This window comes from Nyctereutes procyonoides, unplaced genomic scaffold (assembly GCF_905146905.1).
Source record: "Nyctereutes procyonoides isolate TBG_1078 unplaced genomic scaffold, NYPRO_anot_genome, whole genome shotgun sequence".
In the NCBI taxonomy this organism is placed as follows: Eukaryota; Metazoa; Chordata; class Mammalia; order Carnivora; family Canidae; genus Nyctereutes; species Nyctereutes procyonoides.
The window spans coordinates 21,927,371-22,049,266 of NW_026575034.1; the positions used below are offsets into that span (position 1 = coordinate 21,927,371).

Sequence of the window (121,896 nt, forward strand, 5' to 3'; positions counted from 1 at the left end):
AATGGCAGACATTCAAATGAAAGAGGATGAAAGGAGACTAATATAAGTTGAAATCATCTTTTTTTTCACCTGTCAATTATTGCTTCAATTTTCTCTCATCAAATTCTAGGCACGTGGCTCAGTAATCCAAAGTGGAACTTCCCTGAGGCCAGACCACCTCTGATATACCTCTGCTACATGTGGCTGCTATCAACGGCCCACAGTTCACAGCAGAATCTAGTGAAGTGTGACAGAGTTTCCTTCTGTTGCCGTCGGCAGGGTTTTACATGACTTGTTTGACTATACTTGTATTCTTTCATCAACCATTTGTTTGTTTATTTATTTATTTATTTATGATAGGCACACAGTGAGAGAGAGAGAGAGAGGCAGACACAGGCAGAGGGAGAAACAGGCTCCATGCACAGGGAGCCCGACGTAGGATTCGATCCCGAGTCTCCAGGATCGCGCCCTGGGCCAAAGGCAGGCGCCAAACCGCTGCGCCACCCAGGGATCACTTATCAACCATTTGAATTAATATTAAACTCATGTTCTACCCTCGCTCTTGCACACATGTGATAAGGTGTTAAATCTCCAACATCTTCCATTCAACTATAGTATAAAAATGATGAGAACTTCCTAATAATCCCCAATATGGAAACAGGAGTTTTTGTTTATGTGTTTGTTTGTTTCTTTTGCATTGGACTTCACACGTTTAAACAATTTAATAAAAACAGAAAGCAATGCCTGTCAAAAACTAAAGTAGTGTTCAGTGGAACAAGAGTCCCTCCGTTGGTGGTGCATATTCAAACTATCGATTTCTCATTATGGATACCTATATGGATATATACGTATATATGTGTGTGCACACATCTATGTAAATGTCTAAATATCGTTCTCTCTCTTCTCCATTTAGCTATACCGAGAGAAACATTATTGCCACAGAATCGAGTATTCACCTGTTTCATAGGTACTGGCATGTAAGACTCCAAGAACAAAGAACATGATATTTGAAAACAATCAGGCAAAAGTCTACAAGAGACACCTGGTAGATTAGTAGCTTTAGCTTGCTAATGGGAACTCAATACATCTAAGAAGTTGTAAAGATGTTAGCATCTTCTCGGGTGTATTGGTGTATTAAGAGAACCACAGGACAGAAATTTTAGGAACTGAACTTCAAAGCAGTGGTCCTTGAAGAGGAGGCCAAAACACTCACCTCAATATCCATTTTAAACTCATAGAGGGGAGGTTTGGAAAAAGTGTATTCAGCCTCTTAATGGGGAATCTAGTTTCACACCAGCAGGAATGAACTCTTTAGGGCAGCCCGGGTGGCTCAGCGGTTTAGCACCACCTTCAGCCTAGGGCGTGAACCTGGAGACCTGGGATCGAGTCCCACTACGGGCTCCATGCATGGAGCCAGCTTTTCCCTCTACCTATGTCTCTGCCTCTCTCTCTCTCTCTCTCTCTCTCTCTCTCTCTCATTCATAAATAAATAAAATCCTTTAAAAAATAAATAAATCTTTAAATGAAATGAATTCTTTAAAAATGCACACTTCACAAGCTCACAAAGCTACATTGGACTCTCAGATACAAATTAAGAATATACAAAGCTGTGGTCATCAAGACAGTATGGTACTGGCACAAAAACAGACACATAGACCAATGGAACAGAATAGAGAATCCAGAAATGGACCCTGAACTTTATGGTCAACTAATATTCGACAAAGGAGGAAAGACGATCCACTGGAAGAAAGACAGTCTCTTCAATAAATGGTGCTGGGAAAATTGGTCATCCACATGCAGAAGAATGAAACTAGACCACTCTCTTGCACCATACACAAAGATAAACTCAAAATGGATGAAAGATTTAAATGTGAGACAAGACTCCATCAAAATCCTAGAGGAGAACACAGGCAACACCCTTTTTGAACTTGGCCACAGTAACTTCTTGCAAGATACATCCACGAAAACAAAAGAAACAAAAGCAAAAATGAACTATTGGGACTCCATCAAGATAAGAAGCTTTTGCACAGCAAAGGATACAGTCAACAAAACTCAAAGACAACCTACAGAATGGGAGAAGATATTTGCAAATAACATATCAGATAAAGGGCTAGTTTCCAAAATCTATAAAGAACTTATTAAACTCAACACCAAAGAAACAAACAATCCAATCATGAAATGGGCAAAAGACATGAAGAGAAATCTCACAGAGGAAGACATAGACATGGCCAACATGCACATGAGAAAATGCTCTGCATCACTTGCCATCAGGGAAATACAAATCAAAACCACAATGAGATACCACCTCACACCAGTGAGAATGGGGAAAATTAACAAGGCAGGAAACAACAAATGTTGGAGAGGATGCGGAGAAAAGGGAACCCTCTTACACTGTTGGTGGGAATGTGAACTGGTGCAGCCACTCTGGAAAACTGTGTGGAGGTTCCTCAAAGAATTAAAAATAGACCTGCCCTATGACCCAGCAATTGCACTGTTAGGGATTTACCCCGAAGATTCAGATGCAATGAAACGCCGGGGCACCTGCACCCCGATGTTTCTAGCAGCCATGTCCACAATAGCCAAACTGTGGAAGGAGCCTCGGTGCCCATCGAAAGATGAATGGATAAAGAAGATGTGGTTTATGTATACAATGGAATATTACTCAGCCATTAGAAACAACAAATACCCACCATTTGCTTCAACGTGGATGGAACTGGAGGGTATTATGCTGAGTGAAGTAAGTCAATCGGAGAAGGACAAACAGTGTATGTTCTCACTCATTTGGGGAATATGAATAATAGTGAAGGGGAATATAAGGGAAGGGAGAAGAAATGTATGGGAGATATCAGAAAGGGACACAGAACATAAAGACTTCTAACTCTGGGAAATGAACTAGGGTGGTGGAAGGGGAGGAGGGCGGGGGGTGGGGGTGAATGGGTGACGGGCACGGAGGGGGACACTTGACGGGATGAGCACTGGGTGTTATTCTGTATGTTGGTAAATTGAACACCAATAAAAATTAATTTAAAAAAAAAAAAGAATATAACCACGATTCCCACAAGTGCCTATGCTCCCACAAATCCTTGGAAGACAGTCAGGAGAGGCTGGTAGTGGTGCTTTTACTTATGTCAAAATGGAGCATGAGCTCAGCATGGATTAAGTTCACAGCCAAAGGAAAATTCAGGAAGCACTTCAGGAAAAGGAGCCCTGCAGCAAGAGAGGAAACAGGCTTTCTCAGAATTATAGGACACTGGGATCAAAGGAGGGCCACTGCCAGCTCCATTTGCCTCTAGTCTCACTTCTCCTGGGTCTATTTGGCTACGTTTTTGTTGAATGCCATTTCACATGGATAGGAAAATATGATTTATCAAGAAATAAAAGAGAAACAACCAGGACCTAGTGAGTTAAGAAAAAATTAAAAGTATGTGCTCCCAGGGTCCATGCCAGGGACAGGAAAGCTCATTCCATTGACTACAAAACAGAGAGGAAAAAGTAAAACAAACAAACAAACAAAACAAAACAAAAAACCTGCAAGAAAAATATCAAAGCTGATATATGTCTGGGAATATAGACGGGAGAGTCATACCTGTGAAAATCAGAACAATATCCTCATTCTTATGTATATATTCATTACTATTTTAGAAATATAAGGCAATTATGAGTATATGTAACACATGACCAAAGGGATGATTCTGGAAGTGACATTACATGGAAGTGGAGACAATTTTACATCCTGTTGAGTAACCTAAGACATTCGATTCCCTTTCTGAGTGCATGCATTATTTTAACAGGAAGAACAGAATTTGGCACAGCAAACAGAAGCAACATTTTTATTTAGTTCTGTGTGATACGATTAATTCAGAAAAATATAACTTTTGGAGAACCATGTACATGTATAGAAACTCTTTCTGGAGCTTTTTAAAATATTTTTAAGGAATATTATTAGAGAATACCAGCTAAGTTTACCTCAGTTGATTATAACTGTCGAAATTGACTTAATCATAATAAAGATAGATAATTATGTGGTTACAGCTTTAAGTTAAAATAACAGTTCTGTTGGATGGGTTCAAGGAGGGAGCTCCTGTTAATCTCAAAGCAAGTTCACAGACCAGGTGAGGTCTCAGTCATGTGGACTGTTTCAGCAGGTAAACTCCATGGCACTGCCTAATGCCCTTGTTCACACATGCTATTCAGCCACCGGTGCTGGGACCACTTCCAGGCAGGTGTGATCAGATAGTAGACATCAGGTGACACCTAGTACCTGGAGCTCCTAGCCATGCGGCCTCCCTAACTCCATGCCATGGACACCAGCCCCCAGCTCTGCTGTCATGCATACAGCCTCAAATGACTAGGGTTGAGGACATGAGTACAGAGGAGCCATGGGTAAAATCCTCTCATCTCTTGAAGACAACAATTCTGAATGCATTTCCTAAAGCGCTTCAGCTGGACCTGGCAGCATTGGACACCAGTCTCCTCTAGTCCTGTACGACTCGATAAAAAAAAAAATCCCTGTAATTGGCTTTACTTTTTTCCAGCTTTCACTTGACCTGTTGTGCACACCCATCCTGTGCGATCGCTTGTCTCAAGAAACTGCCCATATGCAAGCTGTGTCTTAGGCCGTGCTTTCTGGGGCACCCAGCTTACACTCCCCAGTGGTGAAATTTCTAGTTCTTCTGTGCCAGGAACCCAGACTCCAGTGACAGATGTTGCCGCACTCAGATGTTATTATTTTAATAAAACATTATATATTCATTCATAGAAATATTTATAATTTTTTACTTGGTTGTTAAACACTTCAAGGCTCAAGTTCTCCAAATATAATGGAGAAAAGGAACATGAAATGAACTGGCCTTTGTTCAGATTAGAATACCTGACAGAAAGCAGAATGTGTTTTATATGTGTTTTGTATCAAATGTATGAATATCATTCTAGTTTTTCACCTTTTCTATAAAGGTGACAAAAACTAGTCAGTTCACATGTGTGTCCTCAGTAATTTTTCCAGCAAGGCCTCAGGAGAGAAATGAAGCCCACCCTACAGGAAGAACAATCAATCACAGATTAATAACACTTGTAAAAAAGGAGAAAAGCCCAGTGAGAAATGCATACAGAATTGGTCTCCCTTCCCTTGCAATGTCTGATTTTCTAGCTCCCCATAATTTTCCAGAATCAGCTGCTACTGCCAGCATTCCACATACATTCTTCCTAGTGTATTGTGTTCAGGTGCTAATAAAGTTTTAGTCCTTAATTTCAGTGAAACAAAAATGGCTTCTCATATTTATAGAGTAGCTCATGAAAAAATAAATGTAAAAATATTTACATTTAAATATTACAGCAGGTGGACTCTCTTCTGTACCTGAAAATCCCTCCAAACCAGATGAAAAGAAAGTCACTCTCAGTTCTGAGCAAAAACATCCTTCTGCTGCCACAGCACTTCAGATCAATGGGTGCCCCGGCGTGTTCACTCTCTGCTACTTATTTGACAATTAAATTATTAATCATAAAGCACTCTGCTCAGGGTTTTGTTTTGGTTTGAATGTTGTCTATATCGAAGGAGGATTCAATGTATGACCTGAGGACTCCTTGCTGACATGCAAAAACCTATTCCTCCCCCACACTGCTCCTGTTTCTTCCATCCATAGAAAAGGCACTGTCTAGTGAATCCTCATTGTTTCTCCTGAACATTATCCTCGTAGGTCAAGTTTTGAAATGTCCTACCTCTCTCCCTCCTTGGTATTCAACTGTTCAAGGTTTTGCAAACTTTTCTTGCTATTTCTTACAGCGGGCACAACACTCTGAAGAAATTTCATGTATTTCCTTCCAGTGGACGAACTGTAGGAGTCTCCTCTAAATGTGGCATTAAGGAGAGGCATCTTTTTCACTGAAGTCTGCCTCATATGTTAGTTCTACAACATGATAGAAACACTAGGATCTTTCTGCTTTCAAACATCATGCAACTTCTAATACTTGCCACAACATCCGCATCAATTCTCTAGAGCTGGAAACAAATGTCCTGTGAATGTAATGAATTCCAACATCTGGGCACAGGATCTGAGCTCCACAGCCGCCCTGAATACCTGTTCAGGACATCTTCGTGGGCACTCACAGAAATTGCTTTGCAGAGGTCTGTAATCCTAGAGTTCCAGGATAAAACCGACTTTTGGAACAAAAACCATTAACGGAACATTCTCAGAAATTCTCTTTGTTAAGAGAATCTTACCAAACAGTGAATCAATTGAGAGAAGCAAGAGAGAGGACTCTGGGAGGTTTTACCAGGACAAAATTAGGTCAAATACCTAGAAACTTTTAAGCTCAGGAACTTTTCCTTTTCCCTTTCCTCTGAAATGTCTCTGAGTGTTACAGATTATGTCACCTGTGCATATTCCTTGGTTCTTCATGGACACAACAAAGTTTTCTAAGTAAACATCGGCTAGCAAAGGAAATAATGGAGTAACTATAAATAACATCTTGTACTTTCCTTGACCCTTCCTACTGTCCCCAAACTATACCTCTTACTTCCCCTTACACACCCCAATAGAAATGCACACTCGCTCCCATCACACCTTGCCTTTGCATGGCAAGTTGGCAGACAAGCCATTGTTTGTTATATGTTACCTGCAAGGGGAAACATTCCATCTAATTTCACATGTGTTCAGCAAGTTTTGTATTCAAGTCCTTCTACACACAGGATCACATGTAATTTGCCCAACCACCATGCCAGCAATGCAGAGACTATATCATCACTTTCATTTCACAAGGGATGACAGCCTTCTTTTGGAGTTACTGACAGCAAAGTGGTCTTCTGTGATTCAGCTTCCGGTCTGAGGATTCCAGTACTCATTCTGAATGTACGCCACTTTTCTGCCATGAGCCAATTCTCCTGGAAACTGCCTCCAGATAACATTTTTATCTCTTTCCCACCAGTGCTAGATGATCAGACAGGCTTTGGACCATGGGTAATGGTTTTGAGCTCCTTCTTCCAGTACCCATATTTGATCAGTTTTTCCCGAAACTCCTTGGTTTTCACTGCATAAATAATAGGATTGAGCATTGGAGGTACAAGGAAGTAGAGGTTTCCAAGAATGGTGTGCACATGCAGTGGAATTCCCCTGCCAAAGCGGTGAGTGAGGAAAGAGAACAATGAGGGCGTGTAAGAGATAAGCATGACACAGATATGAGTGGTGCAAGTGTTGACTGCTTTGTGGTGGGCTTCCTTAGAAGACAGCCGCAGGACAGCCTTGATGATAAGCACATAAGAGGAGGCGATAGCTGAGATGTCTAGCCCGGCAACCAACAAGGCCACCACCAGGCCATATATCCGGTTGACTGTGGTGTCCACACACACCATCTTCACCACAGCCATGTGTTCACAGTAGGTGGCGGGGATGACATGATTTGCATGAAAAGGCATCTTCTGGAGGAGGACAGGCATGGGCAGAATGAAAAGGATGGCTCTTACTAAACTCACTAAGCCAATGAGCCCAATGCGACTATTAGAAAGGATGGTGGCATAGCGCAGGGGCTCACAAATGGCTACATAGCGGTCAAAGGCCATGGTCATCAGAATGGCAGACTGCATGGCCGATATGGAGTGAATGAAGAACATTTGGACCAGACAGCCCACATAGCTGATCTCACTGTGTCTAAACCAGAAGATGCATAGCACTTTGGGAATGGTGGTAGTGGACATGCCCAGGTCTGTGAGGGCCAACATGCAGAGGAGCAGGAACATGGGCTTGTGCAGGGAGCGCTCCGTGCAGATGATGAAGATGATGGTGCTGTTCCCAAGGATGGTGATGAAGTACATGGAACAGAAGGGGATAGAGATCCATCTGTGTTTGTCCTCCATCCCGGGAATGCCTTGGAGAATGAAGAAAGGAGGATGCCCCAGGGAGACATTGCACACAGTCATGGTGACACCCAGGTGTAGCAGCCTAGAAGAATCATAAAACACTTCATGAGCCTCAAACTTGAAAGAATTCAGGGTTAGAAAGTTAAACAAAAAAGTAGAATGATAAGGTATACAAATATATTCTGATATCAATGTAATATATGTTATATAATATGGTTCAGTGTTATATGCCTTATTATATAACATGCTCTAATATTACAGTAACAATAATATGGTCTTACCACATTAAATCTCCCGGTGTATTTTCATTTTGAATATTTTTATTAATGATGTATTTAAAAATTTTCACATATGAAGCATGTCATTAAGCATATGGAATTATGGTATATGTATTTTTGTATGTGTATCCCCTTTAAGAATGGAACTTCATGGATGTGAGACAAAAATGGGTAGAAATACCAAAACCATGACAGATTATTCAGTACCACTCTGAGTGAACAGAGGATGAAAATAGGTCAACAAAAGACCTTCTCAGAAACAAGACTGCTTAAATGCTTACAACAGTATTGCTCACCAAAATTGAAGCATACACATTTATAGCCCATTAGGGACTTGAAGGGAACTGTGATGACAAATATTCAATGAGGACCCAGAGGCAGCAGGTGGAAAGCTTCTGGGCACCTTTGACTGGGTTGACAGAATGGGATGATGAAGCCCACCTCACCCAGAAACACTCACTTGACTGTGAAGCAGTCACAGTGTGGGAAGCTGGACTCCGACCCTTTCCTCAAACATGTATGTGTGAGTATATACAGCTGTCTGTGGCTCTATCTACAACTATATGTCTCCTGGATAACACACTCAGTGCCCTGCATGTCCCCACTGCTTACTCTCAGACACACAAGAAGTCCTGGTATGGCCCCTTATGTCATCTAAGGAAAGGCCCCCTGGGTACCCAGAATTAGCTCTTTGGCATTTCCTTTTTCCCCAAACACACACACCAATCACCGCTGCTATTATGTGTAAACTTGACCCTGGTGGTTTCCCTGAGTTGCCAGGAAATGAAGATGGTTGACCCTAGGGGTTTGGGGCATATGCTAGTCTTTGCTAGTCTGGTAGGAGACTAGGGGGGAAGGTGAGCTTAAAACTGAATCTGAAACTAGGTTAGAACCTGGGAGCTTGTATCCCCAAGGACCTGTTTTCCATGTTTGTGTAGATGTAGAGGCCCAGCAGGGCCTTACTCCTTGACTTGGGTCATCACATCTTGAAGGCCTCAGTGGTATAGCTCCTGTTGTTGGACACACTGATAAAAGGCTTTAGTAGCTCTGTTTCCATCTATCCTTAGCATCACCCAGGGTTTTTATTCTAACTTGTTTTCCAGGCCAATGGCTTAACCCTAGACATTCCCTGGCCCAGAATCTTTCCTGTAATATCACCTCTCATGTCCCAACATGCCATCGACTTCTGGGTCCAGATGTAGCCTTATTTCTTTCTTATTATGTCAGATAACAAAATTTTTCAAAAATTCCGATGTGCATTGCAGAATGCACAACATTGTCAAAATCCAACATTATCAAAATCATGCAAAGATACCTCAAGAGTTGGACGCAGAGGGCCACCTTCTAAATCATGATGTAATGCAAGTCTGCCTAACAGCAGACCCTATAGGGAGACTTTTCTCTGAGTCAGGTGTCAGCAGGAGGGAGGCAGTGGTAAGGGAAGGAGTAGCAGAATAAAGTGTGTAGCACAATCAATATATCAACAGAAGGAATCACCAGCAAAAATAGACCACCATCAAGGCACCTGCTTATAGACACATCTGCACAGCTTCCCCTGCAGAAAGCTGTCCTATAGTAACATGCCAAAATCCTGGGCTCAATCATTCTTTCCTCGTTGCTGCAGGGACATCCTGAAGGACAATGATGACAGGGAGTAATCAGCAAGACTTCTTTTTTCTGGGTCCTACTGCCTCAGTTTTATATCCAGGATTCTGTGAACTCCCTGTATACAACTTCCAATGCATCTTTTCTCATAGGATATCCTCAAAGTCTATCAAGTGTGGTGGCATTGCCCGGAATCTGTGACCTCTGAATCCCAAGTTTTAAGTTTGCTCTTTGGATAATCACACTACTCAGGGAGAATAGCCCTGGTCTGCTTTCTCCCCAAGTACTCTATCCTAATCACCAGCATCATGTTTGTCACCTAGCGGGCAGATAACAAAGTCAAATAAATGAATAAGGGAATGGCTAAACCAATAAGTAAGTTCTTTACATATGAACTTATTATGTATCCTAGTTTTTCTTGCATGGTTTTGTTTTCTTTTGTTAATGAAAATCAAAACACAACCATTTTGAAGGCTATGCCTTCTTCTTCAATATATTCCTAAATCAGACAAATCGAACAAATTCCAATGATTCATTTTTCTTAGAATCTTGACAAAATGATTCAGAAATTCAACCAGAGAACAAATATCTGAAAATAATATCACAGAGGGTTCTAGAAATGAAAATGTATTATAAAACATTACAAACAATGAGGCTATGATGCAGAGATAGCTTATTGGAGCAGAGCAGACTAGCATCAATAAAATACCCAAGTATCTATGCAGACAATATCTGAAGACAGTGGAGAAAAAGATAAATAAGAAATAATACAATTATATACAAATGAGCCATAGTATGTCACATCACCCAAGATGTTTTCCTGTCTACTAATATGAAATCCAGGTTTCTTTATTTTAATGTATTTTGGATATACAAAGATTATAAAGAATAATCTAGCATATATTCATATATTCACAATGTAGATTAAGAAGGAAATGTCACAAATATTTAAAGATCTGCCTGTGTAGCTTATTCTTCTGGCATTTGTTTCTCTCTCCCTTCAGTGATGAATTGTATCATCACAAAACAGGCTGGTAGAAAATCCCCATCAAAACCAGCTAGATCCAGCATTTCCCTATAAATGTCCCCTAGCCCCTTCTTCCAGGTGTGCTTGCTGTTTCTTGAAGGCCATAGTCAGCTGCCGCCACCTTTGTCAGGCAAAGCAATGAAACTATTACTGCTCTTTATCCCAGACTCTGTCTTTGAGTTATATTTTGGCTCTGAAGCATGGAAGTCAATTTTCAACAACAATATCACATTTAATTCACAGATTTATTTGAATGAAGAAAATCTATTTCATTCATTATTCTTTGATTAACATTTAGGTGGTTTACAATGATTATAATTATAGTGTTAATATTCTTATATAAGTCGACCTTATTCACTTGTGTTTTGTGCTTCTCAGGCTTATATTTAGAGGTGAAATTTCTGGGTTATAGGATATGCATATCTCTAACTTTGCTAACTATTTATACATTGATCTTGGAAGTGGTTGATTCAGTTAGTATCCCACTAGGAATTAATAAATGCTTCTATTTCTCTATATCGTCAGTAATTGTTAGCATTATTTGATTTTTGTTTTAATTTTGCCAATCTGATGGGTGTTTTTTTAAATGGTTTTTATTTCATTTTCCTTATTAATTAGATGGTTGAGATTGTTTCATAAATTTATTGGCTCCCTCTGTTTATCTGCTAAGTGTATGTCTTTATTTTTCATTATTTCTAGCTTTTTTCTGTTTATTTTTATTTTTATTTTTTTAAACCTTTTTTTAAATTTTTATTTAGTTATGATAGTCACAGAGAGAGAGAGAGAGAGAGAGAGAGAGGCAGAGACACAGGCAGAGGGAGAAGCAGGCTCCATGCACCGGGAGCCCGATGTGGGATTCGATCCCGGGTCTCCAGGATCGCGCCCCGGGCCAAAGGCAGGCGCCAAACCGCTGCGCCACCCAGGGATCCCCTTCTGTTTATTTTTATATCAATTTTGTAACACATTTCTTTTTAAGATTTATTTATTTATTTGAAAGAGAGAGAAAGAATGCGTGCACATCCGTGAGCAGGGGGAAGGGCAGAGGGGACGGGAAAGAGCATCTCCAGCAGACTTCCTGCTGAATGGTGAGCCCGAGGTGAGGCTCTGTCTTACTACCTGAGATCATGACCTGAACCCCAAATCAATCTTTACATATTTATTTTATTTTTATAAATAAATAAATGTGTGTGTGTGTGTGTGTGTGTATAGTCTTTATCCATTCATCTAGGAATGGATGCTTGGGTTGCTTCCATATCTTGGTTAATGATGTAATGAACATTTTCAAATTAGTGTTTTTATTTTGGGGGGAGGTAAATATCCAGTAGCAGATTTATCTTTCTTTTTGAATTAATTTTTTTGGGGGGTAACTATCCAGTAGTGGAATTACTGGATTGTATGGTACTTCTGTATTTAATTTTTTGAGGAATGATCATGTTTTCTACAGTGCTGCCACCAATTTGTACTCCTACCAGTAGGGCAAGAGGTTTCCTTTTTATCTACATTCTGGCCAGCACTTGATATTTCTTGTGTTTTTAGTTTTAGCCATTCTGACAGGTGTAAGGTAATATCTCATTGTAGATTTGATTTGTATTTCTCTGATGAAGACTGATGGTGAGCATCTCTCATGTATCTGGTGGCCAAGTGTATATCTTCTTTAGTAAAATGTCTATTCAGGTCCTCTGCTCATTTTAATTGAATCATTTGGGATTTTCTGGTGTTGAGATGTATAAGTTCTTTACATAACCAAGGAGATAAAAGATCTACATTCTGAAAACTATGAAAAATTAAGGAAAGAAATTGAAGATGACACAAACAAATGGAAAAATCTTTCATGCTCATGGATTAGAAGAATTACTATTGTTAAAATGTCCATAGTACCCAAAGGATCCTTCAGATTTAATGCAATGCCCATCAAAATATCAATACAATTTTTCACAGAACTAGAATAAATAATCCTAAAATTTGTATGGAAACACAAAGACCTTGAAAGCAATCTTGAAAAAGAACAAAGCTGGTTGTATCACAATCCCAGATTTCAAGATGTAATACAAAGCTATAGTAATCAAAACACTATGGTACTAGCAAAAAAAATAGATGCATAGATCAAAAGAACATAATAGAGGGTATAGAAATAAACCTTTACTTATATGGTCAATTAATCTATAACAATGGAGGCAAGAATATACAATGGCCATTAGAAATGACAAATACCCACCATTTGCTTCAATGTGGATGGAACTGGAGGGTATTATGCTGAGTGAAATAAGTCAATCAGAGAAGGGCAAACATTATATGGTCTCATTCATTTGGGGAATATGAAAAATAGTGAAAAGGAATAAAGGGGAAAGCAGAGAAAATCCATGGGAAATATCAGAGAGGGTGACAGAACATGAGAGACTCCTAACTCTGGGAAAAGAACAAGGGGTGGTGGAAAGGGAGGTGGGCGGGGGATGGGGGTGACTGGGTGATGGGCACTGAGGGGGCACTTGATGGGATGAGCACTGGGTGTTATGCTATATGTTGGCAAATTGGACTCCAATAAGAAAAAATAATATACAATGGGATAAAGACAGTCTTTTCTATTATATATAAATAATAGTGAAAGGGAATAGAAGGGAAGGGAGAAGAAATGGGTAGGAAATATCAGAAAGGGAGGCAGAACATGAAGACTCCTAACTCTGGGAAACGAACTAGGGGTGGTGGAAGGGGAGGTGGGCGGGGGGTGGGGGTGAATGGGTGATGGGCACTGAGGGGGGCACTTGACGGGATGAGCACTGGGTGTTATTCTGTATGTTGGCAAATTGAACACCAATAAAAAATAAATTTATTATTTTCAACAAATTGTGCTGCATGCATAAGAATGAAACTGGACCATCTTCTTGCACTATCCACAAAATAAACTCAAGATGAATTAAAAACCTAAATGTGAGACCTGAAACTATAAAACCCCTAGAAGAAAGCATAGGCAGTAATTTCTCTGACATCAGCAGTAGAAACATTTTTCTAGATATACTTCCTCATGCAAGGGAAACAAATGCAAAAATAAACAAGTAGGACTTTATCAATCCAAAATATATTGCACGGCAAAGGAAGCCATCAACATAACAAAAAGGCAGCCTACTGAATAGAAGATATTGGCAAATGGTATATCCAATAAGGGGTTCATATCCCTGATTCTTTTTATTTTTCATTTATTATTTATTTATTTATTTATTTATTTATTTATTTATTTATTTATTTTTATTCTTTTTTAAATAAATTTATTTTCTTATTGGTGTTCAATTTGCCAACATATAGCATAACACCCAGTGCTCATCCCATCAAGTGCCCCCTCAGTGCCCATCACCCAGTCACCCCCATCCCCCGCCCACCTCCCTTTCCACCACCCCTTGTTCGTTTCCCAGAGTTAGGAGTATTTCATGTTCTGTCTCCCTTTCTGATATTTCCCACTCATTTTTTCTCCTTTCCCCTTTATTCCCTTTCACTATTTTTTATATTCCCCAAATGAATTAGACCATATAATGTTTGTCCTTCTCTGATTGACTTATTTCACTCAGCATAATACCCTCTAGTTCCGTCCACATCGAAGCAAATGGTGGGTGTTTGCCGTTTCTAATGACTGAGTAATATTCCATTGTATACATAAACCACATCTTCTTTATCCATTCATCTGCTGCTATGAACATCGGGGTGCAGGTGTCCCGGCGTTTCACTGCATCTGTATCTTTGGGGTAAATCCCCAGCAGTGCAATTGCTGGGTCGTAGGGCAGGTCTATTTTGAACTCTTTGAGGAACCTCCACACAGTTTTCCAGAGTGGCTGCACCAGTTCACATTCCCACCAACAGTGCAGGAGGGTTCCCTTTCTCCGCATCCTCTCCAACATTTGTGGTTTCCTGCTTTGTTAATTTTCCCCATTCTCACTGGTGTGCGGTGGTATCTCATTGTGGTTTTGATTTGTATTTCCCTAATGGCAAGTGATGCAGAGCATTTCCTCATGTGCTTGTTGGTCATGTCTATGTCTTCCTCTGTGAGATTTCTGTTCATGTCTTTTGCCCATTTCATGATTGGATTGTTTGTCTCTTTGCTCTTGAGTTTAATAAGTTCTTTATAGATCTTATTTGCAAATATCTTCTCCCATTCTGTAGGTTGTCTTTGAGTTTTGTTGACTGTATCCTTTGCTGTGCAAAAGCTTCTTATCTTGATGAAGTCCCAATAGTTCAATTTTGGTTTTGTTTCTCTTGCCTTCATGGATGAATCTTGCAAGAAGTTACTGTGGCCGAGTTCAAAAAGGGTGTTGCCTGTGTTCTCCTCTGGGATTTTGATGGAATCTTGTCTCACATTAAGATCTCTCATCCATTTTGAGTTTATCTATGTGTATGGTGCAAGAGAGTGGTCCAGTTTCATTCTTCTGCATGTGGATGTCCAATTTTCCCAGCACCATTTATTGAAGAGACTCTTTTTTTCCAGTGGATAGTCTTTCCTCCTTTGTCGAATATTAGTTGACCATAAAGTTGAGGGTCCACTTCTGGATTCTCTATTCTGTTCCTTTGATCTATGTGTCTGTTTTTGTGCCAGTACCACACTGTGTGGAATCAGAAAAGACCCCGAATAGCCAGGGAGATTTTAAAAGAGAAAACCATAGCTGGGGGCATCACAATGCCGGATTTCAGGTTGTACTACAAAGCTGTGGTCATCCCTCATTCTTTTTAAAAATAATGTAGTGCAAGCACAATTACAAACCCAATAGGAATTTGTGATGGTTAATTTTATGTACTAACTTGACTGGACTAAGGGATGTCTAAAGAGCGAGTAGAACATTATTTGTGGGTGTGTCTGTGAGAGTATTTCAGAGGTGGGAGTGAAATTAGCATTTGAACCGGTGGACAAAGTAACGATAGTAGTCATTAATGTGGGTAGGCATCATTCTATCCACTGAGGGCCCGAATAGAACTAAAAGGCAGAGAAAAGGTGAATTTGCTCTCTTTGCTTGAGCTGGGACATCCATCTTTTTCCCTTGAACGTCAGCATTCCTGGTTCTCAGACCTCAGGTCTCATACTGAGCCTCACACCGTTGGCTCCTTGGTTTTTAAGCCTTCAGTCTCAGACTGTTACAACCACTGGCTTTCTCAGGTCTCCACGTTACAGACAGTAGACTATGGGACTTCACAGCCTCTAAAACTGTATGAACCAAACTATTTTTATGATTTCGTCTATTTATTTGAGAGAGAGCATGAGTGGGGAGAGAGAGAGGCAGACTTCCCACCCAGCAGGGAGACCAACATGGAGCTTGATCTCAGAACCCCAGGATCATGACCTGACCTGAAGGCAGATGCTTAACTTAATGAGCCACCCAGGCACCTCAAGCCAACTTTTTTTAAACTTACTTTCTTTTTTCCCTACAAGTTTACTGAAGTCATATACTGTGCCTTATTCACCTGTGTAATTCAATGCCCATTATACCTAGTACATAAATGATCTCACAATAAATCTCTTTTATCTATTATCTATTATCTATCATCTATCTATCTATCTATCATCTATCTATCTATCTATCTATCTATCTATCTATCTTCTATCTATCATGTTCCCATCAATCTACTTATTTATCTATGTATCTCTCTAATCATCTATCATCTATCTTCCTCCTGTTGGTCCTGTTTCCCTGGAAAACCTGACTAATACAAAATTCTATGCTCTAATATAAGCTGCCCAAAGATTAGTTTTTGGAGGACATTTTGATGTGCACAAAATTTTTCATTTGTGAGGTACCTAAAACAAAAAGCAAATAATGTAGCCAATGATCTGCTTTTCTTAAATGACATGAGTATAGTTACAAACATGTAACAGACTCAAAAGTCTCCTCCCTATTATCTTCCTGAATCATGCCAGGAAGTTAGATGTGTTAAGCTCCTGCACTCTGTCTGGGTATAGCCAGAAGATGCAAAATTGTGACTGGAAAAGACTTACTGACATGGTCCTGAAAATTATTTAAAGTGGTAGGATTTCTAATATAACTCTTACTCTCCCTTTGCTCCAACATGTAATATCTCCCATATTAAATCTGCTGCTGATTCTTTCTCCTTCCTTCCTTCTCCCTTTCTCTTTCTCCCCTCTCTCTTTCTTTCTCTCTCTCTCTTTGTCTTTTTCCCTTTTTATTCCTTCTGTTTTTTCCTCTTTTTTAAAAAAGTTTTGGGATAAATTGACCCCCCATTTTTTTTGGTTTGGGCCCACTCTAAAATAGTCTATTCAGACAAATCTCATATATAATAATTACATAATCTATTTTTTCTATTAAGAAAGTGACTACAATTTTTTAAGATTGCAAATTCAGTATAATATGCACACTTTTATTTTTCTTGAAATAATTGGTGTTTAAAACTATGTTTTAAAACTTGATAGCTCTAAATTTATTCATTCATGAGACAGAGAGAGAGAGAGAGAGAGAGAGAGAGAGAGAGAGGCACAGACACAGGCAGAGGAAGAAGCAGGCTCCATGCAGGGAGCCTGATGTGGAACTCAATCCTGGAACTCCAGGATCATGCCCTAGGCCAAAGGCAGGTGCTAAACCGCTGAGCCACCCAGGGATTCCCTGTAGTAGAAATTTTAATTAAAAAGTTGCTTATAGCTTTGTGTTCTCAGTATATTACCTTTTTTTATTATGTCATGTTATTTATGTCTTATATTCTTATCTTGTCTTCTCTAATCACTTTCCTTGACTTTATATTTCCAAAGTAAGGTCCTGATTTCAAAATAATAAAAATGATAAGAAGTCTTGATACTTAAACTATCTTTGAGTTTTTTAAATGACCATTACTTATCATAAAGATTTGCTTACATTCTTTTTTAAAAAGCATAATAGAAATAATTAGGTTTGTTTTGCATTCTCTTTTTTCATTTAAATTTAATTTAGTTCACATATAGTACATTATTAGTTTCAGGGGTAGAATTTAGTGATTCATTAGGTACATATAACACACAGTACTCATCATATCAAGTGCCTTCCTTAATACCCATCATCAGTTACCCCATCCCCCCACCCACTTCCCCTCCAGCAACCCTCAGTTTGTTTCCTACAATTAAAAGTCTCTTATGGTTTTGCATTCTCCAAATTTTAATAATTCTATAGTGATAGGTCTCTCATTATCCATATTAAGATAGATATTTTGATGATTGTACACCTTTTAGATTAGATAAAACATATTCATTTTTATGTTTAAAGACACAAAAAATGTGTTAGAAACATACATCATGGAACAAGCACAAGAACCTTGAAGATTTGTTAATATCTTTACTGTCCATAATTCATTCTTTTTTTTTACCCTTTGTTCCTTTAAGATGACAAATTTCTTTTTAAAGGTTAATTTGGTTGTTTTAAAAAATTAATTAGTTTATAGAAGTGCTGGCTTCATAATTCATTCTTACTAATAGGATACTTATATGATACTAATCGGGTAATCCCATATTAAAAATATTTAAAAGTTAATTGTGTGTTAACACATTATCAGTTGGGAATTCCATTCTCTTCTATTTTGATAATGCTAGTTAAGATGATAAACTGACTGCAGCTATTTAGGATTATCATCAACAGATAAGGATCAGCTTCCCTCAGCAGCCACCTATTTACCATCTACTATATGATCTTAAAAAAGGAGATAAGATATTTTAGCAACATCAAAAAAAGATTACCCTGATCCTCACTGGAGACTTCTCAGGTACTTGTTAATAACCAGCACAGCAGTGAAGCCCCAAGGAACTGATCCTTGAATACATGTTTCCAGCTAACAATGTCCCTTTTTTAATGAAAATTATTAAGGAATCCACACATTAGAACCTTAAGAAGCAGACAATTCTTGGAGGGCAACAGCTCACTCAAAATTTTCTGATTTTCAGGTGATGACACAAAGTGTCCAGTGTCTAGCCAAGAAAACAAACCGAGGTTAATTTGAGATCTCTTCTCTTTTATTAATTTGCTTTATTACTAATCTTCTATATTATCATAGTTTGTTGTATTTTACCAGCCTTAAATTGGTGAGTTTTAATAATTTTTTTTAATTTATTTATTTATTTATTTATTTTTATTTATTTATTTATTTATTTATTTATGATAGTCACAGAGAGAGAGAGAGAGAGAGAGAGAGTGAGGCAGAGACACAGGCAGAGGGAGAAGCAGGCTCCATGCACCGGGAGCCCGACGTGGGATTCGATCCCGGGTCTCCAGGATCGCGCCCTGGGCCAAAGGCAGGCGCCAAACCGCTGCGCCACCCAGGGATCCCAGTTTTAATAATTTTTAACAGTGGAAATAGTTATCACAGTTACTTAATTGTCTTTTCCTATGATTACTTTTTGATCGAATTTTTTATAGAGATGGTTTAGTTATTTGACATGTGTATCATGAGAATATTAAAACCAAGATACAGACATGTTGTACCTTTTTGCCTTAGCCCAGTGGAAAGAAGGCGTAGTATTAGGATGGATCATAAATTAATGATTATTTCATTGTTAGAAAAACATAGAATTATCTTAATATGTACTTATTTTCCTCTTTTCTTTAGTAGTATCTCTTTTTTTAAAGATCTTATTTATTTATTCATGAGAGACACAGAGAGAGAGAGGCAGAGACACAGGCAAGAGGAAGAAGCAGGCTCCATACATAGAGCCTGATGGGGGACTCAATCCAGGGACTCCAGGATCACTCCCTGGCTGAAGGCAGGCACTAAACTGCTAAGCCACTCAGGGATCCCCCCCTAATAGTATCTTTTACATCTTGTCACTGCAAATTCCATATTCTGTTGTATTGCTTTATTTCTTTTCTCCCTAGAGCATGAATTTCCTGAAATCACACACTGTCTTATTAACCTGAAAAATACAATACCTGTTGTACCTAGTACATGGTTGATATTCAATATATACTTTTGAACGAATGTTCAACTACAAGGGTAAATAAATGAACACTCTCCAACGTTCTTGGAAAAGGCCTGTTTTTTGTGTTTTAGGAGATTAGAGATAGAGGTAGGCGTGGGGAGTTATTGCTTAATAGTTATGGAGTTTCTATTTGTGGTGATGAAATGTTTGGAAATATATAGTGCTGATGATTGTACAATGTAAGTACTTCAAAGGCACAATAAAAGAGCACAATAAAAATTTCTTATCACTGCTTATATGACTGTTATGCTTCAAACATCATATTACCAACTAAATAGAGTCTGTGTAAGTTGAATCTCAGACTTTAGAAAAAGATAGATATGGATACTAAAGTTGAAAAGTGGCACAAATGCCTTAGATGATGGAGAGTTTCTTATCAAAGACAATATACAATGAAAAAGTGGCTCAGGAGAAGATTGATGTGTTGTGTATGAGGGTAGACTGATAGCTTTCATTCCTTTTAAAGTATCTAAAAACAAACACCTCAGATTCTATGGAAGGTAAGCCTGTGCCAAAGCATGAAGGCCAGCTGTTTGGTGAAAGATACTTTTCAACTCTGACTAACCTGAGTTTCCCTGGCTAGCATTAGCAGGAAACTCTGTGTCTGGGGAATTTGTATACGCACAAAGCATTGTTGGCTAAGTGAGGCAAACTAAAGGTCAGACTACCTCCATAGTAGCCCACCAAATCATTTACAGGTGAAGTTCATCGCTCAGAGAGTATCAGGGGGAAAATGCAAAGATCATCAGACATGAAGTGAATATATTACCTACAAAGGGTCATTTTTTGAAGCTACTCTTTGAGAAACCCTTGTTACAGCTTTCCCATTGATACATCTCCTTTTAGACTTCTTAGAAAGAGTTACTTAGCAGTCCTCTCCATCTGTTTACATCTCATGCCAGATCCAGAATATCATGGGCTGCCTCAGCCCATCTCTGGTCTAGGGTTGATACTCTTACTGCAAACACTCTTGGTCTAAGAAAGTGCTAGCAATCAATCGATCAATATGTGTGTGTGTGTTATTCTCAATATCTTGAAGCTATAAGCAAGTACATATTTTTGGGTCACTTTTCCTCTTTCCAGTGCTGGATGTTCTGTACATAGAGTAACTTACTGGCTCTTACTGTCAAAAGTACTACTATAATGCCTCCTGACACTTTCCACAATGATTCAAAACCTACAGACCCATTAACAAGCCACATAATAGCCTTCCAGGAAGATAGTATTCTGTAGATTTAACAGGTATAAATGTGTTGTTCTAAATACTTCAAAAACTTTTAGATAATACACGATACCTCTAGTCCAAGGATAAGATGTACTAGAGAAGGTGACAGATTAATTTTAACTTTTACCATTGATCCTTGGGGTACATAGAGAGTCCAGCTACCTCCTTCCTATAAAAAAGCCAAATATTCTCAGGCGGATCTGTTTGGTATTAATGCCATAGACCAGGGGGTTGAGAACAGGGGGCACAAGGAGGTAGAGATTTGCAAGTACAATGTGGACATGGGGAGGTACTTGGTGGCCAAAGCGGTGGGTGAAAAAGGAAAAAAAGGCAGGTACATAGAAAACAAGAATCACACAAATGTGAGCTCCACAAGTGCTAAATGCTCGGAATTGGGCATCCTTGGAGGGTAGGCGCAGCACTGCCCGAAGGATCAGGCCGTAGGAGGTGGCAATGAGGACCACATCCATGCCAGTGACTGAAAGTGCCACAGTGAGACCATAAATGGTGTTGGGCTTGATGCTGGCACAAGCCAGCTTGGCAATGCCCATGTGCTCACAGTAGGTGTGGGGGATGATGTGATGTCCACAGAAGGGTAAACGTTCGATGAGGATAACAAAGGGGAAGACAAAGAGAAGACCACGGACCACACATGCCAGACCAATCTTCCCAATCACTGTGGCATTGAGGATGGATGTATAATGAAGCGGACGGCAGATAGCCACATAGCGGTCAAAAGCCATGGCCAGTAGAACTGCTGACTCTGTGGCAAAGATAGTGTGAACAAAAAACATCTGTGTGAGACAGCCATGGTAGGAAATTATGTGGGACCTGAGCCAGAAGATTGTTAGCATTTTGGGCAGTGTGGTAGAACAGAGAATCAGGTCGGTGATAGAAAGTAGGCACAGGAAGAGGTACATTGGCTCATGCAGAGTTCTATCTGTCATGATGATGTAGAGGATGGTGCCATTGCCAACCAGAGCAAGGATATACATGGAGCAGAAGGGTATGGCAGCCCACACGTGCTGGTCTTGCATCCCAGGGATTCCAAGTAGAATAAATGTGGAGGGATGGAAGGCAGTGTCATTGGTGACCGATGCAGAAAGCATAATGATGAAGAGAACACAAGGCCTTATCTTCCTAAAAGTGGTTTAAAAAATGAAATGAATCATCCTTGATGTCATTTATTCCTCCCACATATCCATTCAATTTCTTGCCTCTCTTTCATTCCCACCAATTCTACTCCAATTCATGCCTTCCTCATTTCTTGCGTAGGGGTATTAAAACAGCTTTCTAAGTAATATGCCTACTTTTAGGACTTCCATCTTCCAGTGAGGCCTCTACATTGCTGTGGAGCATGTGAAAATCATCAATAATAATACAAAGACAACCTTCCTTAGTGTGTTTTCAGAATCCCTTGTATTAACCTCCTCTGGTCTACCCTTCTTCACTTCCCATCATGTTGTAGGTCCTGAAATACTGGACCATATCCAGAGACTCCCTCGCTCTCTCACTTCTGATTGGATTTGACGGTGGTGAACACCGAGAGAGGATTAAAGGCAGGTCAGGGATTTGTTCTTTTTGGCTCTCTCTCGACAAGGTTGCTGCCAGCTGGTTTTATCTCTGTAAATATCCTTCTCTGGCTTTGGTAACCATGTCCTCTTGTCCCTTTAGTCCAAGGGACTATAAAAGTGCCTGCTGTCACTAATGCAGGAAGTTCACAAGCACTTGTGACTTCTCTATGCTTAATCACATCTTTGAAAACAGTTTCTGTATTACACTGTCCTGAATTTTCCTAATGTAGATGTGAGTTCCATTTCCTGTTAGGATCTTGCTATGGCAAGCAAAGCTCTCCTGGATTTTACTCTTGCCCACCTATCTCATATTGTTTACCATCCTACTCCACCACATACTTCATGCTCCAGCCATATGTGTTTTGAAATGTCGAACATCATGCGTATCTGCATGCTTTTTCATGTATTGCTTTTGGGGGCACAGAATAGCTATTCCCATTGTTCACCTGATGAGCTGCTACTTAATATTATTCAAAACCCACATGAATATTTTCCTTTCTGTGAAGCTCGTCTATGATCTCTGCTGCTGTGGAGAGACAGTCATACATCTTCAGCATACCGTCCTTAGGAAATATAAACTATTTTATGATTATGCATATGTCTTTTGCCCCATTACAGTATGAAATTTGAGTCTCATTTTTTTCTACAACTGGCATTAATGCCTTATATACATAAGACCAATAAATAACATTTAACAGGTAAATGGATAAAAGATTGAACACAGCAAATGAATTTTTTAACAGACTTTTGTAAGTGACCAGAGTTGAAAAATGGTTTTTCTTTGGGTCAGACAAGGTCTTCTTTTGTCATATCTATGATGCCCATCATGTTGTTTTCACTCAATATACTCCAGGAGGTGCTCCTATTTAGCTCTTCAATAATTTGTAGTCTAATCTAATCTACCTATGTAATAAAATTCTATCATTTTCTTGACTGGCTTTATAATTTAGTTGGATTATAAAACATACCTGCGTGAGTCTATTTTGTTTGCCTTAAAGTATGAGCCCTGATATGACCAATCAGGCCAGAAACCACAGAGGCTTGTGCTCCCCGAAGTCTCCAAGTGAAGCATGCCATGGGAAGGGAAGTAGAAAGTCAGAAACCAGGGCTCACAGGTAGGTTAAAATCAGGGAAGGTTTCTAGGAGTGACTAAGCCATAGATTGAGATTATGCCAACAGCCAAGAAGAAAAGAGTGAGAGAGGCATCTTTTCCTGGAGCCATCTTGCCTTGAGAGATCTTTGTAGGTGAAGTCAAAGTCATCATTTTTATCTTATTGAAGTCCAGTCTTTGGGACTCAAAGACCTTCTGTTTTAGAAGGGACATTAACATTAAGTTGATCCAATTGTCCTCTCCTCAAAAGAATTTTAGAATGTGGAAATACCTAAGACAAGATAAAATATTCTATAATAATTAAAAATAATATCCTTTATTCAATCCCCTATTCATACCCAACTGTATTATTAAAGACCAACTAATTTCGTTTGTTTTATTAATTGCAATATGCATTTCTCAGGTGCTACTGCAAGTTTATTCATGCTAACAATTATTATAGCTACAAATCACATAGATTATAATGTCATTACAAGTTTTAATTACTAGTACAATTATTATTTTGCTTAACTTTTTAAGCCATAAAATACAATTTATTACAATTCTATTGTAATTTTTTATATTCTCAAAAATTCAATAATCAAGTTATAACAAGTGACTATAAACATTTCAATGTTCATCTTGGAAAGTATAAATATTTTTTTATTTCTATCCAGGAAATACCTGTGGTTTTAAACAATAGATAAATAAATGGAATATAATCTTGTCATCTATTTGGGAAATAAATTACAAAGCATGGACAGTTCAATAATTTTATGATGCTTGGCTCCCAAATGTGTTATCTTGAAAAGTGATCATGGGGAAGTTGCCTGTACAACTCTAATTGCAGAAAATCTATGCTTTATTGAGACAGTCATTTTCAATTTCAGACCCTCTGAGTCTGAGAATTTCTCCTTTCCTTAAGTCAATATTTGTGAACAATCCACATCAGAGAAGTATTATTCTTCTTCAGTGTCCTAAGTTTTCAATTTTATGAAATTAATATAATTTCTAAAGTTGCTCCTTCATTTTACTACTTTGTCAAAAAACACATTATTGATAGTCTAATAAATACCAGATACTCTTCTAGATGTTTTATAATATTAAGTAGTAAGAATACAGATGTTCCATGATACTTTAAGTTTGCTAATGAGAAGACATAATTAATCAAATAATATCCAATATATGTGTGGAAATGCTATGTTGATGTATGCTATGAAGAAGATACATAAGCCAGATCTTTTTCAAAGAAAGCTTCACAAAGGAAATAAAACTTAAGTCTCCAAATCGGAGTCTTCCTCAAATGCTTCAAACATCTCTTGTACAATTTACTTCCTAGGATTGTCACCTTCTTTATGTAGTCTGCAAAATACGACATCAGAGACTAAATTCAGAATGCCTGGGTTCAAAATCCATCCTGATTGCAGTTACTTGTTACTTGTCTTATTCCCCTCTGTTCTCAGTTTCCTAATATAAAATTCAGGTGATAATTCTTACTTCATAAGGTTGTCAGGGAATTAGAAAAAATCACATAAAGTACATGATACAGTTTGTAATTTAATATGCATTTGTTATAATGCAGACATTACTCATACTTTTGCACATTGGGCTAATGGTGTACTTGCCTCTCAGAAGAGGAAACTTCATTTAGTTCCTATGTTGAAAGACATACTGGATTTTCTTGAGTTTGTAATCCAAGGGTGAAGGCATTGTGATTTCATCCACTTTTAAATTAAGAACTATCTTCAGAGATATCCAAGACCACTTCTCAGTTAGCTGGGTTTGGTAAACTCTCACAAGATCTGAGATGGAATGGCTCTTCAGTGATCCCAATCGCATCAATGTGACAATGTCATTGAGTTCCCCTCAGTAATTTCCCTTTTGAACCAAGAAACAATTGTGGTATTTGGGATCCTTTAGTACAACAGGAATGAATATATTCTGTGCTGCTACTAAGAGACAGTAAAGAAGAAAAACATGTATCTTATTTGAGTTAAAGGAAGAACTTCTATTAGGCTGTTCAATAAGACAGTCATCTGATTTTGCCCCGGAAAAGACAATAGAACCTGGAGATACTGTAACAGAGATACCTGGTTTGATGGGCTTCTAAGTTTCCTGCATGTTAAATTACTGGACAGGATTAGAGAATTGGATTGAAAAAAGTGCCAGCTATACTTGGACCCTGGTGAGGTTAGAAATCAGATGAGTTTGATGATCCCCTAGGCTCTCTGTGAGGATTTTAGATATTCAAGAACAAGTTTACTCTCTAATTAGATGGATAGATGATAGATGATAGATAGATAGATAGATAGATAGATCACTCCTGCGAAGTTGATATGAGTGATAACAAGATGCAGCTATTATTAAGAAATTCTGAATTCATCATTACTTTAAGAAAGGCTGTTCCCAGAGATCTACCTTCCTGGCTTGCCTTGAGTCCATAAGGAAAATAGCAAGAGACTAAAATATCTAATTGCAACAGGAAGGACTGAAATGCAAAGAAAAGAAGGACTTACCAATAATATGTTTTAATATGCAATGAGGCTATGCAAACACCTGAGGAATTCAAGGAACTGTACTTCTTATAATGGAGTCAGGGGACAATCTGGTATAACTTCTGTAGTGGCCAAGGATATAGATATCTTTGTATGTCTGTCATTTCCCTGTATCTTCCTGGTCATTCCTCCTAATCTTACAGAACTGTCCTCAACCTTATTTTCTATCCATTTCATCCATTTAACACTCACCCCAGCCTTGATGGTCAGCTGTACTGGAGAAATCTTGATTCAGCACAAGTAACATACTCCTGGATATATGATTTGGTGTCACTTATCTCCACCCTTTTTTTTTTTGACCTAGAGAGGCTGTGGTGTGGCTCAGAGCACCAAAGGTCCCAGCTGCTGAAAGAGAGGTGAATTTGCAAATAGATCCCTAAGGAGACACACCAATCATATCAGTCTTCTCTTAAAGGAAGGACATTATTTTAAGGCAAGAGAAAAGACAACACTGTCCTACAGTAAGTTAATATCTTCCCAGCACTCAGATAAAAACAAACAAACATGGGTAGCCCAGGTAGCTCAGCGGTTTAGCGCTGCCTTCAGCTCAGGGCGTGATCCTGGAGACCCAGGATCGAGTCCCACGTTGGGCTCCTTGCATGAAGCCTGCTTCTCCCTCTGCCTGTGTCTCTGCCTCTCTCCCTCTCTGTGTCTCTCATGAATAAATAAATAAAATATTTAAAAAAAAACCCAACAACAAAAAACATGTAGCCAAATTGTGTGAAATGGTTGTGAAGGGATATTCAGGGAGAAAGGAGATGACATGGAATGAGGATAGACTGGGAAGAGGTATACCTTGAGTTGGAATTTGCATGGCTCCCTTTGGTTCTTAATTCAATACCACATATTACATGATCTCAAGAAAATAATCACTTTGCTTACTCTGAATTTCTCCACATTGACCTGGAGCTTGAGTGTTTAATTCCCTTGAACAGTTTGTATCCTCATTAGGGTAATTCTTTGTCTTTTTTTCCTTTATCTAATTAGATCAGATGATAAGCTATTGATTCAAAAGTATTGTTAGTTACAGTCCAGTGTAAGATACATTCTTCTATTATGCACGGAGGGAGTGATATGGTGGGCCTTTGAAATACATCTCTTTATTTCTCATCAAAGTCTCACTCAGGCCAAGTATCTAGGTAGCCTGGAAGGAAGATGCAAAAGTATATGTTGAATTGATTATATCAGGAGAGACTCATAAATTATGAAAGCATTTCCTCCCCAGGCTGGATTGTCATTTGGAACTATCAAAACTAGGGTATATCTGAACCATAGGAAGATAGCTTTCTAAGGAAGAGTGGACAAGGTGGACTCATATTCATTTCAACTGTACTCACCAGGTAGACCTCACAGAACTGCAAACATCTTAGTTATCCTTCTTCACCCTCCCTCACTCCAGACCTAGGTATCTAACTCATGGGTATTGAACCATTAGTACATGTTCAGAGCATAATAATATTTATAATTTATCTGTGATTTTTTTCATGCAAGTTGGTGTGTAAATTGGTTCAAGATTTTTAGAAAATCTTGAGTATAAACTTAAAAAGTGATTTCTCTTAATCTAGTGCTGCCACACAGAAGAATCGACTTTATTGAAAATAAATTAAATTAAAATGAGAGAGATAAAGATTTGAATCCCAGATCTGACATTTACCAGCTGAGACATTTTGAATCGGCTGTTTAATTTTTCAGGCCCTTAGTTTCTTCATCTGTAAAATAGAGTCATTAATTACACCATAAGTCTGTTCCAAACTTTATTGTAAACTGGAACCTCCTGAGAACTTTTTTAAAAAGCTGGTGTCTTAATCCTACCCACAACCATGCTGATTTAATTGCTATGGCATGAAACCTAGGCCATGACAGTGGGTAGATCATCAAGGTTCTGAGAGAGGATATACTTGGTATAGTTGAGAAGATTCAAGAAGACAAGCATGCCAAAGGCAAGTAAGTCAGGGAAATGTAGAAGTAGATGAGATCACAGATGCACAGGAAGTTAAGATTGTTTTGGATTCTGTAATAGAGATTTCTCATTCTCAAATCTATCTGGTTTCTCTCTCCTTTGTCTATATAAAAGTGTTCCTGATGTTTTTAGAGGGGGCCATGTGGCTATTTATGGCCAATGACATTAGAATAGAAGTGGCAAATATCATGTTAGGCTAAAATATTTAAGAACTAGTGTGTATGCTCTATGTTTTCTCTTCATCTGCTGCAGTGACAAGGAGGCCATACTGTCATCACTGAACTGCAAGTTACAAGCAGCCTGGGTCCCTGAATCACCGCACGGAGGAAAACTATCCTTGATATTTGTCAATTACTATAAGACTTTGTGGACATAAGAAATAAAACAACTTACATGTCCATTGACAGATCAATGGATGAAGAAATATATACATCTACATATATCTATAGTACATATATATATAATGGAAAATATATAATGGAATATTATCTAGCAATAAAAATGAAATCACATCATCTGCAACAACTTGGATGGAACCAGAGAGCATTATGCTAAATGAAATAATGAAAAATGAAATAACTCCGAGAAAGACAAATACCATATGATCTTTCTCTGTTTTATACATGGAATAGAAGAAAAAAAAACAAGCTCATGGACAGAGTATAGATCATTGGCAGTGGTTTATGGTGGAAGAAAAATGGATGAAGGTGGTCAAAATGTGACATAGCTAGAATTTTCTGAGGTGTTCTCTGAAAATGCAGGTACTGGGCACGTCACTAAGGTATTTTCTTCATCTCCATTTACAGATAATAATGCTAAGATTCAGAAGTCTCCTGTGCCAGGCACTTCAATAGTTTAATTGTCTGGAGAACCCAGAAGGTCTGTTCCCCAAGCACTCATATTCTAAATCAATCTTCATGTTAATATGGCCACATTTTGCATATATATATATATATATATATATATATATATATATATATATATATATATACAGATTTTTTTTTTAATTTAGAAGTTTAGAAGTCTAGCCTGGTCCATTTAATTTACAAATCCAGGCTGATCCATTAACTCTTGGTTAAGAATCTCCATTCCAGCCGGCCCTGCCTGTTTCTTAAATTGGATACAGAAGCTTGGAGAGTAGCCAGCCAATTGGATAGCTGAAATCTCATGGCCTCACCGGTCTTCAGGTGAAGGCACCAGGGATCCCAGGCGCTGATCTGTTTTTGGAAGTGGTGGCAGGCTCCTACCACCTACCAGCCCCTTGCCTGTCCCACAGGACACTTGGGCTGTCAATGAGCAGAGGAGCTTGCAAGAGACCGTGGGCAGGGGCATGGACACGAGGCAGGGGAATGGACACTGAGGCAGCAAAGGTGCTTTCTAACTGGTAGTGTGACAGTCGTGGTTCTGCATCTGTGAGGAATCTTTGGGTGCCAGTGGTCACGGCCTCAGTGCCTTCAGGAGTGACTGGAAGTGACCCAGTCTGGTAGACCTTTGGTACTGGGAGGTGGACAGCCCCAATGGCCAAGGAAAGCTAGTGAGATCTACTTACACAGCACCCCCACCAACACACATATCCCAGGGGCCAGGAAATATTTTTTCCAGGAAACTAAATTTAGTAACTAAGAGAGTGCATAGCATTTTAAACTGAATCCATACCCCTTTCTGGGCCTTCCCCAAGCTTTAAGTTTTAGTGGTTAAGAACATGGAGTTTGAGACTAGATTGTGTGGGTTAATATCCCGGCTTCCCCATTTTCCAGCTGTGTGAATTTGAGCAATGTGATACCCTCTCTGGGCCTTGGTTGTCTGGTCTATATAATGGAGAAAGTAATGGCACTTCATTCAAAGGCTCCTTAGCAGAATAAAATAGGACTCTTGTGTGCTTGGCACTCTGTATGGGACCAGGAAGGGCTTGGAAGGCTCTGGGGCATTGAGATGGCATAACTTCATCTATTGAAAGTTGGCAGGACCAAACAGCACATAGAGCCAGAAAACTGCCAAAGACACTCACACAGCCTAGGGAACAGCTATGTGTCCCAAGGGACCTTAGAGTCTGAGGACTTAAAAAACTCAACAACCCCAAAACAAAATTTTAAAAAAGAATATGAGAAGAAATAGAGAAATATAATTACCATGAGTTACAAAACTTAGGAAGCTGTATATTCCAGCTTGCCCAGGAAAGTTCCAATTTATATCTGTTATCTAAGTAAAACTATGTTTCCCTGTTACTGTCAAATTATTGTGGTCTCTTTAGAACTAAAAATATTCTTATTTTAGCAATGGTAAGTTTAAAATAAGGCGAGTCAGTGTACTTATAATTTTTATCCCATAGCTGCAGACCTAGAGTGGACAGTCAATTTAGAAAAAAGTTACTGGAAAAGCACAGTGAAGTGAATGTGTTTCAAAGAGAAAGAAGGCGAAAGGAGAGAAATAATTTGTACTCAACAGAAATTCTAAGAATGAATTATAAAATTAATGCTGGTAAGGAGGAAGGGAAAAAGGAGGAGATTGAGGAAATATGAAAAGGTAATAAAATGAATTTATTATAAATGAATTGAAGAAGTGGAGAGATTATTGGACTGAGATTCAAGAGAAAGTGAATTGGAAAAATAGGAGGTGATAGATCAGGAACTGAATGCCTAATATTTAGATTTTTAATAATCTGCATATATTTGTGGGAACACAAATTCTAAGTTGTTTCTAAGGAATTAAATAGGCAAAGTAGGATGGTCAAGATCTTTAGAGAAAAATTCAGAGTACTGAGAGTCTAGTTGTTCCAGTTATTTATTATTGCATAGCAAAATACCCCCATAAGTACTGGTTTCAAACAATTTATTATCTCATGATTCTGTAGATTTCCTGGGATCATTCGGGCAGGTTGTTGCTTGGGGTTTCTCCTTCTCTCTCTTTCTCTCACGTGGCTGCAATCAGATTTTTTAAAAGATTTTATTTATTCATTCATGAGAGACACACACAGAGAGAGAGAGGCAGAGACACAGGCAGAGGGAGAAGCAGGCTCCATGCAGGGAGCCCGACGCGGGACTAATACCGGGTCTCCAGGATCACACCTGGGCTGAAGGCGGCGCTAAACTGCTGGGCCACCGGGGCTGCCCATGCAATCAGATTTTGGATAGATCTGCAGTTATCTCTAAGCAATTGATGCAATTAATTCTGGCTATTAACTAGTAGCTCAGCTAGACTGTGAACTACATGAACTCTCCATGCGGTCTGGGATTCTCACTGTATGGTGGCTGTGTTGTAGAGAAGAGCATCCAAAAATGCAAATATCTATCCAGAGACACTAAGGAGGAAGATGTAAGGGTTCTTATAATCCAGCCTTGAATATCCTGAAATGTAATATTGATTACATTTTTTTTCAAGGAAGTCACTAAGGCCAGCCCAGATAAGAAGGGAGTAGAATTACACCACACCTCTTAGACAAGTGGCAAGACCATATTGCAAAGTGTATAGGATGCATGATATTGTTTTGGCCATCTTTGGAAAATAACACTTGCAACACTGCACCCTAGGTCATAATAATGCCGATCTTTTTTTACATACAAAAATATTAACAAAACAAAACAAAAAATATGTTCACCTCTTCCCTAAGATCCCAAGATTTCATTCCCACTACAAGACTAGTTCAAAGTCTAAGACCTCAGACTCTAAATCAGGATAAAGTGTGAATAGGGCTCCTTCAATTCAGTTTCTTGTATACAGATTATTGAATGCACTTCCTTTCAATCTGAAGACCTGTGAAGTAAAGAAATGAGAAAGAAATCTTCCATTTACACAGCCAACACACCATGGTGATGCTGAGGTGGATAGCTGCAATTGATCCTTATATGTAAAATATTGAGAGATTCGTATTACAGTCACTAGCCCATTAGAGTTTCTAAAATCCAGCCAGAGATTAATATCACTACTTTCTTAAAAAGGACCCAATCCTGCTCCCTGGGAATGATTCTCCATGGCTTTTGTCTAACCTCTGAGCATTTGGCTCTGAATTCTGTCATCTTTGCTGCTCATTGAGTAGTGACCTGTGTTTACATCTGAGTACTTTTCTTCATCTGCTTCGTGCCTATGAAGTTGGAGACCCAAAGCCCCTTTTCATTTTGCACCAATTCCGTTCCTTTTGGTCCAAGCCGATGGTGCTTACATGCGTACATTTCTCTTAAAAATTGTGGTCTTCTACGAATCTTTTAGGTTTTACTCCATTAGACAGAAATCTTACCCACAAATATCTTCCAGTTTTCTCCCTGTTTGATTTTGCCTGAGAATTATGGTTCTCTGGGAAAATATCCTTAAGATTCCAGGAAGCTTCTTTGTCTAATTGAGAAGATTAATTAGGCATACCCTTAAATATTTCTCTACTCTAAGCAAAGGATTTTACAGTCTTATCTTAGAGATAATATTACACCCTGAAGACATTTCTTTTTTTTTTTCCAAAGAGAGTCTTTGTCATTTGGAAAGGCTGGAAGATTTCCTTTTTATTTGCATTTAGCCAACTATGATTCCTTTAAATTTACTCTAAGTTATGCTTGAACACTGAATAATTTCACTTTAGCTTACATCTATCTGTACCTAATCATCTGTGGTATAAAAATAATGTTGATATTTTCAATACTCTGCTTCAAAATCCCCATGGCCAAATGCGTCGGTTAATTAGGTATATCTTCTACTTTCCAGGTTATTATATTTTCAAACCTCCTATAATTACATAGCACTTGTACCTGTTTCTCCAGCTTCCAATAATAATTTTCTCACTGTCTTTCAGGCCTCCATTAACAGTTCATCAAGGCCCTTTCAGCTTCTGCTTGCTGACTATGCCAAAGCTAATGCTACATGCTTTAGGTTTTTGCTACTACACCAACACCCCACTCCCTGTTACCACTTTCTGCATCATGTCTCTATTGCTGCATAACTAGCCATCCCTAAGTTTATTAGCTTAAAACAGCAAATTATTACTTTTTTGGTTCTATGACCTGGCTTTGATTGGTTGAGTAGTTCTCTCTTTGAGTCTCTCATACATTACAGAGAGATGTCAGTTGAGCCTACAGTGGCTGTTTAAGATAACTTACCAACGTGTTGTTGTGAACTGTTGACTGGGATCTCAACTGAAGTCCTTTAGCAGAATATTTAGACATGGCTTCTCCATCTGGTCGAAATACTTGTAGCTTGGTATTTGGGTTCCAAAAGGGAGCATGCCAAGATAAAGCATTTCAAGAGACCCAAATGGAAGCTGCAAAGGTTTTTGTGACCTAACCTCAGAAGCCTCAGAATGACACTTTCACTGACTTCTATTTATCAAGGAACCCCTTTGTTTAATCCAGATTCAAGAGAAATAGAATTAGACTCCACACGAAATGTGGAATGGCAAGTTCACATTGCAGAAAAGCATGGAAGATGGAATATAGTATTGTGTCTTTATCTTTAGAGAATACAGTCTATCACACCAAGTTATTAATGTATCCTCTCTGTGTTCATTAAAATCACCAATAATCATGATGAAAATTGTGCCAGAAGTGAAATCCTTCAAAGACTACAGTAAGTAGAGATAATTGATAATTATTTTGATGATATGAGATTTAAAGTTGTGGAATTTTAAGATGGATCAATAATACTAAGCAAGAAACAGTTATGGGGAGCATAAAAGAGAGCTATGTTACTCCAAGCCCAGGAAATTACTAGAAGAACCAAGTCTATGGGTATTTAAAAGGACCAGGACTTTTCTTATTTGGAAGGATCCAAGATTTCTTAGGTGTCAGAATAACCTAGAGAACTGTTAAAGAACACAGAGGCTCATGGAAGTAGGATAAAACCTGAGACTTTGCAAGCATATCAAATTACCCAGGTGATTTTGAGACTCATTGGTGTTTGAGAACCATGTTTTTAGATGATTAATCATCCTGGATGATTCCAAAAGAAGGTAATCATTTGCCATTAGCTTTAACTCTCATCTGGAAAGTATTCAACAAAAATATCCCAAATTGTTAGACCTTTTGGTCATCTCTTTTAACCTATTAATTAAGAGTAATGTTCTACTTTTTTTCATCTACATTATATATGATCACTATTCTATCCCATAAGTCTTGGAAATCTAACTCAAAATGAAATAGAAATTTCCCTCAGATCTATCTTTGCAGGCAGACACATCTTCTTCAACCTTTTCTGTTGCCTTTCTTGACATCTGCCTCCTTACCTTGTCTTATTGATTCCTCCAACACATAGAGGACTTTTAGGACTTCATATGTATTGAAATCACCATTGTAGATATTTTAGCTGTAAAAAAAATGAAATACATTCCAAAGTCAATATAGTTACCTGTTTTCTTTCCCAAGTTCTCCATCTCATGTCACTAATTCCCTTTAGAGAAGAAGGGTAAGATGATTTTCTCCCGAATCTGCTTGGTCTTCACCCCATAGATGATTGGATTGAGTGCAGGAGGGATGGCTACATAGAGGTTGGCAGTCAGTATGTGGAAAGAGCGAGGAATATTGTGACCAAAACGGTGGGTGAGGACAGAGAACATGGCTGGTGTATAGAATATAAGAATGACACAAACATGGGAACCACACGTGTTGAGGGCTTTCTTGCGGGCATCTCGAGATGGAAGGTTAAAGACGGCACGAAGGATGAGACCGTAGGAGATGCCAATAAGGATCAAGTCTGATGTGACAGTCATTATAGGTACAGCTAATCCATACCAGATGTTGATGGAGATATCCGCACAGGCTAATTGGGCTATGCCTATGTGCTCACAGTATGTGTGTGGAATGAAGAGTGTTCCGCAAAAAGGCAGTCTCTTTAATAGGAAGACACATGGGAAGATGATACAAAAGCTCCTGCTGACAATAGCCACTACAATCTTAGTAATAATCTGACGGGTGAGAATATTCGTATACCTTAGAGGGAAGCAAATAGCAACATAGCGATCAAATGCCATAGCCAGCAGAATAGCAGAATCCATAGCAAAGCTGTAGTGGAGAAAGAACATCTGAGTAAGGCATGCAGGAAAAGTAATTTCCTGAGGACCTAGCCAGAAGATGCTGAATGTTTTGGGTACACATGTATTAGACAGGAGGACATCTGTAGCAGCCAGCATGGAGAGGAAAAAGAACATGGGCTCATGAAGGGTACGCTCCATGGAAATAAGGTAGAGAAGGATGCTGTTGCCCGCCAGGGCCACAAGATAGATAATAAAGAAGAGAATCCCAATCCAGACATGAAACTCCTCCAGCCCTGGGATTCCCAGTAAGATGAATGGGCCCGGATTGAAGCTGCTCAAGTTGAATGTGGCCACCATGGTCTTGGATTAGATGTGTCTCATAGCCTGGAAATAAAAATTTCATGGCTGATTGCTAGTGATCTATAGACGTCCACCTCTGAGCCTACTTCAGTATTATCCACTTATTTGCAGCTCTGTGAAGTGACAGACTATCATTTGCCACTTTTCTTTGCTAATAAACACTTGCTAAACTTTTACTTGGAATTTTAAGTCATATTAAGAGAGGTATCAAAATAATTTTTTCCCAGAGATACAAATCACATAACCCCAGTCATATAATTTTAGACCTGCCTAGTTACCAGGAACCCAGGAAGTTGTTTTTTTTTTTTTTTTAAGATTTTATTTATTTATTCATGAGAGACACAGAGAGAGAGAAAGAAGCAGGCACCATGCAGGGAGCCCGCCACAGAACTCGACCTGGGTCTCCAGGATCACACCCTGGGCTGAAGGTGGCGCTAAAATGCTTAGCACCCGCGCTGTCCCCCAGGAAGTTTTCTAGGAAAATAGGTGCTCAAAATACTATTAGGTGGAGAGACAATGGCTAGTTGTGGATTTGGCACAAGTTCAATGTAAAGTTCCAGCCCTAGTGAACTGGACTAACTGTAGAGTCTCAAGGGGTCTAACACTGAAGTAGACCATGCAGTCTCTTTTCTGCTCTTTCTCCACAGTGGGACATTTACCTTGGTTCTCATCAGTATTGTAGCAAAGTTCACCAGCATAAAGAGGAAACAAAATATATTCTTCCCTAAAGGCTATGTTTTAGGTGGTTTACTCTGCCTTCAGATATTCCCAGGTTGGAAAATCTTCCAAGAAAAGACATTCTCCATTAGCTTACTATGTCAGATTGGTCTCAAGGAAAGAATATAATCCTCCTCTCAACTCTCACAGAAGATATCCCAGCAGGGGCAGCCCAGTCTCTGGGTAGTTATACCCCAGTATTCTTGCCCCTATCTAATCTATGTAATGATTCATTCTTGTGAGATTTCATTGAAATAGTTGGGCCCTCCTCCCAAAAGTCTTCTATTTGTGACATGACACACAAATATCTTCTCCAACTTCAGTAGTTTCTCATTTTTCTTTCTACCTGTTCTTGAATGTTGTTATTCTGTAGTGCTCTATATCTGCTACTCTATCTAGGTCAACAAACTCCATCTGGGTGATATCCCCAAATGCCATGACTTTGTGTCTCCTATGTTGAAGATTCTGAAGTTTATAATTTTACAGATATTTCTCTCCCCTCAAGTTTGGAATAGTACTTACTCAATGCCTGCTAGCTTAGAAATGCCACAGGTGCATCCAATTCAGCATATTCCAAACTATCTTATTTCTCTTTCCATTGCTCCAAATCTGTTTCTCCTATAATGTTTTCCAACTCAGCAAATAATAGTATAACACGGTTTCTCAGTCTAGAAGCCTTGAAATTATCTCAATCCTATTCTTTCACACACAATCATCTTGCTCATCTTCCAAACAAGTATCATGTTACAAGTAAGTGTTCATTCTGTCTTACATCCACTTATTGCTATCCTTGCATTGACTGCTCTATCCTACATGCTATCATCTCTCATCAAGACCTCTGCATTCTAACTCAAATGCACCGATTTTCCCTGAGCAATTAAAGGCAGATATGATGTAAAGTCTGTCCCAACTAGAAAGAAAAGAAAAATGGAAAGACTATAATTCCAGATAAGAAGAAATAGCAAGGCTGACCATTGGCAGCAGTAAATACCTTCAGTGCTTAAATCTACGTGGAGTCCACCTCCTTAAAAATAGATACAGGTATAGCAGAGACACATAGAGAAGCTTTAGCTATGTTTCAGGATCCAGGATTTTGGTTCCCTATTCACAAAATTATCTATAAATCACCTCACCCACATCTCATATTCCCTAGCACATATACACCCAGATAACATCTAAAGGAAGAAAGAAGGACAAAATATGGAAATTGGAAGAACAAACTATTACAGAGAAATGATAATTAAGCAGGAGACAATAAATTCCATGACAAAAGCACCACAATTAAAGACTAATCTAAATGAAAAATATATAATTCCATTAACATTTATTTAAAGTATTCTTACAGATCCCTAAAGCAAAGCCCTGTGATCAAGTGGAAAAAGTAACAATGGATATGAATAACCAGGTCATATAAGAAGAAACTCTAATGTGTAACAATATGTAGAATATTTTTGGTCTCGTAAATAATTAAACTTAATATAAACATGAATGATGAGGTATATTATTTATCAATCAAGACTTAAAATGATCAATGATATCATTGATAATATCCATCTTGTGAAGGGTCTGAGGAAGTAAGAGTTGTCATAACTATTTTAGAAGGGTTTACTATATAACATTCTTAGATACTAATTTGACAATGTGTATCAAAACATAAAATGCACATATCCATTGCCCCAGAAGTTCCAAATATAGGATCTACAGATACAATTATATAAATTAAAATGGCAAAAAGATATTCACAGCAGCAACATTTATAATATGACATTTGAGAGAAATTTTAATATGAAAAATAAAAATTGAAAAGCTAGCATCAGTTTAATATTTATATGGGAATTATTTTAACATTTACAGTATGCTCATACAGTGTAATAGTATATGGCTTTCAAAAAGAATGAGGTAAAGCTATGTGTATAGGAATCAAAAGATGCCAAAATAGTGCTACTTCTGCAGGACACATACTAAAACTGGAATAAAACAGAGAAGGTTAGCTGGTGATGTTTAAAGGGTAATATAATTTCAGAATGTTTTTAAATAGCAAAAAAATGTGTAAAGAAAAATTTTAAATGATAAGAAAAAGGAGGATTATACCATTTATCAATTAACAATAAAATGACATGATTAACTTGAATGCATTTATTAAATGCATACACACATAAAACAAATCAAATACATGAATAAGCTACATAGTATCTTGCTGGCTCAAGAATAAATACACCCAAGGACAGAATATATAGCTCCAAAATTGGTTGTAATTTTTATACTATATGCAATTAGAGGAATCAAGATTGGTGAGAAAATACTGGATAATTCCACAAAAGGCTTGGAAATTATTTCTTATTTATTGCAGAAGAAAATGTAGTTGGATTCACAATTCAAAAATTCCTCATGAATCAAAAAGATATATGTATCATATATGTATATATGTAAACAGTATCACAATAAAACCTCTAGCTTATATTAAAAGTATATGCACCTGAAATGTCTATGAAAATGGGGTTTTTAAGAAACATATTTAGGTAAATAATCAGGAAATATCAAATAAGGCAGAAAGACAAAAAGGTAGATACAGACTAGAGAACAGCACCAAAGATTCACTAAATGGCAAATCTTCAAAAACTAGTAGATGTTGCTTTAGGATTCAAAATGTTAGTTTTAAGGGACACCTGGATGGCTCAGTGGTTGAGCATCTGCCTTTGGCTCAGGGCGTGATCCTGGAGCTCTGGGATCAAGTCCCACACGGGGCTCCCTGCATGGAACCTGCTTCTCCCTCTGCCTGTGTCTCTACCTCTGTCTCTGTGTGTCTCGTAAATAAATAAATAAAATCTCTGAAAAAATCTTTAAACACATTATCAATGAAATAAGAATAATTAATATAAGTATATTAAATATCCAAAATTGGAAATCAATTACTTTAAAAAGAGAAAAAAGTAAAAAAAAATGTAATCAGTAGAATTCTCTAAAGTCACAAGTGAATTACATAAGCATAATGATTAAAATCAAGATAAAAAAGACAAAAAAATTTTCTAATGACAAAGAAGATATATTTTTAAACAATAATGGTATTTTGAAGTCCATTATAATGCTCTGACAATTAAAGTAAAATTAAGATACTTGGGAAAATATACAGAAACAAACATGATTGATGAATAATCATACAACCTAAGTAAACCAATTTATATAAAATAAAAAGGTTATCAGAGACCTATCTCCCTCCGAATGGTGCCCAAACTAGACAATTTCATCAAATATATCTTCTCATATTTAAAGAGCAGGTAATTCATGTAGGATACAACTGAGTTCTGAGCATATAGGAAGCCCAAAAATGTTCTAAGTCTATTTTAAAAGCTAGTTAAACTATTTTGTGAAACCTAAATATATTCTTTTATTTGAACATTACTTGTAAGTCCTAATATGTACCCAGATGAACTAGGAACCCATTCTGTAAACAAGGGACTGAGTATGATCATGACTGAAGTGAGGTAAAGAATGGCAGCCTGCATTACTGTAACAGAAGAGATGGTCTTCAGAAAGATGAGAAGACAGAATTGGTAGGACTTATCAGTTAATAGAGGGGTGATGGGAAGAGGAGTGATGAAGTTTCTGAAACACCAGCAAATTCTTCCATATCTATGAACTTCAAGTCAAGTTTGCCCTGTTTTATTTTGTTTCCTTGGCTTCTACTTTGTCTCCTGATTTTAGAGAATAATTTTAAGATTATTTAAAATATGCCCATTTGTTTACTATCAACTAAGGTAAGCAAATAGACATTAATTTGAAGACACATTATCTGATCCTGTGAGTAGTATCCACATCTGTAGATCTCTTGCTGCATAATCTCATAACTAAAGAATTTGCATAAAACTCATGGTTTTATACCTAACACCATGGCATTACTGACACCCATGTAGTTCCTCAATGCTTTAAAGACCTTAAAGACTTTCAATAATTTTTCTGGTTCAGTCAGAAACAAATATAATATTACCTAACACTAGATCCCAGAAGAGAATATCAAAGTAGAAGAGGCCATAAAGCCTTCTTCCATGTCAAACATGAGATAACTTTAGTCCACTGAGTGTGTCACCCCCAATTTAAATTTCAGCTTTGAGGAATATTCTTGTCTGATTTCTTTTCCACCTACATTTGGTCTTGGAAGTTTCTTCAGCTTGGTCCATTTTCTTTCTTTCTCTAGCAAACTGTCTCTCATCTATAGCACAAAACAAGCTTTCCTGAACAATATCCAAATTAGGTAATGCCCCAGGTATACTTCTGGCACTCCACATTATCCAATCAGAGCACTTATCACACTATTTTTATTTTATTTCATTTTATTTTATTAGCTTTCTCACTTAATAAGTGATAAAGTTTAAGAGGATATATATCACTTCTGCTTATTTCACTGTTCTATCCCTAGAACAGAATGTGTCACAGAGTGTTCAATAGGTTCTTGAATAAATGAGTGCCAGAGAGACCAGTGGACTTCATACTAATTAACTTGATCATTCAAATAGTGTTGTGAATATCCTCTCATTTATCCACCATTCCTTCAGTCTTATGTCCTCTCAGCCTACCACAACAATATAAAGTAGGCTCCTCCACATAAACCTTGGAAAACTAAAGATCTAGAAAAGCATGGAAACTTGCTTCCCTTATTTAAATACTTCCAAACTGGATGAAGGCTCCCACCAAACAAACCTATGGAATGAATCCACAAACACTGCACAGGGACGAAAGATGGTCTGGGAGGAAGGACTCAGCTAGATGTGGGAAATTAGTACACCTTCCTCACCTACCTTCAAAGTTCTAGATACAGAAAAAGGTCTGTGGGCTTTACATTTGCTTTCTTGGAACTTCTCAGGTATCACTAACTATACATTCTCTTTAATCTCCTAGCACTAGTACTCTTTGATCACAGTCCTTTTGATTACAGGTTCCTGAATAAGATTTTGCATTTTAGCAAGTATTCTACTACCACCTTATTTACTGGTCTTTGATTGACTGAGGAGCATTTTTCTTCTCTCTCCTAAGGCTAGGACTATTGCAATAACACATCCAATGTCTCTACAAGCTCCATCTCCTCTAGCACTAAACTAAACACAGGACAGGACTTTCGGTATTATCTTGATCATGAGGTATTATAATCCAAACCTTGACTTTATTTCTCTTTTTTTATGCTAAGTTTGTCTATGTGAATATCTTTCTCCTGCCCTATTTTAGAGAAAGGGATATCCATGGTTGCTCCATGGGTTACAAGAAGGACTATTTTAAGATCCAATCCAAAAAGCAACTGTTCAGATCTGTTTTGTGTTTGTGTCCCTCTGTGGTGTCTAGGGTAGGTGGACATCTGAGTGCTTACCCCTTATGATCCCCAAAAAACAATAGGACACTCATTCATAAATGTACTCACAAATACAAACTGATGTTTACACATATAAGATAACTTAACAGTCTCTGAGATGGTGTATCAAATTTCAATCTCCAGGTGTCTGGACCCAGTCTGAAATGGTCAGTTCTAAGTCTATCGTGACTAATCATTTTATTTATTTATTTATTTATTTATTTATTTATTTATTTATTTATTATCTTTACATCCATAGCATTATAAATTTTGACCTTTAGAAAAGCCTAGAAACATTTTAGGGAAATAAATGGGAGGAGCTCAGAATAAAGCTCCTAATAGACACCTCTCTTTCATACCATTTTCTTAGCATGAGCAGCAGCTCTATAATCTATATGTAGAATTCTAATCTTGCCCTCTCCTCTTGGAGCTCCTTCTTTCCCCATCTGTCTCTTTCCTCTTCACCAGCTCTAATAGAGCATTTTCTCATCGGCTCTACTCCATTACTTCCTCATAGTTCTGCATTGCTCACCATGGGCTTACACCTTGCAGATCCTGGTCTCAGAACTGCTTTGCAAAGGCAAGGCGATAATCAGAGAGTGCAGAAACACAGCAGATGAAAAACAGAGCAAAGAACAAAAGAAGCAGCACCAGAGTTAGTAAGGACAGACATGGGACATAGGAACAGACATATAAGATCATGCTTACTGTAGGGCAGAATCAACACAGAGCCTGGAAAAGTGGATTGCCAATGTATTTCTCTTGTCATCTCCCAGGATTAGAGACGAATTAGAACAGAAAGCCTCTGAACCCAGGGGACCTGTAGGCCTCCGGTCCCAAGGCTCCAAGTCAGTCTGGGACATGAAGAAGGATTCAATCAAATTAATACTTTCCCAGCTTTAGAAACTTACACTTCTGCTCATATTAGTAGTGGCTTGGAAATTTTGGAATTCATGATGATAGCATACCTGAGCCTCAGCGGGGTCATGTTCTAGCTTGATCAGTAATTTGATAAAGAAAGTCTGTCAAGAGTCATTTTACTATGTGTTAGCCCAATATAGAACTCCTAATACTTCTTGTGTATAGACTGTTTCATTTTCCTCTGAATCCCTAGCTGAGAGTACTTCATAGAGGAAAATCAATAAATATCTATTGGATTGAAATGTATCTGCTTCTAACCTTGTATAAAAAAACTCTGGGGATAATTCTCACTGAGGCAGCATCTCTCCAGGTGTGAAGAGGCTTCTCTTCTTAGATACCTACCTCAATGCTTAGTCTTGCTTGGTAGTTCTGTCCAACTTCCCTCAGTGTAGAATCATCACTAACTTTGTGTTGATTCCATTTTTTAGACTACAGGCTACTAATCTATTTGTTTAAGGCAAATGTCTAACACAAAGCACATGCAAATCTAAAAATCATAGCTAGCCAGCCAGGGTACAATCTCATCCTTCCAACAGAACACTATGTACAACTTCCCACTACTTTCGATGTCTAGTGGCCAAACATCTGGAATTTATCCCTGTTCTACTCATTCCTCTTTTTGTACTCTAACAAAATGCTTTAACTGTTCTAGAAATAAGTTTCTGCATGTATAAAAAGAGATGAGCAATTAAACACAGATGTGATGTAATGCTTAATTGTTTTAAAATGCTTAATTGAAAGAAGAACTCTGAAGAATAAGTGAGAAACAACTTATTACCTGACTATAGAGAAAATAAATCTTTTTTTTTCCATGACTCTCCATAATTTTTTCTCTAATTATGCAGACTTACAAATGCCGGTAGACTTCTACTAAGGAAGATGGATCTCATTCATTCATTAAAACTCATTCATTTCAACTCTTTTATTCAGCATTTATTGCATTCCTTTTTTATTTTTTTTTTATTAATGAAAGACATAGAGACAGAGAGAGAGAGAGAGAGAGAGAGAGAGAGAGAGAGCGGCAGAGACAGAGGCAGAGGGAGAAGCAGGCTTCATGCAGAGAGCCCGACATGGGACTCGATCCCGGGTCTCCAGGATCAGGCCCTGGGCCCAAGGCGGCGCTAAACTGCTGAGCCACCTGGGATGCCCTATTGCATTCCTATTACAAAGCAGGAGCTTCTAAATGATAGGAAGCAATGATAAACAAGGCAGGCATGAACCTGGTTCTTGATGATATATAATGGAGGAATAGACATTAAACAACTGAGTATATGAGCAATCACCTTATTAAAGTTGTGGTAAGTCTTAAAATGAAAGGTACATTGTACAACAAGAATGTATGTGAAAGGTAGTAGTCAAATACAGGACTAAAAAAGGAATACCTAAGGGTATTTTTAGTTGAAGCCTAAACATAAATTGCTAGGCAAAGAATAAAGAGAAAGCACATGTGGAAGAGAAAAGGAGAAATCTGATGCATTTGAGAAGCTGAAAGTAGGCAAGTCTGGTTGTGTATTGTCTGAATTCATTAACTGTAGTATCAGTATGTCTTGTGCAGTCTTTTTCTCCAACTTCCCCAAAATACAGGGCTAACTTCATCAAGATTCATTAGGATTCCTGAGTATGTAAGAGAGACAGCTGAGTTTAGAACAAGTTGAGTTTAGGATAAACAAGACAATGACTGCAATAATATAGTATGGAATCTAAATTGGATAGAGAAGGAAGTAAGGAAAAGTAAGGTATAATGGCCCTAAGGAAGAGGTTTCTGATAAAGTTTGAAGATGTATGAAACCTTTACTGAGAACACATGTTAGATATTTTCATATAAAAGGGTATAAGAAGATGCCTAGGACTAAGTTTCTTCCTTCAAGGAACTCATGATGTAGGCATCGATAGATAAACATGCAAATAAGCATTATGATTTGTAATTATGGCATAGATAAAGCAGCCCTGCTTGTGTATTTTCTGAACTGCCTAAGGGCAGTACAGACAGCAAAGAAAATGTCAGCACACACGCACAGACCAACGTACACAGAGATCTTATCCATTATACCAATTTTACTCTCTACTTCTTATTCCCAAGTAATTTAATATGCTCATCTTGATTAAATTTATTGCTTCCTTTTCAGTGGAAATTGTTAGGAAATAGGCATTTTTATCCTGGGATGGTGTCTTAAGAGGAACATAGTTGGCTCCTACCCAACTCCAGTCAATACACACTCTACACTCACACCAACTTGTTGTTGTTAAGTAACAAGACATTGAGTACGACACACACAAAAAGAACATCGCTTCTGAAATTACTTGCTCAAGGAGTCAGAGATATGCAAATTAAGTGAAATAAACATAAATGAAGTATAAATAAATGTAAATTAAATGTAAAGCTCTGAGTTCAGAGAAGATTGCTCTTTTCATTTAATTCTCCCATTCCTTGAATTGATCCTAAAGACAATAGAATTATTCAAGAGATGCAAGGTGCAACGTGACACCGTCATATGAATTCTAAAATGATCACTCTAGCTTTTATAGAGAGAATGTATTGAATGGAGCAGGGTTGGAACTCCTTTAAAAAGATGACTTTGAAATACTCTCAGAGGGATGGATGATAGAGAAGGGCCCAGGTAAGTTGGTCATGGTCATGAAAGAGGTGAGAATTTCATGTATATATCTACTAGTATCACTTATAAGCAACTTTAAACCAAATATTTAACCCAAATATCGACTTAATTTTGTTGGAGTGTGATGTAGGATAAATCAAGGACAAACAGGTTTCTGGCTTGGGAATTCATGTTGGTGGTAGTGCCATTCACTGTAAAAGAAGATTGAAAAGGAAGGGCACTTTTTATGGAAGAAGTTAGTGAATTCCCAGGTCAGTTTTGGAGAAATTTAGTTGGAGGCATTTGAAAGCCATTCAAGTGAGTAGATATCCAGGAAGCAATTGGATAAAGAATTCTGAATCAGACAGACCTGGGTTTGGATCCTAAATCTACTAATTGTCTTTCTATCATTTCATAAGTCTCCATTTCCTCATCTGTGAAATGAATTAACCAATATTACCCTCTCATAATTAGGTTTAATTCAATTAATTAATATTTGTAAAATATGGACCAAAGGTAGTAAACATTTTCTTGGAACATGCAAATTAAGAGGACAGATACAAAAGATAATCAGTTCTATGTAATTTGAGATGGTTAAAGAAAAAAGTAAAGCAAGTACAGATCATAGGAGGTGGGATTTAAAATGTATAGACTCAGGACTGAAGTGCAAAGCAGCAAGTTTGGTAGTTATAGTTGAAAACATTGATAGCTACTGAAAAAAGGAACACAAGAGCCTTTGCCTTTAACTTAGGAAATGAGAAACACAGGGGTGAGTTGTATGTTAGGAAATACCTAGCCTTCAAATATCTCAAAATTAGCAACAGAAACAATGTAAACCCGAGCATTAGTGCTCTTGTGTACCCATTATCACCTCCTTCATATAAATGTTGAGAAAATTGATCAAGAAAAACCCTTGATTTTCTGAAAGTCTAGAATATTTTCTTTCTCCTGTTTACTCCCTTCCCATACTTTGCATACAGCTAGAACCCTAAAATTTCAAGTTAATGGGAGTTACAGTTTTATTTTTATGTCTGTGTTCTAGAAAATTTCACCTAGTCTATTTTTACCTAAACTTCTCCTTCAGTGACTCTCCCCCACTCATTGTGTCTTCTTCAAAGAGAAGAGGAGAATAAATTTGTCCTGGATCTGCTTAGTCTTCACTCCATAGACAATAGGATTGAGAGCGGGGGGGATGGCCACATAGAGGTTGGCAAACAGGATAAGCACATTTCGAGGGACACTATGCCCAAAGCGATGGGCAAGGATGGAAAAGAAGGCAGGTGTGTAAAACATGAGGATGACACAGACATGAGAACCACAAGTGCTGAGGGCCTTCTGGCGGGCACCCTGAGATGAGAGCTGAAAGACAGCACGGAGGATGAAGGTATAGGAAACAGCAATAATGATCACATCTGAGATGACAGTCATAAGAGGCACAGAAAAGCCATACCAGATGTTGATGGAGATGTCAGCAGAGGCAAGCCGAGCAACACCTATGTGCTCACAGTATGTGTGTGGTATGATGCGTGTCCCGCAGAAGGGTAACCGTTTCAGCAGAAAAACATCTGGCAAGATGACAGAGAAGCTCCTCACAACAATGCTCGCTGCAAGCTTGATGATCACCTGCGGAGTCAGGATGGTGGTGTACCTCAAGGGGAAGCAGATGGCAACGTAGCGATCAAATGCCATGGCCAACAGGATGGCTGAGTCGACTACAAAGCTGAAGTGGAGGAAAAACATCTGGGTGAGACAGCCAGAGAAGGTTATTTCCTGGGAGTGCAGCCAGAGGTTAGTGAGCAGTTTGGGCACTGTGGCAGTGGACAGGATGAGGTCCGTGGTAGCCAGCATAGCTAGGAAGAAAAACATGGGCTCATGGAGGCTGTGCTCCACTGCAATGAGGTAGAGGAGGGTGCAGTTACCCACAAGAGCCAGAACATAGATGACACAAAAGGGAATCCCGATCCAGATGTGAAACTTCTCCAGGCCAGGTATCCCCACAAGGATAAAGGAACCAGGATTGTAACAGCTCAGATTATACATGGTCTCCTCAGTCTGGGATCCACTGGCTTTGGGGCCCTGAGGACACATCAGCGATAGAATGGGCTGGGGCTGACCATGGTAGGTGACTGCAACTGTCACATTCAGGAGTCTTGCCTGAGAGTCCCCTGTGCCCCCTGGATGTTGACACCTATAGAACTGACTTTTTATTACCCCTTTTCTTTGCCAGTGGCCCCTTTTCATTTCCTTTATACACTTATTAATACACATTACAGAATGCTTTTTTTTTGTAGGTCAGCAATTTCATGGGATTAAATCTAAGTAACTGTGTCTATTTCTCAATGTAGATTATTTGTAATAAGCCTGGGCTCAAATGGAGAAAGAAATTATTATATTATATATGAAGAAAAGGTCTGTGCATGTAAGAGAGAGGGAGGGCAGTGGAGGGAGACAAGTAGGATATATTACAACTATTAAATGGGATGAGCTTTGAGAAATGGACTTTTATAGACCAAATATTATGTTTCTGCCAATGGTTTTTAGAAAATAAACTGAAGAACTTCAATAGAGTAATACAAATAATAATTAAAAGGGAAGGAAAAATAAAGAATAGATTCTAGAGGGGTAGGTGATACAGGAGATTTTGTTACCCAGAGATTGAAATATGGTTCAGATTAGGAGGGTTGCTTCCCGAAATGTGAAAATAAGAGAATTCATCCACCAGCAAGTGCACAGGGACAGGTAAGCAGCTTTCTCCTGACTTAGGCAAAGGGTAGTGAGCTCAGAGGATGATTTATGGCTTCAGGGATGATGATGCCCTAAATCTTGGAGGATCTCTGCCCCCTAACTTAGTAGAGGAGACAGTTTATCCACCAGTGAGTGTAACATTGCCTCTGTAACAGATATCAGCCGGTGTGATTAGCCTGGGTAAAGTCAAGCAGAGCAGATTCTCACCTCCTAGAGATAAAATTAAAAATAATAAAACAGTGCTGCCCTAATGTTTTTGTTTCTGGTCTGCCAGTACTTGGACCCCATCTTTGCACTAATTAAGGCTTGCCTTTGGAGGTTCTTTTTGTATTTCAGTTTTAACTCCATTGTATGGGGCATCTCAGGTGGCTCAGAGGTTTAGCACCGCCTTTAGCCCAGGGTGTGATCTTGGAGACCCAGGATCGAGTCCCACGTCAGGCTCCATGCATGGACCCTGCTTCTCCCTCTGCCTGTCTCTCTGTGTCTCTCATGAATGAATAAATAAAATCTTAAAAAAAAGTTTAACTCCACTGTATGATCTATTTTATAAAGTACTTTGACAGGGGACCAGTAACAGTGATAGCCGAGAGTGTAGAGTTGGAGACACCAGCACAAGTGGAGCCATCCTTCGGCCCCTTTCGGGAGAGATCTAGTTCTTATCCTCTCCAAAAAATTTACAAAATCATTCAAAAAGCTTTGAGGGAAAGGAAGTGGATTTTTCAGACAGGTCATAATAGTTCCATACTGTTATGTCTGGCAGAAATGTGTGGTTGTGTGACAAGGAGGGAGGAACAGGTTGAGACGAGGGATTTTGTGACAATTCTGGAGAAGCCCAGTCAAAGCTTTACATAGTGAGGTTCTTTCGTGTAGGGAATGATTCTGTCATTGTCAGAGTCCTTAATCAGTCAAAGTGAAAAAAACATTGACCTGGGATGAATCTAACCAGTTCCCACTGTCCAAAAGCAGCCCCTCATCCCTGCCCCAATCACGACTCATCGTCTATGCCCATGAGGATGTAGACTCTAAATTCCATCTACAGATCTGATGTAGGCTAACCACCTGTGGGCACTGAATTTGTGAGAATAATGGTATTCACAGAGTCTTTGAAAACCTCCCTAAAAGAACAACCACCTCATCTCGTGTGGTATGAAAAGTAGACAGACTGAGAAGGTCCCAAAATGTCTCTATAATTTAGGCTAGATTGCAACTCAGTCTCTTGAAGCACAGACTCACTGCCTTCCAAGAAGGGTCCCAGGGAATACATTTAATGTGGAGAAAAATGAACTACTAATTATTAAAACTACAAAGGAGGTCAACAGAAAACATACAAACCAAGGTTTGCTGCTTTGGTCCGAATCTACTCTGACTTCACTTCTTTTACCCAAAGAGCTCTTTTTTTTTTTTTTTTCTTCTGGATTCCCCGTTGTACTCCTGGTTACATTAGTTGGTCTACAGTTGAGATCAGTCGTTTTCTGCCAGGAGCTGTCTCCTTATGAAGTCATAGGTGTCAGCAGGACTCCTTCCTTCATGTCCTCTAGGACACAGACCCTATCTGGACACTGAGTAAACACCAAACTACATTGTTTGATAAAAATTAAAAAGTCAGTGTAGCATTTTTCTCTTCCCTAATTGGCTGTAGTTTTGAGCTCACCAAATTGTCTTCTACCTCGTGCTTTACAGGAGTAGTGGGAAATATCTGCTTAGAGGAAACAAGTAAAATTTTAGGCTGGGAGATGTTCCATAAGAGGTGAAGTGAAAGTTTTTATGTGCTACCTTCTATTCCCAGGAAATAGAATTCATGCTATGTGGGTACCACCAGTTTTTCCATCCCCAGAGAGGGGATGAGGTCAACCATATTAACTCTTTTCCCTTGAGATGGAATGTACGATGGTGATTTCAGTAGGCTGTAGATATTGGATTCCTAAGAGATTCAGTCTAGACAATTTAGACACATTGAGACAGAATTCTCAGGGGCCTAAGAATGTTCCTGTACATGTGGTATTCTTTAATTAGTCTATTTGTGTAAACTTGCACCAATATTGTATGAATATGATTAAAGTTTTCTTGTCTTGACATTGGAATGTAAGGCCTTTGACTTTTTCTTCAAAAAATTTCATAGCCAGAGGCACCTGGGTGGCTCAGTCATTTAAGCATCTGACTCTGGATTTCAGTTTTGGTCATGGTCTCAGGGTCGTGAGATAGAGCCCCAAGGGGTCTGGGATTCTCTCTCTCCTTCTTCCTCTGCTCCTCCTCCCATCCCCCCCTTTAAAAAATTTCTTAGCCATTCTTTGCACTTTGCATTGCCAAAAACCTTGTAAACAGTTTCTCAATTTATAAACAGACACACAGAGTTTGTTTTGATTGCGTTTAATCTGTATATCAATACGTAAATATCTGATATGTTCATAATATTATATCTTTAAAAGTATGATATATTCTATTATTAACATAGTTTTCTTTTAATTTCCCTAATAATGGGTTAAAAACTAATTTGACAAGATATCTATATACCCATGTTCATTGCAGCACTACTTATAACAATCAAGATATGGAAACAAGCTAAGTGGTATCCATTCATGGATGAATGGAAAAGAAAATGTGATACATATATGTGTGTATGTATGTATCAGCCATAAAAAGATAATGAAATCTTGCCATTGTGACAACACGGATGAACCTTGAGGTATTATGCTAAGTGAAATATGTCAGACAGAGAAAGACAAACATTATATGACCTCACTTATATGTGGAATCTTAAAAACTACAATAAGACAAACAAAAACAAGTTCATAAAGGCAGGGAGCATACTAGTGGTTGCCAAAGGGGGGGAGTGAGGGGTGGACAAAATGAATGAAAGTGGTCAAAGGTACAAACTTCCAGTTATGTAATAAATAAGTCATGGAGAAAGAATATACAGCAAGGGAACTATAATTACAATCGTTAACTAGACTTACTATGGTGAACACTTTGCAGTGTATACAAATATTGAATCATTGTGTTGCATACCTGAAACTAATACAGTGCTATATATGTCAATTACAACTGAGTTAAAAAACACAAATACTCTTTTTTATGGGGTGCAGAATGTTTATTTTCTATAGTTATTATAAAAATTACTATAGATCCCATGGCTTTAAATGCCATAAATCACAGTAATTATCTTACAGTTTTATAGTTCAGAGGTTCAGTGTAGTTCTCACTGGGCTAAAATCAAAGTGTTGAGAAGGCTGCTTCTCTTTTTGGAAGCTCTAGAAGAGAAATTCTTTCCTTGCTTTCTCTAGTAACTAGAAATATTTTCTCTGCATCTGAAACCCCCTCCTTCCATCTTCAAAGAAAGCAATATTCCTTCTGCCCTTCTTCCATAATCAGTTCCCCTCTGACTCTCCCCTTGGGCCTTCCTCTTTCACTTTTAAGAATATCTGTGATTACATTTGGACCAGCTAGATATCCTGGCATAATCTCCCTATTTTTAAAGTCTACTGATGAGTTTCATCTGATTATCTTAATGCCCCATGGCCATGTAACCTAACATAATCAGAGAGGTTTAAGATGGAGATACTATTTGAGTGGCCATTATTCTGCCTACCACACCAAGTTTCAGAGTTTGTAAATTATGTTTGACGAGCTCACTATTCTTGATTAATTTAATCTCTAGATATATTGTCAATAATAGATGCATTTAAACATGTCATTTTGTTTTGTTCATTTCTCCTTGCTTCTTTTTTTTAATTCTTTTTTTAAAAGATTTCATTTATTTATTCATGAGAGAAACAGAGAGAGAGAGAGAGAGAGAGAGGGAGGGAGGGAGGGAGGGAGAGACACAGGAAGAGGGAGAAGTAGGCTTCTCCTAGGGAGGGAGGGAGAGACACAGCAGGAAGCCTGACTGGGACTCCATCCCAGGTCTCTAGGATCATGCCCTGGGCTGAAGGTGGCGCTAAACCACTGAGCCACCGGGCTGCCCTCTCCTTGCTTCTTAGTGAATATTTTACATATTGAGGCTATCTTGTAATATACATACATAATGCCTGTTTTCACATATCCTGGTGATTTGCAGCACGGTTCTGAGTGGGAGAGTCCCTCTGACTTTTCTTTCTCTTTTTGACTTCTTTCTTGTGCTCATTCTTCCAATTACCTCATCCTATTCTTAGCACTCTGTCCTGAATCAAAGCTTAGTGTGGTGGCTTCTGATCCTGATCCAATGATCATTTCATGGACATCACAGATCTAGTTACTGGCACGAAAGGAAGATTAATTCTTCAGTTCCTTGGGGCAGACTGTGTATATAAACTCTAACATCTCCAGATAAACATTTTCTATAAATGGAATTCTAGAAAGTGGTTTGATGTCAGTTTGGGGGTGTGTGTGGATGATGTGTGTGTGTGTGTGTGTGTGTTTAATTTATGTTTTTGAGCAGGAACCCTATCCCCATCTCAAGTAGTGACCTCAGTTTTGGTCTGCTACATGAAAGAACTTGTCAAAATCTTGCAGGAGCTGAATTTCTTTCTAGGCTACTAGTTTGTTCTATATCTGGAACTCAATATTTATGGATTTGTGAACCTCCTGACCCATAGTCCTTGTTTTATTTTTTTTTCCTTGATCCACAAAAATGTCATTAGTGTTTAGGGATCACAATTCCACAATATTTATTTTCCCAGAGCCTAAAAACAAATGTTTGGTCTATTTCCCCATTTTTCTATTAAAGTGGGAGAGAAAGTTTCATTTGTACCATTTACTTCTTATAGACTAAAGATAAAGTAAATGTGTTCATTTCTAAAATGACCACTCTCAAACCTCTCAGCTCTCCTTCTTCACATGGGTGATGCCTTTAGGTGCAGAAATGCAGTGGAGGAATAAAGGGTTCAGAAAAGTCTTCTCCTGCCTTCTAGGACATCATATCTCTGATATAACCTGACAAATTCTCAGTTTCCTACTGATGTTTCCTCAGCCACCTTGGAGCTGCTTACAATTTCCTTGAGGACTACGTCAGGTAGATTTAGAATGTCCAGGTGCTTTAGTGTCAGAATTTGGAATGAATAGGATGTAGACATTATGTTTCCTGTGAATGGAATGTGATTAAAAGAGCCACAAGCAATGTGACTGCATGCCAAACTAAAAGTCAGTACTCTAAGGAAAGTCAGTAAACCAGACACTAAATGGAAAAAATACAAGAATAAAATCTTGTAGATAATAAATTTCTTGTAGAAAGAAAGAAAGCATAGGAGACCATTTTTATAATCTTGAATAGTTAAAGATGTTGAAAATAACTTTTAGGCCCAAAATGGAGCTGTTCCTGCCTGGGATGCCACATTAGCAAACCAAAACTTAGACAATTTATGTGCCCCTGTCAGTATTCCACTTGACCATACACACGGTATATCCATCAGCCATGCCCCGGATGCCAAGCCAACTCTGGCCCTTCTTATCCCACATAAGGTTGATTAAGTGGTCCCTGCCAGTCAGATATTTTCTATTTGCTCTTCCTTGTTGCTTATTCTTTAACCCATGAAAGGTTTTTGCCTTCAGCTCCATTTTGTGGTTGTCTGAAAGGAGACTATCCACATCATGAAGTATTTAAAAACCTCATGTATCACTTAAGTTATCTCCCTTAATCATTTTCTCAACAAAGATTTTCTTAAAAGGAACCAGAAACAGTAAACTTTCGGAGAATGATAAATTATGTAGAAAATATAGTTAATGGTATTCTGATAACTTTGTATGGTGACAAAGGGTAACTATACCTACAGTGAGCATTTTGCAGTGTATATAACTGTTGAATCATGTTATTGCACATCTGAAACTAACATATTATTACATGTCAACTATACTCCAATTCAAAATTTTTAATACTCCAACTAATATTTTTAAATGAAAAATTCAACTTCAAAAAAATTTAAAGTTCCTCTCAACTATAGACAGCACTAAAGAGATGCATATGCAAGCCAAAGAGAGAGAGAGAGAGAGAGAAAATAGTCCAATATTCATCAAAAATATATTCGACAAAGGACTTGTATCCAGAATCTATACAGAATTCCACAAATCAATAATAAAAAAGACACAACAATATAATTTTAAAATGGACAAATGATTTGAACAGACATGTTATTGTAATTTTAAAATTGAGGAAGATTTGAAGGGACATTAAGTAAAGTTATGAATAGCCAATTTGCACAAGAAAAAAGTGCTTGTGAGTTCAGGAATATACACATTAAAATCACAGTAAAATAGCACGATAGATTACTAAAGTACTTAAAATTTTGATGACTTAAAGATTCATATGTTGTCAAGGATAAGTAGCAGTCCAAATCCTCACATGTTATTGGTGAGTGTGTAAAATGCTGACAACATTGTAAGAAACTCTAGCACTTATCTTAAAGCGAAATATATGTCTATCTTGTAACAAGGAAATTCAACTTTTAGGTATATTCTCAAGAAGAATTAAGCACATGTCCACCACAAAAAGACATCTCTAAAAATGCTCATAATACCTTGATTCATAATATCAAATAATTGAAGAAACTTCAAATATGTCTTAACAGGAGAATGGATAGATTGTGTATATCCCTATGATACTATGAACATTAATAAGCAGAAGAGAAAAAACCACTGATACATAAAATGATATGAATAAAGAAAAAAAATGTTAAGTGAGGTGAAAGGCTTATATAATGGAATTTAAGTGTATGATTCATTTAAAAGAAGACCTAAACAGGTGAAGTTGAGATTCAATTTCAAGGAGCAGAGGAATTCATTCTGTCAAAATAACCTTCCCATAGATGACTTAAAATCATGTGTGTAGAGGGCAGGGAGGGGAGAGGGGAAAGAATCTGAAGGCACTGTAAAATAATCGAAAATAGGGATCCCTGGGTGGCGCAGCGGTTTGGTGCCTGCCTTTGGCCCAGGGCGCGATCCTGGAGACCTGGGATCGAATCCCACGTCGGGCTCCCGGTGCATGGAGTCTGCTTCTCCCTTTGCCTGTGTCTCTGCCTCTCTCTCTCTCTCTCTCTGTGTGTGTGTGACTATCATAAAAAAAAATCGAAAATAGAAACCAAAAAAAAAAAAAAAAAGTCAGAAACCAAAAGGGAGTATGCCCTTAGTAAAAAGGAAATAACATTGGGGGAGTTTCCTGTTTTTGTGTCTTTTCAACTGAGACATACAAGGTAACACAATTAAAATGTGTAGAGAAGCTCAATTAGGGAAATAATTTAAAAAAGAAAATACAGGTCTACCACATATGCTGGAAAGTGAAAAGAAATATCCACAGAAGAAAGAGTTTGAAATTCCCATATAAATACTGAGCACATCTCTAAAGTACACATGTTTAAGGAAGACTCCATACAACCTAAGTAAAGTTACAAGACCTGAGGAGCTATTTTAGCTGCTACTTATTGCAGAGAAGATGGAATTTGAGATCAGCCAAGTAAACTGCCTGAATAAATAAATTTAACTCAGAAAACTATAACAGAATCTAGATTTTTTTTGCAGCATATCATTCACAATTCCTGGAGTACAATAGGCAATCCAAAATTACAGTTAGTCCCATATGGTTAATATGAGAAAAATAGAAAGAACAGGCCCCATGTTAAAAAAAAAAAGGCAATCAGTGGAGGGTGACTCCACGATGAGACAGATATTTGAATTAGTGGACACAGATTTTAAAGCAGCTACTTTAATTATAGTCAAGGACACAAGGATAAATATGTTTCTAATGAATGAGCAAGTAGGAAATCTCAGCAGAAAAATTAAAATTATTTTGAAATAATGAAAAGTATAAAACTATAAAAACAATAACTGAAACTTAAAACTGCTAAAAGGGCTAAAAAAATGATAAGAGATAAGAGAAGAAAGTAAGGAATTTGGAGATGGATTAATTACAGTTATCCAGTCTGAGGGAAAAGAAAACTGGATACCAAGGACACCAGAGTGGTTCAATGGTTGAGCATCTGCCTTTGGCTCAGGGCATGATCCTGGGGTCCTGGGATCAAGTCCCACATTGGGCTTGCCACGGGGAGCCTGCTTCTCCCTCTGCCTATGTCTCTGCCTCTCTCTGTGTGTCTCTCATGAATAAATAAATAAAAATCTAAAAAAAAATTTTTTAAACCCCAAAACTAGATATCCACCTGCAGAAGAATGAAATTGAACTTATACTCTACCCAAAAGTCAACTCAAAATGGATTAAACACATATATACCTTGAAACTGTGAGGCTACTAGATCAAAACACAGGGAAAAATCTCTCTGACATTGGTCTGGGCATGATTTTTTTGGATATGAGACCAAAAGCATAGGCAACAAAAGTAAAACATGATGTGGGTTGGGGAAAAATATTTGCAAACCATGCCTCTAATAAGAAGTTAATACCCAAAATAACATAAGAAAGAGGTTCAAACAACTTAAAAGCCAAAAAACAAAAACAAAAACAAAACAAAACAACCTTGTTTTTTTAATGAGCAAAGGACCTGAATAACTATTTCTCCAAAGGAGACACATACAAATGGCTAAAAGGTTTTTTTTAAAAAAGGTGGCTAAGTGTTGAGCAATAAGCACAGAACTAACCAACAGAAAAATTCAAATCAAAACCAATTGAGATATCACTTCACACATATTAGAATGACTATTATTAAAAAGACAAAAAAATAAATGTTGATGAAAATGTGGAGAAAAAAGACACTCGCACACTGTTGTGGGAAGATAAAGTGATATATTCACTATGAATAACACTATGGAGGTTCCTCAAAAAATCACATAGAATTATTATATGATCCAGCAATCTCGCTTCTTGCTATATATCTGAAGGAAATGAAATCTGTATCTTGAAAAGATATCTCCATTCCCTTGTTCATTGCAGCATTATTCACAAGAGCCAAGACATGAAAATAACCCAATTGTTCACCAGATGAATGGATAAACCAAATGTGGTGTACACACACACACACACACACACAATACACACCAGTGGTATATTATTCAGCTTTAAAAAAAAAGGAATTTCTGCCTTTTGTGACAACATGAATAGACTTAGAGGACATTATGCTAAGTGAAATAAGGCAGAGGAAGACAAACACTGCATGATCTCTCTTATCTGTGGCATCTATAACAGTCAAAGTCATAGAACTAGAGTAGAATTGTAGTTACCAGTGGCTAGGAGCTGAGGGAAATGAGGAGATGTTGGCCAAAGGATACAAAATTTAAGTTATGCAGTATAAATAAGTTTTGGAGAGGTAACACAGGGCATGATGACTATAGTTAATAATAGTGTACTGTGGGGGGGTTCTGGGTGACTCGGTTAAGCATCAGACTTTTGGTCCTCACCTCCAGCTCTCTGCTTCCCTGGAAGCCCAGGGGAAAAGGAGAACCCCAGCCTTAAATTTAGAAACTGCCTTAGCCATGGGAGATCGCCTCGGGGTTGGGAATCATTGGAGGCAAGAGACCCCACCACCAGCACCAGCACCAGCACCACCACCACCACCACCACCACCTCCATTTGCCAGATCAGATCCTGTTCAAAACGCCTCCCACTCCTACTGCCAACCCTTCTCACCCCCTCAAAACAAGCCAATGCACCATCCTAGTGGAGCCTGGGATGAATCACCTCCACTGGATTTCCCTGGTAGTCACCTCTGCCCCCATCTCTCCAGGGCTGGGTGAGACACACTGACCTCTACCAGGACCTCTGTTCCACCTCTCTCCAGTCAAGGGCTTTCACACAGCGCTGGTTTTATAACCAAATGGGGGACATTTTTCCTTATAAATAAAGGTAGTTTGCGCAGGAAAAAAAAATGATCTCAAGGTCCTGGGATCGAGGCCTCCACATTCATCCAGATAGTCTGCTTCAGATTTGTTCTCCTTCCCCCTCCCCCTTCCCCCTCCTCCTACTCATTTGCCTGTTCTTTCTGTTTTTCTTCTCTCTAAAATAAATAAATGAAATCCTAAAAAAATACTGTATTGTATACTTGAAATTTGCTAAGAGAATAAATCTTAAGTATTCTTACCACACACAAAAAGGAACTCTGTGAGGTGACAGATATATTAATTATTCTGATTGTGGTCATCATTTCACAATATATACATATATCAAAACATAATTTCGTATACCATAAATATATACAATTTTTGTTTGTCCACTATACCTCAATAAAGAGGAAAAAATATCTAACTTGAACAACATATTTAAAAAACTGAAGAGAAAAAAAAGAAAACAGTCTCAGTGACTTGTAGGACAAAATAAAATGAATAATACACATTTAATTGGGATTCCAGAATTAAAAGAAAAAGAAAACAACATATATCTGAAAATGTTTAAAGAGATAATAGCCAAAAAAAGTCCTAATTTTATGAAAGACATAATCCTAATTAGAATAAATACAAAGAAAATCAGGTTCAAGTATTATAGTCAAAGTTCTGAGAAAAATTTGACAGCAGCAAGAGGAAGCAGCACAATAAACAGAGTGGGATGATTGTTGGCCTCTATTTAGAGACATCAGAGACCAGAAGGCAGTGGAATGATATCTTTTAAAAATTGAAGGAAAAATGCATATAAATGAGTCTGCAATTCTGTATGCAATGAAAATATTCTTAATAAGGCCAAAATGAAAACATTTTATCAGATAAACAAAAACTATAACTATTTTTGTAGCCCAAATGTTAGGAGATAAAAAATGGAAATGTTTTGTTTAAAAATTTAGTATATTATACCTAATAAAAGTAGACAGCTATAAAGAGACTAAGATACTTCTGCAAAAGGAAATAAAGCTCTTAGTGAACAGGAAGACCTGGGGACATTGAGAACATCTGTGAGGGCCCAGGTGCCACTTGTAATGTATCATCACTTCATTCTAGTTTTGCTATACTATATTAAATACCAAAAATGTATACAGGTTACACATTAAATATAAATATTGTAAAATTGTATGAGTTTGTTGAAGATGACAACTTGGCATAATGGTATGTTTGATAGAAAGAAAAATAACATTTATCTGCTATGAGGATTTTTCTCTATACCTTGAAGACAATATGGGTTATTGCTTTCTAAAACTCTCAAAAACAACTGAAAATACTCAGAGTCTAGGGATGTGCTGGGAGGGTCTTAGTAGGAAAGCACGACTCAGGAAAGAAATAAAACCACACTTACCACCTCAGACAGACTACAGGAAAGAGAGTCACCAGAACAGAGAGGTGGGGTCAGGAGGAAGGGAGTGTGCATAGTCCAAAGAGGCACAGTAGAGGGGGAGGGGCTTAGGCCTTTGAGATTAAAAACAAGTTTGGGGTTGAACAATTTAGAGAAATTAGGAGTCTCGATCAATTAGATTGAACACCAATAAAAAATAAATTTATTATTAAATAATTAGATTGTCTAGTATCCTCCTTGAGCAAAGAGGAAATTATTGGAATTCCAAACCGATGGGGGTGGTCTGCGTGTCAGTCTTCCAATAACAACATCTCAGTTCAGCATATTGAGAAATGGCTGATCACTGTCTGGTGATGGTTCTAGGTACCACTGCCTATACATTGTCCATGGGTGATCCTGAGGGTTGAAGGCTCTCTTGAGCCTACCCAGACTTCCCACTGTGGACACCCATCTCATTCATTAGTGTTCCAGCAAAGTCCTAAGGCCCCAGAAATACAAATGGTGTGATTGCCACTCAAAATTCAGACGTGGTGGGAAGGGCAAAGCCCTAGAATGATCACCTGGAGGCTGAGCATGTCCAGGAGCATCCAGATGATCTAAAGAGGTCTAAGCAATCAAGCATCAGAGTAGCAGATTAAAAACAATAAACGAAAACAAAAGTAACAGTAAAACCTTTAAACATTCACTGCAGTAGCATAAGGAAGAGGCTAAAACAAGAGAAAATGCTATCGAATTTCATAAATAACAGAAGTAAAACCAGTGAATTAGTGAAGTAGTTATCAGTAAAAGTTTATTGTGCACACATCAAAAGGATAACTTGCAAACCAGGGGGAGAACTCAAACCAAAACATGGTATGAGGCCTGTGAGTGTATAAAGCAGCTTGTGTTGTGGGAAAAGGTTTGACTGTTTATTCTTCACAGAGATTGGTTATGATTTTAGAATTTCCTGATAAATTACAGGGAATTGGTCAGTGGTTGCCTGATATCAACCTTGGGAAACCATTCAGGTTTTGCTTAGGATTTCCAAAGGCACAAGCTAGAAATGACCCAGGTTAAGGGAGCCAGGCAAAATAAACATAGTTAAACTTTACACGACTAAGCTGGTTTTGTCTCCTTAGACAGAGGCTGAGTCTATAATTGATTTTAACAGTGCCAATGTCCTCACTCCATTTTCCCCTCTGGAGGAGAGCACAAGCTGAGGGGCAGAGCGATCAGCACAGACACGGGGGTTGTCTCGTTGCTAAGGGAATCCTGAATAAAAGTCTCCTGCCATTTTATGAACCCCTGTGCCTGAGGGAGCTTGAAGAGGGAGGACTAGGAGTGAGATAGTGAGACTGGAGTCAATGGAATGCATGGGATGGCTCGGACACATGCAATGAAAGTGTCAACTTATGCAGGATCACGTGAGATCCTCTGATGGTACAAGAGGTTTGCTGTGAGGCAGAATGTTCCACCTGCCAAGAATGTACTCCATCCCTTGCCCTAGGGAATCTGTCCTTGAGCAGTGAGGCAGAGTCTGATAGGTAAGATGGGACAAGTTCTTTATACTCTTTTAGCATCTTCTCACAGGGCAGTGTGTGTGTATAGGCCTGACATAAGGTGGAGTCTAGATTTTCAAAGGCCATCCTCACCTGAATTCAAGAAATTGGTCACATACTGTTTGCTCTGGAGTAGAGGACATTGTAGTCTCCACATTTAGTTGACAGTCATGGTCTATTCATCAATTGTTTCCTTGGCCAAGCATGGGGTCCTCTCTGCTGAGCATCCACATGGATCACAAAAACGTAATAGGAACAATGGACTTTTCTCCAAATTCCCCATCTCTATGGGGAGGCTTGTTTTATATGCTAGCCTAAGGTTCTGTAGAGGTCCAATCAAACAGTCAGGCCATTAGCTATAGCCTGTGAATCAAGTATGTTTACAATCTTCCACATGCCCCACCAAAATGTCCCTATAACGGTTTGGGGGCAGAGGCTAACAAAGGTGTGCACAGATGCCTTATCAATATGGAATACTGAATACAATATCAATAGTGAATACAATATCAATACGGAATACAATATATTCAGCAGTGGGGGCCATCACAATAGAAGGCTGTAGGGGCCCAGAGACACTTGCCTGTTGTTAGGCTTATACAAAGGCCTGGATGGTGCCAACGATTCTCTCCTTGACTGAACCACTCAGGCTCCTCTGAACTCTCCTCAACTGGGTCCTGACTTTCAGACTTCTGACATTCTTCTCTGTGGTCCAGAATCCTGCTGAGTTTTCTGGAAATTCCTGCCCCTGATCTGAACACTCTTCAATACCTTATCACCCTGGCCTGCCCTTTGACAAAACTTCTGTCAGTTATTTTTAGCAATATTTACCTCTTTGGGATTTTCTTAGTAAATTTCCATCTACTAATGTCTGACCCTGTTCCTTGACTACTAATTCCCACTTTTTCTTATTGTATTCAGTGTATTTGATAAGGGCCACAAAGAGGCTATATATTCATTACACAAAATTTGGTCTGTTTTCAGAGTCCAGCCTTATAACCTCCAATTCTAGCCTTTATCATCTACACTAAAGGGTGAGGATATTTTCTTCATGTCATCTGCAATAGCATGCTGGCCATGAAGAAGCTCAACATAATATTGCCTATGGTCATGATTTACTTCCATCTCATTTAGGCTAGATGGATTGAGCATATAAAATTTCATTTAATGGCACCTAAGTTTTTCCCTAAGATGCACCAGGCTTCCCCTGCAGGTAGAATTTCCTGACTCTCCCTTCTTCCCCACATCCGTGGGAGCCAGGCTGCTGCCTTCTCTGGGGTGTGGTACAAAGGAGAACCACAGAAGCTGGGGTAGCACACAGCTGGTACTAATCCTGCCTCCCTCGCTCATTAGCCTTTGGTCCATAAGAGAAAATTATAACACTTTATAAACTTTTTTTTTTAGTTTATAAACTCTTTTAACCTCCTGAAATAAATTTCTCCCTCTTAGGATATTTGTGAAGACTAACCAGGATCATGTTAATATATATATATATATATATATATATATATATATATATATATTTATACAAATGATTCCATGTACATATACCCATATGTATACATATATGTGTGTATTTGTGCATGTGTATAGATAGACATGTAAAGATATATACATAGATCCCATGCCAGACATTTTCATTTTCTTCCAGCATACCAAAATACTCCTCTTTATCTAAAGATCTGCAAATCTTGATTCAAATTTTGTATAGTGGCATAGCCTGCCCTAATTTATAATGCATGCTTCTCAAAGAACAAACCATATCTTCACTATCCTGAGTAGTTCTATCCTTTATTTCATATTCTTTAAGAAGAAGGAGAAAGATGGGAAGAAGGGGGAGAGGGAAGAGGAAGAAGGAAGAAAAGGAGAAGAGGGAGAAGAAGAAGGGGGAAAGAGAGGGGAAAGTGCAGAGGGTGGGCAAATGCAGTGACGTACTCAGGTGTTTCACCACAAGATAAAGGACTGAGCAGCAGAAGGCTGTCTCTCATAAGTTCAGTTGAGCCTAGACCTGACCTCTATAGGACACATCATGAAAATTCATAATGTCTGCAGTAGGGTTCTGGGATCTGAGAAATGAGAAATGAGACTTCAACAGAGTCAATTATCACTTTATTAAAGCAAAACCAAACCAAACCAAGCCAAGCCAAATTGTACCTCATCGATACAGCTCATATTTTTTCATCAATAACAGATATTTATTCTTACATATAAAACTCTTAGATAAATGTTTCACACCTAATGAAATTTCGTTTCTCAATGTGACCCTAGGAAATGGGTACAATCTTTGACATCAATTTTTACTTTAGGAAAATGAGACCAAGAGGTTCTAAGTAACTTGTTCAGGTTTATACAGCTTGAAAGTAAAGAGACAGGATTTGACCTCAGAAACTCTGAGCACCAACAATCTATTCTTGGTAAATATTTTACTTATGCACTTTAGCTTTAACTCTATGATACATAAAAGGGTGCCATTGGTAAAGCAACACACTCTGAAGGATTCAACACCTACTGACAGATTTCTATGTAAGGTCCTATGTCCCATGCACATGGAAAGAATCGATGTTTTCCTTTGTTAATTCTATTAAACAGCAGAGGGAATGAGGGAAAGAAATGTCAAAGGAGGTACAGCAATACTGCTCCTGCTGTAGAAGGGATTAGATGTGTTCCCTTTGCAAATGAACATTCTTTCCTAATAATAAGCAAAACTAATAAGGAAAAAAAAGCATTCTCTGCTAATGAAAACAAAATATTAGGAAGAAAAAGGCTCAAGCTTTCACTGCATAATAGGGGCATGTAAAAGACTATTGACTTGACTTTTATTCCCTCCAAATTCATATGTCACAGTCCCAGCCCCTAATACTTCAGAATGTGACCTTTCAGAGATAGAGTTTTTGCAGGGGCAATTAAAATGTTGTGATTAGGGTGGTCCTTGCTCCAATCTGACTGCTGTCCTTAGAAAAACGTAGATTTAGACACAGAAATGCACAGTGGGAAGATGATATGAATAGAGACAGAAAGAAGTCAACCATCTACAAGGCAAGGAATAGACAGAGCCCTCAGAAAAAAACAAAACAAAACAACTCTCCTGACACCTTGGTCTTAGACTTCCAGGCTTCAGAACTGTGAGACAAGACATTTCTGTTGTTTGAGCCACCCATTCTGTGGTACTTTGTTACAGCCGTCCTAGCAGACTGTTCCAAAAATATTCTAAAATGAAAGATGGAAAAAAGAAGGAAGAGGTGTTCATAATGGTGCAGATGAGCTCAGGTTTAGATAAGCCCCAAGACAAAGGGTGCTACACACAAGTGGATGAGGGGCTAAGAAGGTTCAGGAACTCGGTGGGCACAGGGTGATAGGGCATTGACAGTTCCAAGGATTGAAATATGGAGAAGCAGTCTGAGAAAACTGACACTCAGAAAACTTGTAGATGAGTGACCCATGGTTTGTGACATTAAAAAATGAGACAATGCGTGCTTCATAGTCTAGGAAAACCCCAACACGACGGGGAGGAACAGGCATGAAAAGAGTCAAAACCTTGGAATCAGAAGTGGAAGACTCCTCAAAGACCTTATACTCAGATTCATTCTGTAGCCCAATAACCCAGTAACCAAGTTGAGGTTTGAATCTGGAGTAAACATCTAGATGATTTACTTTTGGATCGAAAACAAACCCAGAATCCCCTTTTCTCTTGAAGCTTCTTCCTTTACTGTACACCCCTAGGATCCAGGCAATCTTCCCAGACACATCTACTTCCCAGTAGTACTTCCCTGAGGAGAAATGTTGGCAGCCCAAAACATCAAAAGCAGAGAAATCACATGGATGTATACTTTTAAGTGGGAAGTTGTGCACAACTGTCACTTGTCTTTTATCTGCAGAAATGGTAATATTCGAAATAGCATTGACTGGTTTCAACATCACGTCCACTGTAAGAAAAAATGACAGGGTCAGGTGACAGATACAGAGTAGATGTGTCTTGAGACACTGTGAGGTGGAATATTGGGGAGTGACTGGGAGAAACTTATGTTGATGGGTCAGAGATGAGTAGAACACTCAAGAACTGTTGTATGCATGTGTGTTTGAGAGGAACACATGAAACTAAGACCATGGGATCTGATAGTAACCACAATTTCTAAAAAGGAATCAGAACACAGTGATTAGAACAAACTGTAGCTCCTTCTTACCCCAGTAGCATTGGACATCTGTCAGCTCTGAAATGACAAAAGTTTCAATGATGTCGTTAGAAGCAAAGGAGTAAACTCTGATACCTGTCTTTTCACTAGAATGGGGATAGGGAGGGCAGCTCTGTGAGGCTATGAACTCATGAACAAGATGATGAAGCAGACACCTTGACTGTTCCCCCTTAGGTCTGATCACACCTTCAGGAGTTCTACCTCTCCTTCTCAAGTCTACATCTTCTCTTTTATCTTCATCCAGAAACAACATCCTCTCCCCTATTTTGCCCTAATACCGCAAGAATTCCACACCCAAAACCTTCCCCTTGACTCTTCTTACCTTTAAACACTTGCAACATCCCGCTCAGATCCGGAATTAGGAATGTACTCTTCAGTTTCTTGGAAACAATGTTTGGCTTTTTCAAGGTCCAGCTCTCACTCCTAGAGAAGACAAAAATTGATCACCTCACTTCTGACCTTGTGTATCTAAAAGACCGCTGTTTCCCTCGCTTTTCACCCCACTGATACACTTAAATTCCCTCTACTGAAGAAGGGGGAAAAGGGGAGAATCCTGGTGCTGCGAACAGAAGAAAAATGCTCATGCCTACTTTTCCATTTACCCTCCGTGTGATCTTCAGAAGGTCTTCACCTCAAAGAGCTTCATATTCTTCCTTCTAAAATGGAAAAATTTACCCTATACTTTACCTCTTAAAAATAATAAAACTAGGTGAACTCATGGTGCCTTTAAAAGATATTTGATGCCTCTAAAAAAAAGTATTTAAGGACAGCTGGGTGGCTTAGTTAGTTAAGCATCTATCTTCTGTTCAAGTCATGATCCCAGGGTTCTGGGATCAAACCCCAAGCCAAGATCCTTGCTCAGCAGGAAGCCTGCTTCTCTCTCTGTCTTCTGCTCCCTCTGTTTGTGCTCTCTCTCTATCTCTCTCTCTCTCTCACACACACACACACTGACAAATAAAATCTAAAAAAACAAAAATTAAAAAAAACTAAAAAGCGTCTGATATATGAAGAAGTCATGGTCATCTTAGTGGTTCCACCACTAAAGATGGGATTTCCCAGGCATGTGGTCAGTAAAGATGCTCCAGACCCTGGTTACTGAGAAATTTAGGTTATCAAGTACATAGCTCCTGTATTAAAAGTTGAAGGATCTCCAAAACCTGCTACCCCCAGACATATATCTAGATAATAATATTTAAGGTTACATTCCCTGGGGAAATATTACAAACATCTAGAAAAGGAGATATTATGACAATCAAATTAAAAGTTTCATGTGTTTGGAAAGAACTAGATGCTGCCAGGTGGATAGACAACTTTAGACACAAGAAGACTATATTTTCTACAAGATGCTAAAATGTGTAAGCAAGAAGAGATTAATTATTGGCACCAGGATGAAAGCCACTATTGTTAAAGACTGGAGCTTTTTTTTTTTTTTGGAAGTCCAAATAAAACCACTAGAAAGATCTTGTTTCTTCTAACATATAGAAGAAAAATAAGTGCAAGAGTGTTATCCTTGTGGAAAATTTGGGGGCCTGGCAGATGGAGGATGGGATCTTCTCTGAAATAAGATAGACACCTATGAAATATGAAAGCAAACTGAGGCAGACATTGAGGTTTGAGTGAAATTATGTTGTTATTGATCCTAACTCTGTGACTTCCTTTCACCAAATTCCATTGAAAACCTCACCTGTGATCAAAATTTTGAGATTATATAATTCCCAAATTCTCCAGCTCTGTGATTATTTTTTATCCTGATTGATCCCAAGATAACTTTGTCTTCACTTTAAAAAAGGACCATACCTGGTCTCCCACACATACCTTTTCATGATATTAATCATATCCTGGGGAGAAGAAAGAAAACATGAGTCACATATAGCATTGCCATATTTAGAAAATAAAAATGTCTAGTTAAAATTTAATTCTAGATAAATAACAAATATGCTTTAATTTAAGCATGCCTCCTGCAATGTTTATGATACTTTTCTACTAAAAAATTATTTATTCTCTATCTAAAATTCAAATTTAATTATGCATCCTGTATTTTGTCTGGGAACCCCCCAAGGAGCTATAAGCCCTCCTACCTTAAAAAGTTTTATTCACCTTAGACCCCTAATACCTCTTGGTATGAATGTGTTAGATGGTCAGAGTCTGATGATCAGAATATGGAGGACAAAATGTAGAGATAAGACTGAGATCAACCATCCCAAGCAGTCATGTGAGGATATTAGAAAGATGCTTTCCAATACTGGGAGATGAGGTATATTTAAAAAGAAGATAAGAGACTTGACATAAAAAAATTACATTCAGGAGAAGACCTCATTAATTCATTATGTTTCTATTTGTTCTAGAGACAAATAAAGATGAAACCCATATTTGCAGACATTATTCCAGGCTCTGGAGAGTCAAATATGAGTAATTAATAATAGTAGTTCTCAAAAAGTATACTTTCTTTTGCTGCAAGTACAAGTAAACAAGCATTTCAAGCAAATGTTTCTCTGGCTTCCCTCTACTCATTCTACATACCTCCTCTACACTATCTATAGGTAATATCCCTAATTTTTAAGCATGAAATAAGCCTCAGAACCTGAGAAAGTCTAAAACATAACTTATTATTTCCCAACTATTTACACTCCATTGTCCAAAATGATACCAGTATCTGCTCAGTCACTGTCTTAGAAACTAGAAATCTTACTCTGAATTCCGATATTGTATTAAGCCAGTCCAGTCCATAGCCTCAAAATCTTTTAGCCAGCTTTTTATTCCCAGTATAGCCATTATTTGCCTTATTTTTTTAACAGAAACCTACCAATATATTTGGTTTCCCTCTCTCCAGCCTAACCACTTTTATACCAACAAATACTTGCCCAGCAGTTGGTTCTACATACTCAGATAAAGTTTTATGCTCTGTATTAGGCTTTTTTGTTGTTAATGTATATGACAAAAACCCAACTAAAACTTGTTTAAATTTAAAAGAAAGAAGAATAAATTCAGGGGCAGGTGTAACTTTAGTCATAGCTAGGTTTTTAAGTGAAAATCTTGTCATCAGAATGTGTTCTCAAAATTCTATTTTCTTCCTGCAATATTGACTTTCTTTTTAGACTCTATGATATCAAATTGAATCTCCTGGTTTAAATGATAATCCCTGATATATTACTTGCTGAAAAAGAGAATTTCTCTTTTTAGTCATGATAGTAAAATTCTAAGGCATATAAAAAACCATTGACCTAAATTGGGTCAGATGCGTATCTTATAATAGTTATTGCATCATTGGTAAAATGTAGGAATTTGATATTCTGATTTACCTAGAATTGAGAAACATACATCCCTGCTGCTGCTGATTTTATCAACCCTAACCAACTACAATGGGCTGAGGGTAAGGATGGTTCAACAGATAATTCAAGAGGTTGTTACCAAAAAAAAAAAAAAGTAATTGAATTAAGATCAAACAAATGTCCCATGCAACCCATCCCTTCACTCTGACTGCCATCTCCTCACCTTCCTTTTTTCACCAAATTATTCCCCCTCAAAAAAGGCTCAATATAATACAATGTTTACAATAATATTAAACATGGACGACTTACATCACACATAAATTATAATTTAAGATCATTTAAAGCTCTAAACTTAAGATCTGAAAGTGTAGGGACACCTGGATGGCTCAGCGGTTGAGCATCTGCTTTGGCTCAGGTCGTGATCCTGGAGTCCTGGAATCAAGTCCCACATCAGGCTCCCTGCATGGAGCCGGCTTCTCCCTCTGCCTGTGTCTCTGCCTCTCTCTATATATATCTCTATCTCTCTATCTCTCTGTCTCTGTCTCTCATGAATAAATAAAATATTTTTTAAAAAGATATGAAAGTATAAAACTGTTAGAAAATAAAGGTAAAAATCTTCACAATACTGGACTTGGTAATGATTTCTTTCATATGACAAAAAAAGCACAAGGAATAAAAGAAAAATAGCTAAGTTGGACCACATCAAAGTTAAAACCTTGTGTGCATCAAAGGACACCAGGAAGAGATTGAAGAGATAATGCATGAAAAGGGATAATATATTCACAAATCATATATTTGATGAGGTGTTAGTATAGAGAACATACAACAAACTCTTACAACTCAACAACAAAAAGCAAACAACCCAATTTGAAAAATAGGGAAATAATTTGAATAGATATTTCTCCAAAGAAGAAATGGCCAATAAACCACATGAAAAGATGCTCAGCATTACTGGTTTACACGTGGGAAATGCAAATCAAAATCACAGGTATTGCACAGTGTAGACTCACCAACAACAAGAAAATCAAATATAAACAGAGATTTTGTGTTATTTGACTAAATTTAAGTGAAGATAACGGAAGCTTATTTAGAATTTCTCTCCATTTTTTTGCACTTCCTTTTTTTTTTTTTTAAAGGTTTTATTTATTTATTCATGAGACACAGAGAGGCAGAGACACAGCAGAGGGAGAAGCAGGCTCCACACAGGGAGCCCCATGTGGGACCCGATCCCGGGTCTCCAGGATCACACCCTAGGCCAAAGGCGGGCACCAAACCGCTGAGCCACCCAGGGATCCCTAGAGTATTTATCAAAGAGTTTCCCCCAACTAGCTTTACATCGAGTGACTTCACTGTAGTGGCTCAGGAAGGGGCAGGCTCCCTCCTTCCCAATCACCCCATCAGATATCACCTGCTGCTGAGTTGCATGACAGAGTTTGGACTGGATGCCCCATACAAGGAGTCTTCAAAATGTTCAGACCCTCAAGTCTGGCCCATGAAGGAAAAAAAAAAAATCTTAACCTGGGAGTGAGAAATCTACATCCTTCAACAGTCAAGAAAAAAGGCCCGGTACTGATCAACCCCAAGGCTACGAGCCCCCGATGTTTGGCAGTTATCTTCAGGTATAACTACTTTCCCTGGTGAGCTTCTTCCTTGACTTCTGGGTTAAACACAATGATTCCAATGCTGTCTCAGTCATTAACACCATCATCCTTTCTGTAAGAATTTCAGATGATGGTAGATGTCTGGTTTAATTCTTCCTTTTGCGTTTATATTTGGGGTTCCTTCCTTGTTTCTTTAAAGTAGGCACCAAGCCCAATATGGGGCTTTTTTTTTTTTCCCCAATATGGGGCTTGAACTCACCACCCTGAGATCAAGAGTCACATGCTCTACCAACTGAATCAGCCAAGGGCCCCTTAATTCTTCCTTTTGCATTGAGATAAGACTGTCGTTTCCTGTAGTTTCAAAAACTACAAATATGCTGAAATTAAAACATGAGATCTTAGGAATAAAATTAACACAGGGGCTAAAAAACTAAAATCTTAAAAAAAAAAGGGGGTGCTTGAATGGTTCAGTCAGTGGAGCCTGCAACTCTTGACCTTGGGGGTAATGAGATCAAGCCCCACACTGGGGGGAGAGACTACTCAAAACAAAACAAAACAGATAAACAAACAAACAAACAACAAAAAAAAGCCAAACACAATCTTAAAACAAAAACAATTTAAAAATAACACAGGTGCCAAAACTGTGGTAGAAGGTAGTCACTAGTGTAGCTTATGTGCGCATCACCCCTCATGCCTCCCCCTCCAAGAGGGAAGGCCAGGTTACCATGGTCTAGGAGTTAAGTCTAAAACAGCAACCTAAACTGAGACCAAGCTGAGTTGTTCTAGCCAAAGGAAGCCCAACTGTCTTCTGCAATAGTATTTCCGTGTAAGTCAGCTCCAGACACCTGGTCAGTGGTGATGGGCTTGGGACACAGTTCCCTCAGCAGTGGAGCGATATTTGGAGACTAATATTGAAAGCTGCGCTTGGTCTGGATATCATCAAGAATCTGCTGTAGCTCCTCATCTTCAAACCGCCCCTCCAAGCTTGGTATCAGTGCCTTTGACTCCTCAGCAGTCTCTGGGCAAAGGTTGGCCAAACAGGCCAACTCAAACTTATGAAGCTTCTTCTGGAGCAACAAGCTACGGACACTGGCAATGGTCTCTCTGTTTTTGAAACGGCTGAAACGGGCTGTATAATTTAAAGTTTTCATGAAGACCTCAGAAAGTTCCTGTTCATCCTCTGCACTCTCATTCTGTTGCTTTCGATGCTCCAGAAGCATATGAACTTCTGAATTTAGTAATGTCTCCGCTGTTTCAAACTCTTTGGGAAAGATAAGCTGTGAGGCATCCTCCTCGACGTCGCCCGCCCGCGGATCGCTACCCCCAGCCGCCATGGGCACACCGCGCCGGGCTCCACGCGCGGGGCGCCGAACGCGCACGCCGGAAGTGCAGGAGCGCGGGGCTCGGCCCCGGAAGGCTGCACTTCCTTTTATAAATTACTAATAATGGCAATTTCTCTTGCTGTTCATACTTTGAATTATCGGGATGACCCTTCAGATGTCAGAAAAGGGGTACTGAGAATCCTGAGAGTCTTTGAATGTCACCGTGAGGAAGAAAGTGTGGGGACCCAGCAAAGAAGGAAATTTTGTCTCTGTGTTTCCCCCAGAATCTCATCATGTAGGAGCTCCAACCCAAGCCTTACCTGCACTGTGTCTACTGACGACCCCCATATCTGATGCTCAACGTCTGAGATGAGCTCTCTTAAGCATTGCTTCTGCTGAGCAAGCTGGTCTCTGGCCACTATCAAGTTATCCAGCACATTCACTTCATCTTCCTCCAGCTTTTGCAGCACCTTCTTTTCCTCACTGTTCAGGGTGGCTCTCATTTCATTAAACCCTTTCAGAATCCTTTGTCTCTCGCTCTGCATACGATTCTTTTGGTATGAGAAGAGAAAGAGGCAGTCAGTGTGTCTGGCCAAGGGCCGACATCGTCTGGACCTGGGAACCAAGACAAGAACTATTTTCCTCAGAGAATTCTCAAAGAGATAGGGAACAGGCAATGAGCAACTACCGAGAAAGCCATTTCCCCACTATTGTCTCTTGAGTTTCTCCCAAAGAAATAGATTAAAGTCTACTTTATCAAGACCCACTCTGAGGCACAAAGTGATAGCTGGATGAAGTTTGGATTGCAGACATCTGTCCTGTATAATCATGCCACACCACATAGGAAGCCCATCTCCCCACACCTCCTACAAAGGGAACACTAAGCTTTTCTCAATGTGTTTTCTGGAAGTATTAGTGGCGCAAACTTGATGATGGATATGGGACATGGGATTCATGAGTCATTTTTATTGTTTCTTCCATGCCTTCACTTCCCAATATTTGGTTTCACTCATGATATGTCTACTCTCTGGCACCCAATCCCCAACAGTGAAGGAATGAAATGAAGACTAATTAAGAAGCCCTCAAATTCATTAATTCTGAAGTAACAAAGAGGAAGGAGCATCCTGTGACTGGACCAAGGTGCTGCCCATTTTCTGTCTCAGAACTCCCTCAGGAAATATCTCTTCCTGCCTTCCAGGAAACTCTCTTCTCTCTGATGTCAACTTCCAACTCCTCCACTTTTGGATACTCCTTCCTCAGCTTCTTCAGAGCTGCCTGGAGTTTCTCCTGTGAGAAAAGAGGCACCAGAATCAATCTATGAGCTTTCTTAGCACCTGGATAGAGGGAAGAAGTTAGACTCATCTCAGAAGAGGTTACAGAAATGAAATTGGTGATTAGAATCTAGGATATAGACAAAAATCTGAAGAGGTATTCTGTATCACTGGGTGACACAAGCTACCATCCCTTGGTCAAGAGTAACAGGATTTTTTTTTCCCAGAAGAGCTGATACTGCACCAAGGAAGTGCCTTTCATCTCATTGACATATTCCTCACATTCAACCAACCGTGTACCCCCAGAAACCCTCTCTTCAAAGGGGCAATCAGAATTTATCTTGGGAAGCATTTCTCCACTCATCTAACTTCTCTTATTTCTGATCAAGTGAAAGAATGCACAAAAAATCATTTAAATCCCAGAAGCTGAGCAAAGAGTATGGAAAGAGATTACAGAGCTCAATTCTATGATGACCAAGAGAAGAAAGTAATTTTAAAAAGTGAAGGATTCACTTGAGGTACCATTATGCCCCATTTACCTTCACCCTTGGGCCTACCTGATATTCCTTGATGACCTTCTCCACGAAGACTATTTGATGACCACAGTGCTCCGCAGACTGGGCACAGTGCTGGCAAATGGCCTTCCCATCCTCCTTACAGAAGATCAGGAGTTTTTCTCCATGGTGCTCACAGAGCTTTTGTTTCTGTGGGCTCATGTTCTCCCTGACTTTCTTCGCTATGTTTGCCAGTGGCTGATTAGGTCGGAGATTCCAAAACTGGTATTTGCACTGGCACACTGGGCAGTTGCTTTCCTCTCCTTGATGGGTTCCTGACTTCTTGCTCTTTGCAGTGATGCAAGCTTGGCAGAAACTGTGGCCACAGTCCAGGCTCAGAGGCATTGTCAGAAGCTCCAGGCAAATGGGGCAGGTCACATCCTTCTGTATGTCTGCCTGTGCTGGAAAATCCATTGCAGCGTTCCCCTGGCTTCTTCCTGTCCTGACAACTGAGGCCTTTCTTGCTCACAGACTCCTGTAGGGGCAGGAATATTGATAAGAAAGGCAAAAGTAGAAAGGATACTGATTATGTAGAGATTTAGAACAGGGAAAAATATTAATATACAATACAGAAAGGAAAACAGACAAGAGAACTAAGTTAATAGCAGAATGAAAATGGCTCTTTGTAATATTTCAAACACTTGACTCTAAGTTTATATCGCATGAGAAATTTCACCCCATCAGGGCAAGCTTGCTAGTTTCTCTTCTTCTGCTGGTAGGACAAATTGAAGCCCTTCCTACCAAGAACCATGTGAAACTCATCAATTTTTTCTGTCTTTACTCTCCCACCCCCAAATACATCCTCCATGTTAAATACACTAAACCCACTGTAACACCTGGTCTTTTGCACTGCTCTCCTCCTAAGTGGAGTGATCCTACCCCTAATATTTGCCTGACTCCCTTTTTAAAAAGTTTTATCAAGTTATATGTATATCAAATGCGCTCATTTTAAGAGTACAATACAATGATTCCAGTAAACTTAGGGAACTGTATTACCAACCCCAAGTCCAATTTTAGAACATTTCCATCACTTGAAAACAAACTGAATGTCACTAGCTGTCTCCCCCATTCTGAGCCTGTTTTTACAGATTTGTCTTTTCTGGTCAATTGATACATTGCTGTAAATTTGCTAAATTTCTCTTATTTACTATATAATATATAACATCTTTCTTTAAATGTCTTATTCTTCCTCCTAAAAAGTAATCTAAGGATAGATCAGGCATGGTTTCGTGCACTGACAGATCCTTGGTATCTAGAGAGGAACATCAGACACAGGAACACAAAATGTGATGAATTTATAAAGTTAGAACTCCTCATCTTTCTGTAATTGACTAGATCTTTCTCATTAGCTCTTCATTTTTTCTTTCCATTTATTAGCAGTTCTCTAATAGCTGAAAAATTTACCTCCCAAGACATCTGTCACACACGGAGTCTTCCCATGCCCTCAAATTCATTCCCCAAATAGGGAGATAGAAACAGCAAGGGCCACAATAGGCAGATAATTGTATCACTAACAAGTTTATAACCAGTTGCAGTTTACAAATGACTTTGACCTATTTACCCCTTATATAAAAATCCTTGAGAAATAGGAGTATATCCTTTCTTCAGATGTATAAATAGAATCAAATGATGTACAGATCATTCTATTTATAGAGATCATTATTTTATAAAGGGTAGAGTTGGTGGACATACAATCCACAGGATCCTCTTTCAGGGTTATCTTTGCACTACATAGATATTAACAAAGACAAACGGAGGTAAAGGTTGTAAGAACTAGATGGGTATTTATATTTTTAGGGGGGAAAAGAACAGATTCATACTCTGGATCACATACATGACAGATCTCAAGAAACATAAATTCCACTGAGTCCTCTGTCAGCTGTGGGAGAGAAGACTCAATATAAAACAAAGACCATTGATAGAGAGATAAAGTCTGTCCTGTTTCAAACACATTGGGTGCTATTGCAGGTTGAATTATGTTCCACAAAAAATATGTCAAAGTCCTAACCTCTAATATGTGTAAATGTAACTTCACTTGGAAATTGTGTCTTTGCAGATGATCAAGTTAAAATGAAGTCATTATGATGGGCCTTAATTCAATATGACTATGTCCTCATAAAATCAGGCAATTTGGAGACACAGATGGACATGCACACATGGAGAAGGTCATGTGAAGACAAAAGCTGAGATCAGGGTGATGCATCTACAAACCAGGGAACACCAAAGATAGCCAGGAAGCTACCAGAAACTAGCAGAAACCCAGAACAGATCCTCCATCACCACCTGCAGAAAGACCAACCCTACCAACATCTTTGATCTTGTACTCTTCGGCTCCAGAATTGTGAGAAAATAAATTTCATTTAAGCCAACGATTTGTGATTTGTGTTTTAATGGCAGTCCCAGAAAACTAATATAAGTGCATCTGTTTCCTCTATTCATTTATTCTTTATTCTATCATTGAAGAAGTGTTTCACCATTGAAACTCCCTCCACCTAAATCAGACAGACAGACACAGAAACAAAATGTAGGCTCACTTTGGAGATAGTACAAATGTAGGACTTTCTATGGTAGGGTAAGGGCCTACTAGATCCTAAGTTTCCTTTTCTCACTATATCCTGATTGTCTGGACAGAGGCTTTCTGTGTCTGCACAGTTTAGACAAGAAAAATGGAAGTGTCTTCACAATAAGGAGAGAAAGTCCTATGAGGGGGTTCGATAATATCTATAATACTTTCCCTATTCCCTGGATTAGGAACCGTCAGTTGGAAAGTAAGGCTTGTTCTTGGCATCCAGAGACCTGGGAACTCAGAAGTGTTACAATTCCTCTGCATTTCTCTACATCCCTCTTCTACCACCCTTTAGAGTACAGGGTTTAATCTTCCCCCACATAAATGACCCTGCCCCCAAGAGCTCAAGCTCTGAGGTCCAGTTGTTTCAAAGCAGTCATTTTGTCACACAGGTCCATGTCTGTAAGTGACAGGAGTTTAATCCTTGTCTGTCTCTTCAAATTAGATCCCATCCAACTGAATCTCTTACCTGGATTCCAGGAATAGGTTCCCCACCAGTCTCCCTGAAACTGTCATTCATCTCATACAATCTGCTCTCATCACTGTTCACACCACCAGCAAGAATGATTCTCTCTTTTTTTTTTTTTTAGAATCAATCAGTCTTGCCATTTCTCTGCTCAAATACATATCATTCAGCTTGAGTCAGTCTTTATGGTGGTTGAGTTAGGTTCACATTATACATCCCCTCCTATTGCCTCATCCCCTTAGCCCAGCTCCTACTCCTCCCCGATTTAGGCTGGCTACCTTATTTGTTTCTTGATCACTCTGGGCAAAAATCCATCTTAAAGCCATCAATTCCATGAAAACTCAGCTCAAAATCACCTTCTCACACTGATACCTACCCTGAAATCTATTTTAAATTGCTAAAGCCCTTTAGCAGGGCACACCATAGACACCAGGCCCTTTGGCAGGTCTTTTTGTCTATTCGTGCTATTGTTTCTTTGTTTTCATCTTTTCTCATATTGAATTATCTTTTTGCTGTTTATTTACTTTCACTCCACTCACCCAGAATATAATCTTTTATAGATGCTTAGTATTTATTGAATGTTCAGTGTTAATACAATTTTTTTCATCAGAGCTATATACTTTTGCTCTTGTGAATTTAATCTAAAATGTTTAAATTTTTTTTTAATTCACTTTCTCCCATCCATTGGACCCTGTACTAGCCCCCTGAGTAAACAATTAATATTCACCAGATATAAACCTTGTTTAGATATAAGACACAGACCAATGACTTCTAAAAAGTAAGAGGAAATTACACATCAAAATATTACATAATATGGAGATCAAATTACAAGGTGTTCAGAGAGATTAAGATGGAGTTCTTTCTGAGAAATTACCAACTCCCTTCCTTAGCTCTGTGCAGGGAAAATGGAGTAAAGGGTTGAGCTAGAAAGCAATGGGAAGGTGTGTCTAAGATGATAGAGGACAAGTTCATTTTTTTAATGTATATACATATTTTTTGTCAGAGCTTGATTAGCCAACATATAGTATAACACCCAGTGCTCATCCCATCAAGTGCCCCCCCTCATTGGCCGACACCTAGTCAGCCCATCCCCTCGCCCACCTCCCCTTCCACTACCCCTTGTTCATTTCCCAGAGTTAGGAGTCTCTCATGTTTTGTCAACTTCTCTGTTTTTTCCCACTCATTTTCTCTCCTTTCCCCTATAATCCTTTTCACTATTTTTTACATTCCCTGTATGAGTGAAACCATACAATGATTGTCCTTCTTGTAAAGCAGGAGTGAACACCAGAGCATTGTGCAGGTGCTGTTGAGATGGCAGTAAGCCATGCACACTCAGAAAAAAAACAAACAAACAAACAAACAAATACCATGTGGTTGGAGCTCCAGAGAGACAAGTGACCATGGAGGAGCTGCAAAGATGGACAGCCGTCTAATCATCCAGCCTCTCTCATCAGGCTGGCCAAAAGTCTGGTAATTTATCAGAAAGGTCCTAGACAGCTTCCCAGAAGTTATCAGGACAAGAAGATTAAAAGGATGAATTTCAAGAGCTTCTTCTCCCAGGCACAGCCCTTAAGTTCCCTTTCCCTCTCACAAGTCCAGATAAGGACTCTTGTCTGTGCTGGCTTTCTGCAGGAGCTTGGGCTTTTATGAAGAGGGAAAACAGGGCTCCATTCCATGGGCTTTGCTGGAGGAAAAGAGGAAGAGATTTTCTGTTTCTGGGCGGCGGGGGGGGGAGTTATTCTGGCTCACCTTGGCAAGGTAGAAAATTCAAAACGACAGGAAGAAAGAAAATGAGAGTAATTCAACTGGGAGAAATAATGATCCCTCCAAGAAACAAATAAGGCTTTTGATGTTGTTAAACCTCCCTTCTTTATCAGTCATGGTGCCCCCAGACTCAATGCACCTCTCTTTTGCAGAAAACCTACCAGCTGGCTCTTTGGTGAATTTAGAGCAGCTTCAGAACCACAAATTAAACTCATCCAAACACATTCAATATGTTCCTTCCAAACGTCCTGTCCTTTGCCCTCCCAAACTGCCCCACACACACCTTTAGGTTGAAGTAGAGAAGTCTTGATTCAGCGGAGATCAGATGCAGGTATAGGCAAGATTCACTCACCAAGCCAGAAAACTGCTCTCCACAAGAGAGTTTCCCTACAGGAACTGAGTGAGAAATGAAACTTAAAATCTGAGAAGGGGAAATGAAAGAAAGGAAGCAGAGAAGAAACTTACAAAACAATAACTGTGGGAGGGCACCATGTAGGATGCCAGGGAAGGATATGTTCTAGAACCTGCACCAGCTAGGCACCCAATTATTGCATTCTTATTCCTACCCTGGCTTACTCCAGCAAGAATATTTGAGCAAGAAAAAAAAAGTGAAGTACAATGATATAGCCTGATTCAATCCTATAATTATTTGTAGAGCTTATTCTATATTCAAGCCCTAAGCAAGTCATGAAGGATAAAATAATGATCCGGAAAGATTAGATCTGAACTCTTGCAAGGCAGACTGTGATGGGAAAGATAATCAGTTATAAATCTCTGTAAATATGAGCAGACATAATGACTGTCAGCAGCCGTTATTGTAAATAGTAAAAATAAAATGTAAAAGTTTCTTCAGTGTGAGCCGAGGGAGAAAAATTTTTCCAAAATGTCATTGAATCTTAGGAGTATACCGGTGAATTACCAGTTTCTGTTTCTTATGCAGGCGGGTTAGAAAAGGAAGGCTTCTAGAAATTAATCATAGTAGAACCAAATCAGTGCCTTGTTACCCAACAACCAGGAGGCAGGTGAGAACATGTAAGTTAATACATGATAGTATTCAAGCACAATCTTTTACTGAGTAACACACCTCCATAATTTTTCCACCTTTCCCCACTTCCTTTGGGAAAAATGTGTCCTTCTTTTACTATCAATCAAAAGCAGGGGTGAAACATCTTCTATTTCCTGCACACACTTCAGTGTTGTGTTATCTATCTTGTCCTTGCTCTGATTACATATTGTAGACAGGGCAACTTCATGGTGGCGGCAGCTCTACCAGAGATCTCTGACTGAGGGAATTGCAGAGCATGGCAAACTTCACACATGAACTGATGTGAGATCTGCAGGGCAACTGAGAAGTCGATGTTTAGTGAAGTAAAGCACAGATATTCTGGTATTGTTTGTAACCCACAGACATGTAAGGTAATTGTGGCTTATAAACTTCTCGAATCTCTTATATCTATGAGGCAGGAACTGAAAAATCATATAGGAGTATACTGAAGTAAGTTTTTCCTAACAATGAAGAAAGTTGTGATGCTTTTCACGTGCAATTATAATCATCTCCATTTTGTATAAATTGCATTCTGAGAGGGCAGCCGGGGTGGCTCAGCGGTTTAGCGCCACCTTTGGCCCAGGGCCTGATCCTGGAGACCCGGGATTGAGTCCCATGTCGGGCTCCCTGCATGGAGTCTGCTTCTCCCTCTGCCTGTGTCTCTGTCTCTGTCTCTGTCTCTCTCTCTCATGAATAAATAAATAAAATCTTTAAAAAAAAACAAATTGCATTCTGAGAGCTAGCATTTTTTATCACCTTTGCTATCATATAATACTATCATCAAGTACTCCTCCCCTTGCAGCCCTGCACCAAACAACAGTAAGCTTTATGAAGGCCGAAAGGGAAATTTTCTATGTTGTTCCTTCTTGTTTCAAATATATTGCAAAGTGTTGCATACAGGGAATGATATTTAAATAGACACACATTTATATGGCTATAGATACCACTTAAATTGCATTGAACAAACTGATGATAATCATGGTTTGGTTCTACTGTTGCTTTTGCAGTCAACATAAGTGCTGTGGTGTGTGTGAATTCTGGCACAAACATTTATATCAGCGCCTTTGAAGAATGTTACCCAACAATTTTTTCATGTCTTCTCTGTTTTGCTCCTAAAGTTTACTCAGATAATTCTCTCAGTGCCTGTTTTTTAATCGTTCTATACCAGCACATTCTAACCACCTTACTTCCTGTGGTGGTGGTTTTCTCAGACTGAAAACAGTTAAAATTCACCCAAAGGAAAAAAAAAAATTCACCCAAAGTGGGAGTTATTTCGTGTAGATTCCTCCTCAATAGGAGATGTAGGAAATGGAGGGAGACACAAAGTCCTAAGGAGGATTTTTTTATTTCCTGGTCTTTTGGAGCATAGTATACTGGCATTTGGATCACCACAATATGGTTAGCTCCAGAGGTAAACTTTGGGAGGTAGGAGAAAGAGCATGGTTCATTCAGATTTCCTACCAGCCCATGTTTCCTGGTACCTGACAAGCTCTGATTTCTTCACTGATTTCTACCACCTTAAAGCTGATGTTTCAGAGGAGGTTCCCAGGACATCAGTGCCATCCCCCTACCTTCCCACCTTCTTACACTCTCTTAGGTCTCTGATTCCCTCCCACATTTTCCAGATGAATTTTTTGTTATCTTTTCCTAGACAAGCTCAAAAACATCAGGTCATCTATGTAACTGTAATTTTCAAATTATGTATTGATCCAAGGTTTTACAGTCTAAAGCTGCCCTATCTCAACTTACTCAGAAATGCATGAGGGGTCCTGGGATTTGAGTTTTGGAAGAAAGGGAGTTCTTGAGGACTAGAGAAGGGATCCTGATTAAAAAGTCAGCTTTTACACCCTGTACTTCCAAACATTTCTCTCTTTACATTCCAAAAACTCTTGCCTCAAACTTCTCACAGAAAGTCTGGAGAGAACCCTTAGGTGTCTGGGGCCCAGGATGTCAGGTCAGATGAGAGATTCAAAAGGAGTGAAAGGATGAATATGGGATTTGTGGGAGGCATGAGAAGGGAAGAAGTATTAGGAATTCATCTCCTACAGAACATGAAAGACTCCTAACTGGGAAACGAACTAGGGGTGGTGGAAGAGGAGGTGGGCAGGGGATGGGGTGACTGGGTGGCGGGCACTGAGGTGGGCACTTGACGGGATGAGCACTGGGTGATATTCTGTATGTTGACAAATTGAACACCAATAAAAAATAAATTTATTTAAAAAAAAAGGAATTCATCTCCTTTGGTCCTATCAATTCACTTACCCTGTCCCTATTTAAGCCCCATAAATGCACACACACAGCCCAAGCCCTGCACTCCCCTCTAATTGTCAACAATATTTACAGAGCAAAAATAGACTATCCCAAAGTCACATCTACTGTACCTCTCTGCCTTTATCACCACACTCCATACCATCCCTATTCTCCTTTCTGACGCATGATAATGAAAAATGGGACAACCACTTGGAAAAGCATCTGGCAGTTATTATGACATAAAATATGCATTAACTCTAAAAACCATAAGTCAGTTTACAGTATTCACTCACAAAAGGGATGATCAGTTGGATTTTTTTTTTTAAATCAGTTGTATTTTTGAAGTGTGGACAGGGAGATCTCATCAAGCCCTGCATGAGCAACCACTGAAGAAACAATTCTGGGAGAACCAGCTTTTCTTCATTCCTGAGGACTGCCAGGGTCTTCAGTTCACTGGCAAGAATGAGACAAACCAGGAGAAACCAAGTTTGGCCTAGGACATTGTTGAGAAATCCCACAAAGTACTCTGGACTCTTCCATATTACCATGAATCATAATTGAATAAAGCCAGGAAAATAGAGATTTCCAATGAAATAGAATTACTGGAGGATATTAACTTTTTATTAGTGTATTCAGTTAAAGAGGCTATATAATTATAAAATAAGACTGAGCAACTCTGAAGGCTATAAGAAAAAACTCTTATAATGCTAAAATGTTTATTTACAATCAGAAAATAATTTAAAAATCTAAATTTTTAAGCAAGTAATTCAATTAATTAAAACAATGCAAAGGCAACGATTTTGAAAGTAAACTAATATTTTGTAATAATTTATTTCAAGGTCACAGGTAACGGGAATCAGAAAAATAACAGATATTATTCTAAATCACTGCTTATGTGTTAAGAAATAGTAGCAATTATTTAAAATATTCTGTTATTTAATTTTCATCATAACTCATCAAGTAATTTTCATTACTTTTTTTAATAAATGAGAAAGTGCATCTCATAAAATTTGGTTTATTTGTTAAGGGCCAGCATACGGCATAACAGAATTATAATAAAAGTCCACCTGTGATACAGAAATCCACCTGTGATTAAAAGAAATCTTGCATGTTATTACTTCTATGTGGGATCTACAACAGTTACAGGAAGTAGAAATTAGGATGGTGGTTGTCAGAAGCTGGAGGGAGGAGGAAATGGAGATACATATACACACACACATACACACACAACGTAACCATGGAGAAGTGATGCATATGTTTATTAGCTTGATTGTGGTGATCATTTCACAAGGAACATGTACTCAACCATTAAGTAGTACATCTTAAATATTTACAAGTTTTACATGACAATGATATCTCAAGGCTGATAAGAAACTGAAAGCAAATTTGCCTATGAGATGTGTGTGTGTGGGGGGGTGTTTATCAAAAGCAGAACTGGAATAGTCTTGGTGGTGGCAAGGATCTGAAAAATGGGGGAAATTGATGAAAGTGTATAAGCATGTCTGTATTATCTCTTACAAATATAAGTGAAGCTACAGTTATCTCTTATTTTTAAAAGTAGTTGACGCTTTGCGAAATTCTTCTCTGAGGTACAAGTTTTCTTTTAATTTTGTATCCTCAGCTGAGCTTTGCTTCCAGGTGGCAGATGGCCCAGGCAGAAACACGAATATTCAGAAACCTGTTGGTTTTTCCAGAGGACAAGTTGCAGGGCTCAAGAGAGACAAGTGAACAGATGAGAGGTTGCAGAACTGGGCAGGGGCCTCCTTATCAAGTCTCCTTTACATTGATAAAGAAAGCACTAGGAATTTCTCTGGGGATCACAAAAACTATTATTTTCAAGAAGAATCAAATGGATCAGCTTCCCAAGATCTGCCTGGCTTTAAGATCATGGCATCTCCTCGTTTCCCTTTCTCTCCTGAAGCAGGGCAGACAGAGATATCATCTGCTGCCCCTGATTACAGAAGTGACCCAGAAGCTGGGCTGTCGAAAGGAGCATTGCCTCATATACTTTGGACACTTATAATTTCATAATTTTACAAACCTTCATTATCATGATCCTACCAAGTTTTCTGCTACTTCTAGAAGACATTTTTACATTCCTCAAATTATTCATTGCAGCAATGGGGTGACAGGAAGGCAGAGGTCAAAGAGAAATTTTAGAAGATCAATTTCCTCCAGTTTCCATGGATGAGTGATGAGATATAGGCACATTCACCTTGGAATCCCTTGTGTCATCAAAGGTCATCCAAAGATGAGGCAGGTGGGGATTCTGGAGACAGCCAGGAATGAGAGCAGATACTGTTTAACCAGATAGCCCACTTTTTTTCCCTAGCTCTGAACAAACATGGGATCCCATCAAGCCCGAAATGAAGAAGATACATTGCAGAGATAATTCCACTCCAATCTCACTAAAGGAGGAGAGAAGGATTTTCCTCTTCCTTCCTGAGAACTTTCAAGTCACTGCAAAAGGAAAGGTGACCAGGCAAGCAAAACCCTTAACTACAGCATTGTTAAGAAATCCCACGATTGTACTTCTCTTACTGTATTACTGTAAATAATAACTTTTTAAAGCTGAGCAAACAGCCCAAGTTGAAATTCAACTTCAATTAAATACCATACTGCAGAAAAATGAAAAAAAGGTAAGACTAAGCAGTTATACAAAACATTTATTAGCTAAAATTTAAAGAAAATTATAATTGTTTAATCAAGTTATTTTATTTCTTAACACAAAATAAGGGTACTAATGTTGAAAGTAAGCTAATGTGTATTCTTAAAATCATTTATTTTAGTCACACTGAGAGGGATACAAAAAATGAATAGATACCTACCTACTGGATCCCTGCTTATGTGCTAGAAAACATTCTGTTGGTTAATTTTCACAATTCTACATCAGGTATATTTCTTTTCTTTCTTTTTCTTTTTTTTTTTCTTTCTTTCTTCTTTCTTTCTTTCTTCTTTCTTTCTTTCTTTTCTTTCTTTTTTTCTTTCTTCTTCTTTTCTCTTTTTTTCAAATGAGAAAACTTAATCCCATAGAATTTCATGAGACACTGACACAGCTTATATTTTTTAGGAGCAAATATTTATGAATAAATAGAGACACTCAGGGGCACCTGGGTGCTCAGTTAGTTAATAACCTGACTCCTGATTTTGACTGAGGTCATGAACTCAGGTTGTAGAACTGGGCAAGCAGGCCAGTTTCAACCCTCCTTTATATAGTGAAGAGAGCACTGGGAATTTCGCCAGAGGATCAGAAACACTATATATTTGCAAGTACAAGAAGCAAATGGATCAGCCCTCTTAGATCCCTGTGACTTTAAGATCGTAAAGTGATTGTGAAATTGAGCCCCATGTTGGTCTTGGTACTCCGTGGGAAGTCTACTTGGGAATTTCTCTCTCCCTTTCCCTCTGCCTCTATCCCTGCTCAAACTCTTTCTCTCTTTCTCTCAAATAAATAGATCTTTTTTAAAAAATGAAAAAAAAATGAAACACTTAGATGTTAATATTTAATGAATTTATTTTCTCACAATAATCCTAAGTATGGTGCACTTTTTACATCAAGATGATTTTAAGAAAATAAACACAGCATTTATGTACATTATTCAAGGTTACTTTACATTGTCCAGACACTCTAGACACAAAACTCTTAATTACTATTTTTGATATATTCTCCTGAACGAAAGGTGTTCAAATGGAGAGAAGGAATGCAGCAAAGAAAAGATGGTGAGAATGGTGCAGATAAGCTCAGTGCATCAGCTGCACCCAAGGCAAGAGGCACTACAAAGAAATGAGTAGGGATTTAAGAAGGTTCAAGAGCTTGGCGAGCACAGAGTCATGATGGGGTCATTCCATTGCATGGGGCTGAAATATGGAAAAGCTTCCTGAGAAGAGGAAAATGAAAAGAACGTATAGATGAGAAACCCATGGTTTGTGACATTGAAAAATAAGACAATGCCAGCCTCATAGTCTAGGAAAACCTATGGAGAATGACAGGCAGGGTCAGGATTAAGATGAGGAGATCAGAGAAGGATGACTCCTCAAAAGCATTATAAAGTTGATTCATCACCGTTTAATGCAGTGGTCATATTTGGTTGAAACCTAGAGTAAATATGTTGATAATTTTAATCATTTCTAACATGAAATTTCATAATGTATTCTGGGCATTTTCCATCTTATACCTCCAGGATCTACCTCCCAGTAATGTTTCCCCAATCCAATGACCAGGAGGGAGCCAAGGACACCATAACTGCTATTATATGCATTATCTAGTTTCCAATGAAACACATATCTCATTTGTCTTCGATCTGTAGAAATAGCATATGTTGTTATTTTTGGCGTTATCTGGAGTCATATGAGCTGCAGAAAAATTAGGGCTGGGTGAGACATGTGACATAGCTTTATTTGTGACACTGTAAAAGGGATCTTAGGAATAATTGGAGTGGGAACTGGGAAGAATTCTATTCTGTTCCTGGGGAGAGGTATAACACTGCAGAAGCAAAATATGTATGTATGTGTTGGAAGGGAAAACACAAGTGTGGGAACATGAGACCTACTAAGAATGAAAAATTCTGAAAGGTGATTAGAACAGTTTAGCTTAATTATACTGATTTCTCCTTCCCTCAGTAGTGCTACATGTGTCAGCTCTCAAATAAAAAACAAACAAAACAAAACAAAAAAACACTCACACAGTCACCCACTTGCTCCAGGGTTCTTCACCTCTAATCACTTGTATTATCCCTTTCAGATTAGAAACTCAGAACACTTTGTCTTAACCTAAAAAAAAAAAAAAAAAAAAAGTCTTAACCTTTCAGAGACACATTTCTTTCTTCCAAAATTAAACCATGAACATCTCTCTATCTCCTAGAAATTATATGAAATAATGGATATAACAAAACAAAACTATAGTACCTTGAAAAAACTTAATGAGTGAAAAAGTCACTGCATGGATGTCGGTTCCCAGGACAGATAATCAGAAAGTGAGGTTGCAGAACCTGACTCCTGGGTGTTTGAAACATATCAAGTGTGAGAATATTGTCTGGGAAGGACCAAGATCTTTAAACTCTGCTCCTTAGCAGGAAATCCCTCAGAATAACATCTGAGCTTTCAGGTTCTCTGGAAACATTTGCAGACACTTAGAACAGAAGACATGAACATCAAACTAAAGATGACCAGAATTTCATGTGTTAGGAAAAAGCTTGATACTGTCAGGTAGGTGTGCAAATTTAGATGCTACCTTAGATGCTACCATTCTGGCTTCTAAAGTGTGTGACCAAGATGGATCACTGTGTGTCCTAAGGCCAAAATATTCCATGAGCTATGAGTCTGTGTTTGGAAATCTAAACACAGCCATATAGAAGGTCCCTATATATCTCTTAAATATAAAGGAGCTGTCTCCAATTCCTAAACCTGTGCTTGACAGGTTTAGAAGACATGACCTTCCCACAAAAAGCCAACACCTATGGAATATGAGAGCCTGAGTTAGATACAGGCATGGAGGGTGAATAAAATTTATGATGTCACAGGTGTCTGCCACCCCTTAACCCCAGTACTGCTACTGACCCAAACTGTGTGACTTTCCACCATCCACATTCTGTCCCACAGAACCTGGTCCATTCCCAATAGTTTCAGAACACTCAAACCATGATTTGTGAGCAGAAATTTAGCATAAAACTATACCCAAATTGTCCTGCCCTGAGATGTTTTATTCCAATTGATCACCATAGAACTCTAATGACTTTAAACTTCTTTTCACTGCACAAAAGGATCATCTCTGATGCCCCACACGTACCTTTCTGTGATGTGGTTCACATCCTAGGAAGAAAAGGGAAGACATGAGTCAAGAGGCTATAGACTCGGGTATCCCTGGGTGGTTCAGTGGTTTGGCACCTGCCTTTGGCCCAGGGCGTGATCCTGGAGTCCCCGGATCGAGTCCCGCGTCGGGCTCCCTGCATGGAGCCTGCTTCTCCCTCTGCCTGTGTCTCTGCCTCTCTCTCTCTCTCTCTCTCTCTCTCTCTCTCTCTCTCTCTCCCCCCCCCTCTGTCTATCATGAATAAATAAATCTTTAAAAAAAAGAGACTATAGACTCTCCTCACTTACAAAGCTTCATCGCATCCCCACCAACCGCCGTAGTAGGAGTAAAGATGGTTCCAATGTGAGAGCAAATAAGTACAAAGAAGACCAGGCTAACCATCCCGAAAACTCATGTGAGGTTGTCAGATTTCCTGAAAGGTAGAAACAGCTTTGATCCTTGTAGAAGTAAAAGCATGAAGCTCCTACTATCTGGAGATGAGGCATATTTACGAGGAAAACGAGTATCATCATTTTTTCCTAAATGAATGAGACGGTTTGAATAATGCAAAAGTTCTTTCATTTATTCAATAGAAACAAAGTGATATACTATTATCTGCCAAACATCAGGAGAGGATTTGGAGAATCAAAGATGAGTAGATAATCATAATATCCCTCAAGAAATTTACATGGCTTTGCTGAAGATTCAAGAAAATATATTAAAGTAGGTTTTTTTCAAGTCTCTCCTCATTTTGCACACTATCTACAAGTGATCTAGTTCAGTCCCTTAAATTCAACACACACATATGTGCATTTGATTTCCAACTCCTCATTTTAACTCAGTTTTGTCTCTTAAATGCAGGTTAATATATTCAGTAGTAAAGAAGCCATAGGACCTAGTAAGTTAGGATGTCTAATATGTAACTTATCACTTACCAATCAAGTCATTTTCTGTCTTATACTCCATTGTTCATAATGTTACCAATACCCACTCAGTCACTATCCCAAAACTATATTTTTTACCTGCACTTTAGTCTCTACCAAGCAATTTAGTCCAATTCATTTTTTGTTATTTTTATTTTTTAAGTTTTTATTTAAAATTCTAGTTAGTTAACATACAGTATAATATTAGTACAGTTTAGTACACATTCTTAATAGTTCTTAACCATCTGATTTTCTTTATCATCACAGGTATTATTTTGTTATTTGAACAAATATCTACCAATACATTTGATTTCCTTTACATCAGGCTCACTTCTTTCATGTCACCAAAAACTAGGCCGGCAGGTGGATCTATAAGGGCAAAAAAACAAAACAAAACAAAACAAAAAACAAACAAAAAAAAAGCTCACAAGGTCTTGCTGTCTGTATTAGGGCTTTTATGCTGTATATGACAAAAACCAAAACTAGATTAAGTAGAAAAAAGGGTTTAGGACAGTTATAATTTTAATCAAAGGTTATTTTTGAACCTCAAACACTGTCATCAGGATCTGGTCTATGTCCTTCTCCAAATTTCATTTATTTCCACTATATTCACTTTATTCTCAGTTCATGAAGGAAACATGAATCTCTTGATATAAACTCCAGAGGAAAAGAGAATTTCTCTTCTCAGTTAAAACAAAACAAAACAAACAAAACAAAACAGAAAACAAAAACCAAAGCACTCTTATGCCTGCATGGCGTTGCAAGATCACCTCAAATAAATAAAGTTTTCACTTTAAGAAACTAGACAAAGAATGGCAAATTAAACCCAATACACACACACACACACATACACACACGCTCATGTTCATATATGCATACATACACACACTTGTGTTCATGCATGCACACACATTCATGTTCATCCATGCACAAATTCATGTTCATGTGTGCAGTCACACTTATACAAAGGAAACAATGAAGATGAGAGAAGACACAAATGACATAGAAAGATTTAAAAAGTTGATGAAATAATAAAGTTTGTTCTTGAAGAAAATCAATAAAATTGACCAAAGACAACTGAACTGTCCAATAAAAAAAAAAAAGAGCGAGAGAGAGAAAAAGCACATCACCAAAACCAGGAATAAAAGAGTGGACATTACTGTGTGTGCTGTAGAAATCAGAGGGATTATAAAGGATTATTGTGACTACCTTATATCTACAAATGAGACAACTTAGAGTGGACAAATCCCTACAAAGACATTTATTATCAAAACCTGACTTAAGGGGTACCTGAGTGGCTCAGTCAGTTAAGTCTACCTTTGGCTTGGGTCATGGGCCAGGGATCCTGGGATCAAGCCCTGCATTGGGGTCCCTGTTCGAGGGGAGCCTGCTTCTCCCTCACCTCCCCATTTGTGCTCAATCTTTCAAAATCTTTAAAAAGCAAAAAACAAAACAAACAAACAAAAAACAAACAACAAAAAAAACCCACCTGACTTAAGAATGGTAAAAAATGTAAATAAACCTAATACATATTTTTAAAAAGTATTTTAAACCTTTTGAAAAAGAAAAGCCTAGAATGAGATAGTTCTACTGGCAAATTCTATTGAATATTTAAAGAATAAGTAATACTAGTCCTTCACAATTTGTTTTTTGTTTGTTTTTCAGAAAATGGAAAAAGAGGGAGAAAAAAAAAAACTTAGTTTATCCTATGAGGGGAAAAAAAGTCTTAGAATGTGAAGTTCATCTATCTGTGACCAAGCTGAATCATGAAGAGGTACCTGGTAGTCTTTAGCACTAGGTCACTGATCATAGAGGCCTCTAGACTCTCCCTGGATACAATGCAAATTCTCGCCACAATCAGATTTCTGTACTGCACTTGATAAAAAAAAATATGAGATTGTCCCTAATTATTTATCCCTATAACCTCTGACATAGACACAGGAAAGAGGCACCGCAAGGCCAAGGGAAACTTAGTGTCATCACCAGGAAGAGCAAAGCACCATGGGAGAGGAGAGAAGGAAACTTGGTCTTCATTTTTCTCAAATCCTAGATGTTGGTGCTTTTTCTGGAGTCTTACATGCTGCATGTTTACTGTTGACCCCTGCAGCTGATGCTCCAGAACCAAGACCAGGTCTCTTACATCTGGCTTTGCTGGACCAGCTCATCACCGATGCATGATGCACCCTGGGTATTGACAACAGCATTCTCCTGGCACTGCAGCTTCTGCACCACCCTCAGTTCCTCATGCTCCAGGATAGTCTTTAGTTTTTTAAACTGTGCCTAGACAAGCTATTTCTCATTTTGCATTTGATTCTTTGGAATGAGAAAGAGAGAGAGATACTCAGGCTATCAGGCAGAGACTGGGAGCAAGAAAGAGAACTACTTTCCTTGAAAAGTTCTCAAAGGGAAATGAGAGAGAAGCAAGGGAGCAACTTGTGGGGAAGCTGACTATTCCTATTATTTTTTTTCTCCATCGCATTCCAAAATAATGGCTTCAAGTTTGCATTATTGAGGCCAACCCTGACCCAGATAGGATTCTTGGGTATATGTGGCTCAGCTTTCACACAGCTTTCCAGGACAACCAAGTCTCCTTGCTTTATTCCTGACCCCTATCCCCTCACCCTCAGCTGAAAGTTGAGCAATGCAGACAGAACCATGAGTCATTGCTAACTGTCTTTCCCTCAGAAGAGAAAAAACTCAAAAATCACATCAGGAATGTAACATAAAATTCACTAGCCACCCTCTATGTGAATATCTCCCTCTCAACATCTGTTCATTTATAACATGTTCACTTTTCAGCCTTCACCTTTATTGGGGAAAGGATAAAAGAAGAGGACTAACCAAATGACCTCTGGACATAACGACTCTCAGGGAACAAAAAGGAAGGGAGCTCCTGTGACTAACACTCAAGGTCCCGTCTATGTTTTTATCTAACTCCCTCAGGAGGTATCTCCTCCTACCTTGCAGAAAGTATTCTCTTCTGTGATGACAGCTTCCAACATCTCAGCTTCCTGCTACTTCTTCCTCAGTTTCTGCAGAGCTGCTTGGAGCTTCTCTTATGAGAGAAGAGTTACACCAGAGTCAAGCTGTGAGATTTTTCAGCAACAGCACAGAGAATAAATGGGGAAGATATCAGGCCAATCTCCAAAGAGACTAAAGTTTACAGAATCAGTGAGAACAGCAGTTAGAATCCACGACTTGGAAGAAAACTTAACATGGTGAATGTGTTAAGACTTGGGCAATAGATGTCATCATCCCCTCATTAAAAGAGAACTGATTCTCTTTGTACTATTAGAACAAACCAAATTCTGCAGCAAAGAAGGAACTTACATCTCAATATACCCTCCTGTTCAACAGGGTAATGAGGGCGTTACTTGGACACTAAGTCTTCACCGGTCTAGCATAAGGTACAAAACTATCTACTTTTGGCTAAATCTTTATCCTTTTGTAATTTAATGGAATGTGCAAAAAGTTTCTTCAGGCCAAGAAAAATGTTCTTCAGGTCTTGGAAGGTGAGGATAGAAGGAAAAGACATCACAGGCCTCGAGTCTATGATGACAATGTAATTAAAGTTGGATGCAAAGTGGAGATATCTCCTCAAATACCATTTTCTGCCCTATATTCGCTCCATCGTGGTCTCTTACCTGGTGGTACTCCTGGGCAACTTTCTCCATTGGGACCATGTGGAGATCATGGTGCTCCTGAGACCACTCACAAAGCCAGCAAATGACTTTCCCATCCTCCTTACAGAAGAACAAGAGTTTCTCTTTGTGGTGTCAGAGATTTCTCTTCTGGCTCTCCTCAGGGCTCACCTTGGGCTCTCTCAGCCATTCTACTATGTTGACCACATGCCAGTTAGGCCGCAGGTCCGCAGCACAGTAACTGATGCAGCATACAGGGAAATTTCTGTTCTTCCCTCCTTGGCTTGGCATGGACTCCTTGTTGTCTGCAGTAAAGCAGGCTTTACAGAAGCTGTGGAACTGGAGGGTATTATGCTGAGTGAAGTAAGTCAATCGGAGAAGGACAAACATTATATGTTCTCATTCATTTGGGGAATATAAATAATAGTGAAAGGGAATATAAGGGAAGGGAGAAGAAATGTGTGGGAAATATCAGAAAGGGAGACAGAACATGAAAGACTCCTAACTCTGGGAAACGAACTAGGAGTGGTGGAAGCGGAGGACGGCGGGGGGTGGGGGTGAATGGGTGACGGGCACGGAGGGGGGCACTTGACGGGATGAGCACTGGGTGTTATTCTGTATGTTGGTAAATTGAACATCAATAAAAAATAAATTCATTAAAAAAAAAAAAAGAAGAAGCTGTGGCCACATTCCAGGCTCGGTGGTTATCTCAGGAGGACCAGGCAGATGGAGCAGATCACCTCCCCCTCTATGTTAGTCAGGAATTTAAAAGCCATAGCAGTTACTCCCTTGCTCCTATCTTTCCTGACATCTGTGGTTCCCCTTGCTCACAAATCCCTACACAATCGGGAAGGTTAAAAGGGGGCAGAGTTGGAAAGGTAAGAATAAAATTATACTAATTGTGTAGGACAAACCCAAATTATAATATTGAAGGACAAAAAAAAAAAAGGTAGAGAAACAAGGAATGGAGCTTGGGGACCTGGTAAAAAGGACTTTTCTTACTCATTTCAAACAAATTCCTCCTGGTTCACGTGACATGACAAATTCCATCTCTGTCTGCAATGAATGTCATTTTCCTTTCCTTTTACTAAACAAAAAGATGACCTGAGGCCGTTTTTACCAAGATCCTTGTGTGACCTACCATCTATCCTCCTTTTTCTTTGCCATCCCCAAAACACACTCTCACTGCAAAAAGCACCAAACCACTCATTTGGGCCTTTATATCTGTTCTTCACTCAATGTGAAATACTACCCCTGACGTCGGTGTGACTCATCCTATATACTTCAGTAAACTCTCATCTTACTTGTTTTCTTATCAAAAACTCTTGCTCTAACTTACTTATAAATGTGACCATTGTCATCACTTGCTATAAGTTTGCAATAATTTATCCTATTACCATGACATAATATATGACAATGTTTGTGTACATGGTAAAGAAAACCCTTCACCATATGTGTGAATAGAGATAGTAAGTGACTTACAAAGATCAATTATCTTCAATACAGAGTTGGGATCAACTTACTGTATTTAAGGTCCTCCTCTAGAGGTTTGTCTCCTGACACTGAGTTAATCAAAGACAAACAGAGATAACTTCCTGGACCCAACTAACACCCAAGCAATGTGAGATGTGGGAATGAAGAGATCCAGATCAACTGAGAGGTTCTGGGAAGTCTTGTGGTTGTACTTAGTGAGATTTTACCTTGGCCAGGAAATATGCCAAGGATGTTAATAAGAGCATAAAATTGTATGTGTACATGGTAAAGAGGGGGATCATTTAAACTCAGAGAATGGTATATACTCATAGGATTGTACAAATTAGGCACTGAAAAAATAGAAATATGGATGAAATGTCAGTCTTAAGAATAAAATCTCAAATATTAGGCAAGATTATTCAACTAATTATCTTTAATGATGAATTATATGCTAGCAACCTAATATCCATAAACACAAAAATGAGTCTAAACTTAGGACTTAAACCCAAATGAGCAAGGGGAAAGAGAGAGAGACCAAGAAACAGACTCCTCCTAACTATAGAGAACAAGCTGCTGGTTATGGGGGAGGGGAGGGAATGGGTGAGATAGGTGATAAGGATGAAGGAATATACTAGTCGACAAGCACCAAGTGACACTTGAGAGTGTTGAATCACTATATTATACACTTGAAACTAATATAATTCTATATGTTAACTATATTAGAATTATTTAAAAAAAACAGAGGGTTTAAATGACTACACTTGACATTCACCTGGAAAGAAATAGTAAATTAAATAATAGAACACACACACATTCACACACACAGATATACACACCACAAAAGCAAATGTGGAAAACATTATTAGGGAGGCATACATGCTCTTGAGAAATCAAATAATGGGGCAAATAAAGTGTTATCCAAGAATTCTAACTTGAAAACCGAAAGGTTGAACTGAAAGCTGAAGAAAATGAAGGAAAGATGGGGTGAGACAGAACTCAAAAATGTATTAGGTAAAAGAAGTGATCTGGTCATGGAGACATGTCACCTTGCATGAGTTTTAAAATGCCAGTGTGGCTGGTGTGCAGAAAACTGCTAGACCTTTGGCATCACATGAGCCTGCAGTGACCGTAAAATGTGACACTTCCCAAATTATGCAACATTAAAAGAATCTTTTCCAGGAGCCGGGAGAAATTACCAATGCTCTCTCATCAAAGAGCGAGGAGATAGTTAGCTCTGCACTTGGGCTGTGAAATGTTACATGCATGCAAAGTGCAGAACTGGGAAGGTCAGTTGGGATACATGCACACTTGCCCAGGGGAGGAGGATGATAGCCCAAGGGACACGGTGATGAAGGAGATGGAGGCACCAGAGAAGAGTGAGAGACAAGATGAGGTAAAGGATAGGGTTGGGACCTGGAAACAAAGGACTTGCATCAGGCTTGGGCTCTACCTTCTCATAAACGCATTCTTGGCTTACTCTTTCAGTAGGTCATTGCTTATCTGTTTTTCTGGGAAACCTACCAGGTTACACTAAAGTGGAAGGTCAGCTGCCTGGCAAGGCCACAGTATTGATAGTAAAACCCGCTTGATATGTAAAGTGCTTTTGGACTAGGAGACTTGATATAGACCTTAAAAGCCAGTTCATAAGCAGAAACTCCATTTCCATGAGGGGACTGTGACTTTATGGCCAACTCTGTCTTCTTTTAGCCCCGGGAAGCTGTATTCACAGGATTTCACTGGGTAATCAGTCCTTCATAGCACAAGGCTTATCAATGGTAGGTTCATGCACATCCACCTAGTCTGGTTTCTTAAGAAGCTGAGATGCCAAGGATAATGGACCTGGTATATCCCTGTATGGGCCATGACTGAAAGCTCATCTGAAGCAGCCATACCAGCATGCTGCATCTCCTCACCTCTATCCCCCAGCTAAGCTACATGAACCTGGCAGTATATGTCTCATCAGATTGCATGATGGAGATGGTGATTCAAACTGGAAACTACTGATGGTGGTCAATCACAGGGGTATCACAGATTGGTAGCACAAGGACATTCGTTCTCTCACCTGAACTCAGTATGGTCCTGTGGCTAGAGTCTATATTCACGGCTTCTGTTAGGAGCTCCAGGCACATGAGGGCATGTGAAAGCAAAAACAAAAACCATAAAGGGAAGATCTCAGTATATATTAAGGTTGCCAAAGTTTGATGATCAAAGAAAGATCTCCAGTATGAGACAACCAGTAAGGCTGCCTTTGCTCCACATAAGGAGGGAAAAGCTATCAAGGCAGCATGGAGATAAATTTAAATCTATCAAAATGGTCCACTTATGCCATATTCATCCTGAATAAAGGGAATCTGACAAGAATGAGGCTGACATGCATTGTAAATGTAATCCAGCTAATGGTACAGGTACTGAAAATAGTTCAAAGACCATATGAAGTAAGCTCACAGCTGCAGAGACTGTGGGTCACACAAGGCTCTGATGAACAGCAAGCTCAGAAGTAGACATTATATCAGGGATAGATAGTATATAATCTCTACCTATTACATGATAATATCTACCCCTGTTTATGACTCAAACTATGATAAAGACATGGGATGAGGACTCCAATTATTTCTCATCTCACTCAAGATCCAACCAATGCAGAGAAGCATCAAGAAACTTCTACAGGAAGGAGCAGCAGGGCATGCATTCAGCTATGGGATTATGGGATTTATTTTCACAGTGGGGCTATAAGGAGCCAATATCAAAGCATCTGCCGTCACAATAGGCACAGGAGGAGGAATCGGCAAAGAGGAGCTGGAGTCCCCACACATGGAGGATGACCATACTGCTGCTTAAGCTCTGACCAAGGTCTCCACAGCAATCAGGGAGATAGATATGGGAATATGAATACTATCTGTCTGATACAACTCCCAGGTCAGCTGGCTGCCATAGATGTCAGATGACTCCATCCAATTCTTGGGTCTTCTCCCAACATCTGAGATTGTAAGAATACAAATTCAGCATATGCCAGAGGTGACAGATAAAGACAATAAAAAAGACACAAAAAGACCAAAACTAGGCAAAATTCCGACAATGAGGATACACACAAAACTTTCTTCTTTTGTGACTGAAAAACTGTTTCTCTAAGCATGATGAAGCCACAAATTACTGATGCTATATGGGAAAGAGTCACTTTTCTTAAAGAAAATGGGAAAAGGAAATTGTGCTGTTTCATTTGCCAGGTAATCACGTGATACTATTTAATACAAATTCCTTATAATACTAGCAAAGTGAAAACTGGAGCACAAAAATAACAAATCAAATCTAAAACTCTATAATAATTGGTATGACAAAGGTATACTGTGAGTTCAGAAGACAGGTGCCAAACAGTGATGGATGGCTGAGAGGGATGCAAAGAATATGTAGCAGAGGTAAAATCTCCAAAGTCAGCTTTGATAAAGTGAGATTTCAACAGAGGAAGGGAAGTCAGGGTGAGAAAAGAGATCTGACCTGTGTCTTCCAGACCACCTGAATAAGGACGGTGCAGCTGTACCCTCCATAGAAAGGGGAGAAGTAAACAGAGGCCCCTCTGCTCTAAATTTCCTTCCCTCCAGGTCTCAGGATTTTGTTAACTTAGTACTTCTTCTGGCATCTTTTTACATCATTAACACCAATTAAGTAACTGATGTTGTTTATTAACAGCTAGAAAAGATACCACATCTGGAAAGTGTCCTCCTTGCTCCTGGTCTCTCAGGTGACCTGTTCCTGGGTGGCAGTTATGGCCCTGGGAGAGGGATGAGTAAGGTTAGTGATTCTCAAGGAACTTCTGGCCGAGTGAATAGAAGGAGGCTGCAGGGCCTGCCAGTTGTCAGCCCATCAAGCTCCTAAGCACAAACAGGCCGAGATGATGAGAATTTATCTAGAATCATGCAGAAATGCTACAGTGTTACAGGATGGGCATTAAAATGTTAGGATTCAAAGATCTCTCTGCCTTTGCTCTTTCTGCAGAGAGAAGTAACTTTCTACCTCTGAAAAATAAAGGATTTTGGCTTGTTCTCAGCAAGGCGCAATTCAAAATTATAGAATGTAAAGGAAATCTCCAGGGTGGAATGAACCTGGAGAAATAATGGTCCTTCCATAAAAGAACAGTGTTTCAAGCCTTCAAACCTCCCTTTGACCTACAGGCACTGCCTCCCTCCCCCGCCCCCACACTTTCAGCAGGAAGCTTGCAAGTTGGGCTTGGCCCCCCTTCACAGCAGCTTCCTGACCACATGTTAAACTCACATCCAAAATTCAGTACTTCTCCCCACCTCTGCTCTCTGCAAACTATACCACACACCTCAGACACCAGGTGAGAAGTTGTGCCTCCTTGGAGAAGAGTGGAGACAGGCTAGGGGCAGACATGGTCAGGATTCTCTCACCAAACATGGGGCTGATCACCAGATCTAGAGGTGCTGAGTGAAAATGAAAGTTAAATTCTCTGGGATGGGTAGGAAAAGAGGAGAAAGTTTGTGGACCACTGGGAGGCCTGTGCCTAGGACCCCAAGGAAGTGACATGGCTTTGTGTCTGGGTCATGTGAGCCAGTGGTTGCACTCATTCCTGTCTGTTCCACTCCTACAAGCTGCTCTCATGGCTGCTCAAGATAATCAGTCCTTTCGAGTACTAGGCTTACTGGAGCAATATAATTTCACACACACGCACCTTGCCTTTTTCCCTCCAAATGAGCTGTCATGAGGAGGGAAAAAACTTACCCCTTTTCCACAAAGAGGGCTCCACACTGAAGGCTAGTCTGAGGCAGACCTAGGGACATGCTTTCTACTGTTCTTTGTCCACCTGCTAAGGTAAGTGAATCTGCCCAGTGTGTGTCCTATTAGATCTTAGGAGAGGGAAGGCCTGTGTACATCTTACATTACCCTCAGCAGTCAGTCATGTGCTATCATGGAATGGCAGCACAATGAGGCTGACCTTCAGAATATTTGGATTCAATATAGCCAAAATGACACTTTTGCTGAAGATGTTAGAAAGATGAAACCATGGGCAGTGTAATTTGTTGGATAATGTGATCTAGTATTATTTAACATATAGTCTCAATTATCTTAACATAATAAAAATGAAGCAGGAAAATAATTGTGAAGATTGCTTTTGTGTGTCAACTTGACAGGCCACAAGATACCCAGATTAAACATTTCTAGGTCTGTGAGGTGGTGGTTTCTAGATGAGAATGGCATTTGATGGGATCCCTGGGTGGCGCAGCGGTTTGGCGCCTGCCTTTGGCCCAGGGCGCGATCCTGGAGACCCGGGATCGAATCCCACATCGGGCTCTCGGTGCATGGAGCCTGCTTCTCCCTCTGCCTGTGTCTCTGCCTCTCTCTCTGTCTCTCTCTCTCTGTGACTATCATAAATAAATAAAAAATCAAAAAAAAATTAAAAAAAAGAGAATGGCATTTGAATCTGTGGACTCTGGATTGTCTTCCCCAGCATTGTTGGGCATCATCGGATTTGTTGAAGGGCTGAAAGGAAAGAGGAATTCATCCCTTTTCCTTCCTGCCTGCATGCTTGAGCTGGGATATATAGGTCCTCTCCTGTCCTTGGACTAGAATTTACAATACCACCTACCCCAGTTCTCCAGTCTTTGGTCTTGGACTGAATGACAACACCAGCTTTCCTGTGTCTCCTCTTTGCAGATACCAGGTCCTGGAACTTCTCAGCCCCCATAATCATGTGAGTCAATTCCTTATAATAAATCTCCTTCATGTAGGTCTATTTCTCTGGAGAACCCTGACTAACAATTCTCAAGTTCTGCATCAAGTGGCGCAAGTGAACTGTGATAATGACAGTGATAATGAAACAGGTGAATTATACAGTTTCAAAGGGTACATGCCAAATAGTGACACAGGACACTGAAGGGCACAGGAGGATGTTGTTGAGGTGATAGTGTTTTAAAAGTCAGCTATAATCCCATACAATCTAGTCAGATAAAAGGAAGTCGTGGTTAAAAAAAAAAAAGAAGAAGAAGAAAAAAGAAAAGCAAAAAGAGCTTTGAGTGGTATCTACCATCTGAGTGAGTCAATCTGGAGTGTGGCTGTCTTTCACAGGAAAAACGGTAGTTAAAGAAATTCCCCTACTTTAATTCCCTTTTCTCATGGGTCTTTAGCATCTTGTTATCATGCTACATCTTCTGATGTCTTTTCATGTTATTAACACCAAGCAAGCATCTCATTTTGTTGTTGTTGTCATCATGTCCTTGTTGTTGTTGTTGCTTAAACCCTGAGATCAAGATCTGAGTTGAAATCAAGAGTCTAATGCTCGACCTGCTGAGCCACCCAGGTGCCCCTCATTTCGTTTTATTTGAAGTTGTCAAGATGCCCCTTATGGAAATTCTTCCTAGGTGCTTCTCTGGTTGGCAGAAATGGCCCAAGAAGAAGGATGAGCAAGATTAGTGACTTTTTTTAAATGTGTAAACTGCAGTAGATCCCTGAGTTTGAACTTGAAAATTCTGTAAGACTAGAAAACACCAAAGAAACTGCAGGGCAGAGCAACCATCATCACACCATTAAGGCTTCCAAACCCAGAGAGGATAGGGTGCTAGGAATTTCTGTGGAGAGTCATATAGAAATCCTACATTATTATACTGACAGGCATTAAATTCTTAAGCTTCAAAGAACTTTCTGACTTCCCCTACTATCTTCCTCAAAGTATCTTTTTCAATCCTGAGCAGAGCCAGGCCTAGTTCTCTTCTCTGCTGCGCTCAGTGCACAACTGCTCCAGAAGTCTGGGATGTGGCCCACAGGGACTTCATAAGCTCTTTGTCTAGGGTTCCTTTTGCTAGAATTTTTCTGGAAGCTGTTGCTGAAACTAGGGCTATTCCTAGAGGTGAGGACTCAGTCACTATTCCTTGAATTGAAAAAGGAAAATGCATGAGTCAAGGCAAGAGAGAGAAGTGCAATGGGAAACTTGGTTGTATTACTGATTTTATCAGTGATAATCTCCATACTTACCTCACACTGCATCCTCAACTATAAGTTTCATGAAGTCAGGGAGACTTTTTCTATTTTGTTGCTTATTGCCTCAAATCTATTAGAAGTTATTGTACATAGGAGTGATAGATATGCATATATATAACTGTAAAATATTTTTAATTGAATGGAACATCCTTTTTTTTTCATTTTTTTTAAATAATAAATTTATTTTTATTGGTGTTCAATTTGCCAACATACAGAATAACACCCAGTGCTCATCCCGTCAAGTGCCCCCCTCAGTGCCCATCACCCATTCACCCCCACCCCCCGCCCTCCTCCCCTTCCACCACCCCTAGTTTGTTTCCCAGAGTTAGGAGTCTTTATGTTCTGTCTCCCTTTCTGATATTTCCTACCCATTCTTCTCCCTTCCCTTCTATTCCCTTTCACTATTATTTATATTCCCCAAATGAATGAGAACATATAATGTTTGTCCTTCTCCAGTTGACTTATTTCACTCAGCATAATACCCTCCAGTTCCATCCACGTTGAAGCAAATGGTGGGTATTTGTCATTTCTAATGGCTGAGTAATATTCTGAATGGAACAACTTGATGACAAATCATGCTTCTAAACTACCATTCTTCCTGTGAACACAGTTGCTGTCACATCATATAATTCAGTTATTCTTCTGGTATCAATAACATATATGATTTCCCTTTGATAAATTTTTTCCCTTTGATAAATTTTTATTGAAGTATAATTAGCATACATCAGATTAGTTTAGGTGTACAATATAATGATTTAACATTTGTATACATTGTGAAATGTTCATTATAGTAAATCAAGTTACTATCTATCACCATACAAAGTCAAGAAATCCCCCCCCCCATGAGAATTTTCAAGATTTACTTTTGGAGCAACTTCAAATTTGCAACACAATACTTTTTACATGAAGTCACCATGCTATACATTATATCCCCGTGACTTATTTTATAACTGGAAGGCTTTACTTCTTGACCCCCTTCACACATTTTGCCTACCCCCAAACTCCTGCCTCTAGCAACCATCAATCTGATCTCTTTATCTATGAGTTTTGTGTTGTTTGCTTGTTTTATTTGTTAGTTTACATGTCTGAGTGGAATGATATGGTGTTTGTATTTCTCTCATTTATTTCACTTAGCATTACACCTTCAAGGTCCATCTATGTTGTTGAATGGCAAGATATCATTCTTTTTATGGCTGAGTATTATTCCATTGTGGTGTGTGTGTGTGTGTGTGTGTGTGTGTGTATAATATATATATATATATATATATATATATATATATATATATATATATATTACATCTTTATCCATTATTCCATTGATAGACTCTTAGGTTGTTTCCACTTTTTGACAAATACTAATCAATCTTTCACTTCTGTCTTATTCCTATGGCTTTCTTGGATTGATTTTTTATCTGTCCCCATCAATACACTTCAACTCTGTCAGCTCTTGCTTTACTCTAAGGTTTTCTCAAATGGGAAAGTATTAAAAATCCATGGGCCAAATAGATATTTCATTAGATTCCTTTCCAAGCAGAAGATATAATGAAGGCAGGGAAATACAGAGCTCTGAGAAATATTTCTTTTTCCCTGTAACTCAGAATGCAATGATCTGGAATATGCAACATACCAATATACTCAGCTCTGGTGAGAAAGTATTTATGGTAAGAGAAGTGTAAATTCAGGTATTGTGCTTGCCTAAGTTTCTAGGTATCTTGACAAGACCTGCTTTCCCCACTGATTCTTCTTGGCTGCAAATCTAATGCTTCATAAGAGAGTCCCAATATATTGACCATGGATGTAGGGTCAGTTAAGAGATTCAGAGGAAGAGAGGTGAAACAATGGATTTTTGGATCTGTGGAGGGATTGGGAAAGGAAGTACCAGACAGAGAAGAAGTTTTTGGGTAAGAAAGTTCTTTTCTTCTGAGCACTACAATCAATATCATTGTACTGTGCCTGTCACACAGTTGGACTCTGAGTTCTCCAATCCTCTACAGTTTCAACCAAATACACTGAAAAATACATCTATGCTTAATATCTTTGCATTAACCACCTATTCCACACCATCACTGTTCCCTTCCTGAAATATGTAGGCATGCAGAAATGGTATAACCACTTTGAACAAAATCTGGCAGTTTGTAAAACAAACAAACAAACAAAAACACACACACACTAAAATTCAGAAATTGAACTTTCAGCTTAGAATATCCAGAGAAGCAAAACTGAGATTCTGTTTCCTCCATAAATAATGGAGGTATTTATTCTAACAAAAGAGTACTCATACCCTACAGGTCAACACTATTAACTTTGAACATTTGTAAAAATTAAACAAAACAAACAAAAACATGAAGGCACTAGAGACTGACAAAACACTTAGAATCTACAGTGTAATAAACAAAATAAGGGACTATACTATTGAAGGACTTTCCTGGTTTTATGGCTTTTTATTTGCTCAATTGGTAGTGAGCAGGACAGTTAAAACTCAGCAGCATACAGACTTATTAGCTTGAAAAGCAAGATGAATGATTTGGGGCAATTACAACAGCAAGTAGGAGAATGCCTGTAAAAGAGAGATCCAGAGGAGGAAATCTCTAATTTTACATAAAAATCGAGCAATTCCTTGAACAACATATGTTTGAAGTGGATACAGAAGAGTCCAAATAGACCTAAAAGAACTGATCAGAATTTCAGTTGCTGCAAGATGCAGGGGAGATTTTCAAATTTGAGATCAACCAAATTAATTGCCTGAAAAATAAATATCCTTCAGAACAATAAACAGAATCCAGAGTCTTTACATCTCATTCACAATTCCCCTTGGGGAATTTAAGGTACATGTTAAAATGGTTTAACCTACAGAGAAACTAAAATAGTCCATACTCAACAACAAGGTGATCAATGGAGAACAACTTCAAGATAATGCAGATACTGCATTTAAAACAGGACTTACAACAAGGAAGATAAGCACTTCACCGTAACTATCATAACTAGGGTAAAGCCTATTAAAGAAAACATGCTTATAATAATCATCAAATAGGAAATTCCAAAAGACAAATAGAAATAGTTTTATTAATAGAAATACTAAAACTAAAAGCTTCAATCACTCAAAAAAGTAATCCTGGACTGGCTTAAGAGAAATTTAGAATCACAAAAGAAAGACTGAGTGAACTTAAAAGTAGATTAATGCAAATTATCCAATAGGAAAATAATGAACAGAGCCTCAATAATCTAAGAAAAAATAATCAAGGCTTAACACAGGCTTAACCCCACAGAATAATCAATAAAATACAATGATAACAAAACTATAAAGATACCTGAATTAAATGAGGAACAAAAGGGTAAAAGTTGTATGTTCAGTATATGGAGAAAAGCATTGCACAATTCTATGACATTCTAACATAAAAGAAGGAGAAAGGAAGGAAGAGGTGTTCAGAATGGTGAACATAAACTCAGGTGCAGATGAGCACAAGGGGTGCTACATATAAGTGGATGAGGAATCAAGAAGGTTCAGGAGCGTGGTGGGCACAGGGTGATAGGCCCGGGGCAGTTCCAAGGATTGAAGTATGGATACACAGTGTGAGAAAAGCAACATTTAGAAAATTTGTAGATGAGTGACCCGTGGTTTGTGACATTAAGAAATGATAAAATCCCGGCTTCATAGTCTAGGAAAACCCCAATACGATGGGGAGGAACAGCCATGGAAATAGTCAAGACCATGGGAAGAGATGTAGATGACTCCTCAAAGGCCTTATACTCAAATTTATTCTGTAACCCAATGACCCAGTAGCCACATTGAGGTCTGTATCTAGAGTAAACATTTTGATTATCTGTGCCTCGTCTAACACCAAGATTTGTATTATGGAAACGTTTTCTAGAGTATACCCCCAAGATCCAGGCAGTCTTCTTGGACACGTCTATTTCCCAGTAGTGTTTCCCTGAGGAGAAATATTGGGAGCCCAAGATACCATAATTACTAAGCTTAACAGGCCAAATTGGCACAGACATCACTTGTCTCTGGTCTTCTGAAAGGACAAGGCTTAGATTTAAGTTGCTTGGGTTCAGTGTGATGTCCACTGCAGAAAAAAAAAAAGAAAGAAAGAAAAGTAAGATCAGGTGACAAGTATGGGGTTGGTTTATCTGCTGACATTATAAAGAGGGAACTTGGGAAATGATTTGGTAGAACTTGTATTGATGGATTGGGGAAAGGAGTAAGACACTAGAGAATCGTATTTCATACACACACACACACATATACTAAAAAATATATATATATATATATATAGAGAGAGAATATTATATATATTAACACATGGAGCTAAGATTATGAGATCTCACTGAAATCGCAAGTTTCTGAAAGGGGATTAGAGCACAGAGATTTGAAGAACCAGTAATTTCTTCTTACCCCAGTAGCACTGGACTTGCGTTAGCTCTGAAATGATAAGAGAGTCAGTGATGCTGACTAGAAGCAAATGACTAAGCACCAATGCCTATCTCTTCTCCAGAGTAGGGCCAGCAGAGGGGAGCCCTGTGAGGCTATGAACTGGTGAATGAGAGGATGGACTAGGCATCTAGCCATTCCCCCTTAGATTTAACCACATCTCTCTCAGCAATATCCATCTTCTGTGAATACCCTCCTCCATTGTATTCTCTCTTTGAAACTATACCAGCCCCCCCACTTTAGTCACTGACACCACAGGAGTCCCACATTCACCCATCTTGTCCTGGCTCTCCTCACCTCTACACATGCGCAGCATTGTGCTCAGATCTGGAGCATGGAATATACTCTTCAGTCTTTTGGAAACAGTTTTTGGCTTCTTCAGTGTCCAGATCTCACTCCTAGGCATGACAAAAAATGTTGATCCTACTTCTCTTACCGTGTATCCTTCCAATATGACTGCCTTCCTCTCTCTTTCCATACCACTGATGCACTTGAACCCTCCTCCCTGAGAAGCTTGAGTTGGGGAGAAGGGAGAGTCCTAATGCTGAAGCCAGAAGAAATGTGCCCATGTCTACCTTCTCATCTACTATCTGTATAACCTTGGGAAGGTATTCATCTCAAACAGTTTCTTCTTCTAAAAATGGAATAGTTAATCTTTTTCTTGATACCTCATGGACATAATAGAAAATTTGATGAAATAACATGTAGGAAAAGCCTTTGCTACCTCTAAAAAATGTATGCAGTCTGTGGGAAAGTTATCACGGTGGGTCTTTCATGGAGGCCATAAATGAGTCTTCCCAGGCAGAGAGATCAGTAGTGAGGCTGCAGATGCTAGCTATGATGTGAAATCCACAGGTCTCTTTTTGAGAGCCTGTGAGCTTGTGCCCTCATCCAAAGCCTGAATCCCAGTGGTGTGACCCCACAAATAACATTTGAGATTACAGGTGCTCTGGAAAAAAAGTTAAAAACACTTGGTAGAGGAATTTAATGTTGTCAGGTAGGTTGCCAACTTAACCCACAAGAACTACTTTCCTATATAAGCTTCTAACAAGTGTGAATAGGAAGAGATTAATTATGGCACCATGGTCAATGTCACTAAGCCTGAGGCTCAGGGTTTTTGTTGTTGTTGTTGTTGTTGTTGTTTTTAATCTAAAGAGAACCTTGTAGAATGACCTGGTCTTTTATATTCTTATGCAAGCAAAGTAAATATAAAGGAGCTGCTCCTACAACCTATTTTAGGGCTTGTTGAAGACCTCCATGTGATAAGATAGGCATGGATGGAATACAGGAATGAGACAAGGACAAAGTAAAGTCGTAGAAGCCTGATAGTAAAATCCCTGATCCTTATTACCCTTACTGTCCCTAATTCTGTGAACTCTGACCACTAAATTCACCACTATAGAATGTGATCTATTCCCCATACATATGGAGCACTTAAATCCTTGTCTATGACCAACAATTTAAAATAATACTACATCCAAATTTCCCTGATTTGGAAGATTTTTTATTCCAATTGACCATCAGAACACTCATATGGCTACAATCCTTTCTTAATAACACAAAAGCACCACCCCATGGTCACCCATACATACCATTTCATGATTCCACTCATGTCCTAGAAAGAAGAGAGAAAACAAGAGTCAAGGTGTATAAATATTAGAGCAGGATTAATGAAAGATAGAATAGAAGAACACTAGAGAAAATCAGAGAAATCAAATGTGAACTATTTGACAATATCAACAAAATTGACATACCATGAAGAACAGAGAAGACAAATTATTAAAATTGGGAATGAAAGGGAACACATTACTACTGACTTTTACAAAAACTAATAGAAATATAAAACTATGAACAATTGTATGCCAACAAATTAAATAATCCATGTGAAATGGACAAATTCCTAGAAAGACAAACTATCAGTGCTAATTTAAGAAGAAATAGAAAATCTGAATACTCCTAAAACATGTAGATATTAGACTGGAAATAAAGAATTTCCTGTGAAGAAGGCAGGCCCAGATGGCTTCACTGGTGAATTTTGCTAAAGATTTAAAGTGGAAATAATAGAAATACTTCACAAATTCTTCCAAAAAAATAGAAAAGGAGGTTATAGTTCCCAACTCATTCTATGAAGCCAATACTACCCTGATGCAAAAACAAGACAAAGACATCACAAGAAGAGTGAACTACAGGCCAGTATTTCTTATGAATATAAGATGTAAACTTCTTCAACAATATACTAAAAAACTGAATCCAGCAAAATAGGAAAGATGATATATACACCATGGTCAAGTGGGATATATCCCAGAAATGCAAGTTTGGTTTAACATAAGAAAAGCAATTAACATAATTCACTGGATTAATAGAATAAAAGTAAAAACAACATGATGATTTTAATAAACACAGGGGAAAATTTTTGACAAAATTGTGTCCCAGGGATAAATCCTACTTGGTCATGGTGAATAATTTTCTTAATGTACTGTTGGATCCTATTGGCTAGTATCTTGTTGAGAATTTTTGCATCCATGTTCATCAGGGATATTGGTCTGTAATTCTCCTTTTTGGTGGGGTCTTTGTCTGGTTTTGGAATTAAGGAGATGCTGGCCTCATAGAACGAATTTGGAAGTACTCCATCTCTTTCTATCTTTCCAAACAGCTTTAGTAGAATAGGTATGGTTTCTTCTTTAAACGTTTGATAGAATTCCCCTGGGAAGCCATCTGGCCCTGGACTTTTGTGTCTTGGGAGGTTTTTGATGACTGCTGCAATTTCCTCCCTGGTTATTGGCCTGTTCAGGTTTTCTATTTCTTCCTGTTCCAGTTTTGGTAAAAATGGCCCAATGTAAAAATACTATTATAAGAACATTAAGAACAAAAGTACCTCTTATTCCCAAGGTAAATAACCTAAAATCTCATCTAATTTTTCATCCATTTTTAAGTATGGAATTTCTTTGTTAGCTCAGACTTCTGAGTCAGTGTTGAAGGTAACAACAGCATGCAAACAACAATACCTCTAGCAAACAATAGGCATATGATAAAATGATCCATCCCTATCACTACAGTGAAGATCCAGATAATAGGAAAGTTGTTATAAGAACTTTCAAGGGACAAGGTTATGAAGGGACAGCAACACAATCAATAGTATATATCTTAACATGTTGGAAAGGAACACTCAAACTCCCTAATCTAGTATAAAAGTAAGTTCCTTGGTTGGCCCGTTTGTCATTCTTTGAAGCTGTTATCTAAATGTAGGAAGTTAACCCCCCAAATTTATAATATTTATCTACTGAGCACTGTTTTTATTACAAGTAACCAGATACCAACTGAAGCTGGTATAAGTGGAACAGATGCCTGGAAAAGTGACATAAACACGAGTCTTCATGAAGGCAGTTGAAAGAGCTGTGAAGAGCTTGTGAATGAACTATAAACAAGAGAAAAGGAATAAATCTGCAAGATTTTTGTTTTTACTCATATATAATTAAAATGCCAAAAAATTCACCTTCTATAGTTCGCAATTTAGTAGGTTTTAGTTTATTTATGGGACGCCTGGGTGGCTCAGTGGTTAAGCGTCTGCCTTCGGCTCAGGGGGTGATCCTGGGATCCGGGATCAAGTCCTACATCGGGCTCCTTGCACAGTGCCTGCTTCTCCCTCTGCTGTGTTTCTGCCTCTGTGTGTGTGTTTGTGTGTGTGTGTGTCTCATGAATAAATAAATAAATAAATAAATAAAATCTTTAAATATATATATATATATTTATCATCACCACTATTTAATTCCAGAATATTTTCATTATTGCAAAAAGAAACCTTACTGTTAATAGCAATCATTTCCTATTGCCTCCTCTCCAGAGACTCTGGAAACTACTAATCTAATCTGTGTTTATGGATTTATCAATTACAACCTTCATATAAGTGGAATCATACAATAAGGGCCTTTTGTGTCTGCCTTCTTTCACTTATGTTTTCAAGGTTCATTCATGTTATAGCACCTATTAGCGTTAATTTCTTTTTTAAAGCCAAACACTATTACATTGTTTGGGTATAACACATTTTATCTATTCATTCTTCAGTTAATTTTTCCACTTTTGAGTTCTTATGAACAATGCTACCATGAACTTCTGTATACAAGCTTAGGTGTGGACCTATTTTAATTCCCAGGAATGGAACTGCTGAGCCATATGGTAACTTTAACTTTTGGAGGAACTGCCAAGCAGTTTTCCAAAATAGCTTCAACACTTTACAACTTCACTAGGAGTATATGAAAGTTCCAACTTCTACACCTCTTTGTCAGCTCTTCGTATTGTCCATTTTTTGGTGGAATTATCATTGTGGTTTTTTTTTAATTTTTATTTATTTATGATAGTCACACAGAGAGAGAGAGAGAGAAAGAGGCAGAGACACAGGCAGAGGGAGAAGCAGGCTCCATGCACCAGGAGCCCGACGTGGGATTCGATCCCGGGTCTCCAGGATCATGCCCTGGGCCAAAAGCAGGCGCCAAACCGCTGCACCACCCAGGGATCCCATCATTGTGGTTTTGATTTTACATTTCCCTGATGGCTAATAATATCAATCATGTTTTCATGAACTTATTGGCTATTTATATATCTTCTCTGGAGCAATATCTCTTCAAGTACTCTTTTTCTAAAAAAAAGATTTATTTATTTAAGACAGAGAGAGCAAGTGAGTGGGGGGGTTGGGGCAGAGGCAGAGAATCCCAAGAAGACTCCACACTGAGCATGGAGCCTGATGCAAGGTTCCATATTACGACCCATGAGATCATGAACTGAGCTGAAATCATGAGTGGGTGCTTAACCAACTGAGCCCCTAAGTCCTTTATCCATTTTTTAAACTGGGTTTTCTCTTTTTTGCTTTTTTTTTTTTAAGATTTGATTATTTGAGAGAGAGAGAGAGAGAGAGAGAGAGAGAGAGAGAGAGAGACAGAGCACAAGCTAGGAGTGAGGGAGGGGAGCAAAGGGAGAGGCCAACCCTGTGCTGAGTGCAGAGCAAGATGAGGCACTGGGTCCCAGGACCCTGAGATCATGACTTGAAGTGAAATTCAAGAGTCAGTTCATGTCTTTTGCCCATTTCAGGATTGGATTGTTTGTTTCTTTGGTGTTGAGTTTAATAAGTTCTTTATAGATCTTGGAAACCAGCCCTTTATCTGATACGTCATTTGGAAATATCTTCTTCCATTCTGTAGGTTGTTTTTTAGTTTTGTTGACTGCATCCTTTGCTGTGCAGAAGCTTTTTATCTTGATTAAGTCCCAATTATTCATTTTTGTTTTTGCTTCCCTTGCCTTCATAGATGTATCTTGCAAGACGTTGCTGTGGCCAAGTTTAAAAAGGGTGTTGCCTGTGTTCTCCTCTAGGGTTTTGATGGAATCTTGTCTCACATTTAGCTCTTTCATCCATTTTGAGTTTATCTTTGTGTATGGTGTAAGAGAGTGGTCTAGTTTCATTCTTCTGCACAGAGGAAGACATAGACATGGCCAATATGCACATGAGAAAATGCTCCGCATCATTTGCCATCAGGGAAATACAAATCCAAACTACAATGAGATACCACCTCACACCAGTGAGAATGGCGAAAATTAACAAAACAGGAAACAATAAATGTTGGAGAGGATATGGAGAAAGGGGAAGCCTCTTGCACTGTTGGTGGGAATGTGAACTGGTGCAGCCACTCTGGAAAACTGTGTGGAGGTTCCTCAAAGAGTTAAAAATAGATCTGCCCTATGACCCCGCAATTGCACTGCTGGGGATTTACCCCAAAGATGCAGTGAAACGCCGGGATACCTGCACCCCAATGTTCATAGCAGCAATGTTGACAGTAGCCAAACTGCAGAAGGAGCCTCGGTGTCCATCGAAAGATGAATGGATAAAGAAGCTGTGGTCTATGTATACAATGGAATATTACTCAGCCATTAGAAACGACAAATACCCACCATTTGCTTCAACGTGGATGTAACTGGAGGGTGTTATGCTGAGTGGAGTAAGTCAATCACAGAAGGACAAACATTATATGGTCTCATTCATTTGGGTAATATAAAAAAATAGTGAAAGGCAGCCTCGGTAGCCCAGCGGTTTAGCGCCGCCTTCAGCCCAGGGTGTGATCCTGGGTACCCGTGATCGAGTCCCACAGCGGGCTCCCTGCATGGAGCCTGCTTCTCTCTCTGCCTCTGCCTCTGTGTGTGTGTGTTTCTCATGAATAAATAAATAAAATATTTTTAAAAAATAAAAATAAAAAATAAAAAAATAGTGAAAGGGAATAAAGGGGAAAGGACAGAAAATGAGTGGAGATATCTAGTGAAGGAGATAGAACATGAGAGACTCTTAACGCTGGGAAAAGAACAAGGGGTGGTGGAAAGGGAGGGGGGAAGGAGGTTGGGGTGACTGAGTGACGGGCACTGAGGGGGGTACTTGACAGGATGAGCACTGGGCGATATGCTACATGTTGAAAATTGAACTCCAATGAAAAAATAATTTAAAGAAAAATAATAAAAATTTTAAAAAAGATAAATTCGAAAGTCAGATGCTTAACTGACTGAGCCACCCAGGCACCCTAGGTTGTCTTTTTTATTGTTGAGTTGTAAGAGGTTTTCTATATATCATGAATATTAAACCTTATCAAATGTATGATTTGAAAATATTTTCTCCCATTCTGTGAGATGTTGTTTTCACTTTCTACATGGTGTCCTTTGAAGCACAATCTTTAATTTTGATGAGCTCCAATTTACCTTATTCTTGGTTGCTAGTGTTCTTAAGTACCATATCTGTGAAGCTATTGCCTAATTCCAAGTCACAAAGATTTATACCTATGTTTTCTTCTAAGAGTCTTATAATTTTTGCACTTTCCTTACTTTTAGATTTTTTTTATCTACTTTGAGTTAATTTTTGTATATGATGTGAAGCAGGGGTCTACCTTTATATTTTGGCTTGTGGATATTGTTTTCCCAGCCCAATTTGTTGAAAACATCTATTGTAAGTTTATTAAAGTTTGTCTGGTGATATAATCAATTACAGATCCTGGTAAAAAATGCAAAGGCTGGGTGGGACACCTGGGTGGCTCAGCAGTTGAGCATCTGCCTTCAGCTCAGGGTATGATCTCGGGTCTGGGGATGGAGTCCTGCATAGGGCTCCCTTCCGGGAGCCTACTTCTCCCTCCATATCTCTGCCTCTCTCTCTCTCTATGTCTCTCACGAGTAAATAAATAAAATCTTTTAAAAAATGCAAAAGCTATTTTACTACAATGGATCTGAGAACCTAATGTTAAAATAGCACTCCAGGTGATTCTGATAGAAGAAAAAAAAAGAAGAGTTATTAACCTCTATCCCAAATTAATCTGAAAGCAAAAAAAGAAAAAGGGAACTAAAAAAAGAATAAAGAAAAAAGAAAGGACTAAAATGCAAGTATCAGAGAGAAAGGAAACAAGCCAATATGTGAAAATCAATTATCCTTCTGCTTGATAACAAGAATTTTAAAAAGTATTTTGGAAATACAGCAAAGAAAGGGAAGAAATAGACAGAAAATCAAGCAAAAAACATGAAAATTCTGGAATTCCCTTAATGACCATCATACATTATGACTCAGGATCATAGTCAAATTGTTCTCTCAAGTCTCTATAGGTTTGCACCAACATAATTTCCTGACACCAGCAACCTTTCTGACATACACATACACTCATATACACACTTGCACACAGAATCTTACCACTCAAGTATGACACTTCCTATCCATATATTTCCCATTCTCCTAAGAAAAGGCTCAATGTTCTTTCACTTTATACTTAAAAAAAATCGAAGAGGAGAAATTTATAATAATAAATACAGATTTTTTAATTAAAAAAGGATTCATTTCTTAAACCTGAAAATGCATGTATTTTCCTGTGGCTAAAATAAATGAAAAAAGTTTGACAAATGTCCAACACTGGATCACAGATAATAGGGGTATAGAGAATATCTCTGGATACCATGGATCTTCAAGTGTATTTCCTTACTTCATAAAATAATAAAGTAGGACACTCCCCTGCAATGCTTATATTAAACGGTCCATGATATTTTGAATGGATGGCAAAGAGGGGCTTCACAAAGCCAAAGGAACCTTTTAGTGTCAACACTGAGATCAGAGCCCAAAGACACAGAAATGAAAGTAAAATAAATTGTGTTTCAAGAATTCCAAATTGGGGGATTCTTCTTACCTGCAACATGTCCACTGTTGACCATTTACTGCGATGCTCCAGATCTGAAATGAGCTCTTCCACCAACTGGTTCTGCTGAGCCAGCTCAGCCTCACCCTCAGCCAAGTTATCCAGTATCCTCTTTTCCTCTTCTTCTAATTTTTGCAGAACTCTCTGCTCTTCACTGTCCAAAATGCTTCTAAGTTGATTGAATTCTGTTCTAATTCTTTGTCTCTCAGTCTGTATCTGGTACTGCAAGATTAGATAAACAAAGAGGTAAAGAATCTATCTGCCTGAAAGCCTACTGTGTAAGGGATTACGAGCCAGGAAAAGAAATATTTTTTCACTGAGTTCTAATCAAGAGGGAAATGGAGGCATGGGGTCAATTTTTGGGAAAGCTGGGTATTTTTCCTACTGTTTTCCCTTTAGTACATACCAAAAAGCAAGCCTCAGACTGTCTTTTTTTATTATTTTTTTATTGGAGTTCAATTTGCCAACATATAGCATATCACCCAGTGCTCATCCCGTCAAGTGCCCCCCTCAGTGCCAGTCACCCAGTCACCATACCAAAGCAAGCCTCAGACTGTCTTATCCAGGCCAACCCTGGGATGAAATGTAATACCTAAATGAGGTTTTAAGTTGTATGTGGCTGTACTGGACATTCACATCTCCCTGCATTACCACATTTCAAGTTTAAACCTTAGGGAAAATCTTGGTCCTTTGTCCAGAGTCCTTCACCAAAGGTATCAGAGCTTCATTGGAAAAGAGGAATGGAAGACAGAATTCTCTATCCTTCCTCACCAAAGAATCTGTCTTTATGCTCAATTCCAAATCCCTGTGTGTACTTGTAACATGTCCACTCTCCAACCCTCAATTGTAACTGAGACAGGACAAAGAATCAAATAGCTTCTGGATGCATTCGGTGTCAGGGAACAAAGAAGGGGCTTCCTTGTGATTTGGACTGAAGGTCCTGCCAAGATTCCTGTGTCAAAAACCCATCAGAAAGCATCTCTTCCTACCTTCCAGGAAGTCCTCTCTCCTTTGATATCAGTTTCCAACTTCTCAGCTTTCTGCTGCTCTTTCCTCAGCCTCGCCACAGCTGCCTGGAGATTCTCCTGTGAGAGAAAAGTCACATCAGATGACTCACATTAGGAGACATCATCAAACTATGAGGTTTTTCAGCAAAGAATGAATGGAGAAGAAATCATGCTGATCTCAGAAGAGACCAGTTAACAGAAACAGTGATTAGAATCTATGATATGAGAGAAAAGCTAAGAAGAATACATCATTTGTACCTGGGTGGTGGAAGTCACCATCCCTCACCAAGAGTAGCCTAATTCTCTCTTTTCATAGAAGATTGATCCTGCTGTAGCAAGAAAAATCCCATACTCTTACTGACACTCTTTCCACATCCAATTCACAAGGTTGGAACAGCAATCATCCTGCTGAGGGGAACTATGAGAGCCAAGTTTGTGAAAGGAATCCCTGACCCATATAACAAAAGAGAAAAAAAGGAAAACTTCTCACTCTTGGCCAAGAGTCTAGGCTCTAGATTCTATGCTCATTCTTTATTTTTTTAAGATTTATTGATTTATGTTAGAGACAGAATATGTGTGTGTTTGTTAAGTGGGGGTGGGGAAGGGGCAGAGGGAGAGAGAAAGGGGAAGAGACTCCTTGCTGAGAGCAGAGCCCCATGTGGGGCTAAATCTCATGACTCTGAGATCACAAATGAGCTGAAACCAAGAATCGGAGACTTAACTAATTGAGCCATCCAAGCCCCCCAAGGCTCACCATTTATGTAAGTGTAAGGAATACGCAGAATTGTCCTTCAGGCATTGGAAGCTTAGCATAGTATAAGAGACATACATGGAATATTAGAGGGCTCAGTATCATAGTGCCAAGGTGAGTAAAGAAGGATGGAAAGGTGAGATTTCCCACCAAGTACCATCTTCCCTCCTGTCTCCCTCCATCCTGGGCCTTACCTGATACTCCTTGACTACTTCCTCCACGAGGAATGTTTGGTGTCCCCGGTGCTCCTGAGACCGCTCACAAAGCCAACAAATGACCTTTCTATCCTCCTTACAGAAGAGCAGGAGCTTCTTTTCATGGCGCACACAGAGGTCTCTCTTCAGCAACTTTTCTGAGTTCAACTTAAACATTCTGATTCTCTCCACTATGTTGACCAGATGCTGATTATGCCATAGGTTACCGAGTGAGTATCTGACACCACACACAGGAGAGCTGCTTTCCCCTCTGGGGCTGATCTCTGCCTCCTTATTATTCACAGCGATGCAGCCTTGACCGAAGCTGTGACCACAGTCTAGACTCTGGGATTCTGTCAAAAGCTCCAGGCAGATGGGACAGGATACCTCATCCTGTATGTTCAAGATTTTTAAAGCCATAGTACGTCTTCCTTGGCTCTTCCTCTATTTGCTCCTGAGGCTCTTCTTGCTTAAAAGTTCCTAGATGGCTGGGCAGATTGAAAAGGGATAAGGTAAGATTGGCAGAAATGTAAAAGAATCATAATTGTGCAGATATTAAGGATTGGCCAAGACTGAAATGTTGAAGGACAAAAAGAAAGAGGGAAAAAAAAGAAGAAACGGCAATGAAATTCAGTGGCCTGGTAAAGCTGCTCATGCCTAAGGCTTCTTCTGCAATTGTTCTTCTTTCAGCCTGGAATGATCCTCCCCTTGATATTTGCATGACTTCCTCTTACACTTCACTCAACCCTTTCCTTAAATATTTTTTTCATCAGAAGGACCTAATATGATTACTTTATCTATAGCACAATTACTAATATACCATTTGTTGTACATTTGCCATTTTTTCTTATTATATTATACGACATATGACTTCTTTTCCTTAAATATCCTCCCCCTAAAATATAATCCCTACATAGATCAGGCACTTTGTTTTTATTCACTGCTGTATCTCTAGTACCTAGAATGCACAGGAACACAACCTTTGATTAATTTATAAAGAACCTCCTCATTTCTCCTTAGGTAATGAAATTCTTTCTTTTAATCATCCTTTCATCTTTTTGTTCCATTAATTACCTGTTTTCTAATAGATAAACGTTGGGACCACAGATATAATTTCAACATAAGAAATGCTTACCTCTAAATATGCCTGTCCCATATAGAACCCTTCCATTCTTTCATATTCACTCCCAGAGACACTCACAGAAATAGCAAAGGCCACAATAGGGAAGGAATTTTATCACTAAGAATTATAGAACCTATTTATTCTTTATATGAAAGTCCTTGAGAAATGAATACTTTATTGAACTGTTTAAATTGAATGAAGTAGCTTATAAAATTATTTCATTCACTAAGTTGAATTAGGGTGAATACAATGTCTTCAGGATCCTCATTCAGACGTCTGGTAGGTGTGATAAACACTACCACTCAGAGGTCCATGTTTTGGAAGAACTAATAATTTGCCAAATAGGAGAATGTCAAAGATAACCCCCTTGCATAAGTAAGGGTTTAACTAAAAGGTGTGAGAAGGGATATGGAATGAGAAAGAGGAAAAACACATTCTAGAGAAAAGAATTCACATGTATGAATGCCCTGCTGATGGAAAATACAACACGTACAGGTTTTAAAATGCCCATATGCCTGGTGTGCCGAGATTTGCTAAGCTTTTGGCATTGATGTGCCTGTAGAGACCAAAAGAGTGACACTTCCTAAATGATGTAAAAGAGACAGTCTCTCTCCAAAAAGCAGGGATCAGTGATAGGAATTGTAGGACAGGCTGCTGGAGGGAATACAGAGAAGCAGATGAAGCTGAGAGAGAAGGTAAGAGAAAAGAGACAAGATTGGGAGTTGGGTTGGATATATAACAAAAAAAAAAAGTCATCATCAAGCTTACATCCTTTCTCCCATAAAAAGGGATACTGGCATTACCTTCTTCTAGTACTTTGATTTATTTTTATTATTTTTCATAAGTACAGACCTCTGCTTCCACAAGTGGGTTGTTACTCTTATAATGAAATATTTGCTGGTAGGGTCTTGGAAGCTCCTCTCATGGCTCTTACAAGGTAATCAATCTATTGCCCCAAGACTTACCTAAGCCATGTTAGTTTCATACATACCACCTGGTCTTGTTCTCTAACAAGTAACCTCTTGAAGGGGATAAAGTACCTTCCATATCACTGTGTGGACCCTCATGACTGACATGAGACAGTCATGATGCTATGCTGTATCTCCTGTCCTGTATGCCCCAGATAAGCTACCTGAACCTGACTGGTTTACGACCTGCTAAATCACATGAATGGGAATAGTAACCCAAACCTAAAACTATTGGTGGTAGTCAGTCAGAAGGCATATCACAGAGTGGTAATGTGGTGACACTGCTGATTCTCAGAACCTGGGTTCCTTATGGACAAGAAACTGTGAGGCAAAAAAAAGGGAAGATCTCAGTAGATATTAATGTTATGATACCTGTTTTAAATAATTGAATTCTATCCCCCATATCGATATCACTTGTGTGAATGTGATATTTTTTGGAAATAAAGTCTTTGCCAATGTAATCAAGTTAAGATGAGGTAATACTGGAATAGGGTGGGCTCTAAATCCAGTGACAAGTGTCCTTTAAGAAGAAGAAAGGGAACATTGCATACAGGGAAGAAAGGCCATGTGACAATGGTGGCCGACCCTGGAGCAATGCAACAGCAAGGCAAGGGACACCAAGGATTTCATGAAACCACTAACCAGAAGCTAGGAGAGAAACATGAAACAAGATTCTCCCTTATTACCTAGAGAAGAAACCGACTCTGCCAACATCTTGACTTTGGACTTGTTTCCTGAACTGTGGAAGAATAAATTCCTGTTTTAACCCATAATTTATTATAAAACCTTAGGAAGCTAACACAGTTGAAATAAAAGAAAGAACTCAGCTGTGTAACAAACTATAATCTTCCCTTTCCCCTAAAAAGAGAAAAATAGGGGCATGATGGAAGCTGTATTAAGATAAAGTTAGGTCTAGAAATATGTCACTTCTCCAATCACCCATGAAGTGAACCTGGTGAAAAATAAAGCTGAATGTGGGCTGGCCAATGTTATCTAGCCAATGGTACAGATACTGAAAATTGTCCAAAGGCCATATGTTATTAGCTCCTAGTTACAATGACTTTGGTCAGATCAGGCTTTAATGACTAGCAAGACCAGGGGTTTACACAACATGATAATATCCACTTCTGCTTACAACTGAAGCTATAAGCCAACCATAGGGATGGGGTTCTCTGTTATCTATTCAGTGTCCAACCAATGCTGAGAAACAACTAAAGTCTATAGGGGAGTGGACCATGAACTCTACCACGGGGTTATAAACCTCAGGTTCACAGTGGGGCTACAAGAAATTGATGTCAAATTAGCTGCCACCACACTGGCCACAGAAGGAAGATGGTATAAAGGAGTCAGTCCCCCACACATAGGTATTGACCCCACCAAAGTCCAAGAGTGACCTGAGAGTCCAGCAGTGGTCAGGAAGATAGGAAGGGAATACAAGTAATATCTGCCTGATGGAAGTCCCAGGTCAGCTGGCTGTCACAAGTGTCAGATGATTATATCCTATACTTGAGTCTTCTCCTAACACCTGGACTCATGATAATGCAACTCTATGCCTCTCTGAAGGTCACATAGTAAAATAAGCATCTCCAGGAAGTGGTGTGCAGGAAAGGATGTTCTGTGAATTTTCAAACAGCATCCTAGCCACTTTTCTTGGTTTCATGGGCCAGAAACTTCCAGTGGGGGAAGTAGGACCTATTTTTGACATGAAGAGACCTGGGGAACTCAGAAATGTTGTGGTTTCCCTCCCCATAACTCTATATTGGGAGTTCCTGCTTCAGAAACTCCTTAGAATTCAGGACTAAATTTGCATTCCCCCTCTTAACCCCCCATACATGACGCTTTCTCAAAGAGCTCAAGCTGTCTGGCAAATATATTTTTAAAAAGTAATATTTTTAACAAGTCAATTAAAAAAAGTCATTCTGTAACAGGACCACTTTTATTAAATTGTTCCTAGTCTCATTAGTTCATCAGAGGATGCTAAGAATGTTTTCTTCAAACTAGTTCCAATCATTTCCACTACCATCATCCTGTCAGGAGCCATATGTCTTCCTGCATGGATTCTGGGAAACTATTCTCCCTGAAACTATCACTGCCCTTCCTCAGTTTGCTACCATCTCTGTTCTTACATCATTGAGTAGAGTGTTCCTCAAAGCAAGTACCAGTCCTGTCACCCTTACTTGGCTCAAATACATGTCATCCAGCATGAGGCAGTCATCATCCCCACCCTCTAGTCAGGGCCACATTATATACTTCCTCCTCGGAGAACACAGGCAACACCCTTTTTGAACTCGGCCACAGTAACTTCTTGCAAGGTACATCCACGAAGGCAAAAGAAACAAAAGCAAAAATGAACTATTGGGACTTCATCAAGATAAGAAGCTTTTGCACAGCAAAGGATACAGTCAACACAACTAAAAGACAATCTACAGAATGGGAGAAGATATTTGCAAATGACGTATCAGATAAAGGGCTAGTTTCCAAGATCTATAAAGAACCTATTAAACTCAACACCATAGAAACAAACAATCCAATCATGAAATGGGCAAAACACATGAAGAGAAATGTCACAGAGGAAGACATAGACATGGCCAACACGCACATGAGAAAATGCTCTGCATCACTTGCCATCAGGGAAATACAAATCAAAACCACAATGAGATACCACCTCACACCAGTGAGAATGGGGAAAATTAACAAGGCAGGAAACCACAAATGTTGGAGAGGATGCGGAGAAAAGGGAACCCTCTTACACTGTTGGTGGGAATGTGAACTGGTGCAGCCACTCTGGAAAACTGGAGGTTCCTCAAAGAGTTAAAAATAGACCTGACCTATGACCCAGCAATTGCACTGTTGGGGATTTACCCCCAAAGATTCAGATGCAATGAAACGCCGGGACACCTGCACCCCGATGTTTCTAGCAGCAATGTCCACAATAGCCAAACTGTGGAAGGAGCCTCGGTGTCCATCGAAAGATGAATGGATAAAGAAGATGTGGTTTATGTATACGACGGAATATTCCTCAGCCATTAGAAACGACAAATACCCACCATTTGCTTCAACGTGGATGGAACTGGAGGGTATTATGCTGAGTGAAGTAAGTCAATCAGAGAAGGACAAACAGTATTTGTTCTCATTCATTTGGGGAATATGAATAATAGTGAAAGGGAATATAAGGGAAGGGAGAAGAAATGTGTGGGAAATATCAGAAAGGGAGACAGAACATGAAGACTCCTAACTCTGGGAAATGAACTAGGGGTGGTGGAAGGGGAGGAGGGCGGAGGGTGGGGGTGAATGGGTGACAGGCACTGAAGGGGACACTTGACGGGATGAGCACTGGGTTTTATTCTGTATGTTGGTAAATTGAACACCAATAAAAAATTAATTTATTAAAATAATAATAATAAATATATATATACCTCCTCCTCCTGCCTCTAACACCTGAGGCCACCCCCTTCTCTTCTCCCTGCTTATTCTGCCCCAGCCCACACTGACCTCCTTTCAATCTTGGTAGAAAACCCATACTAAAGCCTTTAAATCCCTTACATTCTTAAGATTCTACTCAAATATTTCCTCATAATGAGGCCTTTATGAAAACTACTTACAGTTACGAGGCCTTTATCAGGTCACTGTATTTGACACTTACAAACTGTTACCCCATAATATTAGTCACCTTCTTGTATACATATCCATTATTTGTTTGTGTACAATCTCTCCCCAACTAGACCATAAGGTCTTATTATGTATTTAACATTTAGTGCATGTTGAATGCCTATTCATTGCACTTTTTTTAAATCAGCAGCTTTAGTTCCTATGAATAAATTGTTTAAATAAAGAAAGAAATAATAAATCTGTTTTTTTCCTATGTGCTGGGCTTTGTTTTGGACCGTGTAGCACAATTAGTATCTGAGCAGAAAGGCACCCTATCCAGGAGTAAACCATAGACTCCGGGGAGACCGGAGAACAGGATGGAATGGGCATGTGTCAGAAGGTATATAATAAATCCATCACTGTGTATGACCCCTTTTGAGCAATAATCAACCCGTGTTAATTAGTTCTGAATGAAGAAAAATAGTAAAGAATTGAGGTAACCATGCAAAGGTGTGTGTACAGAGGAAGAATGATGAAGAAAAAGCCCTAAGGCAGGTAAGGATGGGTCAGTGGGCTACTGGAAGCAAGAGTACTTGGGCCTATTCTGGAAAGTTGCAAGGATACTCCTGAGATTGGCACTCCCAAGAACTCAGGGTGACAGGGGGCCACAGAGACAGGTGGCAGGCACATCACTCCACAGACCAGCAGCTAAGGAGATGTCAGCAAGGCCATAGACAGCCTCTTGGCTGGTTTGCCAGAGAGGAATGAGAGAATCAGCTTCAATATTACCCCGGTCATGCCCCCCAAACTCCATTCTGTCTCATGCTCCACTCTAGGAGCTTGGGCTTTCAAACATTTGGAACACAAGGACCTCTTTTGCCAGCTTTTTGTCAAGCAGGTAGATGTGGGCAGAAGAGAAAATACTTTCTGTTCATCTTTGAGAAAGAGAGACCGAGAGCAAGAGAGGAAAAGGACCCAAATCTCTTCAGCCAGTTAGATAATTCAAACTAGAGAATAGAAAGGGGATGAGGATGGACACCGGCTGGAGAAAGAAGGGCCCCTCCAGGAAAGAAACAATGCCCTCCACCTCTTGGGCGTTCCTTTCTCTCTAGGCCATCTTCTCCAGAGTCAAGGCCACCATCTGTCTGCATTCAGACCAGGAAGTTGGCAAGCTGACTTTGATTCCCCTCAGAGCAAGTCTGGGCCACACAATAAACTCACATAACTTGGTATAGTACCTTCTTTCTAGCTTCTCCTACCCTCTCCGTCTCCACACACAGACCCTCGTTAACTTCCCCAACGCACCTGTAGGCCCCAGCAGAGAAGTCTTGACTCCCGATTTAAGTGGTGAAGAACAGCCAGGGCAGGCGTCGGCAGCATTTCCTCACCAAACAAGTGCTGGGTCTGCGTAGTTCCTCCTGAGCTGCTGGCTTGGAAATGAAAGTGAAATCCTTAGAGCCCAAAGGAAGATGACAGGGGAAGGAACTTCTAGGCCCAACAGGCAGCAGTCCTGTAGAGCCACTGGAAGAAAAATGCTTTAACTCAGTGGTTCTGAAGTGGGGGAGGCCAGGGCTTGTCCCAAGGGATGTTTGGCAAAATCTGAGGACAAATTTGGTGGTCATACCTGGGGGGTGCTACTGCCATCTAGTGGGTAGAAGCTAGGAGTACGGCTAACTGTTCTACAGTGCACAGGACGGCTCCCACAGCAAGGAATTATCCAGTCCAAAATGTAAATGGTTCTGGGAAAATTGGACATCCACATGCAGAAGAATGAAACTAGACCACTCTCTTTCACCATACACAAAGAAAAACTCAAAATGGATGAAAGATCTAAATGTGAGACAAGATTCCATCAAAATCCTAGAGGAGAACACAGGCAACACCCTTTTTGAACTTGGCCACAGTAACTTCTTGCAAGATACATCCACGAAGGCAAAAGAAACAAAAGCAAAAATGAACTATTGGGACTTCATCAAGATAAGAAGCTTTTGCACAGCAAAGGATACAGTCAACAAAACTAAAAGACAACCTACAGAATGGGAGAATATATTTGCCAATGACCTATCAGATAAAGGGCTAGTTTCCAAGAACTATAAAGAACTTATTAAACTCCACACGAAAGAAACAAATAATCCAATCATGAAACGGGCAAAAGACATGAACAGAAATCTCACAGAGGAAGA

The 121,896-nt window shown here is 38.9% G+C and overlaps 7 protein-coding genes and 1 pseudogene across 9 annotated transcripts; all 8 read right to left on the bottom strand.

Annotated features, from left to right (window-relative positions):
- Positions 1 to 6,910: 6,910 nt before the first annotated feature.
- LOC129504856 (olfactory receptor 52P1-like) lies at positions 6,911 to 7,888 on the bottom strand. Its single transcript, XM_055317735.1, has one exon. It carries the CDS (start codon positions 7,886 to 7,888, stop codon positions 6,911 to 6,913), a length of 978 nt encoding a protein of 325 aa, XP_055173710.1.
- A 13,156-nt stretch (positions 7,889 to 21,044) lies between these two features.
- On the bottom strand, positions 21,045 to 21,995 carry LOC129504717 (olfactory receptor 52D1-like). The gene has a single exon (XM_055317555.1). The coding sequence runs from the start codon at positions 21,993 to 21,995 to the stop codon at positions 21,045 to 21,047; it is 951 nt and encodes a 316-aa protein (XP_055173530.1).
- A 12,425-nt stretch (positions 21,996 to 34,420) lies between these two features.
- On the bottom strand, positions 34,421 to 35,368 carry LOC129504857 (olfactory receptor 52H1-like). Its single transcript, XM_055317737.1, has one exon. It carries the CDS (start codon positions 35,366 to 35,368, stop codon positions 34,421 to 34,423), a length of 948 nt encoding a protein of 315 aa, XP_055173712.1.
- Positions 35,369 to 46,039: 10,671 nt separating this feature from the next.
- On the bottom strand, positions 46,040 to 46,981 carry LOC129505127 (olfactory receptor 52H1-like). The gene has a single exon (XM_055318083.1). The coding sequence runs from the start codon at positions 46,979 to 46,981 to the stop codon at positions 46,040 to 46,042; it is 942 nt and encodes a 313-aa protein (XP_055174058.1).
- Positions 46,982 to 62,487: 15,506 nt separating this feature from the next.
- Positions 62,488 to 77,736, bottom strand: TRIM22 (tripartite motif containing 22). 2 transcript variants are annotated; one of them, XM_055318059.1, is made up of 8 exons: positions 77,632 to 77,736; positions 72,556 to 73,027; positions 71,919 to 72,014; positions 71,048 to 71,278; positions 66,351 to 66,373; positions 64,858 to 64,958; positions 64,527 to 64,553; positions 62,488 to 64,268 (listed from the first exon to the last, which is right to left on the bottom strand). In XM_055318059.1, exons 2-8 carry the CDS (start codon positions 72,964 to 72,966, stop codon positions 63,673 to 63,675), a joined length of 1,485 nt encoding a protein of 494 aa, XP_055174034.1. In that variant the 5' UTR covers positions 72,967 to 73,027; positions 77,632 to 77,736; the 3' UTR covers positions 62,488 to 63,672. The 2 variants fall into 2 exon arrangements, with proteins under 2 accessions (XP_055174034.1, XP_055174035.1); XM_055318060.1 differs by having other exon boundaries at positions 77,701 to 77,726.
- Positions 70,007 to 70,801, bottom strand: LOC129505113 (DNA-directed RNA polymerase II subunit RPB4). The gene has a single exon (XM_055318061.1). It carries the CDS (start codon positions 70,737 to 70,739, stop codon positions 70,311 to 70,313), a length of 429 nt encoding a protein of 142 aa, XP_055174036.1. The 5' UTR covers positions 70,740 to 70,801; the 3' UTR covers positions 70,007 to 70,310.
- Positions 77,737 to 86,388: 8,652 nt separating the features above from the next.
- On the bottom strand, positions 86,389 to 91,768 carry LOC129504858 (tripartite motif-containing protein 5-like; annotated as a pseudogene).
- Positions 91,769 to 100,765: 8,997 nt separating this feature from the next.
- LOC129505106 (E3 ubiquitin-protein ligase TRIM34-like) lies at positions 100,766 to 121,228 on the bottom strand. 2 transcript variants are annotated; one of them, XM_055318051.1, is made up of 8 exons: positions 121,019 to 121,228; positions 114,035 to 114,522; positions 113,072 to 113,167; positions 112,074 to 112,304; positions 105,477 to 105,499; positions 104,182 to 104,282; positions 103,849 to 103,875; positions 100,766 to 103,519 (listed from the first exon to the last, which is right to left on the bottom strand). In XM_055318051.1, the coding sequence occupies exons 2-8, from the start codon at positions 114,452 to 114,454 to the stop codon at positions 102,954 to 102,956; spliced, it is 1,464 nt and encodes a 487-aa protein (XP_055174026.1). In that variant the 5' UTR covers positions 114,455 to 114,522; positions 121,019 to 121,228; the 3' UTR covers positions 100,766 to 102,953. The 2 variants fall into 2 exon arrangements, with proteins under 2 accessions (XP_055174026.1, XP_055174027.1); XM_055318052.1 differs by lacking the exon at positions 103,849 to 103,875.
- Between the last annotated feature and the right edge of the window lie 668 nt (positions 121,229 to 121,896).

What these genes read in the sequence shown, in the direction of transcription:
- LOC129504856 (XM_055317735.1), bottom strand. Translation starts at nt 7,888, where the DNA reads ATGACTGTGTGCAATGTCTCCCTGGGGCATCCTCCTTTCTTCATTCTC.
- LOC129505106 (XM_055318051.1), bottom strand. Translation starts at nt 114,454, where the DNA reads ATGGCTTTAAAAATCTTGAACATACAGGATGAGGTATCCTGTCCCATC. An exon ending in AAGTAGTCAAGGAGTATCAG is followed by an intron (nt 113,168 to 114,034) that starts GTAAGGCCCAGG and finishes TTTCTCTCACAG; the next exon opens with GAGAATCTCCAGGCAGCTGT. An exon ending in GAGAGAGGACTTCCTGGAAG is followed by an intron (nt 112,305 to 113,071) that starts GTAGGAAGAGAT and finishes CTAATCTTGCAG; the next exon opens with TACCAGATACAGACTGAGAG.
- LOC129505113 (XM_055318061.1), bottom strand. Translation starts at nt 70,739, where the DNA reads ATGGCGGCTGGGGGTAGCGATCCGCGGGCGGGCGACGTCGAGGAGGAT.
- TRIM22 (XM_055318059.1), bottom strand. Translation starts at nt 72,966, where the DNA reads ATGGATTTTCCAGCACAGGCAGACATACAGAAGGATGTGACCTGCCCC. An exon ending in CGTCAGTAGACACAGTGCAG is followed by an intron (nt 66,374 to 71,047) that starts GTAAGGCTTGGG and finishes TCTTCTCCCCAG; the next exon opens with GATATGATTAATATCATGAA. An exon ending in ATGATTAATATCATGAAAAG is followed by an intron (nt 64,959 to 66,350) that starts GTATGTGTGGGA and finishes TGTCTTCTCTAG; the next exon opens with GAGTGAGAGCTGGACCTTGA.
- LOC129504857 (XM_055317737.1), bottom strand. Translation starts at nt 35,368, where the DNA reads ATGGTGGCCACATTCAACTTGAGCAGCTTCAATCCGGGCCCATTCATC.
- LOC129505127 (XM_055318083.1), bottom strand. Translation starts at nt 46,981, where the DNA reads ATGTATAATCTGAGCTGTTACAATCCTGGTTCCTTTATCCTTGTGGGG.
- LOC129504717 (XM_055317555.1), bottom strand. Translation starts at nt 21,995, where the DNA reads ATGCTTTCTGCATCGGTCACCAATGACACTGCCTTCCATCCCTCCACA.